The sequence below is a fragment of the Podarcis filfolensis genome, assembly GCF_964270895.1.
Source record: "Podarcis filfolensis genome assembly, chromosome: 3".
In the NCBI taxonomy this organism is placed as follows: Eukaryota; Metazoa; Chordata; class Lepidosauria; order Squamata; family Lacertidae; genus Podarcis; species Podarcis filfolensis.
In genome coordinates, this window is record NC_139606.1 from 110,975,815 (window position 1) to 111,119,993 (window position 144,179).

The 144,179-nt window shown below is 46.3% G+C and overlaps 1 protein-coding gene and 1 long non-coding RNA gene across 4 annotated transcripts; both read right to left on the bottom strand.

Annotated features, from left to right (window-relative positions):
* Nucleotides 1–14,215: 14,215 nt before the first annotated feature.
* EFEMP1 (EGF containing fibulin extracellular matrix protein 1) lies at nucleotides 14,216–87,641 on the bottom strand. 3 transcript variants are annotated; one of them, XR_014545844.1, is made up of 13 exons: nucleotides 87,348–87,589; nucleotides 78,370–78,459; nucleotides 77,540–77,627; nucleotides 73,308–73,356; nucleotides 69,590–69,835; nucleotides 42,277–42,399; nucleotides 40,906–41,025; nucleotides 27,603–27,722; nucleotides 24,914–25,033; nucleotides 20,405–20,528; nucleotides 20,096–20,291; nucleotides 16,090–18,211; nucleotides 14,216–15,641 (listed from the first exon to the last, which is right to left on the bottom strand). XR_014545844.1 is itself a non-coding variant. In XM_083605380.1 (12 exons), exons 3-12 carry the CDS (start codon nucleotides 77,621–77,623, stop codon nucleotides 18,053–18,055), a joined length of 1,341 nt encoding a protein of 446 aa, XP_083461506.1. In that variant the 5' UTR covers nucleotides 77,624–77,627; nucleotides 78,370–78,459; nucleotides 87,348–87,641; the 3' UTR covers nucleotides 14,216–18,052. The 3 variants fall into 3 exon arrangements, 2 of the variants coding, with proteins under 2 accessions (XP_083461506.1, XP_083461507.1); XM_083605380.1 differs by having other exon boundaries at nucleotides 14,216–18,211; nucleotides 87,348–87,641; XM_083605381.1 differs by lacking the exons at nucleotides 40,906–41,025; nucleotides 42,277–42,399 and having other exon boundaries at nucleotides 14,216–18,211.
* A 30,683-nt stretch (nucleotides 87,642–118,324) lies between these two features.
* Nucleotides 118,325–119,679, bottom strand: LOC310760381. Its single transcript, XR_014546943.1, has 2 exons — nucleotides 119,516–119,679; nucleotides 118,325–119,395 (listed from the first exon to the last, which is right to left on the bottom strand). It is a non-coding gene; the product is annotated as an uncharacterized lncRNA (long non-coding RNA).
* Between the last annotated feature and the right edge of the window lie 24,500 nt (nucleotides 119,680–144,179).

A 144,179-nucleotide genomic window follows, 5' to 3' on the forward strand; every position in this document is an offset into this window, starting at 1 on the left:
GCAGAGGCGGACGTAAGAAGAGGTTTGACTGTAATAATAATAGTCTTCTAAAAGTCAAGTACAGTGGTGCCTCGCAAGACGAAATTAATCCGTTCCGCGAGTCTCTTCGTCTTGCGGTTTTTTCGTCTTGCGAAGCACGGCTATTAGCGGCTTAGCGGCTATTAGCGGCTTAGCGGCTATTAACGGCTTAGCGGCTTAGCGGCTTTAAGAAAAAGGAAACAAACTCGCAAGAACTCGCAAGACGTTTCGTCTTGCGAAGCAAGCCCATAGGGAAATTCGTCTTGCGGAACAACTCAAAAAACGGAAAACTCTTTCGTCTTGCGCGTTTTTCGTCTTGCGAGGCATTCGTCTTGCGAGGTACCACTGTAGTTGTTTATCTATTTGACATCTGATGGGAAGGCGTTCCACAGGGCGGACACCCTGGATAATAATAATAATAATAATAATAATAATAATAATAATAATAATTTATTATTTATACCCCGCCCATCTGGCTGAGTTTCCCCAGCCACTCTGGGCGGTTCCCAATCAAGTTTTAAAAACAATACAGCGTTAAATATTAAAAACTTCCAATAATAATAATAATGGATGAAGGTCTGATAATCTGTTTGAAAGTGGATGGGAGATTATTGGATCAATAAACTGTCAGACAGAATGGGCTAATACACTTCTCATGCTGCCTTATACTGAGGACTCAGCTACATTAGTCAAAAAAGGTTTTGAATGTGTTAAAAACATGCAACACCAGATGGTGCCAGAGAGCAAAACAATTTCTACGTGATTTTTACATAGCAGGTTTTTTTGTTATAATGATTCAATTTTTGACTCATTTATAGCGTTATTTTTCCTGTGTGTAGATCCACCCTAAGTCATATCATCTAGTCAGTATTTTCTACACTGACTAGTAGTAACTCTCCAGGGTTTCAGGCAGGGACATTCTCAGTCTTACCTGGAAATGTCAGCTCAGGATCTTCTGTATGCAAGAAAGATGCTCTTCCACTGAGCTATAGCGCGCGCGCGAGAAAGAGCTAAACACTGATGGTATGGACACCAGAATAAGGTACAGGACTGTGGGGTTGGGGCAGGTTAGATATTTATCAAATACCGTGTTTTTTGCTCTATAGGACGCACTTTCCCCCCTCCAAAAATGAAGGGGAAATGTGTGTGCGTCCTATGGAGCGAATGCAGGCTTTCGCTGAAGCCTGGAGAGCGAGAGGGGTCGGTGCGCACCTCCGCAGGGCAGCGGGGTGCCTTCACCCCGCTGCCCTGCGGAGGCTACAAAGGATGTCTCCGAAGCCTCAAGCCTTTGGAGTGCAGCTGCGCTCCAAAGGCTTCAAGGATCTTTGAGGCTGGCGGTGGGGGAAAGCAGCACTTCCCCCCACCGCCAGCCCCACAAGCTCGGGGGGCAGCGGCAAGGCTGCGTGCAGCCTTTGCGCTGTTCCCCGACCTGCTCTTGAACGCACCTTGAATGCACCTTCTTTTAGAGGGGCAGAACAAGAATTTTTTTCCCCCTGTTCTCCCCCTCCTATGGTCCAGTGCTTCCTATGGTCCGGTGCGTCCTATAGAGCGAAAAATACGGTAATGCATGGTCCAGAGAAAATTTGAGAGAGAAGTTTAGAAATACTAGAAATCAGGTTTCTCCCCCAGAAACCTATTCCCGTAAACTTATTTGTTACAAGGGAGCTTTGTATGTTCCTATTCATTTTATGGAGTTACTGTTTATTTTATATTTAGAAAAGCATTTGAACTGATATACTTGCAGGAGAACATCTGAGAAGCTCAGCCTAAAGGCGGTTGTGCAGATTTTCGGATCTGCTTAATTTAGCAACCTTGAATAGCCCCCTTGTATTCCCACAACAGGAAAACACACACACTCCTAAAGCATTTGTAGGGTAGCAGCTCAGATTTACAAACTGTAAAGCTCCCCACAAATACTTTTGATAGCGACAAATCCTCCGGCTTTCGAAGACCACCCAGCCTTTGGGTATTGTGTGATATAAAATGACCTCCTGATTTTTCCATCAGCTCAAACAGAGGAGCCTGTTGTACATTCACATGATGTAATATGTACATATGGTAAAAACACTCATATGGCAACCTAGGGTGTAATAGGAGATACGTTGCTTGTTCTTTCAATTGCCATCATTAAGCAACTCGAAGAGAGAGAGAGAAACTACTTACTGCTCAGCTTTCCATTTAAACCTTGCTGCCTTAAAAGTGGACATTCAGAAAGCCAGAAATTAAATGTTAAGAGCTGCTTCATGCTGAAATTCAATGCATATCAAATTCCAGAGGGGCAGCTACATTAGCCTGTGGTAGCAAACAACATTAATGAACCCTTGTGGCACTTTAAAAGCTAACAAGACTAGTGTTGTGTGCAAGCCCATCTCCAGTAACAAAAGACTTAACCTAGCGCCCAGTTTCCTTGGCATGAAGGTCAACAGACACTGTGGAAAAACCAGAACATCCCATTTTTTCTTGTGAGAGAACGGTGGCCATTTTGGATGCAATATCGTGTGATTTTGCACTGGGATCCCCTCCCCCAAAAGCACTTTTTTGAGGGCTGTGATATCACGCGGGGCCCCCAAACACGTGTTTCTGGGCACCGTGCCCCAAAAAGCACTTTTTTGGCGGGGTGGGGGGAATCATGGCATGAAGTCACGGTTTTGAAAATGGCCGCTGTTCTCGTGTGAGAAAAAACGGGAAGAAGGCGTCCCGGAAGATTGTGTCCCGGATTTTGCCGTCAAGGTGTTGGAGGTCCGGGAATTAGCGTGTTTTTACATGAGTAGAATGTGTCTTTTTATTTAAAATGCATCTCTGGGTTATTTGTGGGGCATAGTAATTCGTTCATCCCCCCCCAAAAAATAGTCCGGCCCCCCACAAGGTCTGAGGGACAGTGGATCGGCCCCATGCTGAAAACGTTTGCTGACCCCTGTACTAAATGATGCACAGTGTGGTTCAAATGGATAGATAGAAGTTTTCATCCCTTCCTCACAACACTGCGGTCGCCCACAACAAAGGTGGATGATGGAAGATTCAGGGCAGGCAAAAGGAAGGGTGTTTTTATCACAGTGTTATGTACTGAGCTGAATCCTAGAACAATAGGATCCAGAATGCAGCAGTCTGATTGGTCTGCAGGAGCCACCCAATCCAGCTCCAGGTGGAAGTGAATCAGCGACCTGATTGGCCTGCAGGAGCAGCCAATCAGGCTCCTGGATGAAGTGAATCAGTGACCTGATTGGCCTGCAGGAGCAGCCAATCAGGCTTCTGGAGGAATTGAATCTGCAGCCTGACTGGCCTACAGAAGCAGCCCAGAGTTAGCCAATCACGCGGGGCCCATTGTGTAAATAATAAAGCTAGACATTTTGGGGGAAGTTTCATTCATTGCTACTATAAGCTGAATAAAGAGCATGAAATTCACATTCGACTCTGAGTATACTTCACTCAGCGTGCTGTTAAATGGTGGAATCCGCTCCCGCAAGATGTCACAATGGCCACCAATATGGACGGCTTTAGAAGGGGTTAGGCAAATTCGGGGAGGGTAAAGCTATCAATGGCTGCTAGCCCCGAACTACTTTACTTACGAGACCACCTTACTTCACACGTGTCCAACTCGACAGCTTTGATCTGTGGAACATAATGCTTTGCTGTACTTTTTTTCCAGCACCTGCTTAAAACATTTTTTGTTTAGGCAAGCCTGCCCAGATATGTAGAATATCGACATGTGTTTTTAATCTGTTTTTAACTTATCACTGATTTTAATTATTTTTTGAATGCTTTCAATAGCTGTTTTTAACTCTTCTGCTGCTAGCTTTATTGTCAATTGTTTTTGTAAACTGCTTGGAGGGTTGTTTTCTTCTTCTTCTTACAATCAAGCAGTCTATAAATTGTGTGTGTGTGTGTGTGTGTGTATATATATATATATATGTGGTGGTTTTAAATTTTATATTTTATAATATAGTGGTGTGAGAGGAAGGAGGAAATGGAATTCAGATTGTGAGCATTTTCAGCGGAGGAGAAAGATGGAAAAAATGTCCCCTTGCAGATATTGCTGCAATACGACTCCCACCATCCTATGCCCTTTTAAAATGCGTATAATTCAGAAGGCAGTTGGGCCGGATCCAGCCCCCGGTCCTTAGTTTGCCTACCCATCGTTTAGTACATTGCTATGCATCATTTTATACATCTCTGTCCTGTCCATCCCCCATACTTGGCTTTTACCCCTTCAGAGACATCCACCCGTTGCCTTTCCTGGCCTTTCGTCCCAGGTGAGTTACCTGAGAGAAATTCCAGCTTCACACGCCACTGATGTTGGGGTGGGGCCTGCTCTCTTCACAGCTGACAGCCCTTTAAAAATATTTCCTTGGCCTGAGGAGAACATACAGACTTGCTTTGGCGCCTGGAGGCACAATTTTTAGCCCCATCCATGGAGACCAACATCTATGACAACATCAAAACAAATCAGTCTATCAGTGCAATGTAACACTACATACTGAACCTATATATCATCGGAGCCATTTCCAAGAATTTCACCACACCTGCAAAGGAAAATTTCGCAAGACAATATAGACATCCAACTGCTGCTCTGAGCAGGAATATAAAATCCACCACATGTATAGCTGGCTTTTATATTTTAAAGTACCTTCCTTTACTCACTGCCCCCCCATCTTTGACCATGCCCATTCTAATAAAGAAACATATTAGGATTATTTTAAATAATCATAATAATTTTTCAATTTTATTATCGAACATTCTGGCTATTCTGGCAGAGCTTTTGGAGAAAAGAAGATGCATCAGGGTTTTGTTTTTTTTAACTGTTGCAGAGGAAATCCCAAGATAATTGTTTGTCGCTTGCATTATGGAGGCAAACTGGGTAAACCACTTTAAAATCTTTGCATTAGGTTAATTTGCAGCACAACTGCATAACACACATGCTCGGTTTATAAGCCACTCAATTGCCCCCAAACATCACACATTCAGTGTATTTTTCAAGCCCTTAACATAGGAGCAACAAGGCCAGCCCAATACATTTGTGCAACTGAGGTGAACCACAAAATGGCAACTCCCCACCAGGGAAGAAAGAGTTGAGTGAAGATCTACATTGGGAACAAGAAGCGGGGAGTCAAATCAACCTAACATGTCAGTTGAAGTGGAAATCAAAGGCCGCCACAGAGGGAAATGGGACCACTCTGAATTATACGGGGTGGGTGCAGAGCCCAAGAGATGCCAGAGGGCATAGGAGCCAATTCCTATGAGCCAACGTCCCTTCAGCCCCCCAATAAAATATTTGAGGGGGCACCCCCAAGTTGATGGGCATTGCTATTCCAAAGGCATGTGAGCTCCATGTCTTGTGATTGATTAGGTGGGACAGGGCTTACCTGCCCCACCCCATATTTTATTCAAGTTGGCACCCCTGCCAGAGGGCAGTCCCTGCCATTTCCTCCTTAGGGGTGACAGGAGACCAGCAGCGCCTCCTATCTGCCAAGAGCCCACTGTAGAGGGGGCATGGCAGGGTAGCTGAGGAGGCAGCAGTGGGCAATGCATTCCTTGGAGGCCGGATCTGCTGTCCCTCTGGATTCTGCCGCCTGAGGCGGTTGCCTCACCTTGCCTCATGGGTGAGCCAGCCCTGATGAGCAAAGTACTGATCACCATCTTCTTCTTCTTCTTCTTCTTCTTCTTCTTCTTCTTCTTCTTCTTCTTCTTCTTCTTCTTCGTAGGGCCTTCTCGGTAGTGGCCCACTGGAATGCCCTCCCAGCTGATGTCAAGGCAATAAACAACTATTTCACTTTTAAAAGACAACTGTTTAGGGAAGTTTTTAATGTCTGATGCTGTATTGTTTTTAATATTTGGTGGAAGCTGCCCAGAGATGGGCGGGGTATAAATAATAAATTCTTCTTCTTCTTCTTCTTCTTCTTCTTCTTCTTCTTCTTCACCTCCTCCTCCCTCCTCCTTCCTCTTCCTCTTCCTTTTCTTCATTAAGAAAAGCACCACTGAGCTAATCCATTTTTATCAATTTTGTGCATTGAGATTATGGTCTTCCAGATTACTTATTTGAATCACCGATTAATGTGCTGAGGAATCTATTTACAGCTTTGAGATTTCCCACTATGCTCACAGCCTATTTGGCCTAGATGCCTATTCACAGGGATGGAAGGGCGTGACAGTTTACTTTCCCTCGATTTCTCATTTTTCCAATCTTAAATTCAGTTCTTCACATTTCTGCAGGGAATGCAAATCTGACAGATTCATCTTTAAATGTGAACTGAATTGAAATTCTCCTACACCCACACCTGTACACAATCATTTGTGTACCTGGGGCCAGGGAGGACTGAAAAATACTGTTCATTATGTGTAGGGTTTTGAAAAAAAATCTCCAAAAAATTTGAAGTTTTTGAGCTATTTTTAAGGAAATTCACCAAAAAATCAACACTTCCAACGTTCCATATGGGTTGTCATATGTCCAGGTATTCCTGGACATTTGCATGATTTCCAGAAATTCTACCCGGACACTATTTCCGACAGATGTATCTTGGATATGTCTGGAAAACCTGGACGTATAAGTCATATTGCTCCCTATAGAATTCTCCTAGGGATAGATTTCTTAAAGAAATTCCCCAGAGGGAGAAAAACATGTTGATGGATGGAGATAAATACACTGCATATACGTTTTCTATGGATTGCCAATAAAATGTTTTACATGTGTTGTAAAGTGCAATATACAAATATGACACTAGATGGCGACAGCGAGCTATGCCAAATTCAATGTATTTTTGAAAACTTTTTTATATGTGTATAGATTCCACCTATGTTTTCCTTAGATCAGACATGTATAGCATGGGGTTCTATGTGCTGGGGACCATCAATGTTGAAATGTACAGTGGTACTTTGGGTTAAAAACACCTCAGGTTACAAACACTTCGGGTTACAGACTCCGCTAACCCGGAAGTAGTACCTCGGGTTAAGAACTTTACCTCAGGATGAGAACAGAAATTGCATGGCGGCAGCGGGAGGCCCCATTAGCTAAAGTGGTACCTCAGGTTAAGAATGATTTCAGGTTAAGAATGGACCTCCGGGATGAATTAAGTTCGTAACCAGAGGTACCACTGTACTTCTACACTGCTTGTATTTTTGTGATAGTCAGTGGTTTGTAACAAATAAATCAGGCTGCCTGACCTCGGAGCATCGGGGCCGGCACTACTGTTAGGCAGAGCGAGACAGCTGCCTCAGGTGGCAGATACTGGAAGGCAGGGTTATGGCAACAACGTGCCAGAGGACAGACATTGTTAAGTTGTGGGTGAACATATCAGACGACACAGCGATTCTTCAAACAGCTCTTGTTTATTCACAGGCCAGAACAGAACTGAACTGAAGGGTTCAGCTAGCCTAGCTCCAGTACAACGCAACTGTATCCAATCACTGAATGTCACTTTCGATCCCTTATTTGCATATGTGGACCTGAGTGAAAACTATCTACAGTATCCCCCCTGCTGGCCCAGGGTGAGAACTTCAGTACATAACAGACATTGTGCCAGGTAATCCCTCTGCCCACAAAGTTAGCCTGCTGTTGCTCTCAGATGTAGTGCAGAACGCCATCCTGTCACACTTTCCTCTAATATAAGGATTCAAACTGAACCAAATTTCTCCCGTGTCTCTAAACCTGGGTGCCACTCACTCTATCATTGTCCCCTTCAGTAGGTGTTGCATTTTCAGTTCCTTGCCTTTTGCAGACTGTGTCTTTTGCAGACCAAGTATCTGGTGAAGGTTTTGATCCTGCCCCCGGGGAAGTAAGAGATTGTCTCCCAGCCAACAAACTGCCAAGGTGCCTCTCTTCTCCAAAAGCACAGACTCTCTCCTTCCAAGACATTCAGAAAATTTAGGCTGGCTCCCCAGGAATGTTGGCATTCAAGAGAGGTGCCCATTTGCATCTACAGGCTGGCAGAGCTATACATAGACGGGTGCACTCCAGTTAAAAGGAAATCTTTCTGGGTGGCATTATAAAATATCATAATTTGTGGTGTGTGTGTATGAAATAGAACTCTCTAGACCCATAACAGACTTATCCAGAATTCTGTGAATGTTTTAGTGCTTGATTAAAGATTTGAAATGGATAATTTCGGGCTTCCCCCTTTATAAGCATTCCAGAGCAAAGACAGAGCTCTTCCTCTCCCATTAAGGTTTCATGTTACTATTTTTGATCCTTGTGACTCTTTTCTCTGTGTATAAAACAGCCAGTGCCTCTCAATAAGGCCTCAACATGTTGTTTGGCATTTCCTCGCTCGCTTCATCCCTTCGCCAGATCCTTATTTTGCTGTTGTTGTTATTTTAAAAGACCTCATGAGACAAAAATAGCCTTGTTAAATATTAGGATTAAAAGATAAAGGCCCCAGGACACTAAACACAGCTCCGGATTTGGAAGGAGGGGGAAACTTGGTTGCCGTCATTTATAGAAACCATTTGGAGGCACTATTTTTTTTAAAAAATTAAAAACTGGGTACAGTGGTACCTCGGGTTAAGTACTTAATTTGTTCCGGAGGTCCGTTCTTAATCTGAAACTGTTCTTAACCTCATAGAATCATAGAATCATAGAATCATAGAGTTGGAAGAGACCACAAGGGCCATCGAGTCCAACCCCCTGCCAAGCAGGAAACACCATCAGAGCACTCCTGGTTGTCAAGCCTCTGCTTAAAGACCTCCAAAGCAGGAGACTCCACCACACTCCTTGGCAGCAAATTCCACTGTCGAACAGCTCTTACTGTCAGGAAGTTCTTCCTAATGTTTAGGTGGAATCTTCTTTCTTGTAGTTTGGATCCATTGCTCCGTGTCCGCTTCTCTGGAGCAGCAGAAAACAACCTTTCTCCCTCCTCTATGTGACATCCTTTTATATATTTGAACATGGCTATCATATCACCCCTTAACCTCCTCTTCTCCAGGCTAAACATGCCCAGCTCCCTTAGCCATTCCTCATAAGGCATCGTTTCCAGGCCTTTGACCATTTTGGTTGCCCTCCTCTGGACACGTTCCGGTTTGTCAGTGTCCTTCTTGAACTGTGGTGCCCAGAACTGGACACAGTACTCCAGGTGAGGTCTGACCAGAGCAGAATACAGTGGCACTATTACTTCCCTTGATCTAGATGCTATACTCCTATTGATGCAGCCCAGAATTGCATTGGCTTTTTTAGCTGCCGCGTCACACTGTTGGCTCATGTCAAGTTTGTGGTCAACCAAGACTCCTAGCACCACTTTAGCTAGTGGGGCCTCCTGCTGCCACCGCGCCTCCGGAGCATGATTTCTGTTCTCATCCTGAAGCAAAGTTCTTAACCTGAGGTACTATTTCTGGGTTAGCGGAGTCTGTAACCTGAAGCGTGTGTAACCTGAAGTGTATGTAACCCGAGGTACCACTGTACTGAGTTTTGGGTGGATTATTTCTCTCTCACATACACACCTGCACTCAGACAGCCTCACGGTCACACCCACCCACGTACCCAAAGTTACACTGAGCCTTGAAGTCTTCTCCAGATGTTAAACTGTCCAGCCCAAACTCTGTACCACTTACCAGATTGTCCCTGGCTTTGCGACATTTCAGACATTTTGGGGACTCCCCTCAAGAATCAGAAGAAGGGCAGGGGCCCTTTAGCTTAAAGCCACATTTCCTTTGGGGAAAGTGAGTTGGGGGACCGTAGAGGATGTAGGAAAGAATTAGAGCCCAAAAGTGTTTGGTGCTACATTTTTTGTCCGCCACCCTGTTTTCTTTCTCCCTCCGTGCCACCCCTTATCTGCGACAGAATGGGGGAGTCCAGACCTTCCTGGGTCTTCTACAGTGGAGTCATCCGAATCAGAAAATGGTCATGCCACACCCTCAGAATGGGCAGTGGGAAGTACTGGCTTCATAAAGGTAAAGGTAAAGGGACCCCTGACCATTAGGTCCAGTCGTGACTGACTCTGCGGTTGCGGCGCTCATCTCGCTTTATTGGCCGAGGGAGCCGGCGTACAGCTTCTGGGTCATGTGGCCAGCATGACTAAGCCACTTCTGGCGAACCAGAGCAGCGCACGGAAACGCCGTTTACCTTCCTGCCGGAGCGGTACCTATTTATCTACTTGCACTTTGACGTGCTTTCGAACTGCTAGGTTGGTAGGAGCAGGGATGAGCAATGGGAGCTCACCCCGTCACGGGGATTTGAACCACCAACCTTCTGATCAGCAAGTCCTAGGCTCTGTGGTTTAACCCACAGCGCCACCCGCGTCCCTTCCCATTTATCTTAGTGCTTTGCAAATTCACCCTTCTTTCCCATGCATCAATATGCACTGACCCTGCATCCATTCTGTCGTTTAACCCACAGTGCCACATAGGCTCATATAAAGGTAAAGGTAAAGGTAAAGGTAAAGGACCCCTAAGGGACGTGGGTGGCGTCGTGGTCTAAACCACAGAGCCTAGGGCCAGCTCCTGCCCACCTAGCAGTCTGAAAGCACACCAAAGTGCAAGTAGATAAATAGGTACCACTCCAGCAGGAAGGTAAACAGCGTTTCCGTTTGCTGCTCTGGTTCGCCAGAAGCGGCTTAGTCATGCTGACCACATGACCCGGAAGCTGTCTGTGGACAAACGCCAGCTCCCTCGGCCTATAGAGCGAGATGAGCGCACAACCCCAGAGTCGTCTGCGACTGGACCTAATGGTCAGGGGTACCTTTACCTTTAAAGGACCCCTGGATGGTTAAGTCCAGTCAAAGACAACTATGGAGTTGCGGCGCTCATCTCACTTTCAGGCCGAGGCAGCCGGTGTTTGTCCACAGACAGCTTTCTGGGTCATTTGGCCAGTGTGACTAAACCGCTTCTGGCGCAACGGAACACCGTGACGGAAACCAGAGCGCACGGAAATGCCGTTTACCTTCCCGCTAGAGCGGTACCTATTTATCTACTTACACTGGCGTGCTTTTGAACTTCTAGCTTGGCAGGAGCTGGGACAGAGCAATGGGAGCTCACTCCGTAGCAGGGATTCGAACCGCTGACCTTCTGATCGGCAGGCCCAAGAGGCTCAGCGGTTTAGACCACAGCACCACCTGCCACCTTTGCTCATAAAAGAACACTTATGGAACTTCTTTACACACCCTTCGCCTTCTGCTTTCTTTGGTGACATTTCCAGGTCACTTCTGGCTTCAGTGTGATATATTGGATGACCCTAAAACGGTCGCTGCCTGTTTTTTCTTCAGGGGACCGTCCAGCCTGTTATCAGCAGAGAATTCAGAGCAAAAGATGTTGTTGTTGTTGTTGTTGTTAAGTTGTGTCCGACTCTTCATGACCCCATGGACCAGAGCACGCCAGGCCCTCCTGTCTTCCACTGCCTCCTGCAGTTTGGTCAAACTCATGTTTGTAGCTTCGAGAACACTGTCCAACCATCTCGTCCTCTGTCATCCCCTTCTCCTTGTGCCCTCCATCTTTCCCAACATCAGGGTCTGTTATCAGCAGAGAATTCAGAGCAAAAGGTGTTATTGGGGCTTATTTGTTTCTCCAAGGATCCTAAATGTCGATGGTTAGGCTAATCGCCTGTTGGTCCTCAGCCATTTTTCAAAAACTGTCTTTACACACAATTCAAAACAGGGCATCTGATCCCTGTATTGTATAAATATAAGTTTGTAGGGAGGTAAAAAGAAATTATATAATAAATATGTAACTGTGTGGTATAAAGTAATGGATAGACAAACTACAGTGAGATTAATTGAAAGTCAGTTTTAAATTTCTTTTCTATAAATTTTGTAATTGTGTTCAATACCAGGAGTATAGATGATGATAATTATATTAATCTTCTTATATCTTATAGTGTGGTGGTTTGTTTGGTTTTTCTGTTGTTTGTTTGAATGAATGTATGTTTGTTTACTTGTATGTACGTCTGTTTTTCATAAATGTATTTATATAAAATTAATAAAGATATATTAAAAACAACAACAACAGGGCATCTGAGGGGTGCAGCACACCACTCCTCGTTCAATTTGCATCCATCAGCAACGATCAGGGTGGCACATGAAGTACACGGACAAAAGCCCTTAACTGAGCAACTGCATAATATTATTCCTAGCCAGAGACGGCTCAAAGCTCCCAATTTTTACCAAAAGGCCCTGCCTTTTGCTAACATATACACAAGCCCGCACAAAATAAACAGCCCTGTTTAACATCTGCTTTTGCCTAAATAGAAAAAGCAGTTGATATATTTCCCCACCCGCACCCTCTCTCCTTTCAATAGTGACAATAATTTACTCTGCTGGCCAGATGAAATAAGATTGTCTCCCCCCGTGGCCACCCCCCCGCCCCCAACAACAACCAGATGTGGCTTGTATCATGCAGGTGTTCCCCCAGCTGGGAAATATGGAAATCTGCCATCCAGCAGGGATGATGGTTTGTGACAGAAATGCGAGGGCGTTAAAAATAATTCAAGTAAGAGGAGGCTCTTCTCCCTGGGGTGGAGTGGGGGGGCTCCCATATGCAGAACATACGATGGGGGAAGCAGCTGGGCTGCAGTTGAGCCGAAGAGTTATAAAGTTAGAAACGTATTTGGCCTTTTCAAAACATAAGCAACAGCCCACTGCCATGGAAACGGATTTCAACAGTAAACTCCTGTTTTTTAAGACTTCCAAACATAATAATCCCATTAGACTCATGTTCAGGTGGTCTCAAAGAAGTGAATGAACTCGGTTACTATGTCCACGAGAGTCTTGTTTACTCAAGGCTTCTATATTTACCACCAGCATCCACGTTTCTGGGAAAAGGCAGCATTTTACAATCGGTCCTATTTTAAGGCCCACGATCTTTGATAGTGGCAGAAGCAAAGAGAGGCAGATGAAAGGGGAATGGGCCCTGTGCTATTTTAGAGTGCCTTTGGAGCGCCTCCACCCCCATCGTTCTGCCCACACACTGAGGTCCAGTGCCGAGGGCCTTCTGGCGGTTCCCTCGCTGCGAGAAGCCAAGTTACAGGGAACCAGGCAGAGGGCCTTCTCAGTAGTGGCACCCGCCCTGTGGAACAACCTCCCACCGGATGTCAGAGAGAAGAACAACTACCAGACTTTTAGAAGACATCTGAAGGCAGCCCTGTTTAGGGAAGCTTTTAATGTTTAACAGATCATTGTATTTTAATACTTTGTTGGAAGCTGCCCAGAGTGGCTGGGGAAACTCAGCCAGATGGGCGGGGTATAAATAAGAAATTATTATTACAGTGGTACCTCGGGTTAAGAACTTAATTCGTTCCGGAGGTCCATTCTTAACCTGAAACTGTTCTTAACCTGTTAATGGGGCCTCCCGCTGCTGCCGCGCAATTTCTGTTCTCATCCTGAAGCAAAGTTCTTAACCCAAGGTACTATTTCTAGGTTAGCAGAGTCTGTAACCTGAAGCGTCTGTAACCTGAAGTGTCTGTAACCTGAGGTACCACTATTATTATTATAGTGCATATAGGAAGGCAGGCAAACTCTGGGCTTGTGGGATCTACTTTGTTTTTCACAAAAAACCACAGGATCTGCCAACCAGAGCCACAAGTATCTTGACAGAAACGGCCCATTTGTCCAGCTTATGAGTTCTGTTGTCCACATTTCCACAGCAGTTTGCAATATTATTATTTTTAAGAAGTCCCATGTGAATTTTGGGCAGTGGAACACAGAGGCAGTAAGTGCCACCTTAGTTGGGTATAAGTCCTTTTGCTATTGTTTGCAGGTGCTGGCTTGTGACATGGCCTCTTCTGTGGTGGTTCCCTGGTGATGTAATGCGTTCCTAGTGAGGTGTGCCTGTCTCCTTCATTGTTAACTTTCAGGAGGCATTTGAAAACATTCCCAGGTGACTGATTGGTTGTTCCTGGCAACCCTGTGATCAATAGGTGGACTAAAATTTGTAACGGTAATTGCTTTTTGAATTTTTAAATCTGTTTTAGAATGCTTTTCCTTTGTTTTTAAATTGTGTATCTGTCTGTGCCCTGGGAAGGGCAGGATACAAATTCAATCAATAAACATGCAATACATTGACAAGAAGCATTTTTTCCTGTCTGTTCTCAATTGTCCCCTTTCTGAATGATTCAGAGAAGATGCTCTCTCCCACTACGAAGTCACAGGCAGATGTGCAGCTGATGTAAACTTGTGTGTTTCTTTCATATTAGCAACACAATCCACTGACATATACCAGCTGCTGATCTGGTTTCTTTGAGCTGTCCTTTTGAGATAAAATAACTCGCAAGACAAAGCAAGTCCACTTTATTTACTTATTTCTTTATTTTTTATAAAAAAATTGTACATCAAAGACTTCATTATGGTTTTTCGATGAAGAAACAGGAGAAGGTTTTACATATTACAAAGGGATGTATTCAGTTCCAGGTTTTACTACCGTTTTTTTTTTTTAAATGAACACTGTACATTTAGAATTGCAAATCTGAGTTATAAAACAGATATATAGGATGAGTAAGGCACTGCTGTATTGTAGAAAGTTTAACAAAGGGGAGCCAGCTCTTGGATCCCAAATTCTGGAAAAAAACAACAACACAAGTCAAAGCCAAAAATGGTTTAAAAAGAAAAAGAGAACAACGTAGAAGCAGCTGTTTTTTCAATTGGGGGATCTTAGTATACAAACATATATTCCCCCACCCACCCCTCCTTTGCTCAGGAACTAGAAAGAAGCAAGGAACAATACTCATGCAGAAACATTTCTCCAAATGATGTTGTCTTTCCATTGGGAGCTTCACTCATTGTTGGCAAAGCTTCTTCCTTATGTCCCATTTTTCTTGGAAAAGATAAAATGGTAACAAGTGGTATGGAAACACCCAGTGCGAACTATTTTCTCTTTATGGTGCTCATTAATCCCAGATCAGTTAAAGAACAAGAACACAAAAATCGAATAGGAGAGAAAAAAAAGGTGTCTGAGGAATTAATTCTTCTTTTTTTATATCCTCTATCCACATCGTTTAATGTGGGCGAGCTATCTTACTGTTAGATCTCTTAACAGTGTTAGATGGTCTTAACGGTGTGTCCGTTAACAGGTTGTAGCCAACTAATTTCTACTCATAGTAAACCCGCTGAAATTGATATACCTAGGTTAGGCAGGTCCATTCATTTCACTGGGTTGTATCCAGTGCTAGAGTAGACCCATTGACATTAATGGGCACGACTAACTTAGGTTCATTAATTGTGGAGGCCAGTTCTGGATCCACATGTCCTTCCACAGTGGGGACATAGGTTTCCGGGCGGGAGTTGATCATTTGAACGGCCTGTTTTGATTGAAGCACTTCGTGCACAACATGGGTTTGTGGACAATGGGATGTACAAATAAACCACCTGAAGTGTAGGTGGGTTCCCACAAGGCAAGACACAGTAATAACAGCAAGAACCTTTATTGAACTACAGAACTGGACAACAGGGGCAAAGCAACTGCTTATATACATTTCTGAAGGCCTGGGCCACTCCCACTCCCCATGTGATTGGCTGTCTAAACTTCCAAGCTGCGAATCATAGCTCAGAGTTTAAGGACCAATGGCAGAGGCCCAAATCCTGAAATGTTCTGTGATTGGATGTCATGTATCGAATCAGAACACAGGGGCTCAGAATCCTTAGTCCACACTCAAGCTCAGGCAAACACAGACCACTGAATACACAGCAACACCTACGACAAGGATTGGGAAACCTACACTCATAGCTGTCAACTTACAGATTTGAAAATAAGGGACCAGCAGCCTCGAAAATAAGGGATCAGCAGCCAAAATAAGGGATTTTAGTCAACCAGCAGCCAAAAGAAGCCTCAAGCGGTGGTTCCCACAGTGCAGCAACCCGGCAAAGGGGATGCAGCAAGGAAAACCACTGTCACCTCTCCGCTGGGAAGCGCTGAGCAAAGGCGAGTCCCCAGGCAATGCGGCCGATTTGATCGGCACAAGGCATGCAAGCTCCACCCCCCAGCAACACAGTTGGGGCCTCCCTCCTTCCTGGATGGCAGGCAGGCAGGCAGGGAGGGAGAGGAGCTGCTTCCTTTGAAACCCAGGAAATTTAAGGGACATCATCAATAAGGGACAACAGCGGGACACAGCGCTGGGATAAGGGACTTTCCCGCCAAATAAGGGACTGTTGACAGCTATGCCTACACTCTGAATGCCAAATGTCGTCCTCCGTTCCCCTATATCAGGCTCTTGGGACTCTGCCACACCCCCTTCTCAAGCCACACCTCTGCCCCCTGCCCAAGTGCTTTTGCCTCGCTGAAATGCACGCTTGAACTGCGATGATGCCTCGGTGGAGGACGGCGAGGCATATGAATGAGTTTCTGCGTCGAAAACACAGACCTCTGCATGGCTGAAAAGTTGTCTTGCTATACAAAGGCAGGAGTCACATCTGTTGCTTTGCTCGCCTTCCCCTCTGGGCACACCCTCTTTTGCAGCTGGCCCCACTCACCACTGCTATGTGGCCCCTGGGAGGCTTCCGACGAAGGGCTGTGGGCCTCGGTCTGTAAAAGATCCCCTCCCTCATAGATTCTATGACCACCAGGCTTTTGAACCCAAGAACACTGTCCAGCCAGTACAAAGTGCATTCAAGTCCCGCTGATTTTAAACATCATTGGGACATCAAAAGTGGCCCTCTCTGGCTGGGTCTCGCCCTGCAGGTGTGCTTCAATGTGCACACGAAGCTCTTGGGTATGCTAGCAGCACTATTTCACCCATGTCTACAGATGAACGTACAGTGGTACCTCGGGTTACACACACTTCAGGTTACATACGCTTCAGGTTACAGACTCTGCTAACCCAGAAATAGTGCTTCAGCTTAAGAACTTTACTTCAGGATAAGAACAGAAATCGTGCTCCGGCAGCGCAGCAGCAGCAGGAGGCCCCATTAGCTAAAGTGGTGCTTCAGGTTAAGAACAGTTTCAAGTTAAGAATGGACCTCCGGAACGAATTAAGTACTTAACCTGAGGTACCACTGTACTTGAAATTGGGCTTCTTTCATTGAAGTAAGCAGGGCAGCCCGTGCAAACAGAAGAACATCATCTGCGCTGGGCTCATTTCCCCATAAAAAATCAGTGGGAATAGGGGAAACACTATCCAACCCAGGATCTCATACAGTGGTACCTCTGGTTGAGAACGGGATCCGTTCCGGAGCCCCATTCGCAACCAGAGCAGAACGTAACCTGCGCCTGCGCATGCACGGGTCGCGATTCGCCGCTTCTGCGCATGCGCGAGACGCCATTTTGAGCGTCTGCACATGCGCGAGCGGCAAACCCGGAAGTAACCCTTTCCGGTACTTCTGGGTCGCAACCTGAAAAGATTTACCCCGGAGCATCTTTAACCCAAGGTATGACTGTAATAGAAAAGTGTTAGCTCTCAGTCAAAACTAATTTTTACTTTTTTGGGGTGTGTGTGTGTGGATAAAACAGTCTGTATTTGAAGGTGATGTTCTGCTATTCTAGAAAGAAAATGAGAAAGGCAACAATTATAGCCCTATTCTCATTTCCAGACCGTGATGACTGAACGCATTGGGGGAGGGAGGGGTGAGATTTTGGTCTCTGGCCTTGTTCTTCTGCCTCCCCAACCTCTGTGTATTCAGTGGAAGGTGTGGCTGGACCCCAGTGATGCATGCAAACTCTTTCATGCGATTGGAAAGCCTCTGTGATTGGGGTCCTCCGTGGTGTGCGCACAGAGGCAACGCACGTGCGGTTTCCATGCGTACAGCGCTCTTCCACCACTTGCATTGAACACATGAGGGTCTGGGGCAAAGCCAGTGGCTACGACCCCACTCTTCCCAGTGGGAATAGCATTGCTGTGCAGTCGGTGTGCGACTTACGTGCACAACGAATCAGGTGGGGAGAAATGCCGTCTTTATACAGAAGGTTTGCAATGCCCAGGTTATATTGCTGAAACACATATCCTACTCTTGAATTATAAGCATAACAGCGTGGTTACAAGTACTAATTTCCTTAATAAAGGGGCTTTCCCCTCCCCTTTTAAAAAAACCAAAACAAACACACCCCGTAAATTCTATAAATAAAGTCGTAAGTGCTTCATTTAAGGGAATATTTCTTTGGCTGCTGTGGGTGCTTGCGAGTGGCTTAGCTGCAGAGGCTAAAAGGGATATGGTCCTACAATTAGCGTTAATCTCAGCACGGAACTCGACCGATAGTTCATACTGTTGACGGTAAGCAGCTCCAGGTCAATGATATGTTCTCGAGGTCCCGTTAACGGCTTCACCAACGCAAGCATTGCGCTCACAGAGCTTGTTTGCTGAAAGAAAACAAGGAATTAGAAGTTATCACCTGGAAATGTCTGTCTCCACCCCACCCACCTGAGAGTAAGTTTCAAAGGGCAGTGTTTTCACTGAGTTATGGATAGGGGTGTTAGAGAGTGGAAATTGCCACCATGTCTGGAATGAACATTTGTCCAGCAAAATAATCGGTACTCTTGCTGCTGATGTCTGCAAACAATAGGTACCGTATTTTTCGCTCTATAGGACGCACTTTTTCCCCTCCAAAAATGAAGGGGAAATGTGTGTGCGTCCTATGGAGCGAATGCAGGCTTTCGCTGACGCCTGGAGAGCGAGAGGGGTTGGTGCGCACCGACCCCTCTCGCTCTCCAGGCTTCAGGAAGCTATCCACAAGCCTTCGGAGCCTGCAGCCTGAAGCCCGGGGAGCGGATAACAGCAAGCTCTGGAAGCAAAGGCGAGGTTGCGCGCAACCTTGTCACCGCTCCCGGACCCGTTCTGGGGGCTGGGGTTGGGGGAAGCTTGGGCTTCCCCCGCCCCAGCCCCGCGGCTAAAAACGAAGCCAAGACAGCAAGCGGGATCCATCTCGTTCGCTGTCTTGGCTTCTGCCAAAGCTGCGCGCAGCCTCTCCCGGCTGGAGAGGTTGTGCGTGGCTAAACAGGAAGCCAAGACAGCCAGCGGGATGGATCTTCTTTGCTCTTTGGGGCTGGGGGGGGGATAATTTTTTTCCCTTTATTCCCCCCCCCTAAAAACTAGGTGCGCCCTATGGTCCGGTGCGCCCTATGGAGCGAAAAATACGGTAATGGTTTCCTTTCCACTCCATGAACATTGCACATCCTTTGCACTGAAATGGTGCGGAATAATGTAATGATAATTATGTAAAATTCTCTCGCAGCAGAGAGTGAGACAAATAACGTCGTCTCTGATGGAAGCAGAACTGCAGCAGAACAGCCCCAAGGCTGCATGCGACAAACGGCCTCGGTCCAGTATACCCGAAGGAGCGTCTCCACCCCAATCGTTCAGCCCAGACACTGAGCTGAACCGAGGGCCTTCTGGCGGTTCCCTCACTGCGAGAAGCCAAGTTACAGGGAACCAGGCAGAGGGCCTTCTCGGTAGTGGCACCCACCCTGTGGAACACCCTCCCACCAGATGACAAAGAGAAAAACAACTACCAGACTTTTAGATGACATCTGAAGGCAGTGCTGTTTAGGGAAGCTTTTAATGTTTGAGGCATTATTGTGTTTTAATATTGTGTTGGAAGTCGCCCAGAGTGGCTGGGGAAACCCAGCCAGATGGGCAGGGTATAAATAATAAATAATAAATAATAAATAATAAATAATAAATAATAAATAATAAATAATAAATAATAAATAATAAATAATAAATAATAAATAATAAATAATAAATAAATATTATTATCACGTGTTGGAATGAAAATCAATACCTTCTTACCCTCCCATCTGCAGAGCTGAATTCATTTTATTTTTTTCAAATATTCCTAAAGCTTGGCAGGGTAGTGTGAGAAGGATGCAACGGCCATGTGCCTTCGATCCTAGCCTCACCCTCGATTTGTGAGGCTGGAATTGAAGGGTGCATGACTGCTGCGTCCTCCTCATGACACCCATGGGTGTCAGGGTGGGGGTGAGAGTCGCCTGTCAAGGGCTGCATCAGGCAGCTGGGCTGTCACCTGTGTGGGGACAGGTGGGGCAGTGTGGCCCTTCTTGTCTCTGGTGGGGGTGGTGCTCTGGCAGTATTGGCAGCGAGGGCTGCGCTGGCACAGCGGGCTTCATTCATGTGCCGACCCAGGAGCCAGCAAACCGCACTATGCTGCTGCCCTTATGGGAGCTTTATGGGAACCCAGGCGAGCAGAGTCAATTTTTGTTAGTGGAACTTGGCGAAATACTCACTCTCAGGACGAAGTCTCCGTTCTCATTTCCAGATTTGATCCGGAACGTGTTAATGGTATTGGGGTAAATTGTGGTCGCCTGGATTTGGAAGATATCGGACGGAGTCGTTCTTTCTGAGCGGATGCTCATGTATTTGTGCACAATGGAGTATGGAAGATCTCGGCAAAGGGGGTTGGACACAGGGCAAACGCAGCGACTGTAAGACAAACCACAACGACTGAAAAACAAACTCCTCGCACCTGTGGGCTTTGCAGCTCTGAACATTGCAAATGAGGCTTTGCTAAAAGATCTCTTAGCGGCTCCCCTTACTTTTCAGACGACAGCACGTAAGGCTCTTGGCAAGGGTTCCTCGGGTAACAGCGGTATCCGCCATGATAGTTCCAGCACATTTCATCCTCCCGGCATTCATGGCCCACTTCACATTCATTGATATCTAAGAGAGGAAGCGAAAGAAGTGAACCTTTAGAGCAGGGGTCAGCAAATGTTTTCAGCAGCGAACCGGTCCACTGTCCCTCAGACCTTGTGGGGGGCCGGACTATATTTTGAAAAAATAATAATGAACGAATTCCTATGCCCCACAAATAACCCAGAGATGCCTTTTAAATAAAAGGACACATTCTACTCATGTAAAAACATGCTGATTCCCAGACCGTCCGTGGGCCGGATTTAGAAGGCGATTGGGCCTGATTTGGCCCCTGGGCCTTAGTTTTTAGGGGTTTAACCAGGCTGGGATAGCTGGGATAGCAGGCTTGTTGGTTTTTGAATGCCTGGTGTAGATTTTTTCAATTTTGTTGTTCTGTATGGGACAATGACAATAAAGATTATCGTATCATTTGCCTACCCATGCTTTAGAGTTTTGCTGGCAGAACTCCTGAACTGTTGTAATTTAGATAGGCCTTTGTACTTGAATCTGCAGCAGATAGCTGCCTCTGCTAAGCTGGCAGTAGAGAACCTCCAGCCCTGTGGCCTGATTATTTATTTATTTCATAAAATTGATATACTGCATGGTAGTAAATAAAACATAAAATTGGTTTACTCCCCCAAAGATTTAATTATCACTACAAATTTTACAGCTGCAATTTAAAACAGACGAAAAGTTAAAACCGCAATAGAATAGGTCCCCTCCCCAAATCAAAACTCATACAAACTTTGTAAGTGTTTGGGTAGGCTCGTATGAGTATGAATGTCTTCAGCAGGTGCTGAAAAGGATGCACTACACGACTTGGTTCTTACAAATGTCGAATGAGTTTTAGGTGGCACTTGTAGTAGTGCCAATTCCACCAACTGAAGCGGTCGAGGGTAAGGTGATCTCGTATGTAAACTGGTCCCAAGTTGTAAAGGGATTGATATGCCAGTAGGAACACCTTGAACATGCCCCTTGTAGCAGATCAGCAATTCAGTGCAATTTTTTTGATTTAAAACTAGCTAATCAATCCGTAATTAAAATATGAAATGACATTAAAACATCTTTAATTAAACGACACAGTTTAAAAATGCAACAAAACAGTTTAAAAAAACCTGTTAAAACAATGTCATCGTAAGTTCATATCCAGGAGAATCCTTGCCTAAACAGGAGCCAGCGGCATGCCAATACTGATGACTTCTCTTATTTTAGAAAGACGTGCATTCCACAACCCTGATGACGGCACTGAGAAAGCTTGCCTGTGTGTTACCACAAGCCGATGATCACCAGGCTGGGGCAAAACTAACCTGATATCACTGGATGTCATAACGATGTAAGGTGGGTGGTGGCTCCCCTGTCAAAGGTCTTGTCCACACTTCTGCTTGCTCTGTGCTTTCCAGGCTTGGGTCTGAGTGGTTGTTCATTTGTCCCACCACTTTCCCCAGAAAAACCTGCTGTTTGCTGCTGAATCGGAACAAACGCTAATCCACAGAATAGCTGCTAAGTTGTGGGTGAACATATCCGACGACATAGCGATTCTTCAAACAGCTCTTGTTTATTCACAGGCCTGAACTGAACTGAACTGAACTGAAGGGTTCAGCCAGCCTGCTTATATAGACCTCCACTAGAACGCAACAGTAACCACTTTCTGTAACTATCCAATCACTGAACGTCACTTTCAACCCCTTATTTGCATATGTGGACCTGAGTGAAAACTATCTACAGTATCCCCCTGCTGCCCAGGGTGAGAACTTCAGTACATAACAATAGCCGATTGCCATTTGCTCTGATTCAGCAGTAAATCAGTGGGACAAGTGGAAGTGTGGACAAGGGAAGGTTCTAGCACATGAGTCAGATCCAGTTGCCCACCAAGTCACCTGGCTTCTGTTAGCAGATCTTGGGGTTCTAGTGAAAAAATAAAATAGACCCCACAAGTCTGGAACCTGCCCTCCCGTCATGTATAGCTGCCAGCCTCATGTATGCAGAACTTCCATTCATCTTAAACCAGGTGTACACAGAGCCCACCAATCATGTATTTTGGTCTGTAATAATAATAATAATAATTTATTATTTATACCCCGCCCATCTGGCTGGGCCTCCCCAGCCACTCTGGGCGGCTTCCATAGAAACCAAAAATACAGTAAAATATCACACGTTAAAAACTTCCCTGAACAGGGCTGCCTTAAGATGTCTTCTGAATGTCAGGTAGTTGTTTATCGCTTTGACATCTGCTGGAAGGGCGTTCCACAGGGCAGGCGCCACTACCGAGAAGGCCCTCTGCCTGGTTCCCTCTAGCTTTGCTTCTCGCAATGAGGGAACTGCCAGAAGGCCCTCAGCGCTGGACCTCAGCGTCCGGGCAGAATGATGGGGGTGGAGATGCTCCTTCAGGTATACTGGACCGAGGCCGTTTAGGGCTTTAAAGGTCAGCACCAACACTTTGAATTGTGCTCGGAAACGTACTGGGAGCCAATGTAGGTCTTTCAAGACCGGTGTTATATGGTCTCGGCGGCCGCCCCCAGTCACCAGTCTAGCTGCCGCATTCTGGATTAGTTGTAGTTTCCGAGTCACCTTCAAAGGTAGCCCCACGTAGAGTGCATTGCAGTAGTCCAAGCGGGAGATAACCAGAGCATGCACCACTCTGGCGAGACAGTCCGCAGGCAGATAGGGTCTCAGCCTACGTACCAGATGGAGCTGGTAAACAGCTGCCCTGGACACAGATTTGACCTGTGCCTCCATGGACAGCTGTGAGTCCAAAATGACTCCCAGGCTGCGCACCTGGTCCTTCAGGGGCACAGTTACCCCATTCAGGACCAGGGAATCCTCCACACCTGCCCGCCTCCTGTCCCCCAAAAGCAGTACTTCTGTCTTGTCAGGATTCAACCTCAATCTGTTAGCCGCCATCCATCCTCCAACTGCCTCTAGACACTCACACAGGACCTTCACCGCCCTCACTGGTTCTGATTTAAAAGAGAGGTAGAGCTGGGTATCATCCGCATACTGATGAACACCCAGCCCAAACCTCCTGATGATCTCTCCCAGCGGCTGCATGTAAATGTTGAAAAGCATAGGGGAGAGGACAGAACCCTGAGGCACCCCACAAGTGAAAGCCCAGGGGTCTGAACACTCATCCCCCACCACCACTTTCTGAACACGGCCCAGGAGGAAGGAGCGGAACCACTGTATGACAGTGCTTCCAGCTCCCAGCCTCTCAAGACGGTCCAGAAGGATGTTATGGTCGATGGTATCAAATGCCGCTGAGAGATCCAGCAGAACTAGGATGCTTAATATCTCCCCCACCTCTTCCTGGATCTTTGCAGTTCCCTACAGGGAGTGAAGAAGGTTCATCTGCCCCCTGCTTTGCTGTGCTGGTGGCAAGTTGCACAGGGGACATTTTGCACTGCCCACGTTGAAGAGGTTTACAGGAAGAATCCTGAGACAATGAAAGACTCTTTAAAAATGGTTGTTATTATTATTATTGATTTTTAATTTCAAGTAACAAAAATGCCCATACAAGGAAAACAGAGCTTAGCGGTTGCACAGAAAAGACAGAAAAGTAGTGGGTGATGGTTTTAGACGTTCCAAGAAAGGCTGTGATGGCCTGGGACTCAGGCTCGGACTCGGAGCCAGAGGATTCTCAGTCCGCACCAGACCCTTTGCCTCAGGCGGCAGCTGAACCTAGTCTGGGGCCTGATTCTGAAGAGCCCCAGTCTGCACAGGTTCCCCTGCAACAAGCACCAGCTGGGCCGAATCAGGGGCCTGAGCCTGCCCTGGCTCCAGATGTGGGGATTACCTCATTGCCTTCAGCTGGGCCATCACTTATAGCTGCTCCACTACTGGTTGGGTCAGGAGAGGCTGAAGCGGCCTCTGGGTCTAGTAACCCACTGTTGTCTCCCGAGCTGCAGACTGAGGTCTGAGAGAAGGAGAGACCTGAGTACTCGCAGGAGGAGTGCTCGCCTTCGGGAGAGACAGGGAGGTGAGTCACTGGGGGATCAGGACCAGCCATTGCCCGGCAGAGATAAAAGGCTGCTGGACCCTGCCCCAGGTTGTGGGAGCAACATTGCCGTTAGCCAGAACCTGCCTGTGATCCTGTGCCTGACCTTGCCTGGTTTCCTGCCTCGTGTCCTGCCTTGGCCCTGTTGGACTGACTCCTCGTGGAACCCTTGGATTCGTGACCGGACCTGGACCGTGTTGCTTGGGTTACCTCCGGGCCCAGCACAAAGGCAATCAAATGAGAGTGTCTCTCCATAAGGTTCTACGAGTTGATGGAGGATGAAAACCATGGACGATTGTGTTAACCAAGTCGATAAAGGGATACTATGCAGTATATAGGTGTGGTTCTTCCTACCCCACAGATCAATATTGGTTTATATGTTAGAATCAAAGCGGCAGGAGTGCCACAAGAGAAATATGCTTACCTTGACAGTTTCTGCCTCTGATTAACTGGTAACCATCTGGACACAGGCAAGAATACCTCCCTGGTTCATTGACACATTGATACATGCAAATGTAGTTCGAAGTTCCACATTCGTTGACATCTGTAAAACAGAGACATCTGCTAGACGCCATATTTTCCTCCGGCTTGTTTGTTTATTAATAAAGAAACCTTGCAATTTATTTATTTGACGTCTATATTTATATGATTTCATCATAAGATGCCAGGGTGGTTCACAAGATAAAAATACAAAGCAACAGAGTGAGGGCAGGGAGTATTGGCCAATGAAATCTGAGGCGTGAAGTCCAATCAGCTTCTGCCTCTCATTCTGGCATCTTGTGTTTAATTTCTTTTTTTTTTAAATCGCACCCAGTAGCAGGGTCTTTACCCCCTGACCCATGTGCAGGCATCAAAAAGGGGAAAAGGAAAAGGGGAAAAGTGACCAGGGCTTTTGACCCCAGAAAAGCCCCTGCCATTTGAAGTGGGGGGAAATTGCTAGTAAATGTTTTGCTCAGTTTTAACTGTGGGTTGAATCCGGTTAAGTCACTGCATGAGGGGAAGAGCTTCTGCTTAGACAACAGAACTTCCTCTCCCCCCTTTCATCTATATCCTGACCCACAACATCTATTCTGAAGGGTTCAAGGAAACCATGAAGTGGATTTAGAGTGTTTGTGTGTGAGGTGAGGAGAGGGACAGGAAGTTCTCCTGCACATGTAGAAGTCACTTCATTCATGCAACGACTCTGCTGGATACAACCCTATAAGAGTTATAGGGTTAGGACAAAAAGCTCTTCCTGTTCTGTTATATCTCACAGAGCGGGATTCAACTAAGTTGTTGACTGCACAGAAGGAGGTCTGCTTGTGCAACAGGATTACCCCCCTTCTCTGCCCCTCTGCATCCCCAAAATATACTCTGGAAGGTTGGGGAAACCCCCGAGCCAGGTGACTCACAGATAAGCCTTTTCCCCACAACGCACCACTTTTTAAGACCTGGCCACAGTGATCCATGCGACGGTCATCTCCAGGCTTGACTACTGTAATTCGCTCTACGCGGGGCTGCTCTTGAAGCTGTCCCAGAAACTCCAGCGGATGCAGAATGCTGCAGCGAGGCTCCTCATGGGGTCTCTGCCATGGGAGCATATTCATCCAGTGCTTTTCCAGCTGCACTGGCTCCCGGTGGAGTACAGGGTCAGATTTAAGGTGCTGCTTTTGACCTTTAAAGCCCTTCACGGCCTAGGACCCTCGTACCTACGGGACCGCCTCTCCCGGTATGCCCCACGGAGAGCCTCACGGAGAGCAACACCCTTGTGGTCCCGGGCCCTAAGGAAGTTAGATTAGCTTCAACCAGAGCCAGGGCCTTTTCAACTCTGGCTCCGGCCTGGTGGAACGCTCTGTCTCATGATACCAGGGCCCTGCAGGATCTGATTTCTTTCCGCAGGGCCTGTAGGACAGAGTTGTTCCGCCTGGCCTTTGGCTTGGAGCCAATTTGATTCCCTCCCTCCCTCTCTTTCTTTTTTCTTTTCCTTCTCCTCCTGCGATGAGGCTACATTTTAATATTTTAATGTTTCAATATTTTAAGGTTGTATTTTAATTTTGTTTTTAAGTTGTAATCATTCAACTTGTTTTTATTATTGCTTGTAAGCCACTCTGAGCCCGGCCTTGGCTGGGAAAGGCGGGGTATAAAAAATTATTATTATTATTATTATTATTAAGAGTGGCAAAATGCTGCCACCCCACCATTTTCACAACCCGAGCACAGGCCTTTGAGATGGACTCAATATTATTTCTGGTATTAGGGAACATTTAACCAGAGATGCCAGGGAATAAGCTTGAGACGTTGTCCTCATTTTCACGTCACTTCAAACCATAGTTAAAATAAGCCATGGTTTAATGTGCCTGTGCTGTGGAAATCACATTCGGCCCTGTCCTGCTGCTGCTGCTGCACTGCCAGGAAACAAACCATGGCCTGGCGTAGGGTTATATCTGAACCAGGGCTCTTTGTTTGTTTCCCTCAAGCAAACCATGAGCAGTAAGCTAAGAACAAACCATGGTTGCTGCTTGCGATTTGTTTTTAAAGAAGCAAAACACAGGGTTCAGATGCAACAGTAAACCAGACTGTGGTTTGTTCTGCAGCACCATGGCAGGAGAGGAGCAACAGCACATGATTTCAGCAGCATGCACCACATTCTCGTTAAACTATAGTTTAACTATGGTTTAAAGTAGGGCTGGGAAACCTGTGGCCCTCCGGATGTTGCTGGACTACAGCTCTCATCGTCCCTGTTGATCAGTTGAGGCTGAAGGGAGTTGTAGTTTAACAACAACTGGGGGGGGGGCACAGGTTTTTCACATGCAAACCAGACCATTGTGCATGCAAAGCCCATGTACACAGTGAAGCCCTATGAGGATTGATTTCAGTGACTGCTTAGCTCGCCCTCTGAAATCAGTGGGATTTCTAGGTGCTTAACTGTGGTTGTACCTGATGACCGTGGATATTAAACGTTAGAAGACTGCTGATAAAACAAATGGGGACAGTTAAAAACCTCTGACTAGGATGATGGAGAATCTGGAGTCACTAATGTTTCTACCCCCATATTACTTGCACCGCCCAAAGTCAACTTAAAAGCCTCCTACCATGTCCTTTGAGAACCACCAATGTGGCCAACAGTCACTCACCATCGCAATTCATTCTGTCCCGGCTTAATTCGAAGCCCTGATTGCACTGGCAGATGAAAGATCCGACTGTGTTGTAGCACAGTTGTGCACATGGGTTGCTGGTCTCACATTCATTTATGTCTAAAAAGGAAATATGATAGGCCTTTACTAGGGCTGGATAGATCTGTCAATTTGTTACTTCATTTTTTTCCAATCTTAAAAATCAGTTTTTCACATTTCTGTAGCAATTTGTGATTTTTTAAAAAAACATCGTGAAAATTTGCCTGCATTTTAATGCATTTTTTTCTTTAAAAAACCCCAAACACATCTTTGTATGCATTTTCTCCCAATACACATATTTTTGCAATGTAATTTTCCCTAATAGAATGGACTTTGGTATATTATCTCTTCTAATAGAGATACACTTTACCCTAGCATTTGAATTTTTGTACACATTACCTGGCTGGAGAAGAGCACTGCAAAATTCATAGAACTGCAAATGTTGAAGGAGAGCTGTGTTTTGGTTTGTGTATTATTTCAGAGAGTGTAATTTAGTAGTTTGCCTTTAAATGTCAACTGAATCAAATTTCTGCCCCGCCCTTACTCTTCACACAATGCTGGGTCTTCTCTCACGTTGTATTTAGGCAAATTCACCAGACGGTCCAGGTAGGCTTAACTTTGCAGAGTCAAGACAATTTATGTAGGATTTATGTACCTAGGAAATGACAGTCAAGGTGCCTGGGTCCTATCTGACAGAGGTCCCCCGCTAGCCCTGCTATCATTTATTACCGTATTTTTCGCCCTATAGGACGCACTTTTTCCCCTCCAAAAACGAAGGGGAAATGTGTGTGCGTCCTATGGGGCGAATGCAGGCTTTCGCTGAAGCCTGCGCGCGCTGAGCTCAGCGCTCCAGGCTTCGCGGACCTCTCTGCAAGCAGCGGGAGCGCTCCCGCTGCTTGCGGAGAGTTGCCTGCATGCGGAAGCCTGCGCGCGCTGACATCAGCGCGTCCAGGCTTCGCGGACCTCTCTGCAAGCAGCGGGAGCCAGCGCTGGGCTCCCACGGCTTGCAGAGAGCTGCCTGTTTGGGGGCTGGGGTCGGGGGAAGCTCGGGCCTCCCCCGCCCCAGCCCCGTGCCTGGGGGGGAAATAATTTTTTTCCCTTTATTTCCCCCCCAAAAAACTAGGTGCGCCTTATGGGACGGTGCGTCCTATAGGGTGAAAAATACGGTAACACTGGAGGTGGTGCCTAGTATTGTATGCATTGAAACTGCGGACTTTATCACCAGAGGAAAGAGACTACACAGATAATTCTGTGACTCACTCAAATGAATGGGAATGTCCATATTAGTGGACATTTCATTTCACAAAATGTATATATCACTTACTAGTTCTAAAGACCTCAAAGAAAGTTTGCAGTAGGCAATCCAAAATATGGATTGAAGGCTCCAATAAACACAACCCTTAAAAACAAATCGCATGAGAAAAGTGTAGAATAAAACCCAGAAACATTTCAAAACACTGATACTTACTAACATAATGTACCAAAAGTACAGAGAAATTTTCAGCAGGCATCAAAAACCATCTGGTGTCCAGGTGGATCTTGGACCGACCCTGACTCTTCTGTAAATTTGGCATTTTAAGTTTATGTTGTGGTTTAATAGGGCTCTCAACTTCTATGGATGTTAGCTTATGTAACTACTGTTAAACTTCTGTGATGATAAGATATAAACAAATCCGAATCTATGTACTTTTCTGTTGCTTCTTTAAATTAACATTTCTATGATCAAACATTTTAGGGAAGTTTTTAATGTTTGATGTTTTATCGTGTTTTTAATATTTCGTTGGGAGCTACCCAGAGTGGCTGGGGAAACCCAGCCAAATGGGCAGGTATAAGTAAATAAATATTTAACTTATATGCAGAATTCATCATGCGAAAGGCTGGGCTAGATGAATCCCAAGTCGGAATCAAGATTGCTAGAAGAAATATCAACAACCTCATATATGCAGATGACACAATCTTGATGGCAGAAAGTGAGGAGGAATTAAAGAACCTTTTAATGAGGGTGAAAGAGAAGAGCGCAAAATATGGTCTGAAGCTCAACATCAAAAAAACGAAGATCATGGCCACTGGCCCATCACCTCCTGGCAAATAGAAGGGGAAGAAATGGAGGCAGTGAGATTTTACTTTCTTGGACTCCATGATCACTGCAGATGGTGACAGCAGTCACGAAATTAAAAGACACCTGCTTCTTGGGAGAAAAGCAATGACAAACCTAGACAGCATCTTAAAAAGCAGAGACATCACCTTGCCAACAAAGGTCCGTATAGTTAAAGCTATGGTTTTCCCAGTAGTGATGTATGGAAGTGAGAGCTGGACCATAAAGAAGGCTGATCGCTGAAGAATTGATGCTTTTGAATTATGGTGCTGGAGGAGACTCTTGAGAGTCCCATGGACTGCAAGAAGATCAAACCTATCCATTCTGAAGGAAATCAGCCCTGAGTGCTCACTGGAAGGACAGATCCTGAAGCTAAGGCTCCAATACTTTGGCCACGTCATGAGAAGAGAAGACTCCCTGGAAAAGACCCTGATGTTGGGAAAGATTGAGGGCACAAGGAGAAGGGGACGACAGAGGATGAGATGGTTGGACAGTATTCTCGAAGCTACCAGCATGAGTTTGACCAAACTGCGGGAGGCAGTTCCACAGGGTGGGTGTCACTACTGAGAAGGCCTGACAAACAGGATCCCTTTTAAAAGATGAAGATGATTTTTTTTAAAAAAATACCTAAATCAGGAACATTTTGGGGGCACCTTTAAAAATTAAAAATAAAGTGGACAACCTATCTGAAAAAAATGGGGATTTTCAAGGATAGTGGACTAATTTATCCAATGCAGCTGCTATGCTAGTTTCCTTCTATGCTTGAGAGAAATGCTGTGAGTTCTTTTGTTTTAAATATGACAACTTGCCTTCACTAGGCTTGTTCAGCACCAACCCTAACACTGAGCTACAGCTGCTCTGATTTGCTCAGACGTACGGTGGATTCTGCGGTTGCTGTAATGCAGTTAGAACTGTCAAGGATATGACAAGGTTTGAGGCTGCCTTTAAATCACACAAAATTAAATGCAAAATCCATTTTACATTGTCTTTTGCTTTCTATCGAGAACGTCTGGTATTATGCTTCAGGGGAAGGAAAAACAATATCCAAATTCCTGCGCCATGAGAAATGGAAGTCAAGTGTCATAAATCATGTTATGCAAATTAATACTAAAGTATGCAGCTGTGCTAAAGTAAGTATTCTGGCTTTTGAGGTTTTTTTTTTTAAGCAGTGAAAGTTAATTGAACATGTACAACAGGAGTAAAGGTAAAGGGACCCCTGACCATTAGGTCCAGTTGTGGCCGACTCTGGGGTTGCGGCGCTCAACTCGCTTTATTGGCCGAGGGAGCCGGCGTACAGCTTCCAGGTCATGTGGCCAGCATGACTAAGCCGCTTCTGGCGAACCAGAGCAGCGCATGGAAACGCCGTTTACCTTCCTGCTGGAGCGATACCTATTTATCTACTTGCACTTTGACGTGCTTTCAAACTGCTAAGTGGGCAGGAGGTGGGACTGAGCAATGGGAGCTCACCCCGTCACGGGGATTCGAACCGCTGACCTTCTGATCGGCAAGTCCTAGGCTCTGTGGTTTAACCCACAGCACCACTCGCGTCCCTACAACAGGAGTGGGGGACCTCATTTTCATCTGTCAAATGTACTCCTCTAAGACACTCAGGAATCTCCCAGGCCACACCCCTTCTTTCCAGGCCGCACCCTCATTGTCCCCTCCATGCCCTCTTTGAATGCTTTTGCCTCACTGGAACGTGCCTTCCACTAGTTGCCTGGATGGGAAGAGCTGTCTGTAGAATCCTCTAACTTATGTATGGCTGAAATGTAGCCTTATATACTATTCACCTGGCACATGGTCTCTGAAAGGGTGCCCATGAAGCAAACCTGCCCCCAGAATGCAAAAGGTCCCCTACCTGATGGAAATCACAGCAGGGGTAAGGGAGCGATAATAACATACAACATTGTCCCTAGATAGGAGGACCATTAAAGTGACAGGCAGGATCAAGTTAGGTTCTCATTGATTTCCATAGCAATGGCTTATGCACGTGCTTAAACTCTGATATTACAATGTGTTGTTGTTGTTGTTGTTGTTGTTTATTGTTGGGACTTCAAAGTTGAAATCTGAAAATGGAGGCCTCGGCCCAGTATACCTGAAGGAGCGTCTCCGCCCCCATCATTCTGCCCGGACCCTGAGGTCCAGCTCCAATGGCCTTCTGGAGGTTCCCTCCCTGCAAGAAGTGAAGTTACAGGAAACCAGGCAGAGGGCCTTCTCGGTAGTGGCGCCCGCCCTGTGGAACACCCTCCCTTCAGATGTCAAGGAAATAAACAACTATCTGACTTTTAGATGATAATTGAAGGCAGCCCTGTTTAGGGAAGTTTATAATGTTTGATGTTTTATTGTGTTTTTAATATTCTGTTGGAAGCGGCCCAGAGTGGCTGGGGAAACCCAGCCAGATGGGCCGGGTAGAAATAATAAATTACTGTATTATTATTATTATTATGATGCACAAAATTCATTGGTACTCCTCCAGCTGAGCTGGCAGCCACCATTTTTCTTTCCCAAGGAATTCCTGGAACAATACTATGTTGGGGTGCATGGGGAGTAGCATTCTTAGACATTAAAATGGCAGTCCTCAGGTGAGGAGAGCGCTGATGAGTGTCCCACGCCCCTCCAATGCCGACCACACCCCAGAAGATGAAAAGACAACATTCCATTCTCTTTCAAAACCAACCCCATTCTAAATCAGCCAGAACTTCTCTTTTGATAACCTTTGGCACAGCTTTGGTTAAAACTGGGAACCCTTTGAACTATGCATTGTTGTCCCATGTGATGAGACACCACTATTTTTATATGAAAAAGACACACCACCTTAACAGCTAGATACCGTTTTTCTAAAAAATACTAAATAAAAAAAACGAAGGATGGGTTAATCTGACAATTTGGGTTTGTCTTAGTTTCTAATTTTTCTCCAATTTCAAGTTCTGTTCTCCATATCAGTTTTTTTTAATATAAAGCCTTCATGAAAATTCATCAGCGTTTCAGCACAAATTTTTCATAATATACACATCTTTGCATGCAGTTTTGTCTACTATACACATTCTCGCAGTTATTTACCCTAACATAATTGATTTCTATATGTTGTTCGAATATATGCACACCTTACCTTAGTATGTGCATTTTTGCACGTCTTTTACTTGGCTGGAGAACAGCATTGCAAAATTCGGAGAAGTGCGATTTCAAAACCTGGCTGTGTTTCAGTTCACATATTGTTTTGGAATGTGCCAATTAGGTAGGTTCACCTTCTAATGTGAACTGAATGGACTTTCCCCCATCCCTAATTAAAACACACAGCACGACACACTTGTTACCTACAACCTATGACTTGAGCAGAATCTTGCATCCAAACTGGCTGACTTTTTGAAGGAATGTGTTTCAGACCATTTTTATTCGGGTTTTTTTTTTAAGCGATCGATTTTTGCTGTGTTCCCATCCCTCTTTCCTTCACAGATGGCTCATTTCTTGTAACCAACAATTGCTCTGTATATTTTAATAGGGATGACTAACACGGCCGTATTTATTTTGATGGAGTTGCTGTTTCTACTTTTAATAGGTTTGGTTTTATGGTCCTAGCACCAGGCCTGGTTGTCTAGAACATTTTCTTGATTAGTGGAGGATGGATTTAATAAGAACGAAACACCTGTTGTTAGATTTGTCTGCCAGGTTCCACAAGTTTGAAAGAATGGCAGACCACAACATCAACACCACTCCTGCGAGCCAGAAGAAAACTCAATTCAGTGAGTCAGTCACATAAGACCCACAAAAAGAGCCTTGTTGAGTCAGGTCAATGACTCAGCTACTTTAGCATCCTCTTCTCAATTTTGCCCTCAGCCCTGTGAGTAAGAATTACCCCCAGATAACTAGGCACGGACACTGCTGCAAAATTCAGTTCCCCACAACTTTTAGACCAGGGGTCCGCAAACTTTTTCAGCAGGGTGCCGGTCCACTGTCCCTCAGACCTTGTGGGGGGCCGGACTATATTTTGAACAAAATAAAATGAACAAATTCCTATGCCCCACAAATAACCCAGAGATGCATTTTAAATAAAAGCACATATTCTGATGTAAAAACATCAGGCAGGCCCCACAAATAACCCAGAGATGCATTTTAAATAAAAGGACACATTCTACTCATGTAAAAACACACTGATTCCCGGACCGTCCGCGGGTCAGATTGAGAAGGCGATTGGGCTGGATTCGGCCCCCGGGCCTTAGTTTGCCTACCCATGTTTTAGACAAAAGGGAACATCTGTGCTGTTAACCCCTGTCAGCCTGCCTGAGAAGACCTGGCTGAAAGTTCAGCTAGTTTCTGAAAAGGACCCCATTCACTCTCCTCAGAGAGATGGAGTAGCAAAGCAGAAGCTGTCCCTAATTGTTTGAGACCAGGAATGTAAGCAGGGTAAGGACTCGAGGAAATGGCTCCAGTAATATCCCCATCAAATCCTATCCAAGTCAGGAGACAGGTTCTTGACCTGTGTATGCTTAATTGTTGTTGATGAAGAAACAGTTTGGGAGATGAGGAAGCTGCCTGATACTGAGTCAGACCATTGGTCCATCTAGCTCAGGGGTCTTTCCCAGCCCTACCTTGAGATGCTGGAAGTAAAAACTATAGGCTCATAGTCCAGTAGAACTTTGTACTCACACCATCCTTTGAAGGTGCTATATGAGTCAACTGCTCCTTACTGTACCACACCAGGACAGCACCTGAGATTTCTGGGAGAGTCACTACCTGCACTTGGCTTAACTCAGGGCGATGTCCAGTGTTGCATGAGCAGAGTTCCCTTTGCTCTCTTCCCTTCTACAGCTCCCATGCTGTAGATTTGAGGGACACGCAGAGGACGGCAAGGGGAAGGGGAAGTTCCATAGTGCAAGTCCAGATAGGTACAACAGGATATCACCTTTGGTGTACCTTGTCCTAGAGGAGGGCACCAGAAAGTGTTCTCTCATACAGTCTGGTATGCTGGTTTGACAGCCATGGACAGAAAGTCCCTTCAGAGGGTGGTGAAGACAGCACAGGATATCATGGGCTGTCCCCTGAGTCCGCTAGATGTTATCGCAGGAGACCGTTGCCTCAGAAGAGCGAGGAACATTCTCAGGGACGACTCATACCCTGGCCAGCACCTTTTTAAACTCCTGCCCTCGGACAGGAGATATAGAAGCATGATAAGCCTCACCAACAGGTTAAAGAACAGTTTCTACCCATGGGCCATGAGGCTGATGAATGGAAGACAGCAACATTGCAGCTGACGTTCGGGGTTGGTGGTCGTACGACAACACACAGTGTGTAACAAGGACTGAGAGATTGTGGGGGGCTCATTTAATCTCACTGTAAACAAGTGGTACAGCGACAATAAAGTATTTCTATTTTAGTTCCTCTGGTGGGGAATCTGTCATGCTCCTTCTGGGGCAGTTCTGCAGCTCCTAGAAGTTGTCAGCATGTGACAGCTGGCCACACCCCAGGAAACGGCTTTGACTGGCAGGCTAAACCAGGTGAGAGTAGCTGATGGGTCTCAAACCCTTGGTGAGTGAGGGACATCCTCTGCATGCGAAGACAGGCTATGGCAGATTGAGCGGATGAGACCAAGAGTGGGTTCAACAGTCAAGAAGGCGGTCTCTGCACATGTTGTAGAGGGAAGTGAGGCACAGATGGGGCTTGACAATCTAAGATGATAGCCCATCTAGGAGAAGGAAAACTCTGATCCTAAAACTCTGCTGCCTTGTGGGACATCTTCAGGAGAAGAAAAGGCTATACAAAACTGAAGTAGGGTCCCTAAGTCAGTTGGATAGTGCCTTGCACGCCTCCTTCCGGCAACTCCTGCAGCCACGCTGGTGCCAAACATATTGCTCTGCTTTTTTTTGGACCACATCAGCGAGGCTGAGGGGGGTTCTCATTGTCTTGGCAGCCCAGGACCTCCATACACACTGTTTAGGCTTGTGCCTGATGTACACCTGTCAGGGGCTCAGGAGCAGGAGCACTGGGGAGAGAGGAAATGGAGAGCGAAGGGGAAGAATCCGAGGGCAGCGTAGGGGAGTATGACAGTGGCCCGAGAGATTCCATGAGCTTCTCCAGCGAATCAGAAGATTCCCAGAAGGGGGCACCGATGGTCAGGGCAAGGGGGGTCCCAGGGGGGACACACCAGAAACAAGGAGCCAGAGGGGAACCCCAAAGCAGCAGTGGGGGATCGGGACCAGTTTCCCCACCAGAGCGTAGTGGGGGGGAAGAGTCACATGTGTCAGGGCCAGCGTCTCCTCCAGCGGGGAGAGAAAGTGAGTCAGGGCTGACCACGCCTCCAACGGAGGGGAGGTCAGTTGCAGCTAGCCCCCCCAGAGGGGGAAGCAGTGACAGCAGCAGCAGTGAAACGGTCAGGAGAAAAGTTACCGGCTGGGCGCGCGCGCCAAGTTCAAATGTACAGGCGCGGGGAACAGCAGGAGACCCGGATGGGGAACCAGCTCCTAAAGCCCGCCGGAGGGAGGGGGAAGGCTCAGGGGACTCAGCGTCAGAAGAGTCTAGAAAGGGCGAGACCCCAACGGCCAGGCGGAACCAGAGGCGGAAGGAACAGAGGAAGAGGTGGAGTAAGGCTAGAGTCTTAAATTGGTGTCTGGGGGGAGGAGACTCAGACGGAGCATCAGCGGTCTGACAGTTGAGACGTAGAGCTGCGCGCTGCGGCTCTGGAAGTGAAACTGAACTTCAATAAAGACTTTTGTACTTAACAACGAAGCAGCGTTGGTCCTTTGTGAGCTGGGACCTTGGGCAGCTCTGACAACACCCAATCGTCTCTTGAGACAGGGATGCCAGCAATCAGTATGTTGTCCCATTGGCTAGCTTAGCCAATGGTCAAGGATGATGGGAGTTGTAGTCCAATAACATCTGGGCCCCCAAAGTTGAAAAACACTGTCTTACAGTACTGTCTTCTCGACTGCTTCATGCATAACATAATTCTCAGGGAAGGGGAAAGCAGAGACAAGTTGGCATGGAGGCCAAAGCTGAGTGGAGAATTCCTCTCTCCTCTCAAAATTGGGTCAGGATATGTGTCGCCCTCTATCAATCACACTTGTTATGCCTGTGAGAATTATTGTTCATTTCTGTTTGGAAATGTTGGTGGCATTTTAGCATGTAGCAAACTTTTCCAGAAATCCTATTGTGGTTTTTAAATGCTGGATTCCAGCATCTTCCCCACTTGCCCCCCTCACCCCCCATACGATTTTTGGTGAGGGGTAGGTCTATAAATAATTGCTATAAGAAACACATACTGATAAAGCTTCTCAGCATGCAGGCAGTTTAAGATTTATCTGGAGCTGTTTATTACCCTGGAGACCTGTTCTTTTAAAATTCCACTTCGTTTATGACATGAGCCTTTGAGACCAGTAGATCATTTTGCAATGCTCAGGAGCATCAACCGCATTGCAAAATGGTGAGATTTATTTCTCCTCAGTGCAATGTTGGGGGGTCCGTTTTATATCCATCTTAAGAGCATTATCAGAGGGCACAGAAATGTAAAAAACTTGCCGGAATTTCAAATGTAAAGTTTAGGTATGTGACCCCGTAGTGAACCCTGTTTTGCATTATTAACTTTTTATTATCCACCTACTACAGAGAGTAACTTCTAGTAGGTACAGATTTCCTCCTGAGTGTAAAGCTTCTTCCCCAGATCACTAACTCTCCAACATTTGAGAAACCAATTTTCTCAGAGGTCTTTGGCTCTGAGAAAAAGGTGGTTTATTGGTTATTGTTTGGATATAAATAGCTGAAACAACACTATTTATTAATAATTCCTAGCAACAAGACCGCCAGCTGGTGGAACTATTAATGAGACTGTAGTAGTAGTAGTAGTAAAGGTAATAATAATAATAATAATAATAATAATAATAATAATAATAATTTATTTTATACTCCGCTCATCTGGCTGGGCTTCCCCAGCTACTCTGGGCAGCTTCCAACAAAACACTAAAATACAATAACCTATTAAACATTAAAAGTTTCCCTAAACAGGGCTGCCTTCAGATGTCTTCTAAAAGTCTGGTAGTTGTTCTCTTTGACATCTGGTGGGAGGGCATTCCACAGGGCACGTTCCACTACCGAGAAGGCCCTTTGCCTGATTCCCTGTAATTTGGCTTCTTGCAGTGAGGGAACCACCAGAAGGCCCTCGGCGCTGGACCTCAGTGTCCGGGTAGAATGATAGGGGTGGAGACACTCCTTCAGGTATACTGGACCGAGGCCGTTTAGGGCTTTAAAGGTCAGCACCAACACTTTGAATTGTGCTTGGAAACTTACTGGGAGCCAATGTAGGTCTTTCAAGGCCGGTGTTATGTGGTCTTAGCTCCCAGTCACCAATCTAGCTGCTGCATTCTGGATTAGTTGAAGTTTCCGGGTCACCTTCAAAGGTAGCCCCACATAGAGCGCATTGCAGTAGTCCAAGCGAGAGATAACCAAAGCACGCCTCACTCTGGCGAGACAGTCAGCGGGCAGGTAGGGTCTCAGCCTGCGTACCAGGTGGAGCTGGTAAACAGCTGCCCTGGACACAGAACTGACCTGCACCTCTATGGACAGCTGCGAGTCCAAAATGACTCCCAGGCTGCGCACCTGGTCCTTCAGGGGCACACTTACCCCATTCAGGACCAGGGAGTCCTCCACACCCGCTCGCCTCCTGTCCCCCAAGAACAGTACTTCTGTCTTGTCAGGATTCAACCTCAATCTGTTAGCCACCATCCATCCTCCAACCACCTCCAGACACTCACACAGGACCTTCACCACCTTCACTGGTTCTGATTTGAAAGAGAGGTAGAGCTGGTCTATAGCTAAATAATCCTGGTGGCATGAGACACCTGTATTGAGATGGAGAACTTCAGGCCCAAATGCATCTTCCAGACCTATTTAGCTGACCCTTGGGAATTCTCATGGGGCCAGAGGTAACACCAACACACTAGCCAGGAGGACTTGCTTGGCAACTGCAAAGCTTCTGGGCGATCCTCTCTTTGTCATGAGATGGTGAGAGTGCTTACCTCCCTCTTCAAAATATACATAGAGCTGAAAAAGGAAGAGCAACCCTTTTTTCCACTTCCTCTTTCAGCTCTTTTCAATGCTCAGATCAGCACCTGAGCGGCTGAGGGAGGGAAAAGGAAAGAACAATAAATCCTCATTGCTCAGTGCTCATTGGGGACAATATTTAAAAAGTGCAAATGTCAGGATTTGCCTTTTTTTGCTTCATGTTTATCCAGGTTTCGGTAAGGCTGCAGTTTTTAATCAATTAATTAGTTAGATCAGGGGTGGAGAGCCTCAGGTGGAATTGAAGTTCGCTTTCAGTGATCCCCCCCCCTCATTTTTTAAATCTTAAGTTCAGTCTGCCACATCAGTTTGCATTTTTTAAGTCCTCGTGAAAATTCAGTAGCTTTTTAGCGTGAATTTTCCCCCAAAATAAATTTATTTCTCTGCATTCCCCCCCAATATACACATTCTTGAAAACCAATTTCCTCCAACACAATGCGTTTTTGCATGTTCATTTCACTAACATATGCATTTTAATGTACACAGTATTTGGCTGAAGAACTGCATTGCAAAATTCAGAAAACTGCAAATTTCAAAGGATGGCGGGAGGGTTGCCTATGAGAAAATGTGGCCCAAAGGCTGAAGAAGGTTCCTTGCCCCTGAGATTAATTGATAAAACTTCCTTAATTGGCTGAAAAAGTGTCCCTATAAACTTTTAATACAAGTGCTTATAAACGCAGATGGCAAACAGCATCTTAAAAGAAACACAAAAAGGAATGCATTTTATAAGACTTTGTCTGCTGTAACAGCTCTGCAGATCGTATAGGAAGAGAGAAGATGTACTTTTTACTTTAGAAATACTGTGTTAAGCCACGTGCAAATGTAACCGATAGACTAATCCACCAGAAAACTGCTAGGTATAGTAATCTAATTCACTGAAATTATAAATGCTTGTATGCATTGCTATGTGTTTAAATTTGATTGGTTGGTAACTGAATTCTAGAGTGTTCTCTAGTAGTTCTCATGTGATTGGCTAACAATGGTCACATGGGAGATATCTATTGAAGGAGATACTCCATTTTATATGATGCAAGATGCTTTAGAATCCACTGTGAACACTGCTAAGTTGAATAGAGCGTTGGAGTGCTTCTCTGCTTGAAAGACAGAGAGCAAAGCTGCAGGAGAAGGGGAAAGGGGAAATCCCTTATAGGAGCTGCAAGGCATGGCCTAACTGAGATAAAGAAGGCTGAAAGTGCTGTGCTCCGAAAAGAGAGGAAAACACAGTTGTTTGGAAGTTAGAAGAAGAGACTATAATGCTTGAAGCAGCATGTGACTATAAATATTATGTTTTAATTCATCTCCAGCTACACGTTTCTGCAAGTAAAGCTTTTGAATGTTAAAGTCTGGACATTGGTTTAATCTCCATAGAAGGGTGTCAGTCATATATCCGTTTTGAGTTTCTTAGGTGCGATTTCGCTACCCTTACTTCAAGAGAACTTCAAGGTCTATTGATCAAAATGCCTTTAACAGGTTGCACTCCTAGGTTTCAGAAATAGCAAATGCAGCGGTTGGGGAACCTGCGGCCCTCTAGGTGTTGCTGGACTAGCAATGGCCAATGACCAGAGATGAGGGGAGCGGGAACCCACCCACCAGCCTTTGGAGGGCCACAGGTTCTTCCCCTTCCTTGCATGAAACCAACAATGATTAAACCAACTCCGCTGGCTTGAGAAGAATACCACAACAGAAAAACAAATTAAGCAACCGACACAATACAGGCTAAAAACCATCTTAGTTCAACACTGTCATGACAGGGTCAAGCATTTTAAACTGCTCTGGGCACAGCTTTCCAGGGAAGATTCTAGAAAAGAGAAGAAACAGAAACCATGTACTGAGAAAACTCTTGGAACCATTTTGGTGACCGAGTTCCTGGATTTGATTGGCAATGATGACCACAAGCTCTCACAAAGTTATTAACAGAAACCCAATCGGAGGTAGACAACGTGGTGCCCTTTCGATGCTGTTGGGCTACAACTCCTGTCAGGGATGATGGGAGTTGCAGTTCAGCACCATCTGAAGGCTCCCATGTTGGATGTCTCTGCTCTACAGGATGGGACTGTCTATCCTGACAGTGGGGAAGCCTTTTCTTCTGAGTCCAGATCTGCCAATTTCCCCCTCGAATCTTACCTGCGCACGTGTGGTTGTCGGCTGCTAACTGAAAACCAGCGTTGCATTGGCAGTAGTAGCTACTGGGAGTATTCACGCACCGATGATGGCAAAACGAAAGGCGTGCGCATTCATCTATGTCTGGGTTGCCATAAAAGCGCAGCATTTAAAAAATAAATAAAAACAAACAAAAAATGGAGTTAAAAAAACTCGCATTGCCACCATGGCTTTACTCTGACAAGAATAAAGGCGCTAAGATATCGTTACCAGATTTTTTTCAATGGATCCGGGGACACTTTTTTTTTTTTTTGAAGCTGAGTAGCAACAGGGAGTCAGTAGTGGGGATGGTGAGGCAAAAGACCCTGAGCCCAAGCACACATGCATATTGTATAAAGGTGCAAAGCCCTTCTTTTGCACCCTGTGAAACATAAATGTGCAATTTTTAAAACAACTGGGCAATGGCGCGTCATCCACCCGTGACTCCTGAGCCTTCCCTGATCTCCTTCCCCCTTCCCCCTTTGTTTTGACAGATCAGGGGAGGCTCTGGAGTCACGGGCGGGCAGCCGCCGTGCTGCCGTGGCACCCGCCATTTGTCTTGCACCCGAGCAGCAAGCAGCTCCTGAAGCCAGCCAGAGTCAACTGCACTACCAGGCTGGCTCCGGGCTGGTGAAGCTGCCGCTGCCACGTTTCCTGGGGACAGATTCGCAAATCTGGGGACATTCTGGGGACGGAATTTATCCGGGGACAGATTTGTAAATCTGGGGACGTCTGGTAACCCTATGCTAAGATGATGACTTGTCATCATTTATACAGCTATAATTTTCTAGCCACTGCATGAATATTTGAAGCACGAGCATCTCTGCTTACAGGCTTGCAGTTTAGTAGGTATAACACAAAAGGAAAATGGGATGGCAAGGGAAGAGGAAAAAGCGAGCTCAGGCACCAATTCCTAGAGCTACTTAACACTTCTTAAAATGGCCAGCTGGACTAGACAGCTCAAAGAGGAGCCAAATGACAGTCAAATCAATGGAGTGTCTCTCTCATCCTTCAGCTGTAACCAACTGGGATGACTGCCAATAGATGTTGAATCAGGGAGAGAGAAGGAGCCAGGAGGGGTGGAGTTAACCCTAAAACCTAGCTCCGATCACATGGAGGTTAATGGGGAAACCCACAAAGACATGATTCGTGTATTTAACCATGGGGAAACATTGCAGAACAACTTATAAAGAGGAATGACGTGTGGGCAGTCCAGTATAAATCTACCACCATTGTACTATCTGCATCAGTGGCCTGTTGCAGAATACACCTGTTAAAAAAAACCCACAGCTAGTTAGGGAGAAAGGCCCTTAAACTTTACTGCCAAAGAACATCTTGCTTCTCCACAGTACTTACCGACACATTGGTCCCCTCGCCTCTGATACCCGGCTGTGCATTGGCAGCTGAACGATCCTCTTAAGTTGACGCATATCTGATCTACCCTACAGTTGTGGGCGCCTGTCGCACATTCGTCAATATCTTTTGAAAGCAAAGAAACAAAAACGACAGCATGGACTTTAGGGACTTTGGAGGTGCAGTCCTAACTTTTCTGTTCGTCTCCAGAACCTTGGGAGAAAGTAGAAGGCAGCTGAATCCCATATTCAAGGATGGATTCTCGTGTTGATGGAACCGTACGATCAGCTTGGAGAAGCGAATATTAAGAGGGGACATGCTAGTGGACCTTCAAATACCCGAAGGACTTGTTCTTCGCTGCTCCAGAAGGCAGGATTAGAGCCAAAGAGAGGGAAGTAGATTTCGGCTAAACATTAGGAAATTCCTAAGGGTAAGAGAAGGGAAGCGGGTGGAGCTGTGGGTTAATCCACAGAGCCTAGGACTTGCCGATCAGAAGGTCAGCGGTTCGAATCCCCACAACGGGGTGAGCTCCCGTTGCTCGGTCCCTGCTCCTGCCAACCTAGCAGTTCAAAAGCACATCAAAGTGCAAGTAGATAAATAGGTACCACTACGGCGGGGAGGTAAACGGCGCTTCCGTGCACTGCTCTGGTTCGCCAGAAGCGGCTTAGTCATGCTGGCCACATAACCCAGAAGCTGTACGCCGGCTCCCTCGGCCAATAAAGCAAGATGACCGCCGTAACCCCAGAGTCAGGCATGACTGGACCTAATGGTCAGGGGTCCCTTTACCCTTTACCTTTAAGGGTAAGAGAAGCAAAACAAACAGACCGCCTTGGACACAAATTTGGCCTCTCTGCTGCTGAAGGATACGCAGCCAGTGCCAAGATGCCATGGTTACATCCTGCTGCACAGATCCTACATGGAGAAGGAAGTCAGATTAGATGACTTCCTAGGCCCCTTCTAGCACTATGATTCTCTGACTATTGCTTCCCTGTTCCTGGATCCCAGGCTGTACTGTTTGCTGCAAATTTTTATTGAGATTCTCGCAATACAATAAAAGGAAAACAAACAGGCTAAGCTACAAGAAATAATAAAAAAAGGAAACTAAAAAGAAAAGAGAACAACACCATACTCTCTCACTGCTATATCTGTGTGAGTGTCGGGAGGCGGTTGAAGGATGGATGGCAGCTAATGGATTGAGGTTGAATCCTGACAAGACAGAAGTACTGTTCTTGGGGGACAGGGGGCGGGCTGGTGTGGAGGACTCCCTGGTCCTGAATGGGGTAGCTGTGCCCCTGAAGGACCAGGTGTGCGGCCTGGGAGTCATTTTGGACTCACAGCTGTCCATGGAGGCACAGGTTAATTCTTTGTCCAGGGCGGCTGTCTACCAGCACCATCTGGTACGCAGGCTGAGCCCCTACCTGCCCGCTGACTGTCTCGCCAGAGTGAGGCATGCTCTGGTTATCTCTCGCTTGGACTACTGCAATGCGCTCTATGTGGGGCTACCTTTGAAGGTGACCCGGAAACTTCAACTAATCCAGAATGCAGCAGCTAGACTGGTGACTGGGAGCTAAGACCACATAACACCGGCCTTGAAAGACCTACATTGGCTCCCAGTAAGTTTCCGAGCACAATTCAAAGTGTTGGTGCTGACCTTTAAAGCCCTAAACAGCCTCGGTCCAGTATACCTGAAGGAGTGTCTCCACCTCCATCGTCCAGCCCGGACACTGAGGTCCAGTGCTGAGGGCCTTCTGGCAGTTCCCTTGCTGCAAAAAGTGAGGTTACAGGGAACCCGGCCTTCTTGGTAGTGGAACCTACCCTGTGGAACGCCCTCCCTTCAGATGTCAAGTCAATAAACAACTATTTTACTTTAAAAAGACAACTGAAGACGGCCCTGTTTAGGGAAGTTTTTAATGTCTGACGCTGTATTGTTTTTAATATTCGGTTGGAACCCACCCAGAGTGGCTGGGAAACCCAGCCAGATGGGCGGGGTATAATTAATAAATTATTCTTATTATTCTTATTTTTACTTTTATCCCATACAGAAAGCTGTGAGCCCTCCTAGCTCTCACCTGGGACCATTCCTCTCTTCTCTCACCCTTTGAGGTCTCCCCCTCCCCGCCTCTCACACAGGGTCCTTCAACCTATCCTTCATCTTCATCAGCTTGCAATTCCATCTGTGAAGTCTCAGGCTGCAATGTTTGGATAAGCACCCGCCTTTTTACAAACCACAAGAAGATCCCTGCGGGATCAGACCATAGCTGTCAACTTTTTCCCTTTTTAAAAGGGAAATTCCCTTATTCCGAATAGGATCCCTCGTAAGGAAAGGGAAAAGCTGACAGCTATAGATCAGACCGCAGGCCCATCTCGTGCAGCACCCTCCTTCCCACAGTGGCCTACCAGGACAGATAAACGAAAGCACTTCTTTGTGCATAGTTGGAACTTTGCAATACGTTCCCAGAAGAGGCAGTGATGGTCACCAACTTGGGCGACTTTCAGAGAGGATTGTACTAATTCATGGAGGGATAAGGCTCTCTGTAGGGACACGGGTGGCGCTGTGGGTTAAACCAAAGAGCCTAGGACTTGCCGATCAGAAGGTCGGCGTTTCAAATCCCCGCGATGGGGTGAGCTCCCGTTGCTCGGTCCCTGCTCCTGCCAACCTAGCAGTTCGAAATCACGTCAAAGTGCAAGTAGATAAATAGGTACCACTCTGGCGGGAAGGTAAACGGTGTTTCCGTGCGCTGCTCTGGTTCGCCAGAAGCGGCTTAGTCATGCTGGCCACATGACCCGGAAGCTGTACGCCGGCTCCCTTGGCCAATAAAGCAAGATGAGCTCCGCAACCCCAGAGTCGGCCACGACTGGACCTAATGGTCAGGGGTCCCTTTACCTTTACCTTTAAGGCTCTCTGTGGTTACTAGTCACAATGGCTGCCTGATGGAGGCAGGAGTGAATGCTGTTGGGATCAGGTCCAGCTTGTGAGCTTCCCAGAGGCATCTGGTTGGCCATGAGAACGGGATGCTGGACATAATAATAATAATAATAATAATAATAATAATAATAATAATAATAATTTATTTGTACCCCGCCCATCTGGCTGTTGACTTCCTCAAGCAGGACTCTTCTGATATTCTTACATTCTTAATGGCTTGCAATTCTTCTCTCTCTCCCCCTCAACCCCAATAGAAGATTCTGCACACTGCATCACTATACTGGGTTTGTGTGTGGTTTCCCAGATTTATGCCTTTTATAATCCGATGCAGCGCAGTTTGACAGCAGTTTCTTCTGGCACTCGGCACCAACTGGAAGTCTCTAAGCTGAATAAACAAATTCCTTGAAACTAGTTTACAAATCCCACTTGAACTCTCCGTGTTTGTTCAGGAACTGGGGACCGGTGGCATATTCCGGGTGGGATACATGGAAAAGAAAAGATGGATTCTTTCTCATGCAAAATGAAAACAAACTTGCCCCCCCCCCAAAAGCCAGATCACAAATAGAATGGACTGTTTTGACTCTATTCTTCAGGCTTGCTCCCCCGACACACACACACACACTCTTCGAATGCCCAAATATTTTCCCACTTGCTTCCTTTCTATATGACAGCTCAAAAGAAACTTTCCTCCGCCCTGACTCAGTCTTTGAATTGATGGCTGTTATCAGTTCCTAAAAGCTGGCTCACTGCTGGAAAAGTACACAGAAGAAGACGGGCAGGTGGAACGCAAACTTTGCATTAACTCACAAAACGCCTGTCATTGCGACCAGTGTGCTTGTGTGTGTGTGTGTGTGTGCCTGCATGTTTATTATATGGACAGCTAGTATCTTGCTGTATGATGTCTGTGTTGAGAGAGAGTCGAGTTGCAAAGGTCTGTCTGGCAAATGAATGCTTGTGTACAGCGGTACCTTGGGTTAAGTACTTAATTCGTTCCGGAGGTCCGTTCTTAACCTGAAACTGTTCTTAACCTGAGGCAGCACTTTAGCTAATGGGGTCTCCAGCTGCTGCCGTGCCGCCGGAGCACAATTTCTGTTCTCATCCTGAAGCAAAGTTCTTAACCCGAGGTACTATTTCTGGGTTAGTGGATTCTGTAACCTGAAGCGTATGTAACCCGAGGTACCACTGTACTGCATTGTGTCAGATGTCGAAGAGATAAACAACTACCTGACATTCAGAAGACATCTTAAGGCAGCCCTGTTCAGGGAAGTTTTTAATGTATGACATATTAGTGTATTTTTGGTCTTTGTGGAAGCCGCCCAGAGTGGCTGGGGAAATAATAATAATAATAATAATAATAATAATAATAATAATAATAATAATAATTATAGTGTTCATCTGCATGTGTTGTAAGCAGAGCTTGTGGGTCTCTGTAGAAGAAGACTTTGACCCCACAAAGGTAAGAATCACAACTGTCACTTTATCAACTTTTGCCTCTGGCAATGCGGCCCCAGAAGGCTGCCCATGAGAAATATTATTATTATTATTATTATTATTATTATTATTATTATAAAACGTGGCCCTTGGGGCCCCTGCTTTAAGATCCTATGGTAGCAAGGGAGACAATTGGTCCATGGGGGAAAACAGAGGCTGCTTCAATGAACCGGTCCCTTCTTTCCCAGTTCTTTTAGCCCTTCTTCTCTAGGCCTTCCTGCTTTCCGTGTCCTTCTGTCGGAACACAGGAAATGGCCTTTAGCTGAGTCACACCATTGTTCCATCTAGCTCAATAAAGCCAGCAGCCCGCCAAGGTTTCAGACAAGGGACTTTTCCCAGCCTCAACTGGGAAGGATTGAACCCAGGACCTTCTGAATGCAAGACAGGTACTTTGCCACTAAGCTACAGTCTTTCCCTGTAAAATCTGAGCAGTGCAGCCAGGGGTACCCAGAGACCATGTGGATTGTCCTGCTTCCCTGCAACATGAGGGCTGCTCAGCCAATCACAGCCAGAGGCCTCATTGCTCCTCCAAACCCATTGCCATAAAACCCCATTGCAATTTGAGTGGGGTTTTTTTGCAGCGGCCCCCAAGACTTTAAACACCCCCCTTTAGAAACAGTCCTTATAAATTCAGTGTGGTTATGAATACAGTGGTACCTCAGGTTAAGTACTCGTTCTGGAGGTCCGTTCTTAACCTGAAACTGTTCTTAACCTGAAGCACCACTTTAGCTAATGGGGCCTCCTGCTGCTGCTGCGCCACCTGAGCCCGATTTCTGTTCTTATCCTGAAGCAAAGTTCTTAACCTGAAGCACTATTTATGGGTTAGCGGAGTCTGTAACCTGAAGCATATGTAACCTGAAGCGTATGTAACCCGAGGTACCACTGTACTATTAAGAAAGCCTTCTCCAAACTGCCTTGCAACCTGCTGAGGTTTATGAGATAATCGAGAAATACTGCGAGAAGTGTTTCTTTTGTAAGTTGGGGTGTGTGTGTGTGAAACGACTCCAGCAACCCCCCCCCCGAGCACTGTGGCAGAATACAGGTTGGCTTGCATCACCTCGCGCTTGTTCCCACCAGCTTCACTAATAGCTGCGCTCCAGCGACTTCCTCTCATTTGCCAAAAATGTACCCAGCGCTCTCTCACGAAGTGATTTATACTGTTTTGTCCCCTTCCGTTGCTGACTTTGGCAGGACGCTCGTCATTCTGTGCTGAAATTCTGGGTGAGCTGCTTTGAGCTCTCGGAAGACCCTTCCTTTGAAGCAAGCTGCTTTTTAAAAGTCTTGTCAGTGCCCCCCAACTCGCCCCCGTCCTTGCAAGCTCACTCTCTGCCACCTCCTCGGATCCCTTTGCTGGAACCTCCATCCTAAGAACGCACCAACTTGAGAGAAAGCCCACGGATTCTGTTGCAACTTGCTTCCAAGAAGAAAGCACACTTTAGGATCTCTTTCTTTCTCTCTCCCTCTCTTTACATGCTTGGCTCCGTTCCCTCTGGCTGTGACTCACTCTTCCCAAAACCCCTGACTCACGCTGCTCGCTCCCTTATGTAACATTTTAATCTCCGTCGTTTGCTTCCTACAACCAGATAATCACAACAGCGCTTGGCGTTTCCCACCGGCCGTTTACACTTCAGTGCAATTATTCCCCCAGCTCAGCTCTTTTATGTAACCAAGCCACGGGGTTGCTTCGATGCCCTTTTAAACCTGTGTCAATCTGGAGCCCGTGGTTACGGAGCAACACACTCGAGCCAATCCAAGCATGCACTGACTCTCATTATTCTTGGTCGCTAGCTGCGGGGCTGGAAAACCCCTGAGTCCTCCTTGCCCGGGCACCTCGCTATCTAAGGCTGGCACCTAAAGAGGACATGCTGTAGAGGCAGGCACCTCTACAGCAAACTCCCAGCTGGGAGAGAGCCCAGGGCAAGTCAAGTACAACAACACCCCAGATACTTGTAGGCCAAGGTCTACGGGACCGCCTCTCCTGATATGCCCAGCGGAGGACCTTAAGGTCCATAAATAGCAACACCCTAGAGGTCCCGGGCCCTAAGGAATTCAGATTAGCCTCAACCAGAGCCAGGGCCTTTTCAGCACTGGCTCCGGCCTGGTGGAACACTCTGTCTCATGAGACCAGGGCCCTGCAAGATCTGATTTCTTTCCTCAGGGCCTGTAAGATCACAACCCTGGTAGATGAAGGGAACGCAGTGGATGTAGCCTACCTTGATTTCAGCAAGGCATTTGACAAGGTGCACCATGATATTCTTGTAAAGAAGCTGGTAAAATGTGGTCTTGACTATGCTACCACTCAGTGGATTTGTAACTGGCTGACTGACCGAACCCAAAGGGTGCTCATCAATGGTTCCTCTTCATCCTGGAGAAGAGTGACTAGTGGGGTGCCACAGGGTTCTGTCTTGGGCCCGGTCTTATTCAACATCTTTATCAACGACTTGGATGATGGACTCAAGGGCATCCTGATCAAATTTGCAGATGACACCAAAGTGCGGGGGGGTGGCTAACACCCCAGAGGACAGGATCACACTTCAAAACGACCTTGACAGATTAGAGAACTGGGCCAAAACAAACAAGATGAATTTTAACAGGGAGAAATGTAAAGTATTGCACTTGGGCAAAAAAAATGAGAGGCACAAATACAAGATGGGTGACACCTGGCTTGAGAGCAGTACATGTGAAAAGGATCTAGGAGTCTTGGTTGACCACAAACTTGACATGAGCCAACAGTGTGACACGGCAGCTAAAAAAGCCAATGCAATTCTGGGCTGCATCAATAGGAGTATAGCATCTAGATCAAGGGAAGTAATAGTGCCACTGTATTCTGCTCTGGTCAGACCTCACCTGGAGTACTGTGTCCAGTTCTGGGCACCACAGTTCAAGAAGGACACTGACAAACTGGAACGTGTCCAGAGGAGGGCAACCAAAATGGTCAAAGGCCTGGAAACGATGCCTTATGAGGAACGGCTTAGGGAGCTGGGCATGTTTAGCCTGGAGAAGAGGAGGTTAAGGGGTGATATGATAGCCATGTTCAAATATATAAAAGGATGTCACATAGAGGAGGGAGAAAGGTTGTTTTCTGCTGCTCCAGAGAAGCGGACACGGAGCAATGGATCCAAACTACAAGAATGAAGATTCCACCTAAACATTAGGAAGAACTTCCTGACAGTAAGAGCTGTTCGACAGTGGAATTTGCTGCCAAGGAGTGTGGTGGAGTCTCCTTCTTTGGAGGTCTTTAAGCAGAGGCTTGACAACCATATGTCAGGAGTGCTCTGATGGTGTTTCCTGCTTGGCAGGGGGTTGGACTCGATGGCCCTTGTGGTCTCTTCCAACTCTATGATTATATGATTCTATGATTCTAAGACAGAGTTGTTCCGCCTGGCCTTTGGCTTGGAATCAATTTGATTCCCTCCCCCTCTTTCTTTTTTCCTTTCTCCTTCTGTGTTGGAACTCCTATTTGGGGACTTCCCTGGCTTTTTTCTGGCCCATGTAGGACCTGTCTGGATAGTTACCCTTGGTGAAGACTTGACGTTTTTAACCCACAAAAGTTTTTGATTGAGTTTCCACTGAAATGAGGCTGCATTTTAATGTTTTAATGTTGTATTTTAATCTTGTTTTTTAAGCTGTATTTCAATCAATTCTTTTTATATTTGGTGTTAGCCGCCCTGAGCCCGGTCTTGGCTGGGGAGGGCAGGGTATAAATAAAATAATAATAATAATAATAATAATAATAATAATAATAATAATTATTATTATTATTATTATTATTATTATTGATGGGGACGCTGTGGCCATTCAGTTGTGGCTGGGTGACAACTCCCATAATCCTTGACCACCGGCCATGCTATGGGATTTGAGAGTCCAACAACAACTGGAAGCTAAATAGGTCCAAATTCAATACAGGCAACTCCCCATTTACACACGTTCAAGGCACACGCTGCCATGCCGAACCCAGAAGCGACCCCCCAAACGTCAGAAAAACGTCACCAAAAATGGGCGGAACAGAGCAGGGGTGAAATGGGTTGTTTGCAGTCTTTTCCAATGGTCTTTCAAATCTACACGATTTCACTCCGATGCACAGTGCCTTGGAATGTAATCCCCAAGTAAATTGTGACTGGAAGAAAGCAAACTCTTTGGGGTGGCCCAACTCTCTTAGCTTTAGGGCCATCACAGTAGAGACCCTGCTCCATTTGTATGCAGGTAAATGTGCTGCTGGAGGAGACTCTTGAGAGTCCCATGAACTGCAAGAAGATCAAACCTATCCATTCTGAAGGAAATCAGCCCTGAGTGCTCACTGGAAGGACAGATCCTGAAGCTGAGGCTCCAATACTTTGGCCACCTCATGAGAAGAGAAGACTCCCTGGAAAAGACCCTGATGTTGGGAAAGATGGAGGGCACAAGGAGAAGGGGACGACAGAGGACGAGATGGTTGGACAGTGTTCTTGAAGCTACCAGCATGAGTTGATCAAACTGCGGGAGGCAGTGGAAGACAGGAGGGCCTGGCGTGCTCTGGTCCATGGGGTCACAAAGAGTTGGACATGACTAAACAACTAAACAACAATATGTGCTGCAGGGCTCCTTTGACAATTCTCTCTGTGTGTTTTTTTTAAAAAAACGATTGTGTCCTAGCAGAGCGATCTTCTGCATGTTCTACTGTTTTCACTGGGGCTTACAGTACAAGGAGTAAGTTGGGGTCCTCCACATGATATCTGTTGGACTACAACTCCCATAATCCTCACCCAGTATTGTCAATGGGCACAGATGATGAGAACTGTAGCCCAACACCATCTAGCGGGCCACAGGTTCCCCATCCATGGCTCTGGTAAGTGTTTAGAACTACAGTCTCAAAGATCTCTGAAGCAGAAAGCAGATATGATCCTGGCATGTCCCAGCCTTTCTCAACCTGGCACCCTGCAGATGTTTTTTTTTTTTTTTGGACTACAACTTCCATGAGTGCTGGGTAGGGCTGCCGGGGGTTTGGAGGGCACCAGGTTGAGGAAGCCTGGGAGATACCAATACAGTATGGGGAACAAACTCTTCTGTGGATGCAGAACAAATGGGCCTCCAGTCTCCTGTGCTGCAAAATGCAGTCTGCTGGGGGGGGGGGACGCAGGGGGACACATACCCCTAAACATTTTGTGAATCTTTGTGGCTTTGTCCATTTACTGTACAGTCATACCTCGGGTTACAGACGCTTCAGGTTGCGTTTTTTCGGGTTACAGACCCTCCAAAACCTGAAAGCACCGGAACGGGTTACTGCCAGGTTTCGGGGGTTGCGCATGCGCAGAAGCACTAAATCACGCTTTGCGCATGCGCAGAAGTGCCGAATCACAACCCGCGCATGCGAGCAACCCGAGCGTCCACTGTATTTATTTTTCCTGATTTGAACTATAAAATGGTGATTTTCTTCAGTCAAAATGAGAGTCACTGGTGGAGAAAGAGGAGTGCGGGGGGAGCGCACCGCCGCTGGCAATGTGATCCGGGTTCGGGTGCCATCACGGCTGCCCCCCACCTGCTCTGGGTGCCACGCCCCCGCAGGCAACATGCCACGTCCCCAGGACGCGCGCCAGCCCTGCCCCCACCTGCTCTCTGCCCCCCAGTGCCAGAGCATGGAGCTCTGTCACTGATGAGAGTACCCCTAAACATTTTATTTTAACAGGAAAAAAAGCACTGGTGGCATCTATAGGAACCTAACCTTTGGCACCTGCACTGGTTACTTGACCTGAAATAAGAGGCCGGCGGATTTTGGCAGTGTTCATTTCTGCCTTTTAAGCCGCAATCTTATTCCCAAGCTACCTGAGAGCAAGCCTCTAGGAAATCGACAGTTCCCAATGCACAGAATTGTATAGGATTGCTCCACCTTTGGAAAGAAAAGAAAAACTGCATCTGACTTTCTGCAAGCTTCAACCTCCACTCCACCCCAGTAAATATCCTCTCATAACTGTGCAGTTTTTTTTCCTTTGCAGGACAGGCCTTTGAAGAGTCCTGGCGAATTATGTCTACTGTTTGAGGGAAGCGTTTCCCAAGAGCTGAAGGAAATCCTTTCAACTTCTTCTGATTCTTGTGACGACGGCACTTTAGGACGGCGGTGCCCTGACATGCCCTCTCTTAACATTCCTCCCTTATGTTTCTTATGGCTAAAGCCAGGCTCAGCGGCTATAGGCTTCCCTAGACCCTCAATCCCTTCCTTGCACTTTGCGGCAACACCAGGAACCTTGCTAATCCTCCGCTTTCCTCTTCTGCATTAGCAAAGCTATCTGCAATCTCTGTCAAAGGCTTTTCTTTTCTTCATTTCCCTTGCTACTTCCTTCCATGTTTGGAATGTTGCACATCTGGGCTTATTGCCCAGATCACTTTTAACTCCTTGGTTTTGGAAGCTCTGGTTTTATTTATTTATTTAATACAATACGAAAATGTCACCTACTATCTTCAAATCAGGAAGCAGCTCTAGGTTCGCATCCACATCGTACCTTTAAAACACATGGCTCCCCTCCCCCCCAAGAATCCTAAGAACTATGGTTTACCCCACCACGGAACTGCAGTTACCCGAACGCTTAACAAACTACAGTTCCCATGAGGCTTTGGGAGGGGGCAGGATGTGCTTCTAAATGTGTGTTAAAAGTGCTTTAGATATATGGCATGGATGTAAGGTAAAGGACCCCTGGGCAGTTAAGTCCAGGCAAAGGCGACAATGGGGTTGCAGCACTCATCTCGCTTTCAGGCCGAGGGAGCCGGTGTTTGTCCATAGACAGTTTTCCGGGTCATGTGGCCAGCATGACTAAACCACTTCTGGCGCAACGGAACACTGTGACGGAAACCCAAGCGCACGGAAACGCCATTTACCTTCCTGCCGCAGTGGTACCTATTTATCTACTTGCGCTGGTGTGCTTTCGAACTGCTAGGTTGGCAGGAGCTGGGACAGAGCAACGGGAGCTCACTCCGTAGCAGGGATTCGAACTGCCGACCTTCTGATCAGCAAGCCCAAGAAGCTCCGTGGTTTAGACCACAGCACCACCCGCCTCCCTGTGGCATGGATGTGGCTGATGTCAAAAGGATGGTGAAACAGGTACTGAAATCTCTCTCTCTAGGAAGCCAATGGGACCCAAGGCTAGTTAACTTGGGGTGGGTTCTACCTTAGGGAAATTAATGACTGCCACCATCATGATTTCACAAGACACAAGTATTATGATTTATAACAAGAGCTTTCCAAACTGTGTGTCGCGACACATTAGTGTGTGGGCTGCAGTGTGTAGGTGTGTCACGTGAACGCTCCCCGTGCTCCTCCCAGGGCTCGAAAGGGGTGAGTTTAACCTCCAATTGGCTAGTAAAACTGAATTACCGTGTCACGAAATGATGCATGTCTAAAACGTGTCTCACCAGGGCTGTTTTTTTTCCAGCTGGAGCTCAATGGAATGCAGATCCAGCGCCTCTCAGGTGGGCGCCATTGCCATTACAGCGGTGCCCCGCAAGACGAATGCCTCGCAAGACGGAAAACTCACTAGACGAAAGGGTTTTCCGTTTTTTGAGCTGCTTCGCAAGACGTATTTCCCTATGGGCTTGCTTCGCAAGACGAAAACGTCTTGCAAGTTTGTTTCCTTTTTCTTAACACCGTTAATACAGTTGTGACTTGACTTCAAGGAGCAACTCATAGAACGCAGTGTACATAGTAGCCTTTTTTGAGGTTTTTAAAGACTTTGGTGATTTCTGAAGCTTTTCCAAAACTTCTTTTGCAGCCGTTTGGTAAGTTAAGCTTTTAAAACTTTTTTAGGGGGTTTTGGATTTTGGGTTGGGGTGTTTGGAATTCAAGGACTTGGTGTTGGGGAGGGGTTTGCAAGAATCTGGAAGCTTGTGGTTTTTTTTCTGCATTTTTATGATTTTCTGTGACCATTGGGCCACTCTGCTTTTTTTAAAAAAAATTCTGGGTTTGAATTTTGAAATGCTCTTTACAGTATGTGTGACTTTAAAGAGCACTTAATAAACTCTTGTTGTACCAAATTTGGCTTTGTTTGGACTTTTTTTGACCATAGGAACACATTAATTGATTTTCAATGCATTCCTATGGGATTTCGTGCTTCGCAAGACGAAAAATTCGCTAGACGAAAAAATTCATGGAACGAATTAATTTCGTCTTGCGAGGCACCACTGTGTAAGAGAAGCGTTCATGGTGAATTTCTAGAAAAATATCCCTGTGTGCCACCAACAGGAAAACTTTGGAAAGCTCTGATTTATAAAATGCAATATTGTGAGTGAAATATACTCAGAGTCGCAAAGTGATTTCATGCTCTTTATTCAGCTATAGTGGTGAGGAGGAATGATTGAATGTCCCCTCAAAGTATCTGCTTTATATACATTATTTACACAATGGGCTGCACATGATTGGCTCATTCTGGAATTCAATCAGGTTGTGGATTCACTTATATCTGGAGCATGATTGGGTGGTTCCTGCCAACCAATCATACTGCTGCATTGTTCTAGGACCAATCAGACTGCTGCATTCTGAATCCTATTGTTCTAGGACCAATCAGACTGCTGCAGTTTGGATCCTATTCAACTCAGTACATAACAGTGAGAGATGCATTTTTGCTGGGGACTGAATTGCAGGGTCTTGTGAATCTGCACTGTGCTGGAAGCTGCCCAGAGTGGCAATATCCATTGCTTTATTCCATTTCCCCTATATTTTCAGTGTTTTCATGAATTTTTAAAATGCACTTGTATCTTCTTTTTTTTGGTAATCCACTCAGGCATCATGAAATTTGACGTAGAGCGGGCTATAACTGCAAATAATAAATGCATTTTGACTCCCGCGTTGTAAATGAGCCTATAAGTGTTGGTTATGTTTAACTTTGGCACCATGATCTGAACACTATGGTGCAGTTTATCATCAAGTTGCTGAAAGAGCCTCTTGCCAATTATGTTAATGCTAGCAGTCAAGATTGTGAACGGGTGGATAATATTGATAATAATAATAATTTATTATTTATACCCCACCCATCTGGCTGGGTTTCCCAGTTAGCAAACTGGGCCAGCTTTCTCTTGTAGGAGTTGCCTCTTTAAATCTGTTCCTTTCACAGATGAAGCAAGCACGAAACCAGCGCAGTGTGAGCGCAGCTCTTAACCCACCCACGATGACCAATAAATGTTGGAGGATCGTCAAAGGAAAAAAATAATGATCGGAGATGAAAGAGTTCCCCCTGCTTTCCCTCATGGCATATCGTCTTCAGAACTAATATGGAACATTTCCATGGATTTCGTTCAGCACCATATACTTCCAAAAAGAACAGGAAAAGAGAGCATGACAGCTAAATTAAATTAACGTCACCAAATTAAACTCCTGGTTCATCACTGCAAAATTAAGAAAGGGAGGGGGAGAGAAACACAACACACACACGCACCCGAATCAAGTCATCATGTGCGATTTCTTTGCTTATGTAAGTTAATAGAAAAGCTATTTGACATTTGATACGAAACTGCCACCCTTCGTTGAAAGACAGCCAGCAATCTGATTATGCTCTAACGGTGTCCAGAATTATGTGATTTTCTTTTGTTGGGTTTGTCGTTTCCAGTTTGGTAATCGCTTCTGTTTTTGTTTACTTCCCTCCTTGGAAACCTAGGAAGGAACCAGCAGGCCAGACATAGGGGACCTGTGGCCCTACAGATGTTGCCAAACTACATCTTCCACGATCCCTGAACATCCACCAATCCAGGCTGAGGGCTGTTAGGAGTGAGAGCCGGACAACATCTGGAGGACCACAAATTTCCCTATCGCTGTACTAGGCTGAACTTAGCCCAATAGCCACCTATTAAGTACTTGCCAGTTCCTCTGTTTTACTCATCCAAAACAGGGAGCAAAAATGGGAGGTTTATTGCACTTCTGGTAGGCTACTGAACATGGCTAGAGTTCATGGAATCATAGAATTGTGGAGTTGGAAGGTACCCGAGGGTCATCTAGTCCAACCCCCTGCTATGCAGGAATCTCAACTAAAGCATCCCTAAAGCCATTCCAACCTCTGCTTAAAAACCTCCAAGGAAAGAGGGCCTATCACTTTCTGAGGGAGTCGAACAGCCCTACCATCAGAAAGTTCTTCCTGATATTTATTCCGAATCTCCTTTCTTGTAACTTGAAGTCAATGGTTCGAGTCCTATCCTCTGGGGCAGGAGAAAACAAGCTTGCTCCATCTTCCATGTGACAGCCCTTGAGATATTTGAAGATGGCTATCGTATCTCCTCTCAGTCTCCTCTTTTTCCAGGCTAAAGATACCCAGCTCCCTCAACTATTCCTCATAAGGTTTGGTTTCCAGAACCCTGCTCATCTTGGTTGCCCTCCTCTGCACACCTTCCAGCTTGTCAATTCTACCACATGTTTTTTTATTTATAGTGGTACCCCTGGTTGCGAATGGGATCCGTTCCAGAGGCTCGTTCACAACCTGAAAAGAACGCAACCCGTGTCTGCGCACGCACGGGTCACAATTCGCTGCTTCTGTGCATGCGCGTGATGTCATTTTGTGCATCTGCGCATGTGCAAGTGGCAAAACCCGGAAGTAACCCTTTCTGGTACTTCTGGGTCACCGCAGGACGCAACCTGAAACGTGCAACCTGAGGCAAACGTAACATGAGGTATGACTGTACGCATATAAAACCAGGAAATGATTCTGGAACCAAGTACAGTGGTACCTTGGGTTATAGACGCTTCAGGTTACAGACTCCGCTAACCCAGAAATAGTACCTCGGGTTAAGAACTTTGCTTCAGGATGAGAACAGAAATCGCGTGGTGGTGGCACGGTGGCAGCAGGAGGCCCCATTAGCTAAAGTGGTACCTCAGGTTAAGAACAGTTTCAGGTTAAGAACGGACCTCTGGAACAAATTAAGTTCTTAACCTGAGGTACCACTGTAACACAAGACATGTAGTAGAACATGGATGGGGAATCTCAAGTCCTCTAGGCCTCTCTTTCTGGCCCTCCGAAGTTTCCTCAGGGCCACACAACCTATCTCATAGCCACACCCCATACCCCAGATATTTTTGCCTGGCTGGAATGGGTTGCATCCAACTAACTCTTGCGCAGAGGAGCGCCTCAGGATTTCCCCCAGGCAATCCTTATCACTCAAGCCCTGCTCAGTGTCCCCAAGTACTTCTGTCTCGCTGTAACGTGTGTCACTTGCTTGCTTGAATAGGGGATGGAGAGGTAGGGTAGGGAGGCAGACAACTTTTGTGTGGCTGGAATGGGGCCAACAACACAGAATTTAAGAGCCATACCCATTGGCCTCCCTACGTCTGCTGCTTACCCTTGTGACAGGAGTGAGCCAGCAGAAAACCACACCAAACAAGTCAATTTTAACTCTCTACAGTGGTACCTTGATTCTCAAACGCCTTGGTACTCAAACACCTTGGAACCCAAACACTGCAAACACAGAAGTAATTGTTCCAGTTTACGGACTTTTTTCGGAAGCCGAATGTGCTCCGTTTTGAGTGTTAAGCTTCCGATTTGAGTGTTACGCTGAGGTCGGTCTGTTTTTGCTATTTATTTTGTGTTTTTGTGGCTTTTTTGTTTTGTTTTTGTGACTGTGTAGAACCCAGTTCAGCTACTGATTGACTGATTGTGTGACTGCAGTACATTGTTTCCTGCTTTCATTTTATGGATCAATGGTCTCGTTAGATAGTAAAATTCATGCTAAATTGCTGTTTTAGGGGTTGTTTTTAAAAGTTTGGAATGGATTAATTCATTTTGCATTACTTTCTATGGGAAAGCGCGCCTTGGTTTTGGAACTCTTTGGTTTTGGAATGGACTTAGGAACAGATTAAGTTGGAGAACTAAGGTACAACTGTATTAGCAAAAAACAGGATCAGGACTGAAGTGTCAGAGCTAATGAGCACAGAAACTCATCTCCAGCAGATCTTGTCCCCAAGAAGCAGTTGCAGAGACTTGGGATCCCTACATCCCCACAGCTGCCTAAGTCTCCTCCTTTTCAGTGCTTTTCTGAAGTAATCTGAGACTATGCCTGCATGATGCTAAGTTCTCTGCCCTCTTCATGTGTCTCCAGGTTCTGGGAGACCAGGAGGAGGGGAGCTGGTCACAGCAGGAGGGGGGGGCACATGCCTCTTCACCAGCTGGACTCATTTCTGCCTCTTTGCCTCCCTCCTCTCCCTCTTCAGCTTCTGAGTCTGGACTGCTTTCTGCCACGGACTCTACCCACTCACCAAGCCCTGTTACCTCTTCAGCTTCCGACACCTCTTTCCCCCAGTCTTCTCCCTCTGATCACTCATTGTTGTCCCACCAACAATTCCCGGGCTCTGAGCCTTCTTCCCCAGCTGGTTCCTCCAACCATTTCTCTGTGTCCAGCCAGTCTGTGACACCTTGCTCATGTGGCCCCCACATGCTTATTCATGTGGCCCTCAGGCTGATAAATATTCCACACCCTTGTTCCAGAGCCACACAGCATTCCTAGCTCTTGAATAAACACCGGTTGGAGAGGACCAAACATTGTGGTCCCCACCTTTAACAACATTAGGGCTGCTCCCCCTTTTTTACTGGCCCTGATAGTAAAGGTAAAGGGGACCCCTGACCATTAGGTCCAGTCGTGGCCGTCTCTGGGGTTGTGGTGCTCATCTCGCTTTATTGGCCAAGGGAGCCAGCATACAGCTTCCGGGTCATGTGGCCAGCATGACTAAGCCGCTTCTGGCAAACCAGAGCAGCGCATGGAAATGCTGTTTACCTTCCCGCCGTAGTGGTACCTATTTATCTACTTGCACTTTGATGTGCTTTCGAACTGCTAGGTTGGCAGGAGCAGGGACCGAGCAACGGGAGCTCACCGCGTCGCGGGGATTCGAACTGCCGACCTTCTGATCGGCAAGTCCTAGGCTCTGTGGTTTAACCCACAGCGCCACCCGTGTCCGTACTGGCCCTGATACTGCATCTGTAACCACAGTCTGATGCCCAGAAAAAAGCAGGCAAAATCCTTCTTGCCCAGTATCGCCAACTTTGGCTGGCATCACCTCTCTGGATCCTTCCCCCCGGAAATGCCAGGGACCCACCCTGGTTTTGCATGCAAAGCGGGGATTCCAGCCCCCTCCCCAAATGAAACACGCCAAGAGCATCCGGAGCCCCTCTCTGAAAATGTTCAGCGAGTTCTTTTCGGGCGGCTGCGAGTGCAATTTAAGTTCAAGCCCAGCTCGGTTGACAGCTATCAAAAGCAGGAGCCTTATCTCAATGAGGATATTGTTTTCCAGCTGCAGTCATGCTATCTGCTGGCAGCAGCCCCCTTTTCTGAAATCTCTACAACTCCCTGAGTAAATAAGTAGATTCCTGACACGGTTCCAACTTCCAAAATATGCCTTTGAAGGGCTCAGCCAGCAGCAAGCCGCAATGATTTCCCCACCGCCGAACATGTCCATGTGAGACTCTAAGCTCTCAGTTAGATAAGAAAGGGGACTGAGGCTTGTTCGTTTTCGAAAGGAGGCAACTTTCGAAAGATAAGAAGCCATTGAGGGACTCTGTCAGGACATGAACGGTCTGATTCACAGCGTGCATCAGCACAGGTTGGATTAAAATAATCTGGAGGCATCTTGGCCTCCCTTGCCCGAGTGGTTATGCTCCAGTTACACTGAATAGACTTTCTCGTTCATCCCTAATTGCAAATCACTTGGGGTCAGACAGACAGTGTCACATCTATAAGAATGATCCTCTTAGGGAGCAATCCTACAGCAAGATCTGCTGGGATGAGTAGGGTTAGGATACAGCAATTTTCTGGCTGAGCCAGTATGTGTGTGTATGTGTGTGTGTGTCTGCACAACTGGCATAATTCCTGATCCTTGGCTCAGCTGGAGATATGCTAGCATATCTCCTTCGCTCCGAGCCCAGCTAGGTGAGGCTAAATTCCAGAACAAAAACTACCTAACTGCGCTGTAGTGGGAAGAGAGAGCTACACGAGACGGGATTGTGGTCTGATCTGACAAAGCTATTTGTGTATCTTGATAGTCTCCAAAGGGGCAACACCTTTCCTTCTCTTTCTCGCGCAGGGCAACAGACAGGCCCACACATACCAGAGAGCTTAGGAGAGAAAGGGAAGGAGGATTTCTGCCCAGTATCGCTTCTGCCAAGTGAAACTCGCAGACAGAGTTTGGCTGAAACAACGCACACACTTTGCCCCAGGGCTATGAAATTCTGTTGACCCGGGTGCAACGGTAGAACAACGGCGTTGCCAAGGAAAACAAGCAGAAATGCATACCGCGGCACAATAGGATTCCTCAGAGCTATGACAGGGCAGGTAAGATCTGCGGAAAAGAGTGCTGTTGGCCAATGAGGCAGTCCAGGAAGAATTTCTCAATGTCACCTGTCAAAGGCAGGCCGAAGGAAGCACCTGGGCTGCAGCTCAGGGGTAGGACTCATGTAGGTCCCAGATTCTTCATTTCAGCAGCCTATTTTCCATGGAGAAAGTTGCTTTGTTGCTGGTTTTGTTAAACAACTCTTGCTTAGAAACCATGCAGTGGCCAACCTGTAAACCTTGTTTTGCCTTCTGCACAACCATGCAGATTAATTTACTAGGATCCCTTTGATGGACCTTTAAAAAATAACTCTTAAGTTCCTTTTAACTGAAGTATTTAACGTCTTAGAAGAGGCAGTCTGCATTCTCTCTTGTACCAGACAAGATACCTCTTCAAAATTGGTGCTTGCTGCATGCTGTGCAGACGTGATATGAAAACAAAGCATCCAGATGAAAATGTATGCTGATGGAAACTTATTAAAATTTACAAAAGGAAGACCTTTTTTTAAAACAACAACAACAAAAAGAACAACAACTAAGTGACTAGCCAAGTCGTACCACTTTGGATTGCAGCTGGTGATGCAAGTCTTGTTGAGAAAGCTCACTGATGTCAATAATTCTCTGCGCATGAAAAACTAGTATGTTTTAAAGGGTGGCTTTTGAACAGCCTTTGCCCTGAGATGCTAGCTTCCCTGATGATGGTGGACTCCAGGTCCCAGGAGCTACAGACAGCTTGGCCAGTGAGTCAAGGATGATGGGAGATGTAGACTAGCAATATCTTGAGGAGCCCAGAACCCTGATACGTTAATTGAAGTGGGGGAGCAGTCAGACCTGTGTTGCGAAGGAGCATTCCATGCATAATCCGTTCTGGAACGTAATCCGTTCCAGAAGACTGTTTGAATCATAGAATCATAGAATCATAGAGTTGGAAGAGACCACAAGGGCCATCGAGTCCAACCCCCTGCCAAGCAGGAAACACCATCAGAGCACTCCTGACATATGGTTGTCAAGCCTCTGCTTGAAGACCTCCAAAGAAGGAGACTCCACCACACTCCTTGGCAGCAAATTCCACTGTCAAACAGCTCTTACTGTCAGGAAGCTCTTCCTAATGTTTAGGTGGAATCTTCTTTCTTGTAGTTTGGATCCATTGCTCCGTGTCCGCTTCTCTGGAGCAGCAGAAAACAACCTTTCTCCCTCCTCTATGTGACATCCTTTTATATATTTGAACATGGCTATCATATCACCCCTTAACCTCCTCTTCTCCAGGCTAAACATGCCCAGCTCCCTTAGCCGTTCCTCATAAGGCATCGTTTCCAGGCCTTTGACCATTTTGGTTGCCCTCCTCTGGACACGTTCCAGTTTGTCAGTGTCCTTCTTGAACTGTGGTGCCCAGAACTGGACACAGTACTCCAGGTGAGGTCTGACCAGAGCAGAATACAGTGGCACTGTTTGACTTCCAAAATGTTCAACATCCAAGGCGCGGTTTCCGATCAGTTGCAAGAGCTTCTTGCACTCAAACAGAAGCAGCGTCGGATGTTTGGGTTCCAAAAATCGTTCGAAAACCAGGTTTTTGCTGTTCGGGAGCTGAAATGTACAATAACTGAGGCGTTCGAGAACCAAGGTTGGACTGCAATTGGATCCACCTCTCAAGATTAGGGTGTCAGAAGAGGCATACAATGGTACCTCGGGTTACATACGCTTCAGGTTACAGACTCCGCTAACCCAGAAATAGTGCTTCAGGTTAAGAACTTTGTTTCAGGATGAGAACAGAAATCGGGCTCCGGCGGCACGGCGGCAGCAGCAGGAGGCCTCATTAGCTAAAGTGGTGCTTCAGGTTAAGAAAATTTCAGGTTAAGTACGGACCTCCGGAACGAATTAAGTACTTAACCCGAGGTACCACTGTATTTCAGTATTGATAAGGGTTTTGTACCTGCCTACTCAGAAGTAAGTCCCACTGCATTCTGCAGGAATGAAGCTTTCTTTTATTACATTCTTGGAAGCTTTTGAAATGGTCAAACGGAAACAAATACAATTTTGCGTTTGAGCAGCTGACCTAACAGCAACAAGGCTTGAAATGTTTTGTTACCAGCCTTGGTTCACTTACTGATTCCAAGGAAAATCCTTCTCCCGCTCCCGTCAAATGGCTGCAGGTTTGCACAAGAAATACACTAATGAGCTTGAAATTTAAATTTCATCACCGCGGGAGCTAATTTGTTTTGACAGATAAGGAATGCCAGATAGTTAATTTATTATTATTATTATTTCTGCCGGGCAACGTTTTTCCTCTCCAGCTATATATAATTATATGGGAACGGATTCACTCCATGCTAATATCTGAAGAGAGCTTGAAGGCCCAATCAAAGAACTGTACAGTGGTACCTCGGGTTACATACGCTTCAGGTTACATATGCTTCAGGTTACAGACTCTGCTAACCCAGAAATAGTGCTTCAGGTTAAGAACTTTGCTTCAGGATGAGAACAGAAATTGTGTTCCGGTGGTGCAGCGGCAGCAGGAGGCCCCATTAGCTAAAGTGGTGCTTCAGGTTAAGAACAGTTTCAGGTTAAGAACGGACCTCCGGAACGAATTAAGTACTTAACCCGAGGTACCACTGTAGATGCATCACTAGTAAAGCAGTTTCTGGGCCTATCTTGTGGTACAATCCTACACACGTCCACTCAGAGTTAAGACCCACTGAATTTAGGGCGACTAACTCCCAGGGAAGTGTGTATAGGACTGCAGCTATAGATAGGGAAGGGCCAAAGCTCATTGGGAGAGCATTTGCCTTGCACGCAGAATGCCTCATGCTCAATCCTCACCATCTGGGAAAAGTCTCACGCATTTGCGCAGCCGACATATCATACCAGCAATCTTTCTCTCTAGCCCTCCAGTATAATTCCATCTTTCTTCAGTCTCGGAGCGCTGTTGCTTATGTAAGCAAAATGGCATGGCCCACACCTGAGAAGAAGGTACTAGTGCGCTTGGGAGAACCGCAAGGTTTGCAGAAGTTAAAAAAAATCTTCAGCAAAAATAAAATAAATGCTCTGATGATGAAATCCCTTCCTTTCCCCATATCATTCCGATACGGACTGAGCATGCTCAGTGGCAACAGAACTCGGACTGACTGTTGAAGCCGCTAGAATCCGGAACTTTCTAGGCAGGGGACTAAAGTCAACAGCAAAGCAATCCCGACTTACCAAACATGACTCTTAATGGAATACTGACACTACAAACTCACAGACCAGTCTTTTCTCAACCTTGGATGTTGTTGGACTACAACTCCCATCATCCCTTGCTAGCTAGGGATGATGGGAGTTGTAGTCCAACAACATCTGGGGACCCAAGGTTGAGAAAGGCTGTTGTAGATGTTTTATATCATTGTAACTGCCATAGCTGCCCCTGGCCTGCCTTCCCCTCATTCTTTAACAGATACTACTTGGTGATGGTTTTCTATTAGGGCCAAACACACGCACCTTTCCCATTTTGTTAACAAGAATTTTTGACTGCATTATAGAATGAAATCCTTGTCAATTTCATGTTAATTATTGCCAATTAACACTTTAACTTATAAAAAAACCGAGTCTCTTAATGCATGTTGCTTCTCCTGCGTCCTTTGTTGGCCTTCAAGCCTATGTCCTTTTTGCTGCCGAATTACACGTGACGAAAAGCGGATATTTCCACACTATACTTAACAATGGGGGAAGCCACTTCTATCATGGTTTGAGCTCAACGGCATGGCAGCAAATAAAACACAAAAATGTTAATTGGTATAGAAGCCATTTTATAATCACCACATGGAGGCCAAGCTGCTCAATCACTCTATAATTTGCAAATCCCTTTTGTATTTTTAGTTCAGTCAAAACATAACATTGCACGAGGTAAAGTGGAACTCTTCAGGATATAAGCATACTTCCTGAACATACCTTTCCAGAATATCTTCACATTCCCCCCCCCCGCTCATCCACTTAAAATTACGAGAATATCTGTGATGGCCTGGGATTCAGACTCGGAGGCTGAACCTGAGGAATCCCAGCCTGCACAGGACTCCCCACCTCCAGAACCAGCTGAGCCGGGGATGGGGCATGAGCCTGAAGGGTCCTCACCTGTGCTGGGTCCTCAGGTGCAGGCACCAGCTGAGTCTGCTCTGGCCCCTGAGGTGATGGAGGACCCATTGCCTGCAGGTGCTCCATTCTCAGTCCCATCAGAGGAAGCTGAGGTTGCCTCTGGGTCTGGTAACCCTCCAGCCTCTCCTGAGCTACAGAGGCTCAGGGCAGAGAGGCGGAGGGAACTAAGTTCCCGCAGGAGGAGTGCTCGCTTCCAGGCCAGGAGAGGTGAGTCACCTGTGGACCGGGGCCGCCCTATGCCTCGGGGCAGATAAAAGCCAGACAGCCCCAGTCCCAGGTTGCGGGAGCAACATTGTTGGTAGCCTGTTCCTGCCTGCACCCTGTCCTGCTGGAGCTCCTGACCTCGCCCAACTCCCTGCCTTGGACCCAGCTTCAGCTTTGACGGAGTGCTTCCATACCGCACCCTCGACCTCGGACTGGACCCGGACCTCGCCACCCGGTTAACCCTCAGGACCAGCACAATATCCATCTGTTACAAGCCATCTATAAAGAAAGCGAATCTGGGACAATGGAACCCTTTTCAGACTTGAGCTATGCAAAACTTCTCTCTACGTGATGGACTGCAACATTTCTGTAGGTTGTCATCAGCTAGCCTGTCAAACCATTGACTGAGCTGCTGTGAAATCAAGGGGTTACTTCCACACCTAACAGTTTAGTCTGAAGTTGCCACGCTATTTGTCCACTTTTAAAATTAGGAATCCATCTGATATGCAACTGTCTATTATGGAGAAAGCACAACTGAAGCTTTCAAGGGCTCCTGCACTTTTAATTAAAGGTTACCTATTTGCAGGTCCTGTTTTGTTGCTTCCCCTTAAGCCTGACCAGAGGATCTGTGAACAGGAACAGGAAGTGGCGTGGGGAAAATTCAGAGAAATAATCTAGTTAACCGACTATTCAACACAGATTCTCTAGTCAATCTCAAGAGGAGGCAATAAAACGGGTAGGGCCTGCAAATCGGAAACTTTTAATTAAAGGCACAGGAGTCCTCAAAAGCTTCAGTAGAGTTTCTTTGTACTGGACAGGCTTGCGCTGTCACTGCACATAAGATTGGCTCTCCATTTAAAGCATCTTAGGCAGGGAGATCTATTTTTCTCAGTGTCTGCTAAGCTAATCCTTTTAATTGAAGTTGCCAAGGCCTGAACTAGGGATCTTCCGCACAGCTTTGCCACTGATTTCCCTGTATGTTCCCTCTCCAGATTAGAAATTGCACTTTGCTAGTGAGCTATATCCACCCCCCACCAGCTCTGATCCTTTGGTCAGAGATCCAGTCTGAAGCTTGCCAGCATTTCAAACAAGCTAGCTAATGAACAACATTTGCATGAGTGTACACCCACCACTCCCCAGGATAAAATTCCCAGGATGTTAGCAATGGTAATTCCCTTTTTAATATTTTTTTTGCACAATCAGGAATGGGGCTTGCAACAATCCTGTAAACTCTGGAGGCTGTTTCTCATTGTGTTTGTTTGTATAAATAGTTTACTTTAACATCTGTTCCTCCAGCGCATATCATTTTTGTGAAAGAAAAGACCCGGAGCCAAATTCTGCTTTTGATTCATAAACACTTGTTCTAAGGCTAACCAGTGGGAGATCCAAGTGCACATCAGCAAAGTCATCTTCCAAGATTTGGGGCTCTTGATTTTTCTTTTCTTTTTAATTCTCTGGCTTCAAGAGAGAGAGAGAGAGAGAGAGAGAGCGAGAGCGAGAGAGAGAGAGAGAGAGAGAGAGAGAGAGAGAGAGAGTCCTTTCTATCTAATTATATTAAATAGTGGTTTAAATGGTCATAATCGAGACAAGCTGTATGAAATAGCTGTAGTTCCTTTCTCGGTATTCATAGAGGCAGCGCCAACCTCATTTACCAACAAACACGTCACTCTCAAATTAAGTTACCATTAATGGAATGCTCTCGTGGGAGTTTATTTTATGAATCAGAATATAAACATGTTGGATGGAATCCTTACCCTAGAAAAACCTCTGCCCAAACCACCATTGATTTCCACGGACCTAAAGCTTCTTCTGCCCTGGCCAAAGGATGTAAGAGGCTCAAATACAATGCTCTTTAAGTCACAGTTGATAAATAAGCAACGATGTGTTATAGGACAGTCCCGCACAACCTGTGAATGTCCAATATATACGCTACTTCCCAGATTATGTAGTACAAGTGTGCCTTGCAACAAAATCATAGAAGCAAAGAATTGTAAAGTTGGAAGGGACCCAAAGGGTCATCTAGTACAACCTCCTGCAATGCAGGAATCTCAACTACAGCATCCATGACATATGGCCATCTAACCTCTGCTTAAAAACCTCTAAGGAAGGAGAGTCCATAACCTCTCGTGGGAGTCTCATCCACTGTTGAACAGCCCTCACCACCAGAAAGCTCTTCCTGATGTTTAGTCGTAACCTCCTTTCTTGTAACTGAAGCCATTGGTTCGGATCCTATCCTCCGGAGCTGGAGAAAACAAGCTTGCTCCACCCTCCGTGTGACAGTCCTTTAGATATTTGAAGATTGTGGGTTAGACCACAGAGCCTAGGACTTGCCGATCAGAAGGCCAGCAGTTTGAATCCCCGTGACGCGGTGAGCTCCCGTTGCTCAGTCCCTGCTCTTGCCAACCTAGCAGTTCGAAAGCACGTCAAAGTGCAAGTAGATAAATAAGTACCACTCTGGCAGGAAGGTAAACGGCGTTTCTGTGTGCTGCTCTGGTTCTCCAGAAGCAGCTTAGTCATGCTGGCCACATGACCCGGAAGCTGTATGCTGGCTCCCTCAACCAATAAAGCGAGATGAGTGCTGCAACCCCAGAGTTGGCCACGACTGGACCTAATGGTCAGGGGTCCCTTTACCTTTATCATATCTCCTGTCATTCTCCTGTTATCCAGGATATACATACTCAAGTCCCTCAATTGTTTCTCCTAAGACTTGGCTTCTAGGCCCTCTTCTGCAGTAGATCCTCACCACATTAACAGGAATTCTCCTACTCAAGGTTCTAACCAGCCAGCAGTTACTCTCTGGGATAGCGAACAGCTTTAACCAGCTTTGGCTGATTAGCCAGCTGCATCCCTATGTAGAGATAGTCTACTCTGATAACCTCCAGCTTAAAAGGTAAAGATAAAGGAACCCCTAACCATTAGGTCCATTCGTGGCCGACTCTGGGGTTGTGGCACTCATCTCACTTTATTGACCCAGGGAGCCGGTGTACAGCTTCTGGGTCATGGGGCCAGCATGACTAAGCCGCTTCTGGCAAACTAGAGCAGCGCACGGAAACGCCGTTTACCTTCCCGCCAGAGCGGTACCTATTTATCTACTTGCACTTTGACGTGCTTTCGAACTGCTAGGTTGGCAGGAGCTGGGACCGAACAACGGAAGCTCACCCCGTCACGGGGATTCGAACCGCCAACCTTCTGATCGGCAAGCCCTAGGTTCTGTGGTTTAGACCACAGAGACACCTGCGTCCCTAACCTCCAGCTTAGACTACTAATATATGTGGGGCTGCCTCTGAAGCAAGTTTGGAAGTGCAGCTTGGTTAGAATGCAGCTGCTGGGCTGGTAACTGGGACTAGGGGCTGCAAGCATATTAGGCCAGGGTTTTCCCAACATGTACTGGCAAACTGGTCCATTTCCGGGGTCGATTCAAAATGCGTTTAAAAATGCATAATTTTATCCTGCATAGGAACGTAGGAAGCTGCCTGATACCAAGGTAGATTGGGGGCTGAACCTGCGACCTTCTGCTTGACAGGCAAGATGCTCTACCACTGAGCTAGAATCTAAACCTATCCTAAATATGTGCTCTGAGGAAGATGTACTTTCAGATAAAATAAATTCAACAATGCATCTTTTGTGAGAAGAATTATGTTTAAAATATGTATTTAGATACAAATTTTCAGGCGGATTGAAAAAAGGAGGAATTTGCAGATTAAGGCCGGAACACGACAAACTGACTTCAGAATGGGCAGGTGCCAAAACCGACGGAGAGCAGAAATAAGCTGCCCCAGTTCTCACTACAACCTCACCCCTTTCTTCTGAATTACCGTCTCTGATATAAGTCACTAAGGCTACATTACTTGCCCTTCCTGTTATTCTCTACTACATAGCAGGGTCAAACAGATAAGCACAAGTCCCCCCCTTGCTTCAATTTTGCTGGCATAAGTCCATGTTTTGTGCTGTTTTTTTTTTTTTTGAAAGAATGCATGACAACTCCATATTTAAACTGCATACATTATTACATTCATTTGTGTACGTATTCCCCACCACTTCCCTAAAAAATAATAATAATTCAATGCACTTTCTCCTAAAACACATATTTGAATATGCATTTCAACTGTGAGTTTTTTTGGGTGTGCATGTTATGCGCACCAAAATGGCATTGCAAAATCTGGATAAGGGTGCAATTCGACCAGTTTTGTTCCAATCAACAACTGAGTTCAGGATGATTGAACTGGGCCAATCTGGTGTGGAAAGGGGGCCAAACGAATCCCACTCCCTCCCTGATACAGGGATGTAAAGTTCGGCATAAGATGACTTCCTTACCTTGGCAAACGTTGTGATCGCTGGCTTCAAACCCGGCCGCGCACTGTATCCCCGGGACAGTCCTTCGAGCTATGGCATTGCCGTTTCGGCCATTAGGCACAGGGGCGGGTTCAGGCGCAGGTTGCTCTTGACCGTTGTTGACGATAATTTGAGCCGTTCTGGGCAGGCAGAGGTATCCTCCGAAGTGGTTCACGCATTTCATCCCACCTTTGCACGCATCGTGCACAATTTCACATTCGTCGATATCTGCGGTCGGAAACAAGGCGAAGGTGAGCACCAAAACGGCAGCATCCTCCTGCCTCGGAGGATGCTATCAGCACTTCCACGTGGAAAGAAAAGGTAGGGGAAGAGGCAGAGATAGGAGAAGAGGCAGCAACGGCCTGTCCTATTTCATCATCATCATAATCATCATCATCATTTATTATTTATACCCCACCCATCTGGCTGAGTTTCCCCAGCCACTCTGGGCAGCTTCCAATCAAGTGTTAAAAACAATACAGCATTAAATATTAAAAACTTCCCTAAACAGGGCTGCCTTCAGATGTCTTTTAAAGAGAAGATAGCTGCTTATTTCCTTGACATCTGAAGGGAGGGAGTTCCACAGGGCGGGCGCCACTACAGAGAAGGCCCTCTGTCTGGTTCCCTGTAACCTCACTTCTCGCAATGAGGGAACCGCCAGAAGGCCCTCGGCGCTGGATCTCAGTGTCTGGGCTGAACGATGGGGGTGGAGACGCTCCTTCAGGTATACTGGGCCGAGGCCGTTTAGGGCTTTAAAGGTCAGCACCAACACTTTGAATTGTGCTCGGAAACGTACTGGGAGCCAATGCAAATCTCTCAGGACCGGTGTTATGTGGTCCCGGGTGAAACAGAAAGGTGCTCCTCCACTCACTGCTAACTGGGGTTGCATGACTACAGCTTCTGTCAATTATTTTTTCATTGATTTTCCAAATTATTACAAGTGAAACCAAATTTATTCAATCTAATATTTCCAAAACCGGTTTCCCGCTCTCGTTACATGTCCAAGGTGTAACCCCAACTGCTGCATCAGTTTTCACTTAGTCTCTAGTTGACATCACTTCATAACTGAGCCAGGGTGGTATAGTGGTTAAGAGCAGTGGACTCGTAATCTGGTGAACCAGGTTCGCTTCCCTGCTCCTCCACATGCAGCTGCTGGTGACCTTGGACCAGTCATACTTCTTTGAAGTCTCTCAGCCTCACTCGCCTCACAAAGTGTTTGTCGTGGGGAGGAAGGGAAAGGAGATTGTTAGTCACTTTGAGACTCCTTAGGGTAGTGATAAAGTGGGATGTCAAATCCAATTGCCAATAATATTTTTGATCAGCTGCCCCTTTACAGTGACTACGGCAGGAGTCAGCAAACCTTTTCAGCAGCGGGCCGGTCCACTGTCCTTCAGACCTTGTGGGGGGCCGGACTATATTTTGAAAAAAATAAATAAAAATTGAACGAATTCCTATGCCCCACAAATAACCCAGAGATGCCTTTCAAACAAAAACACACATTCTACTCATGTAAAAACATGCTGATCCCGGACCGTCTGCAGGCTGGATTTGGAAGGCGATTGGGCCGGATCCGGCCCCTGGCCCTTAGTTTGCCTACCCATGGACTATGGCTTCTGGCAAGAACATGGGAGAGGTGAGTAAGATATATGCTGTAATATTTTTTCCCTTGCTGCTGCAGGAGCAGCAGTGGGCAGACAGAACACCCACCCCCAGCCATGGGAGATGTGAGAAGTGGCAGCAGCAGCGAGATCTCGCGAGAGTTCCGCAAAATCTCACGAGATATTGCCATAAGCTGCTGCCGCTGCTTCACTTTGCTTCTCCAGCGGCAGCAACAGGGGCAGGCAGAGTTTCTGCAGGGCCGCTGGCCACTCCCCTGTGTCAGGGACTGGGCAGAGGAGGAAGGGTAAAGACCGCCTCCCCATCCTGACCCTTCCAGGGAGGAGGAGGAGGAAGACAGTATAGATTTACAACAGGGGTTTGAGGCAGGTCACAGCTGAGAGGCAGATGAGGGGAAAAGCTGGGAAATAATGGGAGAGCCAGAGCAACACCTGGCTGACACTAGAAAGCATCCCAGACCCTCCATCTCCCAGAACCCGGCGAGCCTTAAAAGTAGGAGAGCAAAGAGGACACAGACAGAGGGCACGTAGCAGCACCCGCAGAAGAGATGAATGAGGAAGTAGAAGAGACGGGGTGTGTGATGGAGATTCACTCATGACAATGCCATTATCCAAAAGGCTGGGTTCTATAGCCTCTCTCTGTAAAGATTGAAGAAGAGTTTGGATTTGATATCCCGCTTTATCACTACCCGAAGGAGTCTCAAAGCAGCTCACATTCTCCTTTCGCTTCCTCCCCCACAACAAACACTCTGTGAGGTGAGTGGGGCTGAGAGACTTCAAAGAAGTGTGACTAGCCCAAGGTCACCCAGCAGCTGCATGTGGAGAAGTGGAGACGCGAACCCGGTTCACCAGATTACGAGTCTACCGCTCTTAACCACTACACCACACTGGCTTTTTTTGAAACAAAAAAGGATGGTAAGAAACTTTTCCTTGTCTTCATACTTTCCTGGGCAACCAGCCGGGAACCGCTGACAGCATCCTGACACCCTTGGATCCTCAGTCCACCTCATGGGGAGAGGGGAATTGGATGTGCGAGAGGTACACAGCTAAGCCAATTGCATGTGCAACACTCAACCATTATTGAGCTCTGCATTACCCTCCTAAATGACTGCTGTCCATGCTGTTGAATGGGATGTTCCATGATGCACTCTTTAAAGATAACGGGTGCTTTCAATGAATGGCATGAATGTGACTATCATAGAATCATAGAATCATAGAGTTGGAAGAGACCACAAGGGCCATCGAGTCCAACCCCCTGCCAAGCAGGAAACACCATCAGAGCACTCCTGACATATGGTTGTCAAGCCTCTGCTTAAAGACCTCCAAAGAAGGAGACTCCACCACACTCCTTGGCAGCAAATTCCACTGTCGAACAGCTCTTACTGTCAGGAAGTTCTTCCTAATGTTTAGGTGGAATCTTCTTTCTTGTAGTTTGGAACCATTGCTCCGTGTCCGCTTCTCTGGAGCAGCAGAAAACAACCTTTCTCCCTCCTCTATGTGATATCCTTTTATATATTTGAACATGGCTATCATATCACCCCTTAACCTCCTCTTCTCCAGGCTAAACATGCCCAGCTCCCTTAGCCGTTCCTCATAAGACATCGTTTCCAGGCCTTTGACCATTTTGGTTGCCCTCCTCTGGACACGTTCCAGTTTGTCAGTGTCCTTCTTGAACTGTGGTTCCCAGAACTGGACACAGTACTCCAGGTGAGGTCTGACCAGAGCAGAATACAGTGGCACTATTACTTCCCTTGATCTAGACTATAACCCAACAAGATCTGAAGAACAGCGCATTGGCTATCCCTGAAGTAAATGGATCATTCTCATTGCCCCAGAAGGAAATATTAATGATGAAGAATGCAAATCTGTGCTGGAGAGAAACTGATAGAGTGGATGCGATTCCAAAAACCCGGATACAGCCACAATGTTTGTGCTCCTTCCCATGCTTTCTCCATATTCTCTGCGCTGGAAAAGACTATGGAGAAAATTCCACTATGGAGACGGAATTCTCATTAGTTCAAGCTCAGGATTCCTTTTAGCAGATATAAATACATCAATGTGCCCCTTGCTACAGTTTACTGTACCTTTGCAACGCTGCATGACAGGATCCCATTCGTAACCATCTGTGCATTGCTGCATGTGAAACAAAGAAAACCAATTAGCACAATCAAAACGAAAATATGGATTAATATATGTTCAGCTGTTAAGATCAGGCCCCAGTTTTATGGAGCTCTCAGGAAAGAGACTTGCCTCTCTCCCCAGGGCTCACATTACTTTTTACAATTGCTGATCCATCGTCACTGAGGGCCTCCTGAGTTAGGATAACATTAGGGTTTGTGTGTGTGTGTGGGGGGGGGATCAGTTTGCAAATTGGAAAATGTTCTGATGCCCTAGAGGGTGATCTAATTTACTATGTTCTTTAATTTGTGTTCAGTGAACGAAACTTAAAAAGTTCCCACTGCCAAGCTTGCGCAACATTGTATTTGCAATCCCCATCCATTCATTGTTGCAGTGAACTTATGAAACAAAAACATTTTCCACAGGAAAATAAAGCACTGCATTTCCCCCCATGACACCTCACTGGAGGGATTGCTAAGGCCATACCTGCACCGCCCAATTAAAAACATTCTCTTGCTTGAGTAAAAAGGTAAAGGGACCCCTGACCATTAGGTCCAGTCGTGGCCGACTCTGGGGTTGTGGCGCTCATCTCACTCTATAGGCCGTCATGTGGCCAGCATGACTAAGCCGCTTCTGGCGAACCAGAGCAGCGCACAGAAATGCCGTTTTCTTTCCCGCCAGAGCAGTACCTATTTATCTACTTGCACTTTGACGTGCTTTTGAACTGCTAGGTTGGCAGGAGCAGGGACCGAGCAATGAGAGCTCACCCTGTTGCAGGGATTCGAACCGCCGACCTTCTGATTGGCAAGTCTTAGGGTCTGCGGTTTAACCCACAGCGCCACCCGCGTCCCGCTAGCTTGAGTGGGAAGCTTCTAACTGCAAGTACAAAATTGGCACATTGGGGAGCACAAGTCTAACCAACGTTTGACCCAACTTACTATTACTGAATGTGCAAAGGGACAGAAATGTCAAAGGAGAGCTCTTGGACCTCGTTGGAACATTCAAATGGAAGATTTGCAGTCTCTGAAGCCATATTGTCAATCAACAGGTAAGTTGCAGAAAACAATGGCTGGCTTAAGACATGTTGACATCAAAAGGGAAAAATCAAGCAGTACCCTTCCGGTCTCTCAAAATGTAGCATTTTAGCTAAATAACTGACAGTCTTCATCATCAGGTTTAACTGATGAAAGAGAGAGAGAGAGAGAGAGAGAGAGAGAGAGAGAGAGAGAGAGAGAGAGATGCAGACAGATATTGTTGTAGGTTGGGGGGGGGTGTCAGTCTGCACAATACCTCCCTTCCTAATCTTTGGGGTCCTGTCCCCACTAGAGTTAAAAGCTGATGGAACAATCCTTTGCTAACTTGGCAGTTGTAAGAGAATGGCCAAAGCTCGTCACTTAAGCACCTAAATCAGTCCCTTTGACTAGGAAACAGAGAGTTTAGCATCATGAAGAGCATCCTAAAAAAAATGAACTGGGCTGCAGCTAAGTGAAATAGCCAGAGGAGTTGTATGTGAGCTCAGCTGAGAGCAGGATGAAGGCTGAGACGCTGAGACAGACCTAGGCTTGGTTTTTGTACTGGAGTACAAAGCTGAGGTTAAGGGAGAAGAAAGACCTTTTGGGGTATCAACGCTGTCTGTCTGTCTATCATCTATCTATCTATCATCTATCATCTATCTATCATCTCTCTCTCTCTCTCTCTCTCTCTCTATCTATCTCTCTATCTGTCTATCTGTCTGTCTGTCAATATCTATCTATCTTCTATCTATCTATCATCTATCTATCATCTATCTATCTATCTATCTATATCTATCTATCTATCTATCTATCATCTATCTCAATCTATCATCTCTATCTATCTATCATCTATCTCTATCTATCATCTCTATCTATCTATCATCTATCTATCTATCTATCTATCTATCTATCTATCTATCTATCTATCTCTATCTATCTATCTATCTATCTATCTATCTATCTCTATCATCTATCTATCTATTTATCATCTATCTATCTATCATCTATCTATCTATCTATCAATCAATCATCTATCTATCTATCATCATCATCTATCATCATCATCTATCTATCTACATCATCTATCTATCTATCATCTAGCTAATCTACCTTAGGGTTGCCATATGTCCTCTTTTTCCAGGACTCGCCCTCCTTTTCATGGGTAGAATTGTCATAGTGATCCATAGTTAAAAGTCGGCAAATATGTCCTCTTTTTTGCTCTTCAAAATACGGCAACCCTATCACATCTGCCATACTAAGCACAGTGTTTTCATAGTACTACTGATGGCAGGGAGCGAGCGAGCGAGAGAAACCCTCGAGTTAATAAATCAGCTTGTCATGGCGAGCCAAATCCACCCCTGCCGTAACTTGGTAGGCACTCACGGCATTTGCTCCAGCTAAGAATCTGTCTCAGCATGTTGACGCCCTTGTTGCTCAACACGCTGGGCTGCGGTGGGTTGTTTTGAGTAGCTTTGTTACTCAAGGAGCTTAAATCGGAGGCAGAAACTAACTCTCCCCCCCTCCATTTATTCACAGGTGATGCTAGAAGTCTGCCAAATCTAGCAGCGAGCTGGAAGGGAACGGGCCTCGAGTGTAACAAGGGGGCAAGAGGGCAGCTAATTGCATTACAACCCCAGCTCTCCAAAGGAATGACAGCATCCTCAGGCTGAGGAAACTGGAGTTACTGTAGCTATAAAAAGGCCTCTGAGCCCCAGAGGAAAAAACAGCAAAACTTACTGAATCTCCCCAATGCCCGTTTAATGCACAACGAAAAATCACGCCCAGTTAACAACCCAACGGGGAGCACTTCGCAGATGACTTATCCTCAAGAAATCCCATTAACTTCAGTGTGATTGCTCCGCTGTGGACGATCAGCAAAATCAGGAACACAAGAAGCTTCCTTGCACTGAGTCAGAACATGTCGGCCTTAACCCGGTACTATTGACAACCGATGTCGACGCGCGGGCAGTTCCATGGAGAAGGAGGTCGTTCTCAATATGGAGATGAGGGACCGATGGCCCTCCTGAGGATGTTAAGACTTCATTTCCCATCACACCCGGCCATGGGCAATGCCAGCTGGGGCTGATGGGAGTTGGAGTCCAGCAGTAGCCAGAGACCCACAGCTTCCCCATCCGTGTCTCAAGATATCGCAGGAGGAGAGAGGCAAAAGCAACAAACGATATGAGCCTGAATATTCGTGCAGTAGGCTGGGGGAAGAGACTAAGGTGTTCAGCAAAAGGCTTCATGCATGATTATGGAAGATTGCAGGGTCACCTCAAATTTAAAAGAGGATTGGGCAGAGGTCTTTTTCAGCAGGAACTCAGGGGAACTGAGTTCCCTTACCTTTTAAAAATTAAATAATTGCTAATTTTTTTTTGTCTTGGGACGGGTATACACCCAACGCCTGAGCCAAAAATCCACCTATATCTGCAGTCAATAAAGTTGTGGCCATTTCTAATCTAGATCACTGTCTGCTTGAATTTATTAATCACATCTTAAATTTAGCCACTGCCTGGGGTGGAGGTGGCAACCTGACTGCAACTAACTAACTAACTAACTAACTAACTAACTAACTAACTTCAACACCTTTTCCCCACAAAAAAGCACTGGGATTGGGTAACTGTTGATGGGGAAGACCCTGTGGAGCCGTTGCTAATAAAAAACTAGGCCTTACTAGGTTATACAGACCAGTTGGCATCTGCTGCAGTGTGAGGTGGGTTCTGAGGAAGGATTTGAAGGAAGAGAAGCTGGGAATGGTGCTATGAATAATGTTCTGTGCTGGAGTTCCAAGAAAAGGGGGAAAGCAGGTGTGCTTTGACAGCTGAAGAACATATAAACCAGGAACACCCAACAAGGCGCCCTCCAGATTCTACTGTGAACCGCCCCGAGACCTCCGAGTATAGGGTGGTATATAAATTCAATAGATAAATAAATAACAAATAGATAAATAAATATTGCACCCCGACTCCCATCAGCACCAGCCAGCATGGCCAATAGCCAGGGATAATGGGAGTTGTGGTCCATCAACACCTGCAAGGTTCCCCATCCCTGCATATGAGGATGCATTTAACTTTTAACCTCATGTGTAGTTTGGCCCCCAGACAGATTCTGGGGCTATTAACTTCTGTAGGATTGCTTTGAAAGTCCTGTAGTAGACAACATTCCCCACCATCTCTTGACTTTACCGTGTATGTGATGGTATCATCTCCTTCCTGTCCATGAACTGTAGCGAGCATCAATGCAGCGAGGACAGCGAACAGCGCCATCATGGATCTTAAAAGAAAGGAAACCCAGTTTAAAAACAACAACAACAACAACACAGGTAGATGACAGGCAGGTACTCCTGATAGCAGGGAACTGAGAAAGGAGGCCTAGCAGATGCCTGGGTTTCAGTGCAGGATCAAATCTGTCTCTGGGATGTACCACTTAAGAGAAGTTTGGACTGGTTCAGTTTAACAGCATTCACTGAATTAGTTCACTGAACGACACCTAAAAGTAGGCCCCATAATTGCTGGGTGACCTAAATGTGAATAAAAATTTTGGGAACAGAACTTTGAACGGTTTATAATTCAACTTCATTTTCTTAGATGTGTTCTTTTAAACCAGGCATTTAAATAAAACCACACACAAATATGGAAGATCTGCTCTCTTCAGCAGAATAAAATTTCAAAAAGGTAAGGTAAAACACTTGATTATAGGTTATGCACACATAAACATATTTTTTAAAATATTCTGTAAGATGAGATGCACACTACAGAGAAATATTAAGAATGCACTCCTGTGTTCTGCTTATAGGCCAAATGTGAGTTAAAGGTGAGAGCCTCTTAGAGCAACTGGTCGGACACATTTCAGCATAAAGTCCTCTTCAGTGGCCAAACAAATGTACCTGTGATGGGAATGATTTACCTTAACTTTGTATTTTTGGAATTTAAAACTAAAAAAACCAACCCAGAAATGCTTCACAGAGCGACAAAGATCTGTAACTGTACCCTAGGACAGAAGATGGGGAAATTACCTGATGAGAGCGGGCAGAACTGAGCCCTGAGACAACTAGGAGAGTGTTGCTTGTAGTTTAGTGATGCTCCAAGCTTGTACCTTTCTGGAACTGAGAAGGAGAAGGCAACAACACAGATGTTATTATAATAACTGTGAATTGTGCCTAATGTAAAAGCCACTGTTCTCTGGAGACAGATTGTTTTCTGTTTAAACTTCATTGTCCAAATTGCTCAGGTCAGTTCAAAACGTTCCCATATTTTTGTCCCAGCGAGGCTGCAAGCTCATGTACATTTACATCTCCACTGACCACAATCAAGGACTTACTTCCAAATAAACATGCATAGGTCTGTACTAAGTGTTTAAAAGCAGGTCTAGTTCAGCAGACAGCACTGGCCAGCCAATCTCTGGGATAGCTTCTTTGCAACCCTTTATCTTACTCTTAACACCCTCTGCCCACAGCAAGAGGCAGCAATCACCTCTCAGCCCTAGCGGTTTGCACCACTGACTGCATTTGCCACCTCTCCTGAGTTTTTTAATCGATTGAACCAAATCATTTTCCCTGCACATAGAAAACTAGGGTGTCAGGGAGAAGGGTAGACGAGAAGAAGGCTGGGGATCCCATGGCTTCCAGATATTGTTGAATTGAAACTTCCATATGATGTACCCTTGGTACATCACACCAAGTAAGCTAGCCAAAATGTATAGGAACCAGGATAAAGTCTGCTGGAAATGTAAGGAGAAGGAGGGGAACTTTTTGCATATGTGGTGGACTTGTTTTAAGATCAAAGCCTTCTGGGATATTATATATAATGAATTGAAAAAGGTATTTAAGTATAACTTTAGTGAAAAACCAGAAGCTTTTCTGCTGGGGTTAATAGAGGAAATTCAAGTAAAAGATGTAAACTTGTTTATGTATGCCACAACGGCTGCAAGAATACTCCTGGCCCATAAATGGAAGCAGCAAGAAGTCCCCACATTGGAAGATTGGCAAGTAAAGATGGTTGAATATGCAGAGCTGGCTAAGCTGACGGGAAAGATTCAGAATCGGCGTGATGAGCCGTTCCAAAAAGACCGGGGCAAATTTATATGAAAGAAAATTGTAAACAGTTGAAAACGTTTGTAGGTTTGAGTTGAAATGTTTTGTAATGGGAAATTAAGGAGCTGATTTACATATAAGAAGGTGATTGCTAAAAGATGGATATAAGGTAAAAAAGTGGATAGAGGTATGCGAAGAAATTGGTAAAGGTGTGTGGAAGTCTGTTAGAGGGAGGGAAGGAAGTTGATGCTTTATTTAAGCAATGCTTCAAGTTATGGATTGTTTTTTTTCTTTGATCTTTGATATGTAATGAAATATAGAAAACTTAATAAAAATTATATTTGAAAATAAATAAATGAAGCTTCCGTATGAAGGGGTGTTGCAAGCATACAGATCCCAAGGAGGGAGGGGGTCCTGATTGGCTGAGGATCCCACCCCCCCACCCCGGTCCTTGCATGGTACAGCACAATGCATTTATGCTAATATGGCCTCAAAGGTCAACCAGCAGGGAGCCCGGACTTGAATTCTTTCAATGCACAAGAAGGCTTGAATTAAGGCCCCATATTATATGTGTCATCAGACTGCTTTCCTCTCTCAAGAAAAGGAACAGGGGAAGATAATTAGGGTGGTGTGAGCTGAGGGATGTTTCAAAAAGCACATGCAAATAAGCTTTTTTTGGGGGGGGAGGGGGCGGAATATCCCCTTATGATGGATAGCATTGTCCGTAGAGCACGGGACTCTTAATTTCAAGGTTCCAGCCCCACATTGGGCAAAAGATTCTTGCATTGCAGGGGGTTGGACTAGATGACCCTCGTGGTCCCTTCCAGCGCTAAAATTCTACGATTCTATGGGATGCCTCAGGGTGCACACATCCTATGGAAGGAACCACCTTGTCCCACCTGACTCAACACAGAAGCATGGGAACTGCTTCCCTATGATGCAAGCTCATGTCTTGTAAACAAAGCAACCACGTTGGCAAGATTAAGTGTGTGGGCTTCGCCCCTCCTGGATAACTGCCCTTCCACCTGGACCTGCGTCAACTGGCCACTGCAAATGACAGCACGATGGAGAAATCAGCTCCTGCCCCACTGCTGGGGGGGGGGTTGATATGTGTGGCACAAGGGCCTATATACAACCAGACAGCCCCACTTTACGGAACAGCTATGCAAGGCTTCCACTGCTCTCTATGCTTTGCTGAAGGGCGAAGCAACTTTTTAATTCTTAAAAGCCATTCCAGGTTGATTAGAGGGCTTCGTTTTAATCCGCCCTGGTGCTTAATACTGATTTTTATTGCTGGCCTTAAATTGACTTGCTGTTGGTTTCACATTAGTTTCTATGGGAGACTATTCACACGCTATGGGAGTATATTGTATTTTAAAAATGGGGTATCAGAGTTTTTAGAGGGCTAACCAGGTTGGGATAGCTGGGATAGCAGGCTTGTTGGTTTTGAATGTCTTATGTAGATCCCCCCCCTCCCCAATTTCATTGTTCTGTATGGGACAATGACAATAAAGATTATCGTATCATATTATTTCAGAGGTTGGTTCCGTTTTTGAATTTTTGTTTGCGGGGAAGGGGCATTTTACAGAAATAAAACAGCAGCAAGGAAACATAGAATAAGAACACCCAGGAACCTGGCCACCACATAAGAATCTCAGTCTTCAGCATCGCCATCTGAATCCACCTGAAAGAAAAACCTTAGAGAACCTTCGTATCTGTAAGACTGTAAGCAAATTCTCTTCCTGCTTAATGTATTCTTAAGGCCAGATCCAACGTTACCATTCTCAAAAGCTGCTACACGCCCCCCGGCCCCACAAAAATGCTCAAGATCCCAGATTCTATTCCCCACTTCCATACCCTCCAACATTTCTCCAGTGCAAATAGGGACATCCCATTCCATAATGATAATCTTACTATTTATACCCCACACATCTTAAGGGGTTGCTGCAGCCACTCTGGGCAGCTTCTGACATATATAAAAAAATATAATTAAACATTTAAAAAAACTTCCGTACACAGGATTGCCTTCAGGCGGTTTGGGGGTCGGATAACTTCATACCCTCCATCATTTCTCCAATGAAAATAGGGACATCCTAAGGAGAAGTGGGACAGTCCAGACGGCTTCTCTAAATTACAGATGCCACTGGGAAACGGAGACTTTGAGGGTCTGCATTTCTCCAGGTGGGACGGAAATGTCCCCTCTCTCTGAAACCTTGGAGAGCCACTGCCAATATTGCTGTGACGTTAACATCTGAGAGTGCTGGAGGTGAAATAGTTAAACAAGTTACCCAATCAGAACCCAGGGGGTGGAGTCAGAGGGACTATAAAACCAGCTCTGGGAGGAGCGAAGGGAGGAGTTCTTTGGGAGGTTGGTTGGAGTGAATTGGGATAGAGTGTGGGTAGGTTGAGTTAGTGTAGCGAAAAAAGCTGAGTCAGGAACAGTTAGGGGCTAGGAAGACAAGTAAATATCTGAGAGGTGGTTTAGTGAGTGAGAGCAGGTAGCAGAAGGTATAGGTCTGGATAGGCACCCCCTGATTGTAATTGACCAATACCGTTTATGAAACCACGCGCTTGTTAAAGGTAAAGGTAAAGGGACCCCTGACCATTAGGTCTAGTCGTGACCGACTCTGGGGTTGCGGCGCTCATCTCGCTTTATTGGCCGAGGGAGCCGGCGTACAGCTTCCGGGTCATGTGGCCAGCATGACTAAGCTGCTTCTGGCGAACCAGAGCAGCGCACGGAAACGTCGTTTACCTTCCCGCTGGAGTGGTACCTATTTATCTACTTGCACTTTGACGTGCATTCAAACTGCTAGGTTGGCAGGAGCTGGGACCGAGCAACGGGAGCTCACCCCGCCATGGAGATTTGAACCACCGACCTTCTGATCGGCAAGTCCTAGGCTCTGTGGTTTTAACCCTGACAGGACTCAGTATTGTACCAGGTAGGGCCTTGGTGGTGGCAGCGAGAAATAAAGTGGTGGCACAGGGATCAAAAGGCGGTGAAACGTCCGGGGACCCTGTGTGATCGCCACAATTGCCAGTACGCAATTCTGATCTAGAGGGAACTCTGTTCTCACTCAATACCAGCAGATACCTATGTTCTTATATGTCACTATTGAATTTGCACTCTCTCCCCTCCAGCAATGTGCTGGTCCACATTTCCCAGCCTAAGTTGCTCCTGAGCCCAATGGTGGTGGGAACAGAGGGAGAGAGAGGAAGAGAGGTACCGGGGCCTCTTGCGTCCTCTTTCCAGAGTGGCCAACCACAGATGCAATATATAGGAAGTGTAGGAAGCTACCCTATAATCTTCTCTAAACAGCCATCAGCGACCACATAGGATTTTCCCATCAGAAAAGGAATGAGAAGCTGCCTGGTTTGGCGAGAAAGAGGCTGCTGGCAGAATTGGCCTTTTGCTATGTAACCACCTGCAAGGATCAGGAACAGATCCTCATTATGGGCCAGATATTACATTTATATCAACTAAGCTGGGTCCAGGTTTAAGGGGAAGCTGGGCAAAATGTCTCATTTTGGGGAGGGGCCCACTGACTTTGGGACATGAGGCAGTGGCAGCAGTGCTGTGCTGAGCAGCCGGGAGCTGCCATGTTAATTTCCCATAATGCCCCTGATGTTGCATCTTTGTGGGGCATTGTGGGAGACGAGCATGGTGACTCCCAGTTGCTTTCAAAAAGGGCTTTGCAGCATCAGCAGCTGCCTAAGGATGCCGTATGATAACACCTCTGAGGTATTTTGAGTGTACACAAGGTGGCAAACCCAGGTCAGCCTCTGCGTAATGTGTGAAAGGGCTCTAAAAAGCAACACAAGAAATCCACTCTTATCTCTTGACCTCATGTGCAGAGGACGTCCCATTTAAAAAGTGTTGAGCCTGCAATGGTGGGAGTTTTGACACCAAACCTTTGAGCATCAATGCCCGAGTCACATATGCCATATCAACTCCTGGTGCTGTTTGCACTAAATGATGATGGTGCACGTGTGAACTTAAGCATACAGTATTATGTATGTGTCTGTCTATCTATCTATCTATCTATCTATCTATCTATCTATCTATCTATCAGTGTGTGTGTATCTATCAGTGTGTGTCTATCTATCAGTCTATCAACTGTATGTAAGTTGCTTGAAGATGTTCAGGTGACAATCAACTCAGAAGTTTAATAAATGAAAAGTAACTCAAATAAAAAGCATAAGAAGGCGGGAGAGTTTTGTGCTTAGAAATAAAGCACTGGTCTGATTCTATGATTCTATGATCACACATTGAAAACATAATACATAATACATCTCTGTACTGCAACATCTGCAGCTGGTTCGCACCCACATCGTCCTGAAATGCATCTCTAAAACCCGGAACTGCCACACTAGCATATGGCAATTTTTGCTTTCTTCCATCTTCGATCTTGGACAGAAGCAAAGGGAGCAATTATCTTTGGAAAGAACGCTTTCCCCTTTCTTGTGACAATATGTAGGGGAGTTACTCCCCAATATTTTATTTTCTTTAAGTGTTCAAAGGAAGAAACAATAATAATAATACTGGCCTACATTACAGGGGTGTTGTAAGGACTATCACAGTAAGGTATGTGAGAAGCTTTGGGCAGTATCCAGTGTACTCGTCCTGTCTGCGCAAGAATTTGCACTCGTGCAACAGACCTTTTTCCTTCCCTCCTCCTCCTCCTGTGTGTGGTCCATGCCCTCTCCAAATCTGCTCCAGAAGGTTGGGGGAACCCCAGAACCGTGGGTCAGAACACCCTTGCACTGCCAGAACCATTCTTTGCATGCACCCCTTCAAATTCTGCTATATAAATTGTAAGTATAATTATGTGAAGGTTGCCAGAGGTCCCTTCTGCTACACTTCCTGTTTCCACAAAACACAAGGGCTTGAGAATTCTTTTACTGGGTCAGATCAAGGTGTACAAAATCCAGTGGACATGTTTCTTATTTCAGCTCCATTCCAGTTCTAGAGTATTCTACAAAACAAAGCCCTGCAGACTCGTTATCAAGTGTCTTCTCTTAGGCAATGCATCTTCTGGTTCCAGCACAATATATCTCATTCAGGCCCCTTCAGTGCCATCTACAGAAAAGGCTCCACAGGTTCAGGGCTTACGGTCTTGCAGGAAACAACCAACATTTATCCCCCCCCCCCTTTAGTAGTGGAATATATTTAGGGCAGTCTTGCCAATAAATCCACCAAAGTTAGAAACATTTTACCTGCCTGTTCACTACACACATACACCATTTGCAGCATATCAGCAGTATTAAAAAGGAATGCAGAGAGGGGACAATTCTCTTCCATTTTACAGAAATGTTCCTGCTTGGTCACCTGGAAAAATTTCTTACTTGCCACAGGCGAAATGGCAAGTGGTTAATTTCAAGGTCAATCGGTGACCTGGAGGCAAAGTGCAATCAGCTAGGATCGGCAGGCTTAAAAAGGTAAAGGGACCCCTGACCATTAGGTCCAGTCGTGGCCGACTCTGGGGTTGCAGCGCTCATCTCGCTTTATTGGCTGAGGGAGCCGGCGTACAGCTTCTGGGTCATGGGGCCAGCATGACTGAGCCACTTCTGGCAAACCAGAGCAGTGCACGGAAATGCCGTTTATTTTCTAGCCAGAGCGGTACCTATTTATCTACTTGCACTTTGATGTGCTTTCAAACTGCTAGGTTGGCAGGAGCTGGAACCGAGCAACGGGAGCTCACCCAGTCGCGGGGATTCGAACCGCCGACCTTCTGATCGGCAAGTCCCAGGCTCTGTGGTTTAACCCACAGCGCCACTCCCAGGCTTACAGTGGCCTAAATTCAGCATGCGGCATAATGCCGGTGCTTAACGTCCTATGCTTGAGGATGAATATCAGGTTGGTCCAAAAGGTTGTGATAATGTCAGGCAAAGTGACATCCATTTCATTGGCCCAACTCAGACAGGGATGCGGTGGGGTGTGTGTGGAATCTGTGGCCCTCCAGATGTTGCTGGACCCCAGCTCCCATCAGCCCCAGCCAGCAAGGCCTGTGGTGAGGGATCATGGGAGTTGTAGTCCAACGAGATCTGGAGGGGTACAGGTTCGCCATCTCTGAAGTAGCAACTAGCAGCTATTTTTGCAGGACACACCCCGCTCTCTTTCTCACCCCCACCCGTTCACTCCATTCATACACCATCCATTCATTCTCACTCAAACATCCCGTGCCTCCATTCAAACACATGCAAGGACGAACCCCATTGATACATGATCCGTTCTCCACACACTCTTTCTCTTACACCTTCCCCCCTTTCTCTTACATAACACAACACCCTACCTATCTAGGTCCCCCACATTTCCTCCCCCACTTTCCTCCCCCATCTCTAAAAATTTAAAGCAGGTACGAAGGCTGTGGGAACGCCCCCCTACTCCCAACTGCTGCCAGCTGGAATGCTCTGCCTCAGGGCAATGTGGCTGCAAAACCACCAAGTCCTTGCAGCTTATCACTTTACCTGCTTCATCAAGAACTGGTGTCTCTGTGTGTGGGATGTATGGGCACAGAAAGAAATGCATTAAATCTTAGAATCATCCATTCCAACGCCCTGCTGTGAAGGAATATGCAGCCATCCTATACGGGGATCAAACCTGCAACCTCAGCGTATAACAGCACCATGCTCTAACCAACTCCCTGGCTTTACTGATTTTCTTTATTTTATTACCACATCCATGTGCCACTTTCCCTCCAACGAGCTGAAGGTGGCATACGCCGTTCTTCCCTTCCCCCCATTTTATCCTCACAACAGCCTTGAGAGGTAGGCTAGGCTGGCAGGGCGTGACTGGTCCAAGGTCACCCTGCGAGTTTCTTGGCTGAGTGGGGCTTTGAACAAGTGTCTCCCCAATATCCAGCCCAACACTCTGACCCCTGTGCCACTCTGGCTCTCAACTACCAGCCAGCCCCCTTACTTTAAGAAAGGTATCCTTTGTTAAGTCCAGAAACCTCCTCTCTCCCCGGAGAATAAAGTTCCAGGTTGCCCTTCCCTTTTGGATATTATTAATTTTGGCACGGCATCGCCTAGTCACCTCTCACTATTCTGATCGATTGAAGTGGTGGACTTGGGGCTCTCAAATTCAAAGCCTCTCTTGCTCTCCATTCTACAGCATTGTTGTGGCACCCCCTGCAGTGTGGCCAAACCGGTCGCGCTATCCTAAAACTGCCTCTGTCTACTTCCCCAAACAGTCTGGACCCTAAACATATTTGAGTTTCAGAAACTGAAGTCCCGTGGAATTCAAGGAGAATTAACTCCCTAAAATGGTGTTTAAGGACCACAGAGTTCCCACTGCCTGTTCAGTTAAAGGTTTCCGCTCCATCAGGGCAACCTATATAGGAGAGGAAGCCTTTAATTGAACAGGCAGTGGAGCTCCCTTCTGAGTTGCTATTCGTTAGGTTTGCACAGCCAGACAAGGAGTTCAGAGCACTACCTCCCTCCTTCCCAATTGCTTCTCCCTCTTTCTATAATCTCATGTTACCTCCTGGGCTCGTTAGGGAGGAAGGGCAGGATATAAATTTAATATGTGTAAAAGCAAACAACGATTGCTTTTCTCCCCACACCAACCCTAACATTTTTATTCCCCCTGGACTAGAAAACCTTCCCAGCAGAGGTTGGTACCCCAAGTCCTAGGCGCTGAAAACAATCCCCTGAAGTCGCTCAAGTTTTCCAGTGGCTCTAATCGGACTGAGTGGGAGACACGACCCACAAACCACCCCAAGGGGAAAAAATCCCCTACACTCCGCTTGCAAGATTTGCAAACTGCATCCACTTCGGCGCACGGAAGATCCTTGCATTGAGATCCATTTGCACCCGCCAATCTCGCTTCGCCAGAAACTTTCCTTTGCAAGAATCTGCCCACCTAACCAAGCGAGGAATCACCTCTCTCTCTCTCTCTCCTCTTCCGCCGCCGCTGCGTGCCAAGTATTCCGAATCTGAATCCGAATCCGGGCGCGCCTTACCTGCACAGCCGCAAGAACGCGATGCCCCTCTTGAAGACCGCAGCTTAGGTGAGGAGGGAAGAGGGTGGACTCCCTTCCCGAAGCGAGCCAGGCTGCAAGACGCCCTAGTTTGCAGAGAGAGGAGTTGGAGAGAGCTGATGGAAGCTCTCTCCCCAGCGGCAGGTTAAGCCTGCGCCTTCGCTGCGCTCCGTTCGCAGATGGAGCGTGTTCCCCGCACCGCCTCCCTTAGCAAAGATCTTTGACAAACTTCCCGGCTACTGTTTGGACGCCCATTGGACGCCCCCTACCGATCTTCCGCTGACTTGACCATTTCTGAGAAGAGCCTGATGTCGAAACACAGGGCGGAGAGGTCGCGCGGTGCAAACCCAGATTTATTATTTTTATGTTTCATATTCTGTTTTGCGCTTCGCGCTTCTTCTTTCAGTGGAAGGCGCTGCTCAGTAAAGGGATTCCTTTTCAGGGCGCGTTCCAGAAGGGTAGCCCTGCCGTGGTCTGTTTGATAGAATCACAGAACCGTAGAGTTGGAAGGGACACCAAGGGTCATCTAGTCCAACCCCCCCCAAACGCAGTAAAGAGTTTGTGGCACCTTAAAAGACCGGGCGAGGCACAAGCTCCAAAGCTTCTTTCCTCTGTTTCACGAAATGTATACATCGCTTGATTGTAAAAGTGACTGCAAGGAAACTCAAAGCGATTTAGATGGGGCAGTAAAATTATCAATGAAAACAACAACTGCATGCACTGAAAAAATTAAATCTGCCGTAAAGTTAAAACAGATTGAAATATACATGGATGTTCTACACATCTAGGTAAGCTTGTCTAAACAAAAATGTTAGCAGGTGCCGAAAGAATGCAGTGAAGGCACCTGCCTGGTTTCCATTGAGAGGGCAGTGCTGGATTCATTGTTGTTGTTGTTGTTAAGTTGTGGGTGAACATATCAGACGACACAGCGATTCTTCAAACAGCTCTTGTTTATTCACAGGCCAGAACAGAACTGAACTGAAGGGTTCAGCCAGCCTGCTTATATAGAGCTCCACTACAATGCAACAGTAACAACTTTCTGTAACTATCAAATCACTGAACGTCACTTTCGATCCCTTATTTGCATATGGGGACCTGAGTGAAAACTATCTACAGTATCCCCCTGCTGGCCCAGGGGGTGAGAACTTCAGTACATAACAATTATTATTATTATTATTATTATTATTATTATTATTATTTGTATACCTCCCTATTCCCGCAGGTCTCAGGACCCTGTGGAGACTGCTAGGCAGCTGAAATCTCAGGGGGCCTCCCCTCGCAAATTATCTCCCAATATGTTTGATTTCACCAACCAACAATTGTAACAAACCAATTTTATTACGCGTATTACTGTGATCCATTGTCTCAGGGCCCCTAAAAGGAGTGGGGCCCATAGACCAGTGGGTACTCTGCCTATTTGGTAATCCGGCACTGTAGCAGGGAGTTCCAAAGTGTAGGTGCTGCCACAGTAAAAGATTGCTTTCCTACACATGCGGAATGGGTATTATGCGGCACAGGCAACAATGGCAGTTCTGGCCCTTGAAGAGGTCAAGTAGGCCTATACGGGGGGTAAGGTGATCTTGCAACAAAACTGGTCCCAAGTTGTTAAGGGGTTTATAGCCTCATCTTGAACTTGGCTGGATAGCAAATCAGCAACCAGTGCCGCTCTCCGGGTGTAGGTGTTATATTTTGTCGTCAATCTTGTTCAGTCTCCGTAAGTTGTGTGTTCAATTGCTTCAGCAAATACAGTGGTACCTCGGGTTAAGAACTTAATTTGTTCCGGAGGTCCGTTCTTAACCTGAAACTGTTCTTAACCTGAGACACCACTTTAGCTAATGGGGCCTCCCGCTGCTGCCACGCAATTTCTGTTCTCATCCTGAAGCAAAGTTCTTAACCCGAGGTACTATTTCTGGGTTAGTGGAGTCTGTAACCTGAAGCATCTGTAACCCGAGGTACCACTGTAAATAAAATGCATTTTCCCCTAGCACTGTTTGAGGTTCAACAGATTCTTGGACTGGAAACTGGAAGCCCAAAACAGTTCTTAGCAGTCTAGTTTTGCATTCAGTGGAACATGCTAAATCTAAAAATATTGGTTATGCCCTCCCCGTTTCCCCACTTTCTTGTAAAATTTCTGGCATTTAACAGACATGGAAACTTTTCAAATACAGTGGTACCTTGGGTTAAGTACTTAATTTGTTCTGGAGGTCCGTTCTTAACCTGAAACTGTTCTTAACCTGAGACACCACTTTAGTTAATGGGGCCTCCCGCTGCCGCCATGCAATTTCTGTTCTCATCCTGAAGCAAAGTTCTTAACCCAAGGTACTATTTCTGGGTTAGCGGAGTCTGTAACCTGAAGCGTATGTAACCTGAAGTGTATGTAACCCAAGGTACCACTGTACGACTTTGTGCGTGACTATGGCATCAACCACAAGTGCCAACTCCCTGGGGCCCTAGGTGCCCAAGCACCAGTGGCGGAGAGCAGGCAGGGTTGGTCCTGGCATGCATTCCGGGGGCATGGCGCACCACCCACAGGGGCATGATGTGTGTCCTGGGGGCGTGGCACTCAGCGCGGGCGGGCGGAGGAGCAGCCATGATGGCACCCCACTGGGATCACACTGCCTGGGGGGGTGTGCTCCCCTTGCACTCCTCTTCCTCTGCCAGTGCCAAGCACCCACAGAATTCCCCATGAAGGGGCCAGGCACCCACACATTTCAATGCCAGGGCCGTGGCACCCACGACCCTGGGCACCCGCAGTCTCAGGACCAAGTTGGCACTCCTGGCATCATCTTTGAAGCTTACGCCACAAACTAAACACATTCTGTCTTTAAACTGCATGTGCAAAAGCTGTGTGTAAACTTTATGAAATAAATAAAATAAGCTTTAACACTTGTGTCACACTCTATGTGCCGAGTCTTGAAAGCGCCACAAACTTACCTGCTGAAATAGACCTAACCTTCTGGAAAATGGTCTGGAACTGAACCATTTCAGTAGCCTAGCGCCTACCCCTTTCCAAGAAAGAAGAAGTACAAATTGCAAAATAAAGAAAATAAGCAAATCTGAATTTGCACCATATGACCACTCCACCCTGTCTTTCAACATCAGGTTCTTGACCGAAAAGGTCAAGTCAGTAGAAGATCAGTAGGGAGTGTTCAATGGACACTTGTAAAACTTGCAAAAAGTTTGGGTTTGGGGAAAAAATGGCAAAAAAATAAATAAAAATCTGGTAAGGAATAAAATGCTGTAGCAATTGATCAGGTGAGCAGAGCAGAATGTGGGGGGCATGATCCAGCAAACACATAGTACTTTTTAAAAGCTGGATGGCTTTCAAATGGGAGTTTTCAGCACTTGCTTAAATTTCTATCTTTGAATCCACAGGGCTTGAAATTGTGGCTGAATTGTGACCACAACAATCTCAGAAGAAGGGTATAGATTTTTGTAGGATGTGCACTGGCTTGGAAGGAAGTGGGATTTACTTCTGAGTAAATATGTATAGGGTGTCAGACCGTTGGTCCATCTAGCTTAATATTGTCATCATCATAGTCATCATCATCATCATCATCATCATCATCATCATCATCATAATTCCCCAGCCATTCTGGGCAGCTTTCAACAAAATATTAAAATACAGTAATGCATCAAACATTAAAAGCTTCCCTAAACAGGGCTGCCTTCAGATGTCTTCTAAAAGTCTGGTAGTTGTTGTTCTCTTTGACATCTGGTGGGAGGGTGTTCCACAGGGTGGGTGCCACTACCGAGAAGGTAGTGCCTGGTTCCCTGGGAGCCAGTGTAGGTCTTTCAAGTGTTATGTGGTCTCAGCGGCCGCTCCCAGTCACCGGTCTAGCTGCTACATTCTGGATTAGTTGTAGTTTCTGGGTCACCTTCAAGGGTAGCCCCACATAGAGCGCATTGCAGTAGTCCAAGCGGGAGATAACTAGAGCATGCACCACTCTGGCGAGACAGTCTGCGGGCAGGTAGGGTCTCAGCCTGCGTACCAGATGGAGCTGGTAAACAGCTGCCCTGGACACAGAATTGACCTGCGCCTCCATGGACAGCTGTGAGTCCAGAATGACTCCCAGGCTGCGCACCTGGTCCTTCAGGGGCACAGTTACCCCATTCAGGACCAGGGAGTCCTCCACACCTGCTTGCCTCCTGTCCCCCCAAAACAGTACAGTGGTACCTTGGGTTAAGTACTTAATTCGCTCCAGAGGTCCGTTCTTAACCTCAAACTATTCTTAACCTGAGGTACCACTTTAGCTAATGGGGCCTCCTGCTGCCACCGTGCCACCGGAGCACAATTTCTGTTCTCATCCTGAAGCAAAGTTCTTAACTCGAGGTATTATTTCTGGGTTAGTGGAGTCTGTAACCTGAAGTGTCTGTAACCTGAAGCGTATGTTACCCGAGGTACCACTGTACTTCTGTCTTGTCAGGATTCAACCTCAATCTGTTAGCTGCCATCCATCCTCCAACTACCTCCAGACACTCACACAGGACCTTCACCTCCTTCACTGGTTCCGATTCAAAGGAGAGGTAGAACTGGGTATCATCTGCATATTGATGGACACCCTACAGGGTTTCAGAGAGGGGAGCATCCCCAGTCCTACCTGAAGATGCCAGGGACTGAACCCGGGACCTTCTGCATGCAAAGCGGATGCTCTATCCCTGAGCTATAATAATAATAATAATAATAATAATAATAATAATAATAATAATAATAATTTATTATTTGTACCCTGCCCATCTGGCTGGGTTTCCCCAGCCACTCTGGGCGGCTTCCACAGCGACCAAAAATACACTAAAATGTCACACATTAAAAACTTCCCTGAACAGGGCTGCCTTAAGATGTATTCTGAATGTCAGGTAGTTGTTTATCTCTTTGACATCTGAAGGGAGGGCGTTCCACAGGGCGGGCGCCACTACCGAGAAGGCCATCTGTCTGGTTCCCTGTAACCTCACTTTTCGCAATGAGGGAACCGCCAGAAGGCCCTCGGCGCTGGATCTCAGTGTCCGGGCTGAACGATGGGGGTGGAGATGCTCCTTCAGGTATACAAGACCAAGGCCCTTCCCACCCCCTGATTCCAAACCTGCCTAGTGTGTGCAAATAACTTTTCATCTTTGGCCTCCCAGCTGCCGCTTCTCCCAAATGCATCTGTTATCTGCAATCCTTGGCAAGGCCTTAAAGCACTGAGTGATCTTCTGGCAGGAGTCTCCAGCGGTAGAAGTGATTCTCCCAGCCTCTCAGAATGTGGGGCCACAGCCACTCTTATCAATCTTTGCTCGGAGGGAATATCTGCAAGGCGGTGGGGAGAAATTGCCCCCCTCTGTCAATTCACCTCCCGCAAGCAAATGTCAGAAATGTGACACGTACGTCTGAGATTGGCTGAGGATGCGTAGCCTGGCTTAGAACACTGGCAGCCTGAGTTTCATCTGTGATTATTAATGACCCGAAAGGAAATTCTGATGTTCCCGGGAAGGAATTTAATGCACGGGTCTTTACGAGGGTGCTGCACAGGAGTTAACGAAGTTATGTGCAGTCGCAAAGGAGTCGTTTATCATATCCGGGCTGGAATTAATCATCTTGAAGGAGGTTGAAACAAAATCAGCGCTAATGCACGGCATGAGATCTAAAAGGGTTCAGGTGACATTGAACAAGCTCCCTTGGCAGGAGAGCAGGCTTTGGGACAGCTGTTCTCAACCTGTGGGCCCCCAGATGTTGTTGGACTACAACTCCCATCATCCCTGAGCTCTGGCCTTGCTAGCTAGGGATGATGGGAGTTGTAGTCCAACAACATCTGGGGACCCACAGGTTGAGAACTGCTGCTTTGGAAGGATGAAGGCGTCAGTTCCCCGTCCCAAGAAGAATACTAGAATCAGAGAATTGTAGAGTTGGAATAATAATAATAATAAATTTTATTTATATCCCGCCCTCCCCAGCCGAAGCTGGGCTCAGGGCGGCTAACAACAATCAAAATAATCCAACATTCTAAAAACATTCATTATAAAATTAATTAAAATCAAATTAAAATCAAATTGATGGCAACCATTAAGCAAAATTCTGTGCAGATTGCCAGAGGAGGGGGTCAGGCTGCGCCCTGACCAAAGGCCTGGTGGAACAGCTCTGTCTTGCAGGCCCTGCGGAAAGATGTCAGGTCCCGCAGGGCCCTAGTCTCTTGTGACAGAACGTTCCACCAGATTGGAGCCGCGGCCGAGAAAGCCCTGGCTCTAGTTGAGGCCAGCCTAACCTCTCTGTGGCCTGGGATCTTCAGGATCCCCAAAGGGGGAAGGGACCCCCAAAGGCCATCTAGTCCAAGCGATGCAGGAACCTCAACTAAGGCATCTGTGACAGATGGGCATCCAGGCTCTGCTTCAAAACCTCCAAGGAAGGAGAACCCACCAAGACTTCTGTGTAACCCTAAAGCTTGCCAATTGAATTGGTGCAATTAAAACCACCATGTGATTTTTTTTTAAAAAATGTATTTTTATTAAAGATTTTCTTGATTTACAAAAGTATGTGCAATGTCTCTCTCTTTTATTCCCCCCTCCTCATGTAACATTTTTTTTTACAAATCAGTTTCATTTGTCGAGACATTAGGAAGAAAAGGGGGAAAGAGGTGGAGCGGGGGAAAAGATGAGTAGGGGTGGGGTCGGGTAGGGGTGTTTCTAGTTTACTTAATATATGTGGGGTTTTGTGTCAGCGTTGCATGTGCAGGTTCTCTGCTGTTCACTTGTGTTCCTTTGGTGGTGAGAGAGGTTGGGGTTGGCCTAGGGTGTGGTTGTTCATTTGTGGTTGGCTGTGATGGTCTTTTTTTTTAAAAAAATAATCTTTATTAATTTAAATTACACACTTATACAAAGATTTTACAAAGAATTTGCTTTCTCATACTACAAAAAGAAAATTAAAGAAAAAACAATTAAGAAAAAAGAAAAGAAAATACAGAAAAAAGAAAGAAGAAAATGCAAATTTACGTACATAGAAAACACTTAATCTTCCTAATTAATACTTAATTAAATACTTAAATAAAAAAGACTTCTGACAAAATGTTTCTAATGTCATTTTTTCCGCACAGTTTTATATTCTTTAATATTGTTCCCGTCTACTCCACAAACGGTGTTTGTTGTGTTTACAAACGGTGTTTGTTGTGTTTACAAGTATCACTCAAGTTCTGCTAATATGGTGTGATTGGTACAATATGATCTTATATAATCCTTAAATATTCTCCATTCTCCAAATATTTCCTGGTTCAATACTCCTCTAACTCTTCCCGTCAGTTTTGCTAGGTGGTCTTTGTTTTCATGTGTGAGTGACCAACCACTGGAGTGACCTGTCAGGAGTAAGTATGGACCAATGGTACCAAATAGTATGGGAAACAGCCTTACTAGAAAAATTAACCAATAAACTGAAACTGACACTGGGACAAATAGAAGAAGACGCCTTTACCCCTTTATCACACACACAGCCCAACAAGACAATGACAAGAATCCACCAACAGCATACAAATCAATACGGCTAACCTGATCCAAAACCACCATGTGATTAGAGATGCCTTTTTTTAAAAAAAGACACCTACCTGCATACAGCCAGTATGGTGTAGTGGTTAAGAGCGGTGGACTCGTAATCTGGTGAACCGGGTTCAATTCCCCGCTCCTCCACATGCAGCTGCTGGGTGACCTTGGGCCAGTCACACTTCTTGCAGCCTCACTCACCTCACAGAGTGTTTGTTGTGGGGGAGGAAGGGAAAAGGAGATTGTTAGCTGCTTTGAGACTCCTTTGGGTACAGTGGTACCTTGGGTTACATACACTTCAGGTTACATACGCTTCAGGTTGCAGACTCCGCTAACCCAGAAATAGTACCTCGGGTTAAGAACTTTGCTTCAGGATGAGAACAGAAATCGTGCTCCGACGGTGCGGCAGCAGCAGGAGGCCCCATTAGCTAAAGTGGTGCTTCAGGTTAAGAACAGTTTCAGGTTAAGAACGGACCTCTGGAACGAATTAAGTACTTCACTCGAGGTACCACTGTAGTGATAAAGTGGGATATCAAATCCAAACTCTTCTTCTTCTTCTTCTGTTGTGAATCAGATGTTGGTCTTCAACTTGTAGGGCAGAAATGGCACACAGCAACTGTCCTCTACCAGTGAAGGCTGATTGGAAGTAGGCCAGGTTAATCCATCATGCAGAGACACAGTGGACAGCCTCCTCTAGAGTGAGTGCTTAGGAAGCACCGTAACTCAGTGGTAGAGCATCTGTTTTATGTGCAGAAGGTCACGGGTTCAATCCCTGGTGTCGCCAGGTAGGGCTGGGAGAGACGGACAGCGGCTGCCAGACAGTGTTGACAATACTGAGATAGCTAGTCCAAGAGTCTGGCTCAACATCAGGCAGCTGCCTATGTCCCTTCCTATTCACAGAAGCCATGTACATTTTAATTAATTAATTTATTTTATTGCACTCTAGCCACAGGGCTTAACTAAGCACCCCAGGCATTGGGGTGGGGATTCTTATCAAGTGTTCAGTGAGTGTTTTATAAGGATTTCAGAGTGGCATGCTCATAGCTGAAGGGCAAAGAGCAGCTGATAGTTTTAAACTTTAATGTTCTGAAAGGGACAGGGTAGTCTATTAACCTGGGGTGCCAATTTGAATAAAATATTGGGGGGGGGGAGCTAAGCCCCGCCCTGCATAATCGATCACATGATGTGGTGCTCACATACCATCTGAATGGCAATGTCCATCAACGGGGGGGGGGGTGTAGCAACCTCAAATATTTTATTGGGGGGCCGAAGACCCCTCAGCCCCTAGAAGTTGGCTCCTATGCTCCATGTCCACAATGTCATGCCTTGAAGCCCGATGACTCCCAGCTAAGGACAGAGAGGAAATTAAATCTTGTTTGCATTTTGATGAGAAACTACACTCTGCTCGCACCAATACGCGAACCAAAACACACTTATCCAAAATTTGAATTTCTCTGAATTTTGCAAGGCAAATAATGTGTCCCAAATAATGTGTACAAAAATGCAGATTACAAGGGAAAGCGCACATGAAAATGCATATATGACTGTATTGAATTTATTCATCTATAAATTATATTTATATAACACTATTTATTCAAGGTCTCAGAGCGCTTTACGACACGTGCATAAAACTATAGGGGAAATTGCTTGTAAAGAATGTTTGTGTTAAGCAAAATTGCATACAGAGATGTGTTTCTTGGGAGAAATTTGCAGTAAAATACTGGTTAATTTTGCAATGACAAACCTAGACAGCATCTTAAAAAGCAGAGACATCACCTTGCCAACAAAGGTCTGTATAGTTAAAGCTATGGTTTTCCCAGTAGTGATGTATGGAAGTGAGAGCTGGACCATAAAGAAGGCTGATCACCGAAGAATTGATGCTTTTGAATTATGCTGCTGGAGGAGACTCTTGAGAGTCCCATGGACTGCAAGAAGATCAAACCTATCCATTCTTAAGGAAATCAGCCCTGAGTGCTCACTGGAAGGACAGATCCTGAAGCTGAGGCTCCAATACTTTGGCCATCTCATGAGAAGAGAAGACGCCCTGGAAAAGACCCTGATGTTGGGAAAGATGGAGGGCACAAGGAGAAGGGGACAACAGAGGATGAGATGGTTGGACAGTGTTCTCGAAGCTACCAGCATGAGTTTGACCAAACTGCGGGAGGCAGTGGAAGACAGGAGGGCCTGGCATGCTGTGGTTCATGGGGTCACAAAGAATCGGACACGACTAAACGACTAAACAACAACAACTGGTTAATTTTAATGAAGATACTTTTTTTAAAAAAAGCAAAGTGCTGCAGCAGGGGGGAAGAAATGCATTTATGATTTGAAAACTGAGGGGACCAAAAACTGACAGATTTATCCATCAGTACTCTTAGCAAACTGTGCTGAATTGTGTTTGCATTTTTGTCTTCTCTGGCTTTTTTTTTTTTTTTAGCTTCTTAGGAACTGTGCGGACCTGCAGAACAGACCTCCTGACACAGATAACCCAGCATGTTTGTCCAGTGTTCTGCTGATCAACCGGTGGGAAAATTCCCTTATTTTTTGCCTTCATTTAAAAAAATACAACTTAGCAACGATTTTTCAATACACAGTGAGCCAGGCACAGGAAGGGGAGCCCTTTTGGAACTATTAGCTGCGCATGGGTGCTAATCCCATTCCACTCCACGCGTTCCCTATTATGCAAGGACTCCCATGGAAGAAGGAACGTTTAATTCCTCAATCTGGACCTCTTCCAGGGCTTAATGGAAAAATATATTGTTGACATGCGAGCCTGTTATAAAAGGCATCGTTCGGTTCACATCCAAATTGTGTTCAGCTGAATTTCCCTCACACTTGGGGGATGTGGAAGTTTGCTCTCTCCCCTCCCTCTCCTCTTCCCCCTTCTGTCTTTCTGTACTTTCTCTGGCCAGGGAAAAGCCAAGGGTGTAAGGAGAGAGAGAGTGTGTGTGTGTTTGTATATTCAAAGGTCCTTTCAGGAACATCCAGCCCACAATAAAACAGTCCCTCAGCATCTTCTCGCAGGACAGTCACAGAGTGTTGCGAAAGCTGATAATTGCTGAATCATGACAGATTTAGGAAAAACATCAGCTGAAGTAATCAGGTCAGGGCAATGGTGTTGACCACAGAGCTGGCAAGCGAAACAGCTCCTTCCCCGTGTCCCCAACCCCCAATTCCTTTCATTTCGCTCGCCACGACTATGTCCAAGCCCTGTCCTGCGAACACATTGTATGAGAAAGATACTCGCTTGCTCAGAAGGATGCCAGGAGTCTTGTACTGAAGAAGAAGAAGAAGAGTTTGGATTTGATATCCTGCCTTTCACTCCCTTTAAGGAGTCTCAAAGCGGCTAACATTCTCCTTTCCCTTCCTCCCCCACAACAAACACTCTGTGAGGTGAGTGGGGCTGAGAGACTTCAGAGAAGTGTGACTGGCCCAAGGTCACCCAGCAGCTGCATGTGGAGGAGCGGGGAAGCGAACCCGGTTCACCAGATTACGAGTCTATCGCTCTTAACCACTACACCAGACTGGCTCTCAGTAAACAAAACTGATCAGTAAACAAAACATACCCTGCTTAAAAAATAATACCCTGTTACTGATCAGTAAACAAAACATACCCTGCTTAAAAAATAATACAGTGGTACCTCGGTTTAAGAACCTAATTCGTTCTGGAGGTCCGTTCTTAACCTGAAACTGTTCTTAACCTGAAGCACCACTTTAGCTACTGGGGCCTCCCGCTGCCACCGCGCCAACATCGTGTGATTTCTGTTCTCATCCTGAAGCAAAGTTCTTAACCCAAGGTACAATTTCTGGGTTAGCGGAGTCTGTAACCTGAAGCATCTGTAACCTGAAGCATCTGTAACCTGAGGTACCACTGTAATCAAAAAGCTCTTTTTATTTGAGATGGATACTTTGAATGTAACAAGATTGCCCCTTGCCCCAAAAAAGTTCCTTGCGTGCTCTCCTGTGACCCCCCAGACATCGCTACCAGGTGACCAGGTGGAGAAAACCAATCATTTGTGGCTCAAAGAGGGAATAAAGAAGCAATATAGGGATATAAGGACATGCTAGCAACCATTTGTTTTTATTAATGGCTGTTTTTATTAATTTAGGGGTGGTTTTATAGAATCATAGAATTGTAGGGTTGGAAGGGACCCCAAAGGGCATCCAGTCCAAACTGCCCCCCCCCGCAACTCAGGGATGGTTAGGGCCTAACCATAAAACTATCCTTGCAAATGGGCTGATAGAATTTCACCTGGCACCTTCATTATACACCTTTAGGCGCTGGGCCAAAATGTTCCTTTTTAACCAGGCCTTTGATTGATCTTATTGACATCCAACACCCTTTTAGAATGTAGCTTTTGGGGGGGGGGCTTATTGGGTTACTGCTTTGGGTTTGATTTTATATGTTGTGGTCTTGTTGTGAACCACCCTGAGACCTCCAGGTATAGGGCAGTGTATAAGTTGAATTAATAATAATAATAATAATAATAATAATAATACAGTCATACCTCAGGTTACAGACTCTTCAGGTTGCGGTTTTTTGGATTATGGACCCACTGAAACCTGGAAGTACCGGAAGGGGTTACTTCCGGGTTTCGGGGGTTGCGCATGCGCAGAAGCACTAAATCGCGCTTTGCGCATGCGCAGAAGTGCCAAATTGCAACCCGCTTGTGTGCAGACATGCCGCTGTGGGTTGCGAACGTGCATCCTGCACGGATCACGTTCGCAACCTGAGCATCCACTGTAATAACAATAATTATAATGATGATGATTATGATGATGTCACCCAATACGTTTTGTGGCTGCGGATGATTATGATGATGTCACCCAATACGTTTTGTGGCTGCGGGGTGGATTTGAACCCTGGTCTTCCAGGTCTTGAGTCCAACGCTCTAACCCAGGGGTTGTCAACCTGGTCCCTACCGCCCACTAGTGGGCGTTTCAGGATTCTAGGTGGGCGTTAGGGGGTTCTACAGCACAAGCTGAATCCTCCTTCCATCGAGCACTGGTGGGGGGTAAGGAAATTTTACCATCAAGAAAGATGTATTAGTGGGCGGTAGGTATAAAAAGGTTGACGACCCCTGCTCTAACTACTACACCACACTGGCAAAGATATAACACCCACACAAAATATGCATCCAAAAGAAATTGTGCACATTTGCTTGGTTTGCATTGTCCCGAATGGTCACAAAATCAACTTTTTAGTGGCACAGAATAGACAGACAGATAATAGCAAAGGGTGCACACAGTCCTGTTTCTTCTTCTGAAGGGGGGCTGGTTGTAAGGTTTTGCTTAGTAGCAATCTGTTTTTCTCTGCACCCTTTCATGTACCATTCTCCCAAACCGTTTGCAGTTTGGGGAACTGGTGTTGGACTTTTGGAGGAAGAGAGGGGAACTAGCCCCACTGTATATCAGGGGCGTTGTGTGGAGAGAGTCTCTTCCTTTAAATTCCTGGGAGTTTACCTTAGTGAAGACCTCACTTGGAAAAACAATACAACTCAGGTGGTTAGGAAGGCCCAACAGAGACTCCACTTCCGCAGGGTCTTGCGAAAGAACAATGTTAAACAACAATTGATGACCTCCTTCTACTGGTCCACAATAGAAAGTGTCCTCTCATATTGTATCACAGTGTGGTACGTTGGCTTGACAGCCACGGGCAGAAAGTCTTTACAGAGGGTGGTGAAACATGATATCATGGGCTGTCCCCTGAGCCTGCTAGATGACATCGCAAGGGATCGTTGCCTTAGAATCATAGAATCATAGAATCATAGAGTTGGAAGAGACCACAAGGGCCATCGAGTCCAACCCCCTGCCAAGCAGGAAACACCATCAGAGCACTCCTGACATATGGTTGTCAAGCCTCTGCTTAAAGACCTCCAAAGAAGGAGACTCCACCACACTCCTTGGCAGCAAATTCCACTGTCGAACAGCTCTTACTGTCAGGAAGTTCTTCCTAATGTTTAGGTGGAATCTTCATTCTTGTAGTTTGGATCCATTGCTCCGTGTCCGCTTCTCTGGAGCAGCAGAAAACAACCTTTCTCCCTCCTCTATGTGACATCCTTTTATATATTTGAACATGGCTATCATATCACCCCTTAACCTCCTCTTCTCCAGGCTAAACATGCCCAGCTCCCTTAGCCATTCCTCATAAGGCATCGTTTCCAGGCCTTTGACCATTTTGGTTGCCCTCCTCTGGACACGTTCCAGTTTGTCAGTGTCCTTCTTGAACTGTGGTGCCCAGAACTGGACACAGTACTCCAGGTGAGGTCTGACCAGAGCAGAATACAGTGGCACTATTACTTCCCTTGATCTAGATGCTATACTCCTATTGATGCAGCCCAGAATTGCATTGGCTTTTTTAGCTGCCGTGTCACACTGTTGGCTCATGTCAAGTTTGTGGTCAACCAAGACTCCTAGATCCTTTTCACATGTACTGCTCTCAAGCCAGGTGTCACCCATCTTGTATTTGTGCCTCTCATTTTTTTTGCCCAAGTGCAATACTTTACATTTCTCCCTGTTAAAATTCATCTTGTTTGTTTTGGCCCAGTTCTCTAATCTGTCAAGGTCGTTTTGAAGTGTGATCCTGTCCTCTGGGGTGTTAGCCACCCCTCCCACTTTGGTGTCATCTGCAAATTTGATCAGGATGCCCTTGAGTCCATCATCCAAGTCGTTGATAAAGATGTTGAATAAGACCGGGCCCAAGACAGAACCCTGTGGCACCCCACTAGTCACTCTTCTCCAGGATGAAGAGGAACCATTGATGAGCACCCTTTGGGTTCGGCCAGTCAGCCAGTTACAAATCCACTGAGTGGTAGCATAGTCAAGACCGCATTTTACCAGCTTCTTTACAAGAATATCATGGGGCACCTTGTCAAATGCCTTGCTGAAATCAAGGTAGGCTACATCCACTGCGTTCCCTTCATCTACCAGGCTTGTAATTCTGTCAAAAAACGAGATCAGGTTAGTCTGACGTAACTTATTTTTCAGAAATCCATGCTGACTATTGGTGATCACAGCATTCCTTTCTAGGTGCTCACAGACTGTTTGCTTAATGATCTGCTCCAGAATCTTCCCTGGTATTGATGTCAGACTGACTGGGCGGTAATTATTTGGGTCCTCTCTTTTCCCCTTTTTGAAAATAGGGACAACATTTGCCCTCCTCCAGTCTCCCGGGACTTCGCCTGTTCTCCAGGAATTCTCAAAGATGACTGCCAGTGGTTCTGAAATCACATCTGCCAGTTCTTTTAATACTCTTGGATGCAGTTCATCTGGCCCTGGAGACTTGAATACATCTAAACTAGCCAAGTATTCTTGTACTATCTCCTTAGTTATTCTGGGCTGTGTTTCCTCTGCTGAATCATTTGCTCCAAATTCTTCAGGTCGGGCATTGTTTTCTTTATCGGAGAAGACTGAGGCAAAGAAGGCATTGAGGAGTTCAGCCCTTTCTGTGTCCCCTGTTTGCATTTCACCATCTTCTCCTCTGAGTGACCCCACTGTTTCTTTGTTCTTCCTTTTGCTACGAACATACCCATAAAAGCCTTTTTTGTTGCTTTTAACCTCTCTAGCAAGCCTGAGTTCATACTGTGCTTTAGCTTTTCTGACTTTGTGTCTAGACGTGCTGGCTATTTGTTTGAATTCCTCTTTGGTGGTTTCCCCCCTTTTCCATTTTTTGTACACATCCTTTTTTAATCTTAACTCAGTTAAAAGTTCTTTAGATAGCCACCCTGGCTTCTTTAGGCACCTTCCATGTTTCCGTCTCATTGGTATTGCCTGAAGTTGTGCTTTTACTATCTCCCTCTTAACAAACTCCCAGCCATCATGAACTCCCTTTCCTTTTAGTATTACTGTCCATGGGATCTCACCCAGCACTTCCCTAAGTTTTATGAAGTCGGCTTTCTTAAAGTCAAGAAATTGAGTCCTAGTATGCTTGGCTGCTCCTTTCCGCTGTATAGTAAACTTCAGAAGAGCATGATCACTCGCGCCTAATGATCCTTCCACTTCTACCCCACTAACCAGGTCATCAACATTGGTTAGGACCAGATCTAAAATGGCTGTTCCTCTTGTTGCTTCTCCCACTTTCTGGACAATGAAGTTGTCTGTAAGGCCAATGAAGTTGTCCCCTAAGGCCAGTCTGCAAGGCCTTAGGAGAGTGAGAAAAATTCTCAGGGGTGATTCACACCCTGGCCAGCACCTCTTTAATCTTCCACCCTCAGGCAGGAGATATAGAAGTATAATCAGTTGTACCAACAGGCTAAAAAACAGTTTCTATCTGTGGGCTGTCTGGCTGCTGAACGGAAAATAATATAGTGCAACTGACTTTCGGGGTTGGTGTGTTGTGCGACAAGCACACATACTGCAATGAGACTGAGTGTTTGTGGGGCGGGGAGGGAGACTTGGTTAATTTCATTGTACACAGGTTGTACATTGACAATAAAGGTATTATTATTAAAACCAGGGGACAAAGCCTATTTTGGTCACACTCACACCATAGCACATTTAAAGCACACTGCTCTCCCCCTCAAAGAAACCTGGGAACTGTAGCTTGCCCCCTTAAAAGGTAAAGGTACCCCTGACTATTAGGTCCAGTCGTGGCCGACTCTGGGGTTGCGGCGCTCATCTCACTTTATTGGCCGAGGGAGCCGGCGTACAGCTTCTGGGTCATGTGGCCAGCATGACTAAGCCGCTTCTGGCGAACCAGAGCAGTGCATGGAAACGCCGTCTACCTTCCTGCCGGAACGGTACCTATTGATCTACTTGCACTTTGACGTGCTTTCGAACTGCTAGGTTGGCAGGAGCAGGGACCGAGCAACGGGAGCTCAACCCGTCGCGGGGATTCAAACCACCAACCTTCTGATCTGCAAGTCCTAGGCTCTGTGGTTTAGACCACAGAGCCACCCGGTAGCTTGCCCCCTTACAGAGCTACAATTCCCAGCACCCTTAACAAACTACAGTGGTACCTCAGGTTAAGTACTTAATTCATTCCGGAGGTCCATACTTAACCTGAAACTGTTCTTAACCTGAAGCACCACTTTAGCTAATGGGGCCTCCTGATGCCGCTGCGCCGCCGGAGCACGATTTCTGTTCTCATCCTGAAGCAAAGTTCTTAACCTGAAGCACTATTTCTGGGTTAGCGGAGTCTGTAACCTGAAACGTATGTAACCTGAAGTGTATGTAACCTGAGGTACCACTGTACAGTTAGCAGGAATCTTTGGGAGAAAGTGATGTGCTTCAAATGACGTGGATGTGATCTTTGACTTTCCAGAAGTCTGCAAAGATTCTTATCTCTCCACCAGCATAAAGCGATTGACTCTCTGTTGGCCTGCCAAAATCTTGACCAGATTTACTTATCCCGACAAAGCTGAAAGATGGTTTTGTGCCCTGCTAGGCCCCATGGCCGAAGACCGTTGGAAGGTGGTGATTTTGCCCCCACAAAACCAAAGCTGAGCCTCTTCTCCGCACATCCATTTATTATAGAAGGAACATGGATGAAGTCATTGGGCTCAAACGCCACATGTGGTGGTGGGGAACTTTTTCAAGCCGACAGACACCCGTCACATCATTTGCCCAGCTGGAGAAGGGCTGAAGAAGAAAGGAAACAAGCAAGCAAACAATGTTGCCTTGGTCCAATACTGCAGGAATCACTGCTCAAAACCAGCAGGGGTCTTAAGATAGACTATGAGGGGATCGGAAAATCCATGCAGTGATCATAAGCAGGAGGTTCCTTTCCAGGAGGATATCGGCTAAAATAGATCTGTGGTTTGTGAAGGGAACTGCTTTGGAATGTTGACCTTTCAAAGCCCAAGATGGGGGCTGTTTCTTTGGAAAATTTGTCATCGTAACATGGAAGGACTCTGTAGCCTCTGATCCTTGTGCGTTGCAACAAGATGCGCTGAGGCCTAAGTTATTCCTCCCGGCAGATGTTTGCCACAGATGGCATTTTGGAGATCTGGCCTTGGTTGAAGAGTAAAGTGCAAGAATGTAGGAACAGCTATAACGGATCAGAACCAAAGCAACGTTTTTCAGCTGGGGGATCCATGCACATGCAAAGCATAGCAATGCCGATACTCTTGGCCTCCATCTTACACAGCTCCACTTTCAATACTGTCTATGCCTGCAAATTTTTTGGGCTGGAAGCATTGCAAAACAACTAACAGAGCAGAATGATGGCTGGACGGCTCAGTAGAAACCCAGCTCGAAAGCACCATTATTGCATCTGAGATGTGTTGCAGACCACACCTCCAAACCTCCCTCCCTCCAGTCTGGAGGACCCAAAGCCATCCTAGCCACACTTTATTATTGTAACTCACTCTACGTGGGGCTGCCTTTGAGACTGACCCAGAAACTCCAGCGGCTGCAGAATGCTGCGGCGGGACTCCTTACGGGGTCCTCACTGCGGGATCACATTCACCCAGTGCTATACCAGCTGACCTGGCTCCCGGTGGAGTACAGGATCAGGTTTAAGGTGCTGGTTTTGACCTTTAAAGCCCTATGCGGCCTAGGACCCACGTACCTACGGGACCGCCTCTCCTGGTATGTCCCACAGAGGACCTTACGGTCTTCAAACAAAAACATCTTGAATATCCCTGGCCACAGGGAGGTTAGGCTGGCCTCACCCAGAGCCAGGGCTTTTTTTGGCTGTGGCTCCGATCTGGTGGAATGCTCTGTCACAAGAGACTAGGGCCCTGCAGGACTTCTTTCCGCAGGGCCTGCAAGACAGAGCTGTTCCACCAGGCCTTTGGCTAAGGCTCAGTCCTTCTGTAATCCTCATAGCATTCTAGCCCAATGGTTGCCATTAATTTGACTCTGAATTGATTTTAGAATAAATTGATTTTAGAATGTATTTCAATTAATTGTGATTTTATGTAAACTGTGTTATTTTTATTGTTGTTAGCTGCTCTGAGCCCGGCTTTGGCTGGGGAGGGCGGGATATAAATAAATTAATAATAATAATAATTAATAATAATTAATGACAGCCAATGAATGAGGTGTTGTGTATGGATTGGACCATAAAGAGAATATCCCATAGGCAGAACTTCCACGTTGCCCCCATGCCAACCTTTAACCGGAAGGGCCCACCTCTTTCTGCGTGAGACAAGGATTAAGTTCTACCTTTGAGAGAGGGCTCTGTATTCTCCGTGCTCCTTTTCTCTTTCTTTTCTTTTGTTTATTTAAGATCAGCTTGTGTTTTTTTTTGAACTGTATGGTGAAATGAAAGAAGGCTGATTGCTGAAGAATTGATGCTTTTGAATTATGGTGCTGGAGGAGACTCTTGAGAGTCCCATGGACTGCAAGATCAAACCTCTCCATTCTGAAGGAAATCAGCCCTGAGTGCTCACTGGAAGGACAGATCCTGAAGCTGAGGCTCCAAGACTTTGGCCACCCCATGAGAAGAGAAGATTCCCTGGAAAAGACCCTGATGCTGGGAAAGATGGAGGGCACAAGGAGAAGGGGGCAACAGAGGATGAGATGGTTGGACAGTGTTCTCGAAGCTACCAGCATGAGTTTGACCAAACTGCGGGAGGCAGTGGAAGACAGGAGTGCCTGGCGTGCTCTGGTCTAGGGGGTCACAAAGAGTAGGACACGACTAAATGACTAAACAAGAACAATGGTGAAATGTTTCAATAAAATCTACGGGAGGGGGAGGGGGAGGGGGAAGAGAATAAGTGGCTACTAGCCGTAATAAGTGGGCATCGTGGATTAATTACAGTGGTACCTCAGGTTAAGAACTTAATTTGTTCCGGAGGTCTGTTCTTAACCTGAAACTGTTCTTAACCTGAGGTATCACTTTAGCTAATGGGGCCTCCCGCTGCCACCGTGCGATTTCTGTTCTCATCCTGAAGCAAAGTTCTTAACCTGAGGTACTATATCTGGGTTAGCGGAGTCTGTAACCTGAAGCGTATGTAACCTGAGGTACCACTGTACAATACTCTTTTTAATGCCAGACATCTTGTTCTTTGTGGTCATAGGATCACAGAATAATAGAACTGTGGAGTTGGAAAGGTCCCTGAGAATCGAACTTTCAACCTTGCCATTACCAGCACCATGCTCTAACCAACTGAGCTATCCAGGCATGTTCTGCTGTGAAGCCTTCTTGGTACTGAGAAGCCACACAGCTTAAGGCAGCGGTGCGGCAGGAGAGGATGGCAAGTATGGCTGGAAGATTCAAGGACAATTCAAAGAAACGTTTAAACATTCCATTGCAGAATGGACATAAAACCAGAAACGATATCCACGCCTCTCTTTAAGAGCACTGGTTATTCTTCTACACTTCTCCTCGACATATTGTTGCGAACTGGGATTTTCAACTCTGACGAACAGCAGAGTTCAGGTAAAGAGAAAAGCTTCTTTGCGTTGATGAGACTTGGTCTGCCTCAAATTGACCTAACATATATGAGATTACCCAGCAAAATCAAGCTCACACTTTTCACTGAGTTTGTATACATACTTTTAAGGTACAGTCATACCTCAGGTTACAGACGCTTCAGGTTGCGTTTTTTTTGGGTTACGGACCCGCTGAAACCTGGAAGTACCGGAACGGGTTACTTCCGGGTTTCGGCGGTCACACATGCACAGAAGCGCGAAATTGCACTTTGCGCATGCACAGATGCACTGAATCGCAACCCGCACGTGCGCAGATGCGGCGCTGTGGGTTGTGAACACTGCAGGTTGCGAACGTGCCTCCAGCATGGATCACGTTCGCAACCCGAGAGTCCACTGTACATATGTAAGAGGCTTGTTTATATTTTGGGAATGATTCACATTCTTACGTAGCTGCATTGTGCATTCTTTGTCAATAAAAACTATGATGTGGCACAAGCAATTTTTTATGCCCAAAGTGTGGACTGGTAAGGGAACCACTGCCTTAAGGATTCATTGCAAAGATTCTGCATGTGACTGAGCAAGGGCAACAGGAAATCGCCTACCTGTTATATTTGCCCTCTTGTGGAGAAACAGAGATATTACGTATGGTGCTGCTGATAGTTTTGAAATCCCTTCTTTTACTATCCCTTTTCAGCGATCCCCCAGCCCACCTTGGCAATCTCACTCACCCTGGATTTAATAATCAGTGCTTTGAGAGGTGGTTGAGGTTCCTGGATTGCAGGCGATTGGACCTGATGACCCTTGCAGTCCCTTCCAACTCTTCAATTCTATGTTGTTGTTGCTGTTTAGTTATTTAGTCGTGTCCGACTCTTCGTGACCCCCTGGACCAGAGTACGCCAGGCACTCCTGTCTTCCACTGCCATGGTCAAACTCATGTTTGTAACTTCGAGAACACTGTCCAACCATCTCGTCCTCTGTTGTCCCCTTCTCCTTGTGCCCTCCATCTTTCCCAACACCAGGGTCTTTTCCAGGGAGTCTTCTCTTCTCATGAGGTGGCCAAAGTATTGGAGCCTCAGCTTCACAATCTGTCCTTCCAGTGAGCACTCAGGGCTCATTTCCTTCAGAATGGAGAGGTTTGATCTTCTTGCAGTCCATGGGACTCTCAAGAGTCTCCTCCAGCACCATAATTCAAAAGCATCAATTCTTCGGTGATCAGCCTTCTTTATGGTCCAGCTCTCACTTCCATACATCACTACTGGGAAAACCATAGCTTTAACTATACAGACCTTTTAACTATGATTCTATGAAAAATACTACTGCAAACGGGGATTCCAGTATTATTTATTTTTGTGTAGCCGAAGCCATTACAAAACAAAATGAGACACATATGACAGAATAAAACACATTATACAAAGTAATTATGAAAACCAGGCATTCTGTTGGATAAGAGTTTGCTCCGATGAAGGATTTAACTTATCATCCCAGCAAACTTTTCTCCTTAAAACTGGTAGCAAAACAGGTTACTTTTTCAGAAGTATAAGGAGGACCTTTCTCCTAATAAAAAGTTAATCGGATACTCAATCAATCTCTCGGCTGGGAAATTTTAATCTTTGAACAAGGCTCATAGATTGGGTAAATCAGTAAGCAGTGGGGAAAGACTTAGTGCCTATTTTACGGGCATCACATTTTGCTCCCTTTAACTATGTTTTTCCTTTTTATATGTAATAACAGGAGCAAGAATATTACTGGCCCAAAAATGGAAGCAAGAAGAATTACTGACGATTGAAGAATGGAGAATGAAGTTAATGGACTATGCAGAATTAGATAAACTAACAGGAAGGATTCGAAACCGGCGGGACCAGAAATTCACGGAAGACTGGAGTAAATTTATGGATTATTTGAAAAGTAATTGTGAAGAACAGACAACGTTTGTAGGGTTGCAAGAAGTTTTGTGAGGAGTATTATTGGAAGTATTGCAAAATTGGAGACGGGGAAGGATGATTTGTTAAGAGATGTAAAGGCAATATAAAGTTAAGAAATGCATAAGAAGTGGTTAAAACGGTGGATCATCAGAGGTGCTGATGGAAGTCCAAAAAGATTGTATAAGTGATAAGTTTTGTGGTACATTTTATAATTTATATGTTGAAATCAATAAAAATAAAAAAAAACAAACTATGTTTTTCTGGGTCCCTCACTCCACCTTGCAAATTGGTACAGCTCCAAAGCTTCAGCCCATCTTAATCCAACCACATTACCGTACGTTTACTTTGATTCACAAACCTCACTTGCACTCAGGTGTGCTTATTCCCAAAGTGAGAGTTCATACTGATCCTGTGAACCCATCTGCCATTTCCTCAGAAGAAAGCCAAGCTTGCAATTCAAACCAACCTCACGGGGTTTCATAAGATTGACAGGTGGGTGAGAGTGGGACCGTGCATGCTACCAAGGAGTGATATAAACAATGTCAGCTAGATCCTATCTTCTAAAAGACCTCGGTTTTTGATCGGATGACCTCCAAGGCAGCTCAGAACATGCTAACAATCCCACACGTGCTTTACTCGGAAGCAAGTCCTCATTGCAAAGATTTCGCATTTGCCATATCGGGGTGGAATCCTCTAACATCTTCCACCCACGCTTCTTGAGAGCCAGTGTGGTGTAGTGGTTAAGGGCGGTGGACTCGTAATCTGGGGAACCGGGTTTGTGTCTCTGCTCCTCCACATGCAGCTGCTGGGTGACCTTGGGCCAGTCACACTTCTCTGAAGTCTCTCAGCCCCACTCACCTCACAGAATGTTTGTTGTGGGGGAGGAAGGGAAAGGAGAATGTTAGCCGCTTTGAGACTCCTTCGGGTAGTGATAAAGCGGGATATCAAATCCAAATCCAAACTCTTCTTGTGTAGCAGTGTTTGCCAAAAAAACCACCACAACATGTAGGAAGTATCTGTCCTCAGACAAACCTGACACAGGAAAGATGAGTCCTGGCTGTGAGGGGAAATTGTAGATCTTTTAAACTTTGGAGATTGCAAGGAGCAGAAAACAACAGCGAAGCGGGAAAGAAAAATCAGGGAGCGGGAAACAGCAGGTCTTTGGGGCTGGACTCTTGTTGCCTGATGTGCAGACAACTCACTTGTCAATCACAACTCTGACTTCATTCATTGGCTAGAAAACACTGAAAGTTGAGAGCAGTAAGGCTGGCTCATTTCACCTCTCACTTAGAAGTTTGCCTGCACATCTTACTTTGTACCATCTCTTCCAAGAGGTTTAGCAACTTTCTTTAAAATAAACAATAAAATAAACCTCATTGTTCGGATCTCTACTGGTTCTGGCCTGGCGCATAAATACCACCCCTAGGAAGTGCTGCTGGGATGCTTAAAGGTAAAGGGACCCCTGACTGTTAAGTCCAGTCGCGAACGACTCTGGGGTTGCGGCGCTCATCTCGCTTTACTGGCCAAGGGAGCCGACGTTTGTCTGCAGTTTTTCCAGGTCATGTAACCAGCAGGACTAAGCCGCTTCTGGCAAAACCAGAGCAGCGCACGGAAATGCCATTTACCTTCCCACCGAAATGGTACCTATTTATCTACTTGCACTTTGACGTGCTTTCGAACTGCTAGGTTGGCAGGAGCAGGGACCGAGCAGCGGGCGCTCATCCTGTCACGGGGATTCGAACCGTGACCTTCCGGAACAATCACTTCCAGGTTTGCGTCGTTTGGGAGCCAAAACGTCCGAATTCCTGGGCATTCAGGATCCAAGGTATGACTGTAATAGTTGCGGTGCTCCCTAGTGGCACCCCCAAGTACTGCACACAGTGTGACTGAACCAGTTGTGCCCCCCAATATCCCCCTCTGGAGCTGGGATGAGCTCTCTTATGTAAAGACCATTCCTCCCCTGTCCAGTACAGAAAATCAGATCATGACCTTTGTGTTGGGCCCAGCCTTCTTAGTTGTTATGGTGGCCATCAAATCCCAAACCACTCTAGACAAGGTGACTTCAGAGCGGTTTCCCCAAGACCAGGTTCATGATCTCTGACACCACCTTTGTGTCCGCCTCCATCAGCCCAAGTCTGGAGATTGTTATGTTAGTCCCTTACCTTTCTCGCCCTGATCTGGCCACAGTGATCCATGCGACGGTCACCTCCAGGCTTGATTATTGTAACTCGCTCTACGCAGGACTGACCTTAAAGCTGACCCATAAACTCCAGCGGGTGCAGAATGCTGCGGCATGGCTCCTTACGGGGTCCTTGCCACGGGATCACATTCATCCAGTGCTTTACCAACTGCACTGGCTCCCGGTGGAGTACAGGGTCAGGTTTAAGGTGCTGGTTTTGACCTTTAAGCCCTATGCGGCCTGGGACCCACGTACCGATGGGACCGCTTCTGCTGGTATACCCCGCGGAGGACCTTAAGGTCCACAAATGACAACATTTTGGAGGTCCCAGGTCGCAAGGTGGTTAGATTGGTCTCAACTAGGGTCAGGGCCTTTTCAGTACTGGCCCCGACTTGGTGGAACGCTCTGTCACAATAGACTAGGGCCCTGCGGGACTTGACATCTTTCCGCAGGGCCTGCAAGATGGAGCTGTTCCGCCTGGCCTTTGGTTTGGACTCAGTCTGACCCTTATGTTTCCCTCTTCTTATGGTCTTGATTTATCAGCTACTTTTAAAATGAGGCTGCATTTTAAATTGCATTTTAACCTGTATTTTAAATTGGTTCCCCCCCCCATTATGTTTTTTACTGTGATTTTATTGGTGTTAGCTGCCCTGAGCCCGGCTCTGGCCGGGGAGGGCAGGGTATAAATAAATTTTATTATTATTATTATTAGTTTTGGGATTCCAACACCAGTTCAAAACTGGCAGACTACTGGGCAGGGAACTCAGAAGCAGTGATGGAAGAAAGCAGCAAGATTCTGAACAGGAAGTTGCTGGCCCAGACTCTCCTCTCTAGGATTTGCCTGGGACTCCAGAGAGTCACTGCTGCCAGTGACAATACTGGGCTAGATGGATGAATATTCTGACCTAGTATTATGTAGTTTCCTTTGTAGATAGCACAGCCTCTTTTTAAGTTTTTTGTCACATGGAACTCAATGGAAGCCATGATGAGCTGAGCCAGCCTCTCTCTGCATAGCTCCACCCCTTCATTTGCATAACCCAGGCTCTGCTCTTTGGTGTAAACTGGAATTCTGGCAACTGGCTCGTCTATGCATATATATTTAATCTAAGGAATCCTTCGTTTTATTGGTTACACGGAGGTTGTTGTACACTTGTCCCAAGCCCTTGGGAAAATGGTAATGGCTTTGGAACAGGATTAGAGAATTGCAGGTAGATTTGGAATACAAAATAAATGTGTTAAGTTGTGGGTGAACATATCAGATGACACAGCGATTCTCCAAACAGCTCTTGTTTATTCACAGATCAGAACAGAACTGAACTGAACTGAAGGGTTCAGCCAGTCTGCCTATATAGAGCTCCAGTACAACGTAACTGTAACAACCTTCTGTAACTATCCAATCACTGAACGTCACTTTCAATCCCTTATTGCATATGTGGACCTGAGTGAAAACTATCTACAGCATCCCCCTGCTGGCCCAGGGTGAGAACTTCAGTACATACCAAAATGAAATGCCTGTGGACATCTTGTGAATTTGATTGGAGTCAAAGTGAAGTTTTAGACTAGGAACTGGATACCTCAGAATGCTTGGCAGTCATATATGCATGTGTCAACTTGCAAGGCTGGGCCATGTGCATCTTGACAGAACTGCAATTTCATTATATTTGTTGTTGCTGAGTTTGTTTAAGCAGGAACTTCAGTATGATAAGTGATTGGGGGGGGCAGAGAGGGAGGGAACTAATCTGGATCGTTCCCAACTTGGCAAGGCAAAGAGACCTTTGAGCCCAGCAATTTGTCTTAAGTTTCAGGTTCTGGGAATTACAAAATATTTCAGAATCACCTAGAGCAGAGCAGGATGAAATTTGCTCAGGAGTGGCAGAATTGCTTGCTGCGCTTGGGCTGGGGATGATATCGATGGAGATGAGCAAAGAAGCCCTTGAGAAGTATTCTATCTTCTGTTGTGAGAACACACTTGAAAAAAGGTTAGCAATGAAGCATCAACATACTGTAAGAAGCAGAGACAATTTAACAACCCAGGAAAGTAAGAACATTACACCCCGCAGAAACAGGAGATTTACTGGCACAACCCTGTGCTTGCCTACTCAGAAGTAACTCCCACTGAGGCTGTGTACGTGCCATACATTCAAAACACATTTAAAGTGCATTTCTTCCCCTGAATAATCCAGAGAGCTGTTGTTTATCCCCTTACAGAGTTACATTTCCCAGCACACTTAACAAACCAGTTCCCAGGATTCTTTAGGGGAAGTGATGTGCCGTAAATGTGCTTAAAATGTACAGTGTACGCACAGCTTAAGTTCAGTAGGACTTATAATCATAGAATTGTATAGTTGGAAGGGACCCCAAGGGTAATCTGGTTCAACCCCCTGCAATGCAGAAATCTCAGCTAAAGACTTGTTGTTGTTGTTGTTTAGTCATTTATTTTCTAACAATAAGCGGCAACTTGTCCCTAAGGCTGGGTGTCACACCTGAGGACTGAAAAATCCCCATTTTAAAAATGGGATTCAGTTGCTGGTCTAGTCAGCTTTGTATAGAGGATACCATCTTGCATTTTGTTTCAGGGAACAAAATGGCTTGGGCCAGTCTTGCAAGGGTTGAGTTTGATTCATATCATTCATCTCTCTTTCTCTCTCTTTAAAATTAGATTAAGCTGGTCAATGTCATAAATGTTTCTTCTAGAATAAAACGCCTCTGAGCAAATGGGCAATCTCTCTTTGCTTTTGGGTGGCTCTCCTTGCAACATATTTTCCCCATTAACTTAGTAGTAAAGTCAATTGGCAGCGATGAATCTTCTTCATTAATTTCTTTGTTGGCAAACTTTATCTCTCTTTCGTAATTAGTGACTGGGTGGAATTTGCTGGAAGGAGTGAGGATGATGGTCTCTTGTGGTTTGAAATCTGGAACTGATGTGAATGATGCTAAAAGTTAATTTTGTCATCATTAATGATGAATAAGATTTTCCTTATGTTTTCACTTCAAGAAAAAGGGAAAGAAATAACGGAAAGTTAAGTCCTATTTGTTTGTCCTGTATTTTTATGGTTGGGGATGGGGAGATAAACTTGGGAATTAGGGCCATATGTTTCAACTATAGATTAATCAACCAAGCTTAAGTTGATTTACTGATGGGAACTTCCCCCCTCCTCCATGTTAACAGGACCAGGTTCTAACGTAGTGCTGCTGTTGTTGTTTAGTCGTTTAGTCGTGTCCGACTCTTCGTGACCCCATGGACCAGAGCACACCAGGCACTTCTGTCTTCCACGGCCTCCCCCAGTTTGGTCAGACTCATGCTGGTAGCTTCGAGAACACTGTCCAACCATCTCGTCCTCTGTCGCCCCCTTCTCCTTGTGCCCTCCATCTTTCCCAACATCAGGGTCTTTTCCAGGGAGTCTTCTCTTCTCATGAAGTGGCCAAAGTACTGGAGCCTCAGCTTCAGGATCTGTCCTTCCAGTGAGCACTCAGGGCTGATTTCCTTCAGAATGGAGAGGTTTGATCTTCTTGCAGTCCATGGGACTCCTCCAGCAGCATAATTCAAAAGCATCAATTCTTCAGGGATCAGCCTTCTTTATGGTCCAGCTCTCACTTCCATACATCACTACTGGGAAAACCGTAGCTTTAACTATACAGACCTTTGCTGGCAAGGTGATGTCTCTGCTTTTTAAGATGCTGTCTAGGTTTGTCATTGCTTTTCTCCCAAGAAGCAGGCGTCTTATAACTTCGTGGCTGCTGTCACCATCTGCAGTGATCATGGAGCCCAAGAAAGTAAAATCTCTCACTGCCTCCATTTCTTCCCCTTCTATTTGCCAGGAGGTGATGGGCCCAGTGGCCATGATCGGCAAGGCAGTGATCCATGAAGGGGAACATAGTGTAGTCCCCCCTAAGTACAGGACTTACTGCAGAATTCTATGGATAAATAATAAGAGGGGGCAAGGCACTATTGATCTGGTCTGGGGCCTGATACATGCTGGATCGCTCAATGCCCCAAAGAGGATTGAGGGCCTTGCACAACCCTAAAGTTGTGCATCAGAGTGGGGGAGAGGAAGAGCCAGTGTAGGCAGAGTATTGCTTGCACCACCTCCTTCTCCCCAACTCCCTGCCATCCTTACCACCCCCCTACAAGTTTAATAACATCCCCTCCCCACCTTTCATCTGTGTTACAGGCCACGCCAATCTCTGCAAAGTGGTAGCAAGATTCCAGGGGTCTTGACACTTAACCAGGGTTTGTGTTCCTTTAGAATGAGGCAAGGCGGAGACTGTAGTGTCTTTAAGATATATGGTTTTATTTATACATATATACAACTTAGCCTTGATGGAGGGAGGGCAGAGCATCACGCCCCAAGGCTGCCTCCTCATAACTTCAGCAAACTTGGGTGCAGCCATTCTCTCTGGTCTTTGCATGCAGGTTCCTCTAGCCCAGGCTTAGGCAAACTCGGTCCTCCAGATGTTTTGAGACTACAATTCCCATCATGCCTGACCACTGATCCTGTTAGCTAGGGATGATGGGAGTTGTAGTCCCCCAAAAAACATTTGGAGGGCCGAGTTTGCCTATGCCTGCTCTAGCCATCATCACATGGTGTTCCGACCTCTCCCCTTTTCTTCTGCAAGCCCCTTGCTCCAAGCCTCGTGTAAAAAGGGGCAGCTTTTTTCCTGTGGTGACACCTCCCCAGACCACACCCACTCCCGAGTCACATGCCCTCTCCCCATGCCACGCCTCTTACTAGCCTTGTGTCACACCCTCCTTCTGGTTGGTTGATTTTTTTGAAGTGTATTTATTTATTTCTCACATCTATACTCCATCTATTCCTCCGAGGAGTTCAAGGTGGGCTTAAAGGATTTTCCCTCTCCTCATTTAATCCAAACAGCAACCCTGTAAAGCTGAGAGGCAGTGACTGGGCCAAGGTGAGTCTCATGGCCAAGTGGGAATTTGAATCTTGGTCTCCCAGGTCCTAGTCTGACACTCTCAACCAGTGTTCTTCAAACTTGGGTCTCCAGCTGCTGTTGGACTACAACTCCCATCATCCTTAGCTAGCAGGGCCAGTGGCCAAGGGATAATGGGAGTTGTAGTCCAACAGCAGCCGGGGACCCAAGTTTGAGGAGTGTTCTTCAAACTTGGGTCTCCAGCTATGGTTGGACTACAACTCCCATCATCCGTAGCTAGCAGGACCAGTGGCCAGGGGATGATGGGAGTTGTAGTCCAACAGCAGCCGGGGACCCAAGTCTGCGGAGTGTTCTTCAAACTTGGGTCTCCAGCTATGGTTGGACTACAACTCCCATCATCCCTAGCTAGCAGGACCAGTGGCCAGGGGATGATGGGAGCTGTAGTCCAACAGCAGCCAGGGACCCAAGTTTGAGGAGTGTTCTTCAAACTTGGGTCTCCAGCTATGGTTGGACTACAACTCCCATCATCCCTAGCTAGCAGGACCAGTGGCCAGGGGATGATGGGAGTTGTAGTCCAACAGCAGCCGGGGACCCAAGTCTGCGGAGTGTTCTTCAAACTTGGGTCTCCAGCTATGGTTGGACTACAACTCCCATCATCCCTAGCTAGCAGGACCAGTTGCCAGGGGATGATGGGAGTTGTAGTCCAACAGCAGCCGGGGACCCAAGTTTGAGGAGTGTTCTTCAAACTTGGGTCTTCAGCTATGGTTGGACTACAACTCCCATCATCCCTAGCTAGCAGGACCAGTGGCCAGGGGATGATGGGAGTTGTAGTCCAACAGCAGCCGGGGACCCAAGTCTGCGGAGTGTTCTTCAAACTTGGGTCTCCAGCTATGGTTGGACTACAACTCCCATCATCCCTAGCTAGCAGGACCAGTGGCTAGGGGATGATGGGAGTTGTAGTCCAACAGCAGCCGGGGACCCAAGTTTGAGGAGTGTTCTTCAAACTTGGGTCTTCAGCTATGGTTGGACTACAACTCCCATCATCCCTAGCTAGCAGGACCAGTGGCCAGGGGATGATGGGAGTTGTAGTCCAACAGCAGCCGGGGACCCAAGTCTGCGGAGTGTTCTTCAAACTTGGGTCTCCAGCTATGGTTGGACTACAACTCCCATCATCCCTAGCTAGCAGGACCAGTGGCCAGGGGATGATGGGAGTTGTAGTCCAACAGCAGCCGGGGACCCAAGTTTGAGGAGCACTGCTCTGAATATCACACCAGTCTCTGAACTGTGATAGTACCTGCTGCTCGCTTGGCCAGAGGACAGAGATGGATCGTGTATGAGTGTAGAAACTCGCCCATTTGTTCAAAGGTAACATGACCTTTCACTGTTTTGCCCCAGACCCCATCCATTGCTACTAGCATGAGGCTCCTGGATGCTTTCCCAGGAAGGAATGCAGCCCGCGGAGCTCAGGACTATTGATCTGAAGGCAATCTCAGGCTGAGGACCAGGGATTTTCGTCTCCGGCCATATGAGAAACATTACGCGGTGCAAAGGCCCTTGAGTGACAGCTCCCTCGGAGCGGCCTGTGTGAGTCAGCCCTGAGCTATGCGTTTCTGAGTAGGTCAACTCTGGTTTAGGCAAGAAGTTGCAGCTCCCGGAAGGATTGGATTAGAGAGGTTTATAGACAGGGCTGCGGATCTGCTCAAACCCAAGGCCAAATGGGACAGAGCTTCAACACAACAGGGGAGGTCTCCGGCCTTAAAAGGCCAGTTACTCATCAGCGAGTGTCTTGGATGGGCGTCCCAAGAGCAAACTCCTTGGGTGTAACTTATTTCATACCCTTACTGGAATATGATGCTAGCATGCAAATAACATCCGATGGGCAGTCAGCAGAGAGAGGCGATGTTGTGTGGCCTCCAGCTCGATCTTCTGTTGGCACCTTATAAAGCTCAGAAAGGCATTTCTGTCCGATGGCCCTTTAAGACGGGAAAACAAAAGTGTTAGCAAATGAGCTTTTTGTCATTTATTCAGTCTTCTTTTATTGCACATCTGAAAAAAGACTTCTGGAAGCCCAGAACGTGGAAGGGCTACATCAAGGAGGCCCCAACATGATACCACAAGTGTAATAATAATAATAATAATAATAATAATAATAATAATAATAATTTTTATTTATACCCCACCCTCCCCAGCCAAGGCCGGGCTCAGGGCGGCTAACAAGCAATAATAAAAACAAGTTGATTGAATACAACTTAAAAACAAGATTAAAATACAAGATTAAAATATTGAAACATTAAAATATTAAAATGCAGCCTCATCACAGGAGAAGAAAGGAAAAAGAAAAAAGAAAGAGAGGGAGGGAATCAAATTGGCTCCAAGCCAAAGGCCAGGCGGAACAATTCTGTCTTACAGGCCCTGCGGAAAGAAATCAGATCCTGCAGGGCCCTGGTCTCATGAGGCAGAGAGTTCCACCAGGCCGGAGCCAGTGCTGAAAAGGCCCTGGCTCTGGTTGAAGCTAATCTAACTTCCTTAGGGCCCGGGACCTCTAGGGTGTTGCTATTTATGGACCTTAAGGTCCTCCGTGGGGCATACCAGGAGAGGCGGTCCCGTAGGTAGGAGGGTCCTAGGCCGCATAGGGCTTTAAAGGTCAAAACCAGCACCTTAAATCTGACCCTGTACTCCACCGGGAGCCAGTGCAGCTGGAAAAGCACTGGGTGAATATGCTCCCATGGCAGAGACCCCGTGAGGAGCCTCGCTGCAGCATTCTGCACCCGCTGGAGTTTCTGGGACAGCTTCAAGGGCAGCCCCGCCTAGAGCGAATTAAAGTAGTCAAGCCTGGAGGTGACCATCGCATGGATCACTGTGGTCAGGTCGGGGCGGGAAAGGTAAGGGACCTTTCATGAAAAGTAAGAGGCCATAAATTTAAAGCACCCCTCCAGACTGGTACATTCTGCAGTATTTCTTTGATGCAATAATGGTGTATTTGTGCTGGACTTAAACTGGACCATCGACATATCATTCTGCCTTATGAGTTCTTCCGCTATGCTTCCCCAATGTTACCGCATTATTGCTGTCTGGAGAGGCACTCTTGCACTTTAGCACATCGAAAGTGTGACAAAGAAATAAACTGGAGCATTTATGGCAGGGTTGCCTCACCAGAGTGGTGCATGCTCTGGTTATCTCCCGCTTGGACTACTGTAATGCGCTCTACGTGGGGCTACCTTTGAAGGTGACCTGGAAACTACAACTAATCCAGAACGCGGCAGCTAGACTGGTGACTGGGAGTGGCTGCTGGGACCACATAACACCGGTCTTGAAAGACCTACATTGGCTCCCAGTACGTTTCCGAGCACAATTCAAAGTGTTGGTGCTAACCTTTAAACCGCTTAACGGCCTCGGTTCAGTATACCTGAAGGAGCGTCTCCACCCCCATCGTTCTGCCCGGACACTGAGGTCCAGCGCCGAGGGCCTTCTGGCGGTTCCCTCACTGCGAGAAGCCAAGTTACAGGGAACCACGCAGAGGGCCTTCTCGGTAGTGGCACCCACCCTGTGGAACGCCCTCCCACCAGATGTCAAAGAGAACAACAGCTACCAGACTTTTAGATGACATCTGAAGGCAGCCCTGTTTAGGGAAGTTTTTAATGTTTGATGTATTACAGTATTTTAATATTTTTTTGGAAGCCGCCCAGAGTGGCTGGGGAAGCCCAGCCAGATGGGCGGGGTATAAATAATAATAATAATAATAATAATAATAATAATAATAATAATAATTATTATTATTATTATTATTATTATTATTATTATTATTATTATCCCCCCCCAAAGTGAAAATCAGGACAAAGTTGTTGAGCCCAACTTGCCATACGCCCAGATTTCCCCGGACACTTTGCCGATTCAGCCAAAATCTGCCCGGATGCCATTTTGCTGAGCAATTCCCTGGGAAAACCCAGATTAGGCAGCCCTAATTTATGGTATAATACTAATATTTGCATACTGCACTTCCTCCGTAGACCTCAGGGTGGTCCGCAAAATAAAATTACAATATAAAAATACGAACAACAACAAATCAATCATTCCCCCTCCCACAACACATATAAAAGGGCATCAGATGTCAATCAACCCAAAGCCTGGTTTTTGCCTGGCACCTGAAGGTGTATAATGAAGAGGCCAGGTGAGCCTCCCTGGGGAGAGCATTTCTCAAATGGGGAGCCACTGCAGAGAAGGCCCCGTTCTTGTGTTGCCACCCTCTGGACCTCTCATGGAGAAGGCACATGAAGAAGGGCCTCAGAGGTTGATCTCAGAGTCCGGGGAGGTTCATATGGAGAAAGACGGTCTTATAAAAAGTGACAGGATGTCGGCTGGAAGTGATGGGAGGGGAGGTGCAGTGGTTGGAAACGAAGCAATATGGCCGCCCTGAAAGAGTGGAAAGCACAAACAGTATTAACAATGGGATTGCGTACTGGGATCCTACCGCCACCACGATCCTGAACAGTCATTTCCGAACAGCAAACAATATGTGTCACCGAGGACCCAATGCCCGGGAAAGCAGCAGAAAACAGGTACGCTACTTGCTTGGCATTCTGCACTGAGCAAAATACTAGTGGGGCATCAGATCTCTTTCTGGAACTGGCTTACAAAAAAATAAAATAAACCACCAAGTGGGGGCAACTGTACTATAGTTGGACCGGTTAATTTGAGAATTTTGCTGATGCTCGTTTAGATGCTGAAGGCAATGCATTAGGAACTGATGGTGCCTGATTATTATCCAATCAGTTCCTGATGCAGTATCTGCGACATCAAAAGCTCTGCAGGCTACACCTTTGTGTGTGTGTGCTTGTGTATGAGAGAGAGAGAGAGAGAGAGAGAGAGAAAGAAAGAAAGAAAGAAAGAAAGAAAGAAAGAAAGAAAGATCGCTTCTATTTCCAATGTTCAGGCAGTGAGTGCCATTTCTTACATTGCCGTAACAGCATCACCAGACTCAGGGGAACCTCGATGTTTGCGGAAAGGGCAACAGGTTTTTTTTGGGGGGGCACAAAGAGACATGGAGCTCAGGGAGTATGTTCAATGGTCATACAAAAAACCAGGAAAAAGAAGGGGGAATGGAATGGAGTGGCTGAAACCCCTGAATTCCACGCAGCAACATTTTGCTGCAGCTCCCACTTGTTTTAAACTGCCACAGCGCACAATTTACCATTTGGTTGGGTGTGTTGTTCAGGCACTTGTTCGACCACCAGGCTGGGAGGACTGCTTCCCTTTTGGAAATACTCACTATCGACTACATTAAAGAGGATGGAGGTGGGCTGTTTTGCACTCACTGTTGTTTCTGGTTGATAAAAATGTATGGAGGCAATAAGTCCTTTAACTCCAGAAAGTAAGAAGGGTCTGCTGGATCAAGCCAATGACCAGTCTAGTCCAGCATCCCGTTCTCACAGGGACCGACCAGATGCCTGTGGAAAACTTTCTGGCAGGATTTGAACACAAGACCGCTCTCGCCTCCTGTGGATTCCAGCAACTGGTATTCAGAAGCATTGTGGCCTCCAACTTCCCCCCGTTCTATCCTGTGCAATGTTCCTTCGACTGGCCATTTTATGCCTGACATATACATACCTCCCAAGTGCCCTGGGGGAAAATGACATCCCATTTTTCTGCGTGAGATTGCTGGCCACATGACCCAGAAGCTGTACACCGGCTCCCTCGGCCAGTAAAGCGAGATGAGCGCCGCAACCCCAGAGTTGGCCACGACTGGACCTAACGGTCAGGGGTCCCTTTATACCTTTACCTTTATACATATGGGACCCGGGTGGTGCTGTGGGTTAAACTACAGAGCCTAGGGCTTGCCGATCAGAAGGTTGGCGGTTCGAATCCCCACAACGGGCTGAGTTCCTGTTGTTCAGTCCCTGCTCCTGCCAACCTAGCAGTTCAAAAGCGCGTCAAAGTGCAAGTAGATAAATAGGTACCGCTCCAGCGGGAAGGTAAACAGCGTTTCAGTGCGCTGCTCTGGTTTTGCCAGAAGTGGCTTAGTCATGCTGGCCACATGACCCGGAAGCTGTACACCAGCTTCCTCAGCCAATAAAGTGAGATGAGCGCCACAACCCCAGAGTCATTCATGACTGGACCTAATGGTCAGGGGTCTCTTTACCTTTACTTTTATACATACCTCCCAAGTGCCCTGGGGAAAAAGGACATCCCATTTTTCTGTGTGAGATTGCGGCAACCATGTTGGGTGCCGAGAGCTTGTGTGCTCTCACCCTGAGAAAAGCACTTTTGGGGCGCTCTCACCCCCCCAAAGCACTTTTTCTGAGCTGAGAGTGTGGAGCGGGTCACATGACTCACATGGGAATGCGTCCTCAAAAAGGTGGATGATATGCTCAACATCCTCAACATCATCTTGGTCACCTGTCCCATCACGTCTCACCTTTTCCTTGTAGAGGTGATGAAGGCAGCAGAGAGGGCTCCAGTTCATTTGGCAGCGTTGGGGAATGAATGGTGACTACATTTCCCATCATGCCCTTGGGGGGAATGGATGGAATTGAGTCACGTTCGCACTAAGGCATCCTGGGAAATGCAGTCTTTTCTCCCTTGCTCTCTCTGGCAGGGAAGTGATAGCCCTCCTACCACTGCCTTCACTGCCTCCCCATTCTCATGTCCCCCCATTTTTTGGGGGGAGGGGACTTTAATTAATATATTTATTATAGCGAGAAAGATATATCTACCTCTCAATCATAAAATCCTCCAGGTGGTATACACAGTATAATTATTGACACAGAAGCAGCCAAAATCCACAAAGCCATTAGAAAGCAAGGAATGCACACACACAAGATGACCACGGATAACACAGATTAGAATCTGAGGAAAGAGATTGCTTGTTAAGCATCACTATACGGCATGTTCATTTGCCAATAAAGCTACACAGATTTGCAAACAAATAAACTGTCCAATTTTATCTCTGGATAGGCTTGCTGAAATAAAAAGGCCTTTGGCAGACGTCTAAAAACAATCTTTAGGCAAGGGCGCCTGCCTAAAGGTGGCAGAGGGAGGTGAAATTGATGAAAGAGGTGGCAGTTTTTTGGTGGGCAGTTTTTTGGAGAAGCACCCATCCCTCAGGTGTGCACCCTCGCAGCAAGTGAAGGGTGGTCCATGAGGATGAACAGGGTGCTACCCCACCAACCCCAGTCAGTCCCGAACCAGTCCAGGGGTTGGCGCCGTCAGTTTTCAATTAGCGATAATTGTGCAGAGGCGGACTTTGGTGCCCTGAACAAGGCAAAACCTGGCACCCGCAAATGGATCTTCTCAATTATGGACCTCCTCAATTTTGTGCACCTTCGGCATGGCACCCTGTGTGGGGAAATCACTTGTGGCGCCCTAAACCCAGCGCTGAATGGCACCTCGGATTAACCTTGTTGCCTACGATTCTGCCACTGTGCAGAATCTTTAGCCTCATGTGTTGCCATTGTAGAACTCAGAACAGATGAGAGCTAATTTAGACCAAGCAGGTGACACCTGTCATTGCCTCTGGCGCCACCTACTGTTGACCTCCCTGCTTTTCACCCTACCAGTTCCAACACGCAGCAGCCAGCCTGTTCTGCAAGCCCCTGTTTTGGAGGGTAGGGGAACATAAGGATGCATGACTCCTCCTTACTCTCTCAGCCTACTTCACACACTGATTATTATTGCATTAGACCAGCGGGTCCCATTTTTGGGCCATCCCCCCCCCTTGGTTCCACAAACTCACCCCCAGTGCCCGCTACCCCACCCTATAAAAAAACATTATTCAGAATAGCGGTTTGCATGACCCACTAAGAAAGATAACTGCACGATAAAATTCGAAACAGTGACAATCAATTGCACATTGACTCAAATTCCAATGAAAAATATTTAGTTTAGTTAATTCAAAACTGATGTCCTCGATCTAGTGATATCAGCTAAAGTCCAGCAGCACCTTGCCAGCCCCTTGCCTCTTAGTGCCACCCTAGGTAATGCCCCTGGTTTCTAGGGGGTAGTACTGCCTACTAGTTCAGTCGGTACAGCATGAGACTCTTAACCTCAGGCTGTGGGTTCGAGCCCCATGTTGGGTGAAAGATTCCTGCTTTGCATGGGGTTGGACTAGAATTCAGGCACTCCAAAGAGAATGTAATCTACTCACATTATAAAAATACTGGCTGTGATTTGCCCATTGTTATTGACAGGTGAAGTTGTTAAGCTTTTATTTTAGGGGAGCCAAAGCTTTTGTGATGGCCTGGGATTCGGACTCGGAGGCTGAACCTGAGGAATCCCAGCCTGCACAGGAGTCCCCACCTCCAGAACCAGCTGAGCCGGGGCTGGGGCTTGAGGCTGAAGGGTCCTCACCTGTGCTGGATCCTCAGGTGCAGGCATCAGCTGAGTCTGCTCTGGCTCCTGAGGTGATGGAGGACCCACTGCCTGCAGGTGCTCCATTCTCAGTCCCATCAGAGGAAGCTGAGGTTGCCTCTGGGTCCGGTAACCCTCCAGCCTCTCCTGAGCTACAGAGGCTCAGGGCAGAGAGGTGGAGGGAACTAAGTTCCCGCAGGAGGAGTGCTCGCCTCCAAGCCAGGAGAGGTGAGTCACCAGAGGATCGGGGCCGCCCTATGCCTCGGGGCAGATAAAAACCAGCCAGCCCCAGTCCTAAGTTGCGGGAGCAACATTGTTGGTAGCCAGTTCCTGCCTGAACCCTGTCCTGCTGGAGCTCCTGACCTCACCTGACTCCCTGCCTTGGACCCAACTTCAGCTTTGACGGACGGCCTCAATACTGCACCCTCGACCTTGGACTGGACTCGGACCACGCCTCACAGAAACCCATGGGACCAGCACAGCTTTCTTTGGCGGTGGAATCACTAAGCGTCTCGCGATCTACCGTGATCTACCACAGACGTCCGGTGATCTACCAGTAGATCACGATCTACCTATTGGACATGCCTGGACTAGATGATCCTTGTGTGGCTGCTTCCAGCTCTTCTACGATTCAAAACACTTCCTTAATTTTTTCCTTTGGAACAGTATTTCTGCCTCTATAAGCTATGCGGAGGGGTGAATCAGTTCAGTTCAGTGCCTGTGGGTGGAAGACCTAAACTAGGACAAGTTAGTCAGCAAATGTTCAGATTATTTCAAGAGATGCTTCCCGTAAGGCAGGAAATGATATAGTGTGTCCATAGGGGGTGATTCCCAAGTCAAGGAATGTTTGAAATGTGACAGGCCAGAAAGACAGAAAGGTTTTCGGATCTGGGGAGCATTTGTTTCCGCTTAGGATTTAGCGCAGGCTCCTGTGGTATCTTGAGATGCTATCTGCACACAAAACCATAATATCTATGGTTGTACAAAGTTGTTTAGAATGTGGTAGAACTGGTAGGAATATTTTGCTGTTGGGGGGTGTGGTGTGGTGAGGCCCTTTACAAAGCCAAAGGCTTATCGAAATGTTTGTAGACTGGACAATCATTCACAAAAATAAAATAAAAATACATTTTGTATCCATTTCCACAAAGAGCCAAGCATCAGTTTGAAGGATGTTTTCTGTGGGTTGAGGGAAAATGAATTGCAACTGCATATGCATGAACCGAGCTGACAAATGTATTTCCAAGATACTGCTAGAGTGGATTGAGTTATTATCTGCACGAGCTGTCAGATTTAGACAGGGCACTTCATGATGTGCAGAAGTCAATGAAGTCAAATGCCGATCTTGTGCGTTTGAGAGCGGCTGTTTTCCATGCAAAGGGATCTCCTCCGGCTCCGTGATCTTCCGCGGGCGCATGATCGATCTGCCAGAGCAACGCAATTGCCGTGTTTAGCATAATCCCAGATACCACTGTGAGAGGGTTCGTTAACTGCTCACAGTTGCCAGCTGAGATTACACCAGCTCACAGCCATCTGTGGAATCTGGCCAGGGAGTGGATTTGCACAACTCGGCTCACAACTTCGACAACGCCTTGTTCCGGGTTCGAAAGCTCTGGCGGCTAACATGGCATTAGGGAAGAGCTGGATTAAGGTGGTTGGGCACCATGACACAGTTCCCCCCTTCCCCACCACCCAAAGAGATGCATAAAATTAAAAAAGAGTATCAAGGTAAAATTTGTTTTATTTTACTGTATGGATCAGGACAAAGGCCCATCTCATCCGGAATCCTCTTCTCCAGCCACAGAACTATGGGAAGCCCGCAAAGTGTGTTCTCTTTTTTTTAAAAAAATGCTTTTTATTGATTTTCAAAAACAAAATTAAAATAAACTCTTACATTCAACATTTTGGTATCTTCTTATTTACCCTGCACTTCCCTCCTTCCCTACTTCGGCTTTCACAATTAACACCCTCTCTTACAGATTCTTATTTACACTCTGTCCACCTCACAAGATTTATGTTAAGCCTGCTACAGTTTTTAAGCTTCTACAGTTATTCCGTATGTACACCACAAATTTACTCTACTCCTCTTCAAACTTTGTTACTTTTTGCTATCGAATCTATCTATCGAAGTCATTTTCGCCAATTCTACGTATTCGGACATTTTCGTCTGCCACTCCATTAAAGTGGGAATCTCTTGGGTTTTCCATTTTTGGGCCACTAGAATCCTAGCAGCAGTCGTGGCGTACAGAAATGATTTACGATCCTCTTTTTAAAAAATTCATCTCCTATTATCCCTAGCAAGAAAGCCTCTGGTTAGCGTGTTCACCTTAATAGAGAGCACATGTTGCGGTGGGGTCTAGCAGGCCACCCCACTGTTGCCGGGCAGATCTGTTTGGATGGCCGCAGGCTGTGATTGGGCAGTTGAGTCTCTGGGGAGATTTTGAAGTTGCCAGTTTGTGGGTTGGGCCCAAGGTTTTAAATACTGGTCACACAGCTTTGAGGGTCCTCTTTTGCTGCGTGCACCGGATCACCCGCCCACCCTCCCTGAATTGGGGATTTGCGCTTGACCTTGCTATGCCTGTCATGGGGTCGCCTGCTTTTGGGGCAGAGGGTTGGTAGGAATTTTGTCCATCTGGCTGATTGGCTGGTGCCACTGGGTTTTTGCCTACTGCGTAGCAAATAGTCACAACTTGTAAGGTTGCGGTTAAGGTACAGGTAAAGGGACCCCTGACCATTGGGTCCAGTCGTGGCCGACTCTGGGGTTGCGGCGCTCATCTCACTTTATTGGCTGAGGGAGCCGGCGTACAGCTTCCGGGTCATGCGGCCAGTGGTCACGCTGGAGTGGTACCTATTTATCTACTTGCACTTTGACGTGCTTTCAAGCTGCTAGATTGGCAGGAGCAGGGACTGAGCAACGGGAGCTCACCCCATTGTGGGGATTCGAACCGCCGACCTTCTGATCGGCAAGTCCTAGGCTCTGTGGTTTAACTCACAGCGCCACCCGCATCCCAAGGTTGCGGTTTGGCATTGGTTAAAAAACTGGTTGGTGGAGGGGTAAGTGCCTACCCCTCCAACGCTGCTGCTGCAAGGGAATTCCATTAAAGGAATTCAGGGGCTTGCCATGCTTTTGTCCAAATCCCTGGCATGGGGCTTGTGCTACACAAACCCCAGGGAGCATGCGGGGAGAGGCGAGGGTCTGGTGCCCAACTTCATTTCTCCCCAATATTGTTTTCCCTTACTGGCTTCCGCTGGAATCCAGATGTCAGTTCTGTCCCTGGGCAAGGACAGATAGTCGTAACCAATGCCTAAGCAACCACTCACATTTATGTATTTAAATAAAGTTGTGGCCAAAATTATGCCAAAAACCTTAAACAAAAATTTCGTGTGAATTGTGAGATATTTTGGGGAGGCTTGGAGACCTCGACACACAAGACAGAATTGTCAAGTTGGAAGGGACCCGGGGGGGTCATTTAGTCCAACCCTCTGCAGTGACAGCAAGCGGGTGCTGAGAGCCCTCACAGAAGTACAAATCCTTGGGGAGAGAGAACTAAGACTAAATGCTGGCCCAGGTCTAGACAATACAGCAAACTGTGGTCAGTCCAAAATGGAAGCAAACGTCTCCTTGCGGCCATGGCGGAAAGAGGTGGTGTTGTATGAGCTTGGTGTTCATTGCGGTAGGGATGCGTGTGGCGCTGTGGTCTAAACCACTGAGCTTCGTGGGCTTGCTGATCGGAAGGTTGGCTGTTCAAATCCCGCGACGGGGTGAGCTCCTGTTGCTCTGTCCCAGCTCCTGCACACCTAGCAGTTTGAAAGCAAGCCAGTGCAAGTAGATAAATAGGTACCACTGCGGCGGGAAGGTGCTCTGGTTTCCATCATGGTGTCCCTTTGTGCCAGAAATGATTTAGTCATGCTGGCCACAAGACCTGGAAAGCTGACTGTGGACAAACGCCGGCTCCCTTGGCCTGAAAGTGAGACGAGCGCCACAATGCCATAGTCGCCTTTGACTGGACTTAATCGTCCGGGGTCCTTTACCTTTGTCGTGGTGCCTCCTTATAATGTTCAACCATGGCTTAGCGGTGTGTCCAAATGCAGTCACGATCTCTCGGTCTAAACTTATTTACAGGGTAGTTGTTCTTGTTCTGAGCTCTCTCATTGTAGGCCACATTTTTGCCTTGGTGGTTTCTTGATCTTTTATCAGATTAAAGTGGTACCTCTGGTCGTGAACGGGATCCGTTCCGGAGCCCTGTTCAAACCTGAAACGCAACCCGCACCTGCGTGTCTGTGCATGCGCAGGTTGCGATTCGCCGCTTCTGTGCATGCACGTGACGTCATTTTGCGTGTCTGAGCATGCGTGAGTGGCGAAACCCAGAAGTAACCCTTTCCGGTACTTCCGGGTCACCGCGGGACGCAACCTGAAAAAGCATATGAAGCAAACTTAGTGTTAAGTTGTGGGTGAACATATCAGAGGACACAGCGATTCTTCAAACAGCTCTTGTTTATTCACAGGCCAGAACAGAACTGAACTGAAGGGTTCAGTCAGCCTGCTTATATAGAGCTCCAGTACAATGTTACTGTAACAACTTTATAAAACTATCCAATCACTGAACGTCACTTTCGATCCCTTATTTGCATAACTATCTACAGTATACCCCTGCTGGCCCAGGGTGAGAACTTCAGTACATAACACGTAACAAGAAGTATGACTGTACATTTGAAAGGGTTGTTGTCCCAGAGACCGGACTGGTAAGAATATTCATTTGATCTGAATAAGAGTCGCCTGATGCTGCTGGGAAAACGAACCACCAAAGCGTTTGGAGGGTGTTGCAAGTGTCAAGCACCACCCTTTGCAGCGCTACATTCTGGCCCAGTGGTATTTGGCACGTGCGAAACAGCAAAACCGCGAAAAGAGGAGCTCGTTCCCTTGAGTGCCTTATTTAGTTCATCTCGGGTAATAAGGAATGCAGCAAAATGTGAGGGAGATGTTGAGCTGGTGGTCTTGGAAGAGGTTTACACACAAACAGGGAAAGAACAACAGCTGTAGTTGCTGTAATGTTTTATGACCGCTGACCCCAAATTACTATTACCCTGCGATGCAGAAGAGGGCCGAGAAGTTGGATTTGAGGGCCAGGGAGGAAATGGAGCACGACAGAGGAGGTGAATGACCTAGAGACCAAGCTAATTGAGGCAGAAAACCAAATCCCCTCCCCGTTGCAACATGCTCACAGCAATAAATTAATTCTGTGGCAGTTTTACTGGCACCCAGGGGCGGATCTACGATAAAACTGATGAAGCTTGAGCTTCAGGGCCCCTCACCATTTCAATGCAAAATTTAATTTGCATTAAAATGCAAATATTTGGGGCAATAACCTCATGCATATATTGGGTGCATGCGTGTTACACTGGCACATACAGGCCTTCGAAATTGTTCTACGTTAGTTCTGTAATGTAGCTGAAAAGGGTTTGAGTAAAAACGCTGCGGAGGTGAGGGTGGGAACTCAATCTACAAAACAAAATTGTTCTGTAATTATTTGAGAAATTTCGGAAATTTAATTTAAAAAAATTACATTCGCAAAAATGTTTCATGTTAGAGAAAATTGCGTATAAAAATATTGCTAAACACCAGCCCCAGGGACGCGGGTGACGCTGTGGGTTAAACCACAGAGCCTAGGACTTGCCGATCAGAAGGTTGGCAGTTCGAATCCCCGTGATGGGGTGAGCTCCCGTTGCTCAGTCCCTGCTCCTGCCAACCTAGCAGTTCAAAAGCACATCAAAGTGCAAGTAGATAAATAGGTACCGCTCTGGTGGGAAGGTAAACAGTGTTTCCGTGCGCTGGTCTGGTTCGTCAGAAGCGGCTTAGTCATGCTGGCCACATGACCTGGAAGCTGTATGCCGGCTCCCTCGGCCAATAAAGTGAAATGAGCGCCGCAACCCCAGAGTCGGTCACGACTGGACCTAATGGTCAGGGGTCCCTTTACCTTTACCTTACACACCAGCCCCAATCTCGACAGCAGTATGAGATTTCAGGGAGTTCCAGGCATGCTTTACTCTGGGTCTGTGTTTCCATTTGGACAATGAAGCACAGTGAAGACCGTGATGTCTTTATGATATTGGTTTCTTTACGCATATATACAACCTGAGCCTACCGTGATAATCTGCACCAGCATTTTAAGGGGGTCCTGCTTTTCTCCTAGGCTTGCCTTGCTTTCCAAATCACATCCCAGTTTGCTCTCCCCTTGCTCAGATAAGTGCTGGCCTCTTTTAACACAGGCAAAGGTCCCTCGCCCTTTGGTACTCTTGCTGTATGGATGACACATCACCCCAGGCTAACACCTTAAAAGGGAATTAGTTGACTCCGTTGCTTTCTAACACATGCTGATTTCAAGAGATTAGCGAGGTGTCTAGTACACAGTGTAGGAAGTTAATAAGTCTTTCACACATGCTAATTAAAGGATGAGAAGCAGCTAGCGCTCAGCTCAAATAGACAAGGGACATGGTTTTAAATTCTATGTTGTGAACCGCCCTGAGATCTACGGATGAAGGGTGGTATACAAATTAAATAAATAAATTTAAACCCCAGCACCTACAAACCTATAGCAATGTATTTTATTAGACATGTTTAAACAATGAATTTTCAAGTTTGCTTCATACACCCACACCCGCGCACACACACCGTTTTGAATGTGTAGCTGAAATTCAGATTAGAATAATAATGATCAGTGCTTTTTTTCTGGGGGTACGCATACCCCTAAGCATTTTATGAATCTTTGTACTTTTGTCCATTTACAGTGGTACCTCTGTATAAGTCCACCCTGTCCAGCGTCCATTTCGGCGGACGTCCGCGGCAAACCCGGAAGTACCGGAACAGGTTACTTCTGGGTTTGCTGCTCGCGCATGCTGAACAGGAGCATATAAAAGGGTTCATCAAAGCCGACTTTTTTCTTTTCTTTTTTACAAGGACTGCAAAATTTGTCCAGTTCACATTGTCAAATTGGCATTCCCTGCACCGATAAGCAAACCAAAGCCCAGTTAGCCTTCAGAAATCGCACTCCTGAACTTTGCAATGCGCTTCTCCAGCCAAAAATTGCATACACCAAATAAATGTGGTAGGTGTTCAAAGGAAGTGTGCACAGGAACGCATATTTTAGTGAAAATAACATACAAGCATGCATTATATCAAGGGGGAAATCCTTGCCGAAATGTGTATAATTGAAAAAGCTGCATAGAAAGAGTGTGGTTTCCATGCAGACTTCTAAAAAACCCCCATTAAAAATAAAGAAAAGGGGGCAATTTGAACTTGAGATAGTAAAAACAAATGAGAAACAGAGAGAAACACAAACTGACAGATTTGTCTCTCCCTGGTTTGGCATCGCAAATCTGACAGAAGAATGCCCTGATTTTGGCTCCGGAAAACAGAAACATCCCACGAGTGATAAACATTTCCCAAGCCAAGTCTTCCTTATGACATTGAGCTATTCTGTTTCCCTTATATTACTCAAGGTTGCTAAAAAGGCATAAAAAAAATATTTGGCCACAAGCGGCATGTTGATGTAGTAAAACGAAGGACGTGAAAACAAAAAATAATAATCATATTTTTATGTTCCTTGCCCCCCAGGTTGAAGTTCAGGGTTAACAGCTGGAGAGATTCTTACGAGCCAACTCGAGAGCGCAGCTGTGTCTTGTACAGCATATAAACTCCTTCTGCTAAACATTTGTAGCCTTCAAGGAGGACGTACTTTGCGGTCAGAGCTTAATAACAGCAGGGTTCAATGAGGCATTTTGAAAGCCACTGTCAGATCCCAGAACCATGTCAAGAGGCCCTTAGCTTCTTGTCACTTGTCCATCTCTCCACGTTTGAGAAAGCCTCAGCAAAGGCCCTTCTGGAGGGACCAGGTCTCTGTTAGCAGGCACCACTGGGCTTACTGAATTCTGATTGACGGCAAGAAGATGTAGCCAGTAAAATTTGCCACATTTGGGAAGGCCGCCCAACTCTAATCAGAGCACTAGATAAGGGAGGCTAGGTGCCAAAGAGTGAGCCAGCAGAAAGTCATATCTTTCAAAGTTGGAGTTAACTCTTTATTTGCAAAAACACAGTCTTCACACACTTGGCTGAGTGTCAACCCAGGTAAAGGTAAAGGACCCCTAGACGGTTAAGTCCAGTCAAAGGCGAGTATGGGGTTGTGGTGCTCATCTTGCTTTCAGGCTGAGGGAGCCGGCGTTTGTCCGCAGACAGCTTTCTAGGTCATGTGGCCAGCATGACTAAACTTCTGGTGCAATGGGACACCGTGACAGAAAGCAGAGCGCATGGAAACGCTGTTTACCTTCCCGCCGCAGTGGTACCTATTTATCTACTTGCTCTGGCATGCTTTGGAACTGCTAGGTTGGCAGGAGCTGGGACAGAGCAACAGGAGCTCAGCCCATCGTGGGGATTCGAACTGCCAACCTTCTGATCAACAAGCCCAAGAGGCTCTTTATTTGCAAAAACACAGTCTTCACAGACTTGGCTGAGTAGGTCTGGCTTCATGAATCAGTTGCCAAGACTGAAAGTCCTTGCCTCCCCGCAGCCATCAAAGTCCCTTCAGGGCTTTCCCCCTAGCGATCAGAGACTGCGCCTGCATGCAGTCTGCCACGGCTCTGCCCGTTTTGGCCCTCTTCTGGTTCTAGGAGACCAGGGAGGAGGAGAGCTTGTTGCATCAGGAGAGGGAGACATCCTGGCTTCATCACCAGCCGGACTCATCTCTGCCTCTCTGCCTCTCTGCCTCCATCCTCCCCCTCACCTGCTTCAGATTCTGCCTCTGATTCCGGACTTCCCTCTGCCACCGACTCTCCCAGCTCACTAAGCCCTGTTACCTCTTCAAGTTCCAACACCTTCTTCCTCTGACCACTCGCTGTCATCCTACCACCACTCTCCAGGCTCTGAGCTTTCTTCTTCTCTTGGTGGTCCCCCAGCTGGTTCCTTCCACCATTCCTCTGTGTCCAACCTGTCCATGACACCAGGACAGGCATCTGAGGTGAGCCCACCAGGGAACTGGGTCCTGACAGCTGCCCAAGGGTACCAGCATCTACTGATACTAGCATTGCTGTTCCCTGGCAGTGGCTGGCTGGGCTCTCAGGCAGGAGTCTTTTCCACTATGCTACCTGTAATTCTCTTAGCCAGGAGGTTTAGGGATAGTTGAATCTGTTAGCTTTGGTTTCTCTGTTTTTCTCAATCATATGTGGGGTGCAAATATTATTTATTATTATTATTATTATTATTATTAATCACCAGCGCTTTTTTCTAAAAAAAAATGCTTAGGGGTATTCTCATTTTGACTCAAGAAAATCACAATTTTATAGTTCAAATCGGGGAAACTACATACAGTACAGTGGTACCTTGTTTTGAGTCTGGGATCCGTTCTGGAGCCCCGGACGCTCGACGAAAAGGACGCTCGACAAAGCACCACTCTGTGCACGCGCATGGAGCGGTTTGCGCTTCTGCGCATGTGCGAGCAGCAAACCCAGAAGTTCTTTGTTCTCTTGCTGTGATTGTTAAAGTTTCCAACTGGTAAGAAGACCTTTTTTCCTTTGTTCTGCTTATCTACTGCCCCGGGGGAGGAAGCCAATGCCCTGAAACCTAAAAACTCTGATCCTAAACCTCTGCTGCATTGTGGGATATATTCGGAAGAAGAAAAGGCTTAGGAGGAAATCCTACACAAATTTGGAAGGGTCTCCTTAAGATGGTTGGATGGTGCCTTGCATACCTCCTTCCAGCAACTCTTGCAGCCAAGCTGGTGCCAAACATATTGCACTGCTTTCCTTTGGACCACATCAGTGAAGCTGAGAGCGGGGGGTCTTCTCGCCTGGACAGCCCAGGACCTCCAGACATACTGCCCAGGCCTGTGCCATGGGAAAGTCACTTTGTTGCTGCTAGCACGGCAAAAACAACACAGGAGTCAGCAGTTAAAACATGTCTCTCCCATATAGGTCTCTAAAGCCACAACAGGTACTGTAAAGCCACTTCCGCCTTAAGGAGGAGGTGGGGTTGCGGGCTTCACGGCCCCTCCACATGCGATTGGGGGATGCCTGGCTGCATCACCCCCTAGCCGGCCAATCAGGTTGGTCCGGGGGCGTGGCCTGCCCTATAAAGGCAGGACGCGGCTGGGGATCTCCCTCTTTGTCCACCCCAGCTGTTCCTGTTTTCCCACCCTCCTGCCCTATAAGGTTTTCTTTCTTTGACTTTGCTATGCACCTCGGCTGGTCACCACTGAGGGGCCTGGTAGGAATTTTTCCACTCGGCAAATTGGCCACTTGGTTTTTTGCCTACCTCGTAGCAAATCATCACAACTTTCTGTGTAATGGCGGTTAGGCATTGGTATAGTTGGAAGAGGGGAGGTAGCGCCATCACCTGCCCTGCATATTGAAGGGTAGTATGTTAATGGATTCCAGGGGGCGTGGCCCTGTCCAAAGCCTATGGAGGTGAGGGCCTAAGGCACACCCCCCACCGGTGACCCCGGGGGAGCTCCTAGTTGATATGCATCAGCAGGACTCCCCCTGCTGGTGGTTAACCCTTCCCGCACTTCATGCAGATGGGTGGAGTCAGATATACTGTAGTCTGTTAGGACCAATGCCTAAGCCAATACCGCTCATCAAATGTAACCGATAAAGTTGTGGCCTTTTTTAGCCCATTAATCTTAATAATTGTGTCACGTGTCATCATTTCAACCTGGGGGGGGGCAGTTAGGAACTTGCCACGCAACTCTCCAACAGTTTGACTTCACTCTTGAGGGCATACTCTTCCATTGTCTCCCGAGACAGATGGATGCCAACAACCGAGACAGATCACTGACCCATGTAGCTCAGGATTGTCTACATTGACTTGGAGTGATCCTCTAGGACTTCAGATAGGGTTCTCTCCCAGCCCTTACCTGAAGATGCCGAGGATTAACTTGGGACCTTTTGCATGCAAAGCACATGTTCCACCACTGAGCTACCACCAAAGTGATGGAAGAGGCATCACTCAAGAGTTGGTGTGTCCTGCTAAGATCACACTGTTTCAACCCATACCGAAAGGTGGAAACCCTACCTGCAAACATCCCAGAAGTCACGTTCTTGCTCCTGCATGATAAGTCTTGCCAAAATTACTTAATACCGGCTGCCTTTTATGGCTGTGGATGCTATCATAGTGGGGGCCTCTTCCAGAGTAACCCAGTTTAACAGAGCAAAAATAGAGCAACGTAAGTGAATTGCTTGCTGCGCAACTGTGACTTTATCAGCCCTTTTGGCCATACATGCTCAAGATGCACCCTGGGATTGTAAGGCCTCCAGATCGCGGAACCTCTACAGGTAGCTGTGAGATCGCGGTCATGCCATCACATTTGCCTGCAGAGATTTCTCAGTCTGTGACTTGGATCCAAGCTTGCGAGGTCACGAGGCCAGTCCTTCTATTCATACATCATCATCATCATCATCTATTTATTTATAGCCCGCCCCTCTGGTTGGGTTTCCCCAGCCACTCTGGGTTTCCCCAGCGGCTCCCAACAGAATATTAAAAACACAATAAAACATCAAACATTAAAAACTTCCCTCAACAGGGCTGCCTTCAGATGTCTTCTAAAAGTCAGAGCGTTGTTTATTTCCTTGACATCTGATGGGAGAGTGTTCCAGAGGGAGGGCGCCACTACCGAGTAGGCCCTCTGCCTGGTTCCCTGCAACCTCATTTTTTGCAGGGAGGGAACCGCCAGAAGGCCCTCAGAGCTGTCCGGCCTGGACGACAATAATGGAGATGCTCCTTCAGGTATACCGGGCCGAGGCTGTTTAGGGCTTTAAAGGTCAGCAGCAAGACTTTGAATTGTGCTTGGAAATGGACTGGGAGCCAATGTAGGTCTTTCAGGACTGGTGTGATATGGTCTCAGTGGCCACTCACAGACACCAGTCTAGCTGTCACATTCTGGATTAGTTGTAGTTTACGGGTCACCTTCAAAGGTAGCTCCACTTAGAGCGTGTTGCAGTAGTCCAAGTGGGAGATAACCAGAGCATGCACCACTCTGGTGAGACAGTCCGCGGGCAGGTAGGGTCTCAGCCTGTGTACCAGATCGAGCTGGTAGACAGCTGCCCTGGGCACAGAATTGACCTGCGCCTCCATGGACAGCTGTGAGTCCAAAATGACTCCCAGGCTACGCACCAGGTCCTTCACAGTTACCCCACTCAGGACCAGGGAGTCCTGCCTTGTTGCTTCAATGGCTCTCGTGAGATCTTGAGATAGCCTGTTTGGGCCATCCCCAGAGATGCAACCCCCAAGAACGCAGGTGGGGATGACCAGAGAGCTGCAATATCCATGGCGGAATGTTTTTTGCTCCAGGAACTCAGAATATCCTAACTATTCTGACTCCCTCACCCAGGATCATTCTGCACCATCCTGTTGGATATTTCTGCTATATCTAACCTGTCAGGTTAGATGCTGCCATCGGAACAGGGAAGGGAGGGAGAGGGGCAGTTAGGTTATAGGGAACCTCCGAAAATCTTGCAAAGCAATTCCTATTCCTGTGGTGGGGAAAGCCACACCTCCAGTGGGGAAGAGGGGAAGGGACCAGAAGATGCTGCTGGGAGCCCCAGTGCTGCACCTCGTCAGTCTAATGGTGGGGAAAGCCACATCTCCAGGGTAAGGGAGGGGAAAGCGCCAGAGGATGCTGCTGGGAGCCTCAGCACCGCTCCTGGCCAAGCCGGCCAGGAGGGAGGCATGCCTCTTTCGTCGCCCACCTTGTGCAGAGGTGTAAAATGCAAAGAAGGAAGGAAAAGGCTGGAGGTGACTTAAGCTTTTTATGTTGGGGGACGACCCGGAAACGACCACTCCCGGATCCTGCTAGTGATTGAGGCAGAAATGAACTTGTGGTTCTGCACTGTAAATAGTTTCGCACCTAAATAAAACCTGTAAAAGACAGGTCAGAGTCCTGACTGGTTACTCATGAGCAACCACAATTGCCATCTGACATAACCTTTATATGAAAAGGCCCTAAGTAACCAATGTTAAACTGGTGTCCATTCTATTAAATCAGTGGTTCTCAAAGGCTGTGGTGTGCCACACTGGTGGGGCAGGAGACAATGACCAGCAGGGCAGGAAAACTCAAGGACAATCAAAGAACATTGAAACATTTCAGTGTAGCATAGTATAATACCAAAACAATTGGGTTTTTTTCCATTTGCGGAATACGAATAGATATATTTTCAAATTGAGAGCAAATGATACCGAGGACAACCCTGCTCATGTTTTCCAACGTATTTCTTATCAATAAAAAAATCCAAGAGCAATTTTGTTTTGTTTTGTTCTGGCCTGGAGAAAAAAATGTTCGAGAACCACTCTATTATAAATGGGATATTTATGCATCTACAGTAAAAGGGCTGTTTTCTGCTTATCGGCTTAAGGAGACTAACAGAAGAGATCGTAAAGGAAAAATAGAAATTATATGAACAAGATATGATGTGGAAACACCAAGATAAGACTGGATAGAATTATGAATTTTGTTTGGACTGATTGGGACTGATTTGGACATTAACGCGGTAATAAGAAGATGATCTGAATCCCCCTTTGGATCTTGAAGTATGGGTTCCCCCAACAAAATTTAAAAATTTGGCTTTGTAATTTGGAATTTATGTGATGTGATTTAATTTGATGTGATTGGCCAGTTAATAAAAATTATTATTATTATTTTTTTAAAAGGGCTGTTTTCACGATGCTAACTTGTAAAGAACACCCCCCTTGAAGAAGACAAAACCCATTGAGAACGAACAGGGGCCTATTTGTGCGGCTGGCTATTAGTTCACAATGATCTTCCACAATGGCTATTCGGCAACAGCTGGCCCACGTCTCCTGCGGACAAAGCCTTGGTGGGGCCGGAGACCCCCTACGGATGAACCGTAACCGTTGCCCGGGCAACAGTTAACCAGCACGTGTTTCATTGTTCCCAAGTGTTTTCCCCAGGATATTTACAGGTGGCAGGGGATTCTCCTTTCCGAAAGAGGGGTCGCAACCTTGCGAACTTTCAGATGTTTCAACAAATTGGGGGACAAAAAAGCGTTTCCCCCCTTTTCAAGTGGATTAAGTAAATCTTATTAGAGATCATTTAGGAGGCAGATGCAAGTCACAGCGTGAGCTCTTTTGCTTGCTTTTAAAAAAATTATTATAAAAAAGTATTCAGTGCAATTTGCCAGGACGCTCTCATCAAATGGGGGGGGGGTGTAGAATAATACGATTGTGCAATTGGAAGGGACACCAAGGGTCATCTAGTTCAACCCTCTGCAACGCACAAGACTAGGATAGTTCTTATCAAGGGGTTTTCTCAACAGAACTGAATTTCTGGGCAAACTGATATCCAGAATTTGATATATGAACATTGCAATCTCGTGAATGTCTACTCAGGAGAATCACTCACAGGTAGGATTGAAGCTGTAGGCTGTGAACATTTCTGTTGAGATCACGCATGTTTTCTGATTCAAATGCATTCCTCCCTTTGATAGAATACCACTTTCTTTTCTATCGACTTGCAGTTATGTGTGCATGTATACACAGTGGTACCTCGGGTTAAGAACTTAATTCGTTCTGGAGGTCCGGTCTTAACCTGAAACTGTTCTTAACCTGAGGTACCACTTTAGCTAATGGGGCCTCACGTCGCCACCATGCGATTTCTGTTCTCATCCTAAAGCAAAGTTATTAACCCGAGGTACTATTTCTGGGTTAGTGGAGTCTGTAACCTGAAGCGTCTGTAACCTGAAGCATCTGTAACTCGAGGTATCACTGTATTTAAAAGATTCCTAACTGTCTTTCGGCTGAAACTTTCAAGGCATCTCTCTGTGCTGTACAGAAGGGTGAGGGGAAGCTTCACAACACAAGTCACATTAAAAAGCAAGCCTTCCAGTCACAAAAAAAGTAGCCAAAGCAATAAGAAACCCGTAAATTTAAAAAGCAGCAATAAAGGTTGAAACCAGAAAAGGCAAAATTGAAATGAACCTTTAAAGGTCTAGGAGAGGGGGAGGAGGAGTCTTTACCTGATGCCAAAAGGAAAACAAGCCAAATGTCCTTGGAACAAGTAGTGCACAACTCAAGGGTGCCACCACTGAAAAGGCCCCGTCTTTGATTGCCAACCACCGTACCTCTGAAGGTAGGGGGGCTTGCATGGCAGGCCAGGCATCAGTACTAAGCAAAGTTGTGCAAATGCCAGGGCCCACAGGCCCCACTGTGGCTGACGCTAGCACCCCGTGGTTGTTCCTTTCGTCAACAAAACATTTCTTAGGAGATTGAATCTGGTACTTATATGCAAAGCACACTACAAAGCTATAGCTATGGACTTCCGGAGGCGGCACCATCGGCAATGGCGGATTCCCTCTAGTCTGGAGGGAGAAGCTCTGCGGAAATCGGGTCTTGCCGCTACGGCGAAGCGGGGACCCTCTTGAAAATCACAGGCGGGTGAAGCCTGTGACCGTGGGACTCGGCGGGCACCTTTAGCGCCCCCCCAAATCACGAGGGAACCCTGCAAGGGGGTCCGGAGCGTAACGGGGAGATCGGCGCGGTGCTGAGAGTCAATTGCTCTTTCCGTGGAGTGAAGCTGCGCAGCTGTTGCCGGAGAGCGCTGACCTTTTTCCTGTGACAATTCGGTTATTAAACAACTACCCGTGAGTAGGTGAAGTTTTAAAGATTGGGATTAAAGGAAAAAAGGGACTAATTTGGCACTGAAGCGGGAAGGTGTAAACAGGAAGTCCGCCTTCCGCTTTCTGTATACAGATCAAAGCAAAGACTGTTTAAGCTAAGACCTGGAGAGTTGCGTTTTAAGCCTTAAATCCGAACGTCAAAGCAAAAGAATTCCCTCCCTGAATTGCAGGAGAGGGGAGGGAAGAGAGGAAAGTAATTTATTTGCCTGCAAAAAAAAAAAAAAAAAAAGACAAGAAGGAGAGAAAAGGGAATAAAGACCACCACTTAATCCCTGGGAACGGATTGCCAGGATCATTAGAACTGTTGTACTGAGAGTCGCACTATTTATGGACAATGTAACTTTTTGACAGCTAGCTCTGCAAGGGAGATACTTGTTAAAGGGCTTCTTTGGACTTGAAACTGTTGCCTATTTTGTTGAAGGGGGACTTTGGAAAAGTTGGAAAAGATATTCTATTGCAAGACTATTGACTGTTATTGTGTCCCCCTAGAGGAACACTGAAATTGTTACAACTACTTGGGGAATTTTCCACTCTTAACTAGCTTGGGAATTTCCACTGCAAAACAAGCCTTGGCCGTGGGATTGACCTTGATTCTCAGACAAAGTGTAATGGAAGAAAAAGTAACAAGATCGGGTAAGGTCAGATTACAGCAGACCAGTGCAGTATCCCAGCAGCGTAGAGCATCTGCTTCCGGCCCTCCTGCACCACAGGGGGAAGATCCTGTACAAGCTGGATCAAAAGGAATGGCCTCTGAAGAGGGATTTACTTCAGTATTAAACAAAATCTATGAAACATTGGAAAAATTAAGCAAACAAGTTACTGAAGCGACAACTAAAATTGACCAGAATACTTCTAGCATTAACAACTTGGGGCAGAAGGTGAACTCCAATACAGAATCCATTGAAAAACTGCTGCAAGAATCTACTTCTAATTGAAAGATAGCAGAGGAAGCAAGGGAAAAAGCAGCAGCTGTAGAGGAAAAAATAACACCGATATGCAAACAGCTTGGGGACCATCAGTTGCTTTTGTCCATGATTGAACTGAGGGAGAAACAGACTAATCTGAGGATCAGGGCGGCCCCTGAACTTGAAAAAGACAGCCTAAGTGATTTTCTTACACAGGAATTTGCAGGCTTTTGGAACCTGGATGACAAGCAAGATTTTAAGATAGTAAGTGCTTTTAGACTTGGAAGAGGAGGGAGAAAGAACAGGATGAGAGACTGTCTGATTACCCTCCGATCAAAAGAGGAGAGAGACAAAATACTGAGTCTGCACTTCCAGAAGACCTTGGAAATAAACGATTCAAGAGTGGAGATATTCAAGGACATTCCGAAATATCTTTTGGCCCTTAGGTCTAATTACGGAGATTTGGTGGCCCTGTTGAGAGGAAACAGAACCATTTTTAGGTGGGAATTCCCCCAAGGCCTATCCTTTACCTTTAAAGGGAAAAAGTTTAAAATAAGATCAGTGGAAGATAAAGAAAAATTCTTGAGAGAACACGAAGAAGACCTGCAAAAAGAAGTTGTAGAAGAGCTAAGAGCTTTAAAACCAGGAGTACTAGACATAGTACCACCACCTTTGGGATTGGACAAGTTAGAAAAAGTGATACCACCGTCAGGACAAGAGAAATTATTGGGAGCAGTTGGAGGAAAGTAGAATAAATACACCATGTCTCTGCAATTATTAAGTTGGAACATTCATGGATTTAACTCCCCGGAGAAGAGGAGGAAAGTTTTTCATTTATTGAAAAAGGAACAATTGGACTTAATTTGCTTACAGGAAACACATGTGATAAGGCTACATAGGAAAGTATTGATTAATAAAAGATTGGGTCAAGAGTTTATTTCATCGGATAAGGTTAAAAAGAGAGGAGCTGTTATTTATGCAAAGGAGAGCCTATCACCGAAATTCGTTTTTAAAGATGACCAAGGAAGATTTGTGGCAATCGAAATTCAATCACAAGGAGAAAAATTTTTAATAGTAGGAGTTTATGCACCAAATGAGGGGAAATCTGAATTTTTTAAGAAATTGCATGAGACATTGTTGGACTATATGGATTACAACATTATTATGATGGGAGATATGAATGGAGTGGTATCTACAAATATGGACAAGTCACAGAGACAGGTTGTAACTAAAGATGGCAGACTACCAAAAACTTTTTTTGAACTGACTGACAATATGGACTTGATTGACATTTGGAGAATTAAGAACCCCTTAGGAAGAGAGGGAACATTCTTCTCTGAAGCCAAAATGACATGGACAAGAATTGACCAAATATGGATAACTAGAGGACTGGCACCTAAGACTCGAAAAGTGGAAATTTGCCCAAAAACTTGCTCCGACCATAATGCTGTGAAAATGGAGATGAAACTAACATCAATCGGTTCTTTCAGATGGAGGATGAATGACACCTTGTTTAGAGATCAAGAGGTTATCAAGAAGGCCCAAAAAACCTTGAGAGACTATTTTGAGATAAATTTGAATACTATTACTGAAAAAAGAATAATCTGGGATGCAAGTAAAGCAGTTATGAGGGGGTTTCTGATTCAACAGAATACAATAAAGAAGAGAGCCCAAAATGAGAAAAAAGATAAAATTTTGGAAAAAATAAAAGAGGGGAGAAGAAACTAAGAGCGAAACCAAAATCACAAGAGATTCTGAGAGACATAAAGTTATATCAAGTGCAATATATGAAGATGATGAATCAGGAAATTGAATGGAAAATCAAACAAATGAGACAAAGGACATTTGAATCGGCTAACAAATGTGGAAAATTGCTAGCTTGGCAAATGAAAAAAAGACAAAAGCTCAATACTATTACTAATTTGGAAGTGGAAGGAAAGAACATTCAGAATCCAGTGGAAATTAGAAAATGCTTCCAGAGGTACTTTAAACAGTTATATACACAAGGGCCACAGAAAGAGTTTGATATAGACCAATTTTTAAAAACAAATGGATTACAAAAAATCTCTCAAGAAAACAAGATAATGCTGAACCATAAAATTACAGAACAGGAGGTAGAAGGTGCCATTCAGAATATGCAGTTGGGTAAATCTCCAGGGCCGGATGGCTTAACCTCAAAATACTATAGAACTTTGAAAGATTGGTTAATTCAACCACTAAAGGAGGTCTGTAATGAAATTTTGGAGGGGAAAAAAGCGCCAGAGTCGTGGAAAGAAGCTTATATTACGCTTATACCGAAAACTGAGTCTGAAAAGACACAACTTAAGAACTACCGCCCCATATCCCTGCTTAATGTGGATTACAAAATATTTGCTGATATTTTGGCTAATAGGTTAAAAAAAGTATTAGTGGAAGAGATACATAAGGACCAAGCTGGCTTTCTCCCAGGTAGACACTTGTCTGACAACACGAGGAATATAATTAACATTTTGGAGAAGTTGCAAGTGAACATTAATACCAAAGCAGTTTTAATTTTCATAGATGCGGAGAAAGCCTTTGACAATATTTCTTGGAATTTTATGAAGAAAAATCTTCAGGGGATGGGGGTAGGTCAAGGGTTTGAAAATGGTATAAGTGCAATTTACTCAGAACAAAAGGCTAAGCTAATAGTTAATAATGTGATGACAGAGGAATTTAAGATAGAGAAAGGGACACGACAAGGCTGTCCAATTTCCCCATTGCTTTTTATTTCGGTCCTGGAGGTTTTGTTAAATATGATTAGAAGGGACCGTCTGATTAAAGGTATCCAGGTCGGAGCCAAACAATACAAATTGAAAGCTTTTGCAGATGACCTAGTTTTGACGTTACAGGAGCCAGAATCTAGTACGAAAAGAGTATTAGAACTGATTCAAGAATTTGGTCATGTGGCAGGATTTAAGCTGAACAAGTCAAAAACTAAAGTTCTTGAGAAAAATTTAACACCGATTGAGAAAGAGAGGTTTCAGAAGGAGACAGGTTTAACATTAGTTAAGAAAGTAAAATATCTGGGGGTTAATATGACTGCTAAGAACTTAAACTTGTT

Bases quoted from the DNA above. Each gene is read 5' to 3' on its own strand.
- EFEMP1 (XM_083605380.1), bottom strand. From the start codon at position 77,623: ATGATGGCGCTGTTCGCTGTCCTCGCTGCATTGATGCTCGCTACAGTT. The intron at 69,836-73,307 runs GTACAGTAAACT...TTCCGACCGCAG, and splicing joins TGTCATGCAGCGTTGCAAAG to ATATCGACGAATGTGAAATT. The intron at 41,026-42,276 runs GTAAGTACTGTG...ATGGCAACCCAG, and splicing joins GCGAGGGGACCAATGTGTCG to ACATAGATGAATGCGCACGC.